General features: G+C 50.2%; 6 protein-coding genes and 1 long non-coding RNA gene across 11 annotated transcripts; 2 read left to right on the forward strand and 5 right to left on the reverse strand.

The window, feature by feature from the left end:
* Nucleotides 1–30,285: 30,285 nt before the first annotated feature.
* On the reverse strand, nucleotides 30,286–33,556 carry LOC132319283 (uncharacterized). 2 transcript variants are annotated; one of them, XR_009484489.1, is made up of 4 exons: nucleotides 33,516–33,556; nucleotides 32,845–33,046; nucleotides 32,624–32,734; nucleotides 30,286–30,395 (listed from the first exon to the last, which is right to left on the reverse strand). It is a non-coding gene; the product is annotated as an uncharacterized LOC132319283 (long non-coding RNA). The 2 variants fall into 2 exon arrangements; XR_009484488.1 differs by having other exon boundaries at nucleotides 32,624–33,046.
* Nucleotides 33,557–40,185: 6,629 nt separating this feature from the next.
* On the reverse strand, nucleotides 40,186–58,185 carry C2CD2L (C2CD2 like). The gene is made up of 14 exons (XM_059829677.1): nucleotides 57,943–58,185; nucleotides 50,735–50,830; nucleotides 50,125–50,244; nucleotides 48,129–48,239; nucleotides 47,157–47,273; nucleotides 46,386–46,503; nucleotides 46,097–46,220; nucleotides 45,483–45,547; nucleotides 44,757–44,884; nucleotides 44,289–44,460; nucleotides 43,394–43,495; nucleotides 42,644–42,777; nucleotides 41,843–42,125; nucleotides 40,186–40,433 (listed from the first exon to the last, which is right to left on the reverse strand). The coding sequence occupies exons 1-14, from the start codon at nucleotides 58,183–58,185 to the stop codon at nucleotides 40,213–40,215; spliced, it is 2,034 nt and encodes a 677-aa protein (XP_059685660.1). The 3' UTR covers nucleotides 40,186–40,212.
* Nucleotides 58,186–60,198: 2,013 nt separating this feature from the next.
* Nucleotides 60,199–65,480, forward strand: DPAGT1 (dolichyl-phosphate N-acetylglucosaminephosphotransferase 1). Its single transcript, XM_059829710.1, has 9 exons — nucleotides 60,199–60,353; nucleotides 60,458–60,578; nucleotides 60,664–60,877; nucleotides 61,422–61,568; nucleotides 61,708–61,792; nucleotides 62,259–62,447; nucleotides 63,080–63,167; nucleotides 63,528–63,683; nucleotides 64,891–65,480. Exons 1-9 carry the CDS (start codon nucleotides 60,199–60,201, stop codon nucleotides 64,954–64,956), a joined length of 1,221 nt encoding a protein of 406 aa, XP_059685693.1. The 3' UTR covers nucleotides 64,957–65,480.
* A 3,482-nt stretch (nucleotides 65,481–68,962) lies between these two features.
* LOC132319296 (histone H2A) lies at nucleotides 68,963–69,452 on the forward strand. The gene has a single exon (XM_059829797.1). The coding sequence runs from the start codon at nucleotides 68,963–68,965 to the stop codon at nucleotides 69,395–69,397; it is 435 nt and encodes a 144-aa protein (XP_059685780.1). The 3' UTR covers nucleotides 69,398–69,452.
* A 202-nt stretch (nucleotides 69,453–69,654) lies between these two features.
* Nucleotides 69,655–80,484, reverse strand: HMBS (hydroxymethylbilane synthase). The gene is made up of 14 exons (XM_059829795.1): nucleotides 80,435–80,484; nucleotides 80,288–80,384; nucleotides 78,393–78,465; nucleotides 77,655–77,704; nucleotides 77,495–77,550; nucleotides 76,262–76,339; nucleotides 75,861–75,938; nucleotides 74,558–74,633; nucleotides 73,726–73,839; nucleotides 73,156–73,194; nucleotides 71,941–72,060; nucleotides 71,648–71,701; nucleotides 70,982–71,068; nucleotides 69,655–70,760 (listed from the first exon to the last, which is right to left on the reverse strand). The coding sequence occupies exons 1-14, from the start codon at nucleotides 80,482–80,484 to the stop codon at nucleotides 70,587–70,589; spliced, it is 1,146 nt and encodes a 381-aa protein (XP_059685778.1). The 3' UTR covers nucleotides 69,655–70,586.
* Nucleotides 80,485–80,712: 228 nt separating this feature from the next.
* Nucleotides 80,713–90,142, reverse strand: VPS11 (VPS11 core subunit of CORVET and HOPS complexes). 4 transcript variants are annotated; one of them, XM_059829642.1, is made up of 16 exons: nucleotides 89,989–90,142; nucleotides 89,640–89,788; nucleotides 89,315–89,450; nucleotides 88,111–88,274; nucleotides 87,760–88,007; nucleotides 87,143–87,344; nucleotides 86,710–86,846; nucleotides 85,562–85,748; nucleotides 85,019–85,162; nucleotides 84,340–84,528; nucleotides 83,859–84,020; nucleotides 83,249–83,388; nucleotides 82,736–82,938; nucleotides 82,031–82,202; nucleotides 81,696–81,918; nucleotides 80,713–80,936 (listed from the first exon to the last, which is right to left on the reverse strand). In XM_059829642.1, the coding sequence occupies exons 1-16, from the start codon at nucleotides 90,140–90,142 to the stop codon at nucleotides 80,775–80,777; spliced, it is 2,772 nt and encodes a 923-aa protein (XP_059685625.1). In that variant the 3' UTR covers nucleotides 80,713–80,774. The 4 variants fall into 4 exon arrangements, with proteins under 4 accessions (XP_059685625.1, XP_059685623.1, XP_059685624.1 ...); XM_059829640.1 differs by having other exon boundaries at nucleotides 86,710–86,861; XM_059829641.1 differs by having other exon boundaries at nucleotides 85,562–85,760; nucleotides 86,710–86,861.
* Nucleotides 90,143–94,317: 4,175 nt separating this feature from the next.
* DDX6 (DEAD-box helicase 6) lies at nucleotides 94,318–112,013 on the reverse strand. Its single transcript, XM_059829674.1, has 14 exons — nucleotides 111,975–112,013; nucleotides 109,296–109,762; nucleotides 107,731–107,794; nucleotides 107,147–107,251; nucleotides 105,769–105,898; nucleotides 105,161–105,307; nucleotides 104,832–104,926; nucleotides 103,972–104,094; nucleotides 103,352–103,480; nucleotides 102,904–103,020; nucleotides 101,271–101,334; nucleotides 100,399–100,500; nucleotides 99,468–99,647; nucleotides 94,318–98,127 (listed from the first exon to the last, which is right to left on the reverse strand). Exons 2-13 carry the CDS (start codon nucleotides 109,493–109,495, stop codon nucleotides 99,472–99,474), a joined length of 1,452 nt encoding a protein of 483 aa, XP_059685657.1. The 5' UTR covers nucleotides 109,496–109,762; nucleotides 111,975–112,013; the 3' UTR covers nucleotides 94,318–98,127; nucleotides 99,468–99,471.
* Between the last annotated feature and the right edge of the window lie 2,795 nt (nucleotides 112,014–114,808).

Here is a 114,808-nt window from a genome sequence, read left to right on the forward strand (position 1 = left end):
TCCAAGCCAGACACATACATGCAGAGACCAACACTATATATAACGCTACAGACAACATGACTTGAAGATGAGAGAAAACCCTCAGAAAGATGACTGATGCCCAGAACAGAGATGCTGTCTGGCAAGATGACCTACAGGGCTGCAACAATGAGGCAAGGAGGCTCTACAGCAGCCCCAGAAAGGAGTCAAACGTTACAGCCCATAACAAGAAGTCACTGTCAAAACTCAGATGATGGATGCATGAGAAGCCTGGCTTCAAGACCTAAGAGCGTGAAGGTTGCAAGGAAGAAGTCCCAGTCTGTGAAAATAGACGGCTAGAGAGCTGAGCTGCTGACGCAGCCTGGAACGATGCCGCAGGAGAAGACTGATGAGAAACTTGAAGACACGAGACCAATCCACACTTCAAGCTTATAACGCAAAAAAAGAAGCGCCCGATTGGCTCTGTGTCGATGAGCACTGGCATTCGAAACCCTAGGGATGGCACCCGAGGCGCATGCTGCGCTCCTCGAGCGCAAAGAGCAACGAGAACACTGAGACCCGAGGAACATCTAAGACACAGAAGACAGACCGCACAAACTACACACCAACACACAGACACAGGCTGGAAATGCCCTGCCCACGCTAGTCTTGCCCCAAAGAGTAATCCTCTCTCTTTACACAGGCATCCCTCTCCCCTACGCTAAATTTAACGTACCTCCCTACAATTCCCAACCTTATCCCCTCCTCCCAGGCCCTCCCCTTCAACTTAGCTTTCAAAGAGCCAGGGATTTGATTCCATCCTTGACAGGAAAAAAAAAATCTGTATTGGATAACTGGGATGTTCCTGCTGCAGTCACCACATTCTTCTTCACCACCTGCAAGAAAAACAAGCACCAGCAGCAAGCATCCTGTCAGTTGATACCAATGTCTTCAACATCACCCTCCTCCTCAAAACCAATATGGCCTTGTGCCCACCTGCTCCGCATGGATTCCACAGTCAGATGCTGTAGTCATGATTACTTCTGGCACCTAAGATACCAAGAGACAGACAATTACTGTTGTGCTTGCGAGAAGTCACCAGCCCTGTGCTCCTCCTTACTACTACCCAGCTCACCTCAAAAGCTCATCCAATGCCAAAGGCGGCCTGCAGGGTGCCTGCAAAACCAAAGAGGAACGCTTCACTGAGTTGCTGCAGCATACTTTGCTCCGAGACACTGACCCAGCAAAAGCTGTCTCACCTTTGCAGACTACTTGTCGGTATGCTGCTTCACACCTCCGAGCCCATGTACAGGACCTGAAAGAGAAAAGAGAGCAAAAGACACACGCCGAGATACTGCTGAAACTGCAGCCTGGCCACAGCTATTCCCATCTCCCACTCCTTTACCTTAGGCTGCCTCCACCATTTACAGGTGGCCACATTCAGACCTGGCTGCCACCTGGAAGACACAGACAGGGGATGCTTCTAACTTCACCAACAATACAACTCCTGAAAAATAACTGCTGCTTCAGCCCACTAGTCACGGCTTACCTTGCCCGAGGCAGCTCCAGAGCCGGTATCCTGCTTTGCTCATTGCTTCCACCTTCAAAAGTAAAAAACAAACCAAAACTTCCAAGGTACTCATATAGCCACCAGTCACATCTTCCCTCTGACACCACGCAACAAACCACCTTCTTACGGCAACTGCTCGCCTCCTGTCGCCCTTTGGCCCGTGGCTTGTCCCTCTGCATCTGAAAGAGCAATATCAAGCAAGTCACCCAGATGCAGACCGATAGCTGAACAACACCAGGGGTCTTGTTTCCATTTAGGAAGATCATCTAGAGTCCAACTACACCCTACCATAAAAAATTCTGGTCATCCCCTGTGTCTGCATAACACTATGGAAATGACTCTCCTCACCTGCTGCATATACGGCTACTTGCTCTGAAATGGACTGTACACCCTTTGCCTACAAAGCCTAGGCCTATCAAGATATTAACTAGAGAATCTTACTGGTATTTTCCTGCTGAACCTATCACTGCTACGCCTCCAGGCAGAGCAGCTCCAACGCAGACAAAAACCACACACAGACCAACGCTGCACACAAGACAAAGGACACAACCCAGAGACATAAGAACGCTCCCTGCAAGAAGAACGACTCCCAGACCAGAGATGCCATCGGACGAGAAGACCTAGGGGGCCGTGAGGAAGAATCTATGGCAGCTCCAGAAAAGTCGATTGCCATGCCCCTTGACAAGAAGATATGGCCACAACTGGGATGAAGCGTGCGCAAGAAGCTCTGTGTAAAGGCCTAAGAACATAGGGATGCAGGGAAGAAGTCTGAGAAAAAGGATCTGTGAAAACAGGCCGATCAAGATCAGAGCTGCTGACTCAGCCTGGAACGATGCCACAAGAAGAGGAGTGACCGGAAACTTCTGAGACTCAAGACCTATCCACGCTTTAAGCTTGTTATGCAAGGAAAGCAGCGCCCAGGTGGCACTATGCCAACGCGTACGGGCATTCAAGACTGTGCTCCTTGAGCACAAAGACGACACGGAGACTTCAGGAAGGTCTAAGACACAGAAGACAGACTGCACAAACTACACAACACCACACCGACACAGGCTGGAACTGCCCTGCCCACACTAGTCTTGTGCTGATAAGTAACCCGCTCGCTTTACCTGGACAGCCCTCTCACCTACACTACCTTTAAAACGCCTCCCTGCAAGTCCCAACCTTGTCTGTCTCTTCCCAGCCATGGTCCTTCCACTTATCTTACAAAGGGCCACGGGTCTGAAGCCATCCTCAAGAAAACACCCACACAAACCACATTAGCTAACTGGAACATTTCCACAGTCACCAGGTTCCTCTTCATCACCTGCAAAAAAAAAGTGCCAGCGGTAAGCATCACATCAGTTGACACTGATCTCTTGCACAACACCCTCCCCCCCAAGAGCAAGGCGGCCTTCTGCTCACCCACACCATGCCGACTCCAAAGTCAGACACTGTGGCCGTCATCACTTCTGGCACCTAAGATACCAAGAGACAGAAAATTACTGTTGCGCTTGTGAGAAATCACCAGCCCCACGCTCCTCCTTGCTACTACCCAGCTCACCTCAAAAGCTCATCCACTTCCACAGGCGGCCCACACGGCACCTGCAATACCAAAGAGAAACGCTTCACGGACTGGCCACAGGATACTTTGCTCTTAGACACCAACCCAGACGACAACCACCTCACCTTCACAAACCTCTTGTCGGCACATGGCTTTGTACCTCCGAGGCAATGTGCAGCACCTGCCAAAACAAAAGCAAAAAGGCACATGCTGAGGTACTGCCCAAAACCGCAGCCTGCCTGCAGCGATTCCCATCTCCTGCTCCTTTACCTCAGCTGCTCACCCACCCTGCCTCTGCTATTTACAGGTTGCTACACTAAGGCTCAGTTATCACCTGTAAGACACAAACAACAAGGGATGCTTCAACCTTCACCAAGAATACAAGACCTGAAAAATAACTGCTACTTGAGCCCACTAGTCACGGCTCACCTTGCTGGAGTCAGCTCTAGTGCCAATATCCTGCTTTGCACCTTTAAAATTAAAAAAAGCAAAATCTGTAAGGTAGCCAGACAGCCACCGGTTGCGTCTTCCCTCCAACACCGCACACCAACCCACCTTCCTAAAGCATTCTGCTGGCCTCTCCTCCATCATCCATTGGCACACAGCTCGTCCCTCTGCATCTGAAAATTCAATATTGAATCAGTCACCCAAATGCTGATTGATAGCCGAACAGCTCCAGAGGTCTCAATTCCATTTAGAAATACCATCTGGAGTCTAGCTACAGCCTGCCATTAAAACAAAAGAGACCAAAAACTTTAAGCCCCACACATACAAGCCCTAACACCTTTGAGATTCCATCTGCTTCCCTATCGCTGAACAGCCCCTCCCACACAGCTCTAATAATCCCCATCAAACGCTATCGAGATGAGCATCCACACAACCCGCTGACGGCTCCTTGATCCAAGATGACCATACAACCATTGCCTAAACAGTCTAGGCATATCAACATATTAACCATAGGCTCTTAATACCATCCCACTCACCCTCGACTCTACACACCCAGGCAGAGCAGCTCCAAACCACACACAGAGACCAACGCTCCTCAGAACACTACAGACAACACAACTCCAAAATGAGAGAAAAGCTCTCGGCAAGAAGAACGACACCCAGACCAGAGATGCCGTCAGGCAAGAACACCTACAGGGCTGCAACAGTGAGGCAAGGAGGCTCTACCGCAGCCCCAGAAAACAGTCCAACGTAACAGCCTGTTAGAAGAAGTTACTGTCCAAACAGAGACAAGATGCCATGGGGCAAGAACACCTACAGGGCCACAAAGGTGAGTTGAGGAGGCTCTACGACAGCCCCAGAAAACAGTCCAATGGAAGAGCCCGTAAGAAGAAGTTACTGTCCAAACCGAGATGACGGATGCACAAGAAGCCTGGATTCGAGACCAAAGAATGTAAGGATGCAGGGAAGAAGAAGTCCTAGTGCGTGAAAATAGATGGCTAGAGAGCAGAGCTGCTGACACAGCCCAGAACAACACTGCAAGAGAGCCGACCGGGGACTTCAAGACAAGCAAGACCTACCCAGGCTTTAAGCATGTCACACAAGAAAAGAAGCACCCGATAGTTATTACGTCGATGAATGCAAGCATTTGAGACCCTAGGGATGGTGCCCAAGGCACACACTGTGCTTCTTGAGTGCAAAGGGCAAGGAGGACATTAGGACCCAAGGAAGGTCCAAGACACAGAAGACATACCACACAAACCACACCGCACCAACACATCCTAGAACTGCCCTGCCCACCAGAGTCTTGTGCTAAAAAGCAACCCACTCCTTTTACCTGGACAGCCCTCTCCCCTCCGCTAACTTTAAAAGGCCTCACTGCAAGTCCCAACCTTGTCCCCGTCCTCCCAGCCCCTGTCCCTCAACTGAGCTTACAAAAGGCCAGGGGTCTGAATCCATCCTCAAGAAAAAACCCGCACAAACTACATTAGCTAACTGGGACGTTCCTGCAGTCACCAGGTTCTTCTTCCTCACCTGCAACAAAAGAAAAGAACAAACAAGTGCCAGCAGTAAGCATCACATCGGTCGACACCGACACCTTGCACAACCCCCCTCCTCCTCAAAAGTGACGCCGCCCTCCGCCCACCCGCACCGATTCCACAGTTGGACACTGCAGCCATCATCGCTTCCGGCACCAAAGATACCGAGAGACAGAAAATTACCGTTGCGCTTGTGAGAAATCACCGGCCCCACGCCCCCCCCGCTGCTACCCAGCTCACGTCAAAAAACTCATCCAATTCCACAGGCAGCAGTGCAGCATGGCACCTGCAAAACCAAAGAGAAAGGCTTTGCCAAGCAGCCAAGGGATACTTTGCTCTTAGATGCCAACGGCCTCACCTTCGCGGACCTCTTGTCAGCACGCCGCTTCGTCCCTCCGAGGTAATGTGCGGCACCTGCAAAAAGGCGCACGCTCTGGCACTGCCCAGGACCACGGCCCCCCTGCAGCAATTCCCATCTCCCACCCCTTTAGCTCGGCCACTCACCCACCCCGCCTCTGCCATTTACAGGTTGCCACACTGAGGCTCAGGTACCACCTGTAAGACACAAACAACAAGGGATGCTTATAAACGTCACTAACAATACAACACCTGGAAAATAACTGCTACTTCAGCCCACTAGTCATGGCTCACCTTGCCCGAGTCACCGCCAGTGCTGACACCCCGCTTGGCTCATTGCTTCGCACCTTGAGAATAAGAAAAATAGATAAACCAAAACCTATAGTATCTGGAGTCCAACTACACCCTACCATTAAAAAAAATCTGGTCATCCCCTGCGTCCACATAATGCTGTGGAAATGCCCCCCATCACCTGCTGTGTGTACGGCTACTTGCTCTGAAACGGACTGCACACCCTTTGCCTACAGAGTCTAGGCTTATCAAGCTATTAACTGGTAAAATCTTATTGCCATTTTCCTGCCAAGTCTGTCGCTGCTACGCCCCGAGGCGGAGCAGCTCCAACCCAGACAAAAACCACACACAGACCAACACCGTGCACAAACAAGACGAAAGGCATGACCCAGAGACATAAGAACGCTCCCTGTAAGAAGATGACTCCCGGACCAGAGATGCCATCGGGCGAGAAGACCTAGGGGGCCCTTGAGGAAGGACCTGTGGCAGCTCCAGAAACAAGTAAAATGCTGTGCCCCTCGACAAGAAGATAGGGCCGCGACTGGGACAAAGCACATGCAAGAAGCCCTGCATAAGGGCCTAAGAACGTAGGGATGCAGGGAAGAAGTCCAAGAAAACGGACCCGTGAAGACAGGCCGCTCAAGATCAGACCTGCTGACTCAGCCTGGAACAATGCCACAAAAGAGGTCTGACCAGAAACTTCTGAGATGCAAGACCTATCCACACTTTAAGCTTGTTACATAAGGAAAGAAGCGCCCGACCGGCACTACGCCAATGAGAACGCACGTTCAAGAGCCTAGGGATGGCACCCCAGAGACATACCGGGCTCCTGGAGCGCGAAGATGACATGGACACCGACGAAGATGTAAGACACAGAAGACAGACCGCACAAACCACACCACACTGACATGGGCTGGAACTGCCCTGCCCACGCTAGCCTTGTGGCAAAAAGCAACCCACTCCCTTTACCTGCCCAAAGGTGACTCTTCCTGGACAGCCCTCTCCCCTACACCAATTAAATACCCTCCCTGCAATTCCCAACCTCATCCCCTCACCCCAGAGCCCTCTCCCCAGTCCTGGTCCTTCCGCTTGGCTTTCAGACGGCCAGGGGTCTGAATCCATCCTACACAAAACCCACATCAGCTAACCAGGATATGCCCGCAATCACCAGGTTCCTCTTCGTCACCTTCACAAAAACAGCACCAGCAGTAAGCATCACATCAGTCGACACCGACCTCTTCCACAACACCCCCCCTCCTCGAAGGCAAGTCAACCTTCCGCTCACCCGCTCCACACCGATTCCAGAGTTGGACATCGCTGCCGTCATCGCTTCTGGTACCTAAGATACCGAGAGACAGAAAACTACCGTCACGCTCGAGAAGTCGCCGGCCCCACGCTCCTCCCCGTTACGACCCCAGCTCACCTCAAATCCAATTCCAAAGACAGCCTGAACGGCACCTGCAAAACCAAGGAGAAACACCTAACCGAGCTGCCACATGATTATCTGCTCTTAAACACAGACCCAGCTGACAACCACCTCACCTTCTCAGACCACTCATCGGCCTGCGGCTTCATCCCTCCGAGCCTGCTTGAGGCACCTGAAGAAACCAAAGTGAAAGGCACGTGCCGAGATACCACCCGAAACCACAGCCTTCCAGTCTTTCATTCCTTTACCTTGGCCGCTCACCCGCCCCGCTTCTGCCATTTACAAGGGGCCACGCTAAAGCTCGGGTACCACCTGCTAAACACAAACAAGGCACGCTTCAGACTTCACAACAACACGACACTTGGAAATTAACTGCTCCTTGAGCCCACTAGTCACAGCTCACCTCGCTTAAGTCACCTGCAGTGCTGATGCCCACCCTGCTTATTGCTTCCAACTTCAAAATAAAAAATCCTAAACCTGTAAGCTACTCAGTCCTGATGCCTATAATCTGTGAGTGGCCTGCCACAAGCTGTAAAGGTTCTAGGGACAAATTAGTACTCTGTGGACAATCACGTAGACAAGGAGCTGCCCCGTACCCTGAAAAACACTATGTATTATGTCCCCGCTGCTTTCTTGAAAAATGCTAAAAGTCCATATACAGATGCATACAAGACACTCACCTTAACCCCTGCTAAGAAATCTCACTATCAGTCCTGTTAATGGAGACTATATCAACAACACGCACAACATACAGAACAACTAGTAAAAAAACCACAAAGTTCCACCTTCAATAAAGTCAGGAATGCCAAGGAAATGTAAAACACCTAGAATAAAAAAAAAATATTTGCATACTATTAAACCATCTGGCCACCCCAAACACTCAATACAAAATTACTGACCTGAAAAAAAGCCCCACTACATACAGGTGCCTTTTTTATTACATACATTGCCAAACTTCAATAGAACCTAAAGCTCTTACCTCAGATGGACACCTCTGCTTTTCTAAAAGTCAAAACACATCTACCCAAATAGTTTAGAGAGCCCAAAAGGAACAACCAACTGAAAGAACAACAGAGCACTAACACCAGAGAAACCCAAGAGCAGAATGAGCTCCCTACTGACGGGCTGTGGCTCATATACCCCGGGCCTCGCCCACCACCCTTCCCACAATCACCTGTGGAAGGGGAGGGGTGAATCACCAGAAGGCATAAAGGCGGCCAGAGGAGCAGCAGGGAGTTTGCTCTTCTGCCTTAAGTTTAGGGCTCATAAGATGCCAAACGGAGAAAGCGACCCTTTTCGGAAATGACATCTATCGCATCAGCAACGTGACCGGGTAGGGAACGAAACCTCATTTTTCCGGGGCATAGATAGAAAAAGGTAGATATCGTATTAAGCTATGTAAGCAAGTAGTTTGTTAAATGCAATAACTGTATTAATATCAAAAGTTATGTGCTTTGTTTTCCTGTAAAAAAAAACCCAAAATGCTACGGGGTTATGCTTTGTTTCCAGCAAGACTGCCTATACTACCTAACTTCTACTGGAACTACGCTCTGGGTAGGACGGAGTGACAAAGCACAATTAGAACCCGTAAGAATCCCTTCTCAAAAACTTCCCTTCTCAAATCTCCAGTTGCAGAGTAAAATTTTACTGTAAATAGCTGACAATTCAGAGTCACCTTGACAGTCTCTCCGACTGACTTCCTTAAGAGAACTAAATGAGTCCCAAAGGACAGAAAACACCAAAAAACCATAGAAATACAAGAAATGTATCAGAAACCGTACACAGCAGCCTACTTGGCACCTAAGTAGCTAGAACAAAAATAAATTGCAGAACACGACAAAAAAGACCACGACGGGAGACGTGTCGATAAAAACAGAGGAAGGCTGTCGCCTCCTCTGAAAAACTCGAGAGGGGATTTTAGCCGACAACAGACATCTTTGTGGTACCGGATACCAAATAGAAACATACTGTAAGATGGGAAAACAAAAATGCTGCGCGGGAGCATGAAGGCAGCTTTGGAAAAGGTTGTGACAGGACAGGAGGCATCATCATGGGGATTAGAGAAGTCCAGAAGGGGCCAGAGAGACCAAAGAAGTCTCGGGCATGCAACAAGCATAAAAAGGAATTGAACAAAGTACAGGCGTCCTCGGGGGACCCGGGACCGAACGGAGGCGCACCGAACGGATGAGAGGACAGAAAGACCGACTGGAGTAACGCATGCGGACGCGGGAAGCGTTCTGAGGGGAAAAGCGGGGTGCGGACCACCCTCCCGAGCTAAAACAGGGCCCTAGGGCACAGGGGATGTCTCGCGAGAGCTCGGCAAAGGCAGCTGAGGAGTCCGGAGGGGGCCCAAGAGACCAAAGAAACTTCAGAGATAACAACGAGGAACACTGCAGGGGATTTCAACAAAGTACGGATGTCATCAGGGGGCCGAGGGCTGAATGAAGGCATCCAAGATGGCAAAGAGTAAGATAAAAGCGCTCCGAGGAGCTCAAAAAAAAAAAAAAAAACCAAAAGGTAGCTAAAGCGCTACAAGAGCACTGTGGAATACAAGAAAAGACACGGAAGGTGTATACGGTGGAAGAATTATGAGGCGGCAGGGAAAGAAATGAAGCCTCGGAGATATGGTGAGGGCCTCGGAGACTAAGGAGGACACCTAGGCAAACCGCAGGTGACCGAGCAAGAGAGGAACCAAACGGAGACGCCCTCGACGGCGGAGAGAAAGATAAAGGAGTGCTGCATCGCTAAGAAAGAAGGGAGGCTCTGATGGAACGAGTGAGATAGATGGTGTGATAAAGCACTACGATGTGCCACGGAGATCGAGGAAGGTCTCGGGAGGCATCGTGACTGTGAGGAGAGGGCTGTCGAGGGGTGCCGACGGATGAGACGAGGCTCGGGGACGACGAAGAGGAACTTGGGGTGTTCGTCTGAGCAGAGCACGGACGGTCTCGGGTGGCCAGGGACCGAACGTGAGAATCCTAAATAGCGTAGAGGAACGAAAAAGCGTTCCATGGCTCAAAGATGGCCCCACCTAAAGTGCCGAAAGATGGACGCGGAACACAAGGTCGGTCTCCGGAGGCATCGTGACTGGCAGGAGAAATGCCCCGAGGGAGCAAGGGAGAGAGAAAAAGGATTGGGGAATCAACGATTAAATCCAGAGGGGATCTCAGCCGAGTAAACGTGTCATCGGAGGGCCAGGGAACAAAGAGAGGTGTGGCTAGAGGGAAAAGAGGGCAGAATGACCAGGCCGAGTCACAGACACAGAAAGTCTTCTGAGGGAACGAGAGGGATGTGAGGTCCGCCGCAAAGCTAAAAGCGTGCTAAAGGCAGCCTCGAAGGCATCGATAGGCGTCGTGACACCGTTAGAGGGGTCCCAATTGGGCCAAAGATGCCAAAGAAGGCTCAGGAACACAGGGAGGAAGTCCGGAGGGCATCCGAACAGAGTACGGATCTCCTCGGGAGGCCGGGGACCAAACCGAGCCACCCTAGATGGTAGAGACGATAAGAGCGCTCTGCGGCGCAAACAACCCGAGGACGGGTTTGTGAGGGAACGAGAGAGGATGAAAGTCCGTGACAGAGCTAAAACGGGGAGGGCGTCCTCAGGAGACCCGGTGAGGGCATGAGAAGGGTGCCGAGAGCAAAAGAGAGACGGAAGGCGGCTCCGGGACGCCACGCAAAACTCGAGAAGGTGTCCCGGCAACGTACGGGTGTCCTCAGGGGGACAAGCGACAGAGCGGAGACATCCCAGATGGCGGCGAATAACCAAAGAGAGCTGTGGGGCACAGAGAAAGCCCGAAGAAGGCTTCTGTCTGAATGAGAGAGATACAAAGAGGGCTGCAGAGCTCCGAGGGTGCCGTGGGGCGCGAGGACGGTCTCGGGAGGCGTCACGACAGGAACGGGAGGGCTCGGGGTGGGGGTGGGGGGCGGGCGTGGGGAATGCAGACGTAGACACAAACAAAGGATCGCTCGCAGGATGAGGTGCTCCGAACAGAGTACAGATGTCCTCAGGGGACCAAACGGAGGCATCGTGCATAGCAGAGGGGAAGGTAAGAGCGCTCCGGGGCAAAATGAAAGCCTGAGGAGTCGTCTCTGAATAAGACAGACACAAAGCCTGCTGCAGAACCGAAGGACGGCCGTGGAACGTGAGGACGCTCGCGGGAAGCGTTGGGACAGATACAGAGGGGTGCCGAGATGGCCAGAGACAGAAGAAAGCTCGAGGGCACAAAGGGACTCGGAAGGGGATTTAAACCGAGTACGGACGTTGCGAGGGAGAAGCCAACCCATCAGGGGCAAGCGGGATAGAGACCCGCTCCAAGGAAGAGGGATGACCCGAGGAGACATTCTGACAAACCGAGGCGGTACGAACTACGCTACGGGGATAAAACCGTGCCGAGGAGACCCTCTAAAGCCTCAGGATGAACCGAGATAAGAGGAGGGGAAAAAAAAAAAAACACAACACAAAGAAAATTTAAAAAGGAAAATTTAAAAAGCAACAGGATATGTAACAATCAAGAAAGAATTAAAAATCAGGGATAGACAGCTTGATAAAAGTAGACATGGAAAGAAAATTTAAAAAGCAAAAGGGTACAAGGCAGAGGAGAAAAAAAATCAAAATAGCGACCGAAGGCTAGATAGGAAATTAGAGATGATAAAAAAATGGAAAAATGAAGGCACTGAAGGAGAAAAAAGTTTAAAAATAGGGACAACAAACTAAAAACACAGAGACGTTGAAAGAAAATTGACAAATTGAGAGAGTACCCAAGAGGCAAGAAATAATTAAAAAATAGGGACAGGAACTAGATGAAAGCAGACGTAGAGGAAAAAAATTTAAAAGCGAGAAGATTAAAGAAATCAAGGAAAATGTTGAAAAACAGGAAGAGCAAACTAAATAAAGACGTAGAAACGGAACTTAAAAAGCGACAGGGTGCAGCACAGACTGGAACGAAATACAAAATAAAGATGGCGAACTGCGTAAAAGCAGTTACGGAAAAAAACATAAAAGCGACGTCATACAGGGCAGACTGGAACTAATACAAAAATGGGGTTAGACATCGTGGTAAAAGTAGATGTTGAAGGAAAACTTGAGAAGCGACAACATATAGAAAGGGACGGATAGATAGGGAAAAAAAAGAGAGACATAAAAATACATAAAAGTGAACACAAGAACAGAAATTTGATAGTGAAGACATGGAGAGGAAAAAAATCAAAAAGGAGGAATAAAACCTAAATAGACAGAGACACAGAAAGAAAATTTTAAAAGCGACTAGGTACAAGACAGACTAGAATGAATTAAAAAGTAAAGACGGCAAACTGGATAAAAATAGACAAGGAAAGAAAATTTTAAAGCGATGGGGTACGGGACAGGAAACTATTACAAAACAGGCAGAGACGTGCAACAAAAGTAGATGTAGAACAAAAACTTTTAAAATTTTTAAACAGGAAGAAATTAAAAATTAGGGACAGAAAATGAGATAAAAGAACACCTAGGGAAAAAATTTTACAACTAAAAAAATTATGAGAGTAAAAAACTGAAAAATAGGGACAAGTAACTAGATAAAAGCAGACACGGAAAGAAAATTTAAAAAGCAACGCGGTTCAGGACAGATAGCAAAGAATTAAAGAATAGACACAGGAGCTGGATAAAGTAGAAACAGAAAGAGCATTTTAAAAGCGACAGGATTTAATGAAAAAACAGGGGGGACGGGACATAGGGACAGTGAACTAAAACAGAGCCTTATAAAGAAAATTTAAACACCAACAGGGTAAACGACACACGACGGGGTATGCGACAGATGGGAACTCAATGCAAGTAGACACATAAAGAAATTTTTATAAGTGACGGCGCTAAGGAAAGACAGGAAACCCTTAAAAAATACAGTGAATGGTATAAAAGTAGACATAGAAAGGCCATTTAAAAAGAAGGATTAAGAAAGTAAAGGAAAAAAATTGAAAAATAAGGACAACAAACTAAAACGCAGATATGGAAAATTTAAAAAGCAAAGGCGTAAAGGACAGGAGAATGAAATTAAAAAATACAGACAGCAAAGCTTATAAAAGAGGATGTGTAAAATATTAAAAGCGATGCGGACTAGGGCAATAAAAAGGGAAAAAAATTAAAAATAAGGACAGCAACCTAATTAAACAGAAACATTGTACAAACTAAATTTTTAAAGCGACGGGATTAAGAGAGGAGAGGATGATAAAAATAGAGACTGGAAACTAAATCAAAGAGGACATAAAATATAGGGATAGGGAGCTCGATAAAGGTACACACAGAAATTTGAAAATCTAAGGGATTAAGAGAGGCAAGAATTAACAAATAGGGACAGCAAACTAAATAAACACATCGACAGAAAAATTAAAAAACAAGGGCGCTAAGGAAATGCAAGACATGATAAAACATAAAGAGAGCGAACCAGATAAAAGCAGACATAGAAAGAAAATTTAAAAGCGACACATCAAACGACGGACAGGAAAGGATTAAAAAATAAGGACAGGGCTCATTGATAAAAGCGTTCACGGAAAGAAAATTTAAAAAATGACTAGGTACGAGACGGACAGGAAAAAGTCTAAAATAAGGACACCAAAGTCGATAAAAGTAGACACAGAAAGAAGATTTTAAAAGCCAGAGCATTAAGAGATGAAAAGATGAAAAAATAGGAACAGCGAACTATAACGGAGATGTAGAAATAAAATTTTAAACAAGGAGACGGTAAGGAAGGACAAGAAAAAAATCAAAATTGAAGACATCAAATGGGACAAAAGTAGACGTGGAACATTTTAAAAGCAATGAGGACTAAGAGAAGCAAAGAACAAAAATTAAAGGATAGGGACAATAAACTAAATAAATGGAGACGTGCAATGTAAATTTTTAAAGCGAGGGGGTGCGTGACAGGCAGGAAAGAATTAAAAAATAGGGATGGTGAGCTTGACAAAGGTAAGCGTAGAAGGAAAATGTAAAAAGTGATGAGGTACAGGACAGACGGGAAAGAACTAAAAATAGATACAGCAAACTAGATAAAAGCAGACGTAGAGGCAACATTTTAAAAGCCAAAGGCTTAAGAGAGGCAAGAATTAAACGATATAGATGATAGCAAATGAAAACACGGACGTCATAGGAAATTTTAAAAGCGAGGGTGCTAAGGAAAGACAAGAAAGAATGAAGAAATTAAAACAGTGAATGGGATAGAGGTAGAAAGAAAGATTAAGGAAATGAGGAAAAAAAATAAAAAATAGCGACGTCAAACTGAAACGGAGACGTAGAAGTAAAAACTGAAGAGCGACGGCGCAGAAGAAAGAGAAGCAGTAACAAAAAAGAGATAGCAAAGGGAATAAAAGTTGTCATACAAAGACCGTTGAAAAAGCGAGGGGGATTAGGGAAATAAATGAAGCGTTAAAAAAAGAGGAGCGGCAAACTAAAACAGACGTAGACAAAAAAATTGTAAAAGCGACGGCATTAAGGAAAAGACAAGAAATAATTAAAAAAATAAAGATGGTGAAATAAAGACTGTGAACAGCATAAGACTAGACAGGAAATTTTGAAAACAACGGTGATTAAGGAAATAAAGAAATTATAAAGACAGTGAATAGGTTAAAGCAGACGTACAAAGAAAATGTAAAAAGCGTCAGGGTACACGATAGCTGGGAAAGAATTAATAAACAGAGATACGCAGCTTGATAAATGCAGTCGCAGAAGGAAATTTTTAAAAGGGATTGGGTACAGGACAGACAAGACAAATTAAAACAATAGCGACAGCAAACTGAGAAATAGAAAGGAAACTTAGAAGCAACAGGGCACAGGACAGAGAGGAATAAATGAAAAAATCAAGACAGCGAACTGGGTGAAAGCAGACACAGAAAGAAAATTTTAAAAGTGACCAGGTACACGGCCCTTTTTAAAAATATTTAAAATATTTTGAAATATAAAAAAATATTTAGGTATTTTAAAAATAACAATAGGCAGCTTCGTAAAAGTAGATGCAGCATTGTGGTTTCACCCTGGCTGGCAACTAAGCACCATACAGCTGGGACAAGGGGAGAACTGGAAGGCTAAACACGAGAAAGATGCTCATGGGTTGATACAAAACCGGCTTAATAATTAAAAAGAATTTTTTTTTAAAAAATGTAAGGGAGAGAAAAAAAAAAACAGACCACAAAAAACCAGAGAGGAAAATAAAACCCAAGAAAAAAAAGCAATGCAAATTAAAACAATCGCTCGCCGCCAACCTCCCCTTCCCCCCGGTCTTATTGTCAAGCACAATGTCATGCGGTCTTGGAATATCCCTTTGGTCGGTTGGGGTCAGCTGTCTGGGCCGCGTCCCCTCCCACATCCTCGCACACCCCCGGCCTGCTCGCCGGCAGGACAGGGTGAGAAGCAGAACAGCCCTCGACGCTGCGCGAGCGCTGCTCAGCGGTAACTAACGCGTCCCTGCGCTGTCAACGCTCTTTTCAGCACAAATCCAGAACGTAGCCCCGTATCAGCCACTGTGAAGAAAACTAACTCTATCCCGTCGAAAACGGGCACACGCAGAGATAAAATTTTAGCAGTTGCGGTATAGGAAACACAGGAAAGGATTTAAAAACTGGGGACAGAAAACTAGATAAACGGAGACGTAGAAAGAAAGTTGAAAAAGTGACAGGGTACAGGAGAGACAGGAAAATGATAAACAGACACAGCAAACATAAAAAATGTTGGCATAGAAAGAAAATTCAATAAGCGACAGCATTAGGACAGACAAGAAAAAAAAATAAGGATAGGGTAAAAACTAGAGATGTACATGGAAATAAAATTTTTTAAAAAGTGACACGGTATACAACAGACAAGAATAAATTAAAAAAAAAGGATAGGGAGCTTGATAAAAGTAGCCGTGGAATGAAAATTGAAAAAGCAATGGGGTTCCGGACAGACAGGAGAAAGTTTAAAAATAACAACAGTGAATCAGTTAAAGTAGACATCAAAAGAAAACTTTAAAAGCAACCGGGTAAAGAACAAGCATGAAAAAAAAAATAAAAAATGGAAACAGAAAATGGGATAAAGGTTGACATGGCAAGAAAATTTACAAAGCAAAGGCATTAGGGAAAGACAAGAAAAATAACTGGAAAATAGCGGTGGCGTGATGAGAGAGACGTAAGAAGAAAATTATAAAAGCAAAGGTATTAAGGGAAGACGAGAAAAAGCTACAAAACAAGAACAGGGAGAAATATGCAGAGACACATAGAAAATTTCAAAAGCAACGGGATGCACGACAGACGGGAAATTGGTTAAAGTAGACGCGGAAAGAAAATTTTGAAAGTGACGACTTATGGGATAGACAGGAAAACATTAAAAAAAAAAGGGACAGCAAAGCGGGTAAACTTTGACATACAAAGAAAATTTAAAATGCGACGGCTTTAAGGAAAGACAAGAATAAATTAAAAATAAGAATAGAGGAAAAAATAGACATACGTAGGAGTAAATTTAAAAAGTGACGGGATACACTACACAGGAAAGAATTAAAAAACAGGGATGGGGAGCCTGATAAAAGTAGACACGGAAAGAAAATCAAAGAAGCCACAGGTAACAGGAGAGATAGGAGAGAATTAGAAAACAAAGACGGCAAACTGGATAAAAGTAGCCATAGAAACAAAATTTAATATTGACAGTATAGCGTAGACAGGAAAAAATTGAAAAGGAAGGAGAGGAAACTAAATAAATGGAGACACAAAAGAAGATTTTCAAAGCGACCGGGTACAGGACAGAGAGGGAGGAACAGAAAAATAGAGACAGGGAATCAGATAGAGGGAGATGTAGAAAGAATATTTAAAATGTGACAGGCTACAAGAAAAACAGGAAAGAAAAAATAGGAACAGGTATGCGAATAGGAGGAAACGTTGAAAGAAAATTTTAAAAGTGACAGGGTATACGGAAGAAAGGGAGGAATTAAAATTTAGGGAAAGGGAGCCAGACGAAAGGAACTGCTGAAAGAGAAATTAAATCGTGACAGGCTACAAGAAATACAGGGAAGACTTGAAAAAAATCAAGAAAGGGAGCCGGATAGAGGGAGGCGTAGAAGGAATTTTAAAAAGCAACCGGGTACAAGAAATGTAGACGAGAGTTAAAACATTGGGACAGGGAGATGGATAGAGGACAAACTAGAAGGAAAATTTAGACAGCGATCGGGTACGAGAAACACGGGAGCGTTAAAAAAACAGGGACAGGGAGATGGATAGAAGGAACCGTACTGAGAAAATTTTAAAAACAACAGGAATAAGAAACAGGGGAAATAATTACAGAAAATAGAACAGGGAGATGGATAGAAGGAAACACAGAAAGAAAATTTAAAAAGCGATGGGGCACAGGACAGCGGGAGGAATTAAAAAATAGGGACAGGGCGCCGGAGAGAGGGCAACGCAGAAAGAGAAGTTAAAATGCAACGGGGTACAAGGAACACAAGAAAGCGTTAAAAAGTAGGGAGAGGAAGCCACCGAGGGAAAAACGGAGGAAAGAAAAAATTGATAGGTGAAGTGGTACAGGGCAGAGTTGGCAGAAAAGTCACAGGTTTTGGGGAGCCGGACGGGTAGGTGGGCCGGGAGAGAGGGAGACAGAAGCCGGGACGGGCAGGGAGGCAGGCATAGATCGACCGGGACGCGCACGACAGAATGCGCGTCTCGCCGCAGGTCCCGGCACTAGCAGGAGACCTTCACTGCCCCAAGGCTTTACTCTCTGCCTCGGCGGCAGGCTCCTCGACGCTCCTCCGCCGCAAGGCTTGCCGGCGGCTCCGACGCGCAGCAGATGGAGGCACCGAGCTCCCAGCGCTGCGTGCCGGCGGTGCGTTCCGTCAGGGACCGCTCGGCGGGATCCTTCGTCGCTGCAGGGACCGGCCATTCCTCGCTCGAGGCACCCATCTGCAGGACCCCCTCCTCAGCCAGCTCCCCTTTGTCAGCTCCCTCAGGAAGGCATGCCCTGGTGGCAGCCCCCTTTACAGCTAGAGCCCCTTCACACAGCAGGGCCAGCCCCACCCTCAGCCTCACTGGCCACACCTGGGACTGCCCCAGCCCCGGGCCCAGCCGGAGCCCGTGTCGGGAACAGGTGCCCCTGCCAAAGCCCCCCAACACGTCCCCCCATCCCCGGCACCTGCCCACAGCCACGAGCTCTGTACCCAGGGGCACAGAGGAGGCAGGAAGAGTTTATTCATTAAAGCACAGAAGGAATATAGGGACAGGAAGCCAGGCAGAGGCAGTCGCAGAAAGAGAAATTAAAAAGCGACCGACAGAGGGAAGAATTAAAAATGAGAGAACATAAGACAGATAGAGGGAGAAATAGAAAGGAACAGGACAGAGCCAGGAGATTTTAAAAATTGTCAAAGGGAGCTATGTAGACAGAGATTCCAAAGAGAAAATAAAAAGCGACGGGCTACAGGAAACGCGGGAAAGAAAAAAATGGGCCGGTGAACCAGAGAGATGGAGCCATAAAAATAAAATTTTAAAAGCGACACAGTTCAAGACAGGAAAGAACTTAAAACAAGGGAAAGGGAAGGAGATAAATGGAGACACAGACAGAAAATTTAAAAAGCGGCAGGGTAAGGAAAACAGAAAAAAAAATAGGGAGAGCAAACCAGATTAAAGATGAGCGAGGAAGAAACATTGAAAAGCGACGGGGTGTGTAACAGAATTAAAAAATAGGGACAGGGAGCTTGATAAAAGCAGGCGTAAGAAGGAAACGTGAAAATGCAAAGAGGTGCGGGACAGTCGGCGGAGGACTAAAGAGAGGGCTGGCAAACTAGATGGCCAGTACGTATAGAAACAAAATTTTAAAAGCCAAGGGATCAAGAGAGGAAAAAATTAAAAACGAGAGACAGCGATCGAAATAAACAGAGGCGTGCGAAGAAAATCTATAAAGTGAAGCGCAGGCTCGGGGACAGATGGGAAAGAATTAACAGTTCAACACATTAGATGGGATAAAATTGCATATATAAACAAACTAAAAAGCCGACTCTATTAGGGAAGATAGGAAAAAACTAAAAAAATAAAGGAAGGATGACAAAGAGAGAGACAGATACAAAGTCAACCGAAAAAGCAACGGGGTAAGCAATATACCAAAAACTACCGACAAATAAGGACAGGAAGCTTGACATAGAAAGACACGGAAAGAAAATTTCAAAAGCAACCGGGTAGAGGACAAACAGGAAAAAAATTAAAAAAAAAAAAAGGGGACAGCAAGCTAGATAAAAGCATACACAGAGGCAAAACTTTTAAGGTCAAGGGACTAAGAGAGGAAAAAATTTAAAAAATAGCAACAGCAAACTAAACAAAGACAGACAGAACTTGCAAAAAGCAACCGCACTAAGGAGAGACGAGAAATAATTGAAAAGTAAAGCCAGTGCGCGGGATAAAGGTAGACGGAATATTTTAAAAGTGACGGGGTTTAGGGCAATTAAAAATAGGGACAGCGAACTAAAACGGAGACATAGGAAGAACCTTTCAAAAGCATTGGCGCCAACGAAAGGCGCCATTAAAAAATAAAGACAGCGAAATAAAAGACGGCAAATGGGATAAAAGTAGACAGAAAATTTTGAAAGCGATGGGGATGGAAGGAATAAGAGAAAATTTTAAGACGGCGACAGTGAACTAAAAGAGACGTAGAAAGAAAATCTAAAAAGCGATGGCACAAAGGAAAGACAAGAAATAATTAAAGACATTGAAGGGAAAAAAAGCAGGCGTAGAAAGAACGTTAAAAAAGCGAGGGACATGACAGAAATAAAGGGAAAAATAAAAATATAGGGATGGCAAACTAAAAGAGAGAGAGGTAGAAAGAAAACTTAAAAAGAGAGGACACAGAGGAAAGACGATAAACTATTAAAGGAAAAGACAGCGAACGGGATAGAAGTAGAAAATTTAAAAAGCAACGGGGATGACTGCAATAAATGCAGAAAATTAAAAAATAGGGACAGCGAACTAAAACAGATGTAGAAAGAAACTTTGTAAAGCGACGGCGCTGAGGAAAGACAAGTAATAACTAAAAAAAAAGAGGGCGAAGGGGATAAAAGTAGACAGAAATTCTAAAAGCGACGGGGATTAAGGAAATAAGGAAAAAATTAAATCATAGCAACGCCAAGCTAACACGGACAAGGAGAACGAAAACTTAAAAAACTACGGCACTAGAGACGGTCGAGAAATAATTAAAAATAAAGATATCGAAGGGAAAAAAAGTAGACGTAGAAAGTACGTTTCAAAAGCGATGGGCGTTAGGGAACAAAAGGGAAAAAATTAAATAGGGACAGCACGCTAAAACAGAGGTTGAAAGAAAATTTTAAAAGCGACGGCACCAAGGAAAGAGAAGATATAATTATAAAATAAAGACGGCAGACAGAAAATTTTAAAAGCGGCGGAGATTAAAGAAACGAGAAAAAATTTTTAAAACGGCGACGGTGAATTAAAACAAAAACACAGAAATATTATTTAAAAAGCGACAGCACAAAGGAAAACCAAGCAAAAATAATTAATAAAGACAGCAAACAAGATAAAAGTAGTACATTTTAAAAGCGAGGGGGGTGAAGGAAATGAGGAAAAAATTAAAAAATAGCGACAGCAAACTGAAACGGAGACGTAGAAATAAAATCTAAAGAGCGACGGCGCGGAAGAAAGAGGAGAAATAACGAAAAAGAGGCAGCAAAGGGAATGAAAGTAGGCATAGAAAGACCGTTGAAAAAGCGAGGGGGATTAGGGAAATGAAGCGTTAAAAAAAGAAGAACAGCAAACTAAAACAGACATAGACAAAAAATTAAAAAGCAGCAGGGGCGAGGAAAGAGGCGAAATAATTAAAAAATAAACGCAGGCAAATAAAGACCGCCGACGGAAAATTTTAAAGAAATGGTAATTAAAGAAATAAAGAAATAATCAAGACAGCGAATAGGTTCGAGTAGATGCAGAGAGGAAACGTAAAAAGCAACAGAGCGCACGACAGCCGGGAAAGAATTAAAAAACAGCAATACGCAGCTCGAAAAAACTAGACACAAAAGGAAAATTTAAAAAGCGTTCAGGTTCAGGACAGACAGGAAAAATTAAAAAAAAAAAATTGCGACAACAAACCAAGAAATAGAAAAGAAGTTTAGAAGCGACGGGGCGCAGGACAGGGAAGAACAAATGAAGAAATAAAGACAGCAAACTGGATGAAAGTAGACACAGAAAGAAAATTTTTAAAGCGACGGGATACACGGCAGATGGGAAATATTTAAAAAATAGTGTAGGCAGCTCAACGATAAAAGCAGACGTAGCATCGTGATTTAACCCTGGCTGGCAACTAAGCGCCATACCGCTGCTCGCTCGCTCCCCCACAGCGGGATGGGGGGAGAGTCGGAAGGGCAAACGTGAGAAAAACACTCGTGGGCTGATGTAAAAACAGTTCAATAATTAAAAAGAAGTTTCATTAAAAAAATATAAAGGGGGGGGGGGGGGGCGGGACAGGGGGAACTAACAACAAAGAGAGAGGAAAATAAAACCAAGAAAAGCAAGCGATGCAAGTGAAAAGAATTGCTCACCACCAACACCCAGCCGGTCCCAAACAGTGGCGCGCCCACCGACCTCCACCCCCGGTTTTATTGCCGAGCACGACATCGTACGGTCTGGAATATCCCTTTGGTCAGTTGGGGTCAGCCGTCCCAGCTCCGTCCCCTCCTGCCGGCACGTCGGGGCAAGGAGTGGAACAGCCCTCGATATGCCGTGCCGGCGCCGGTCAAGGATAACTGACGCGTCACGGGCACAAATCCAAAACGCAGCCCCATACCGGCCACTGTGAAGAAAACTAACTGTATCCCGTCCCAAACCAGCACGCGCAGAAGTAAAATTTAAAAAGCCGTGGTATGGGGAAAAATGTAAAAATGAGGATGGAAAACTTGATAAACGGAGACATAAAGTTTAAAAAGCGGCAGGGCGCCAGAGAGACAGGAAAACGATAAAAAATGGGGACAGCAAAAGTAATAAATCTTGACGCAGAAAGAAAATTTAATAAGCGACGGCACCGAGAAAGACAAGGGAGAATTAAAAAATGAGGGTAGGGTAACAAATAGAGACGCACATGAAATTTTAAAAGCGATAGACGGGAGTAAATTAAAATATACGGATAGGGAGCTTGATAAAAGTAGCCGTAGAATGAAAACTGAAAAAGCGACAGGGTTCAGGATGGGCAGGAAAAAAATTTAAAATAAAGGCAGCGAATTGGTTAAAGGAGACATAGAAAGAAAATTTTAAAAGCAACTGGGTAAAGGACACACAGGAAAGAAAATTAAAAACGGGGACAGAAAACCAGATAAAAGCTGACATCATAGAAAGAAAATTTAAAAAGCAAAGACAAGAAAAAAATTTTACATTAGGGTTAGGGTGATAAGAGAGAGACATAGGAAGAAAATTATAAAAGCGAAGGCATTAAGGAAAGACGAGAAAACGTTACAAAGTAAGAAGAGGGAGGAAAATACAGAGACACATAGGAAGACGATTTCAAAAGCAAGGGGGTACAGGAAGGACGAGAAACAAATAAAACAAAGACAGACAGCAAATTGCTTACAGCAGACGCGGAAAGAAAATTTTAAAAGCGACGCAGTACGGGATAGACAGGAACATGTAAAAAATAGGGACAGCAAAGCAGGTAAACTTTGACATACAAAGAAAATTTACGACGTGACGGCTTTAAGGAAAGACAAGATAGAAAGAGGGAGGTGTAGAAAGAAAATGTAAAAAGTGACCAGGTACAGGACAGAGAAGGAAGAATTAAGAATTAGAGACAGGGAGACAGATGGAGGGAGACATAGAAAGAAAATTTTGAAAGCGACAGCACACAAGAATCATAGACGAGAATTAAAAAAAAAAAAAAAAAAAAAAAAAGAGGTACACGGAGCTCCGTAGAGGGAGACGTAGGAAGAAAATTTGAAAAACAACGGGGTACAAGAAACACAGGCAAGCAATTAAAATTAGATCTGGGAGACAGAGAGAGGGAAAAGTAGCAAGAAAACTTAAAAAGCAACTGGGTTCAAGAAACATACGCCACAACTAAAAAGATAGGGACGGAGAGGTAGAAGGAAAGTTTCGAAAGCCACAGGGTACAAGAAACGTAGGCAAGAATTAAAAAACAGGGACGGGGAGCCTGATAGAAGGAAACTGCGATGGGCTGACCTCAGCTGGCCGCTGGGTGCCCACCAAGCCGCTCTATCGCTCCTCCTCCTCCACAAGACAGGGGGGGTGGAGGGGTGGGGGTAAAATACAAACAAAAGCTTTTGCGTCAAGATAAGGATAGAGAGATCGCTCGCCCGTTAGTGTCACCAGCAAAACAGACTTGACTTGGGGAAATTAATTTATTGTCAGTCAAAATCGGAATAGGATATAAGAAATAAGATATATAGAAATAAGATATATAGAAATAAGAACGAATCTAAAAAACACCTTCTCCCCGCCCCTCTCTTTTTTCCCAGGCTCATCTCCACTCCCGACTTCTCTACCTCCTCCCTCCGAGGAACACGGGAGTCACGGTCAGTTCATCGCACGTCATCTCTCCTCACGCTCTTCTTCTGCTCCAGCGTGGAGTCCCGGCCACAGGTCCTGCCAGAAAACCTGCTCCAGCATGGGCTCCTCTCCACGGGACCACAGGTGCTGCTAGAAGCCGGCTGCAGCGCAGGTTCTCCACAGAGTCACGGCTTCCTTCAGGCACATCCACCTGCTCCGGCGTGGGGTCCTCCGCAGGCTGCGGGGGAGTAACCTGCATCACCGTGGTCTCCATGGCTGACTGCAGGGGAATCTCCGCTCTGGCGCCCGGAGCACCTCCTCCTTCTTCACCGACCTTGGTGTCCGCAGGACTCCCTCACGCTCACGTTTCCTCTGTCGCAGCTCCTGTGCAGCATTTTTTAGCCCTTCTTAAATACGTCATCGCAGAGGCGCTACCAGCGTTGCCGACAGGCTCCGCTTCGGCCAGCAGCAGATCCGTCTCGGAGCCGGAACTGGCTGCGCTCAACATGGGGTGACTCCGGGTGGCTTCTCACAGAATCCACCACCGCCCCAGCTAACAAAAGAATGCAGCAGCTAGCAGCCACAGGGCAGAGAAGGGGGGATTGAAGAAGAGGGAAAGAGAGCCAAACAGAGAGAGACAGAGGGGACAAAAAAACAGCGATGGGCTACAGGCCAGAGAGGAGGAAGGGACAGGGAACCAGACCGAGAGCAACAGAGGAAAAACCAAAAGAATAGCAATGGGCCACAGGGCAGACAGGAAGGAATTAAAAAAGGGGATAGCAAGGTGGGCAGAGAGAGGGAGACAGAGGGAGAGACTGAGAAATACCAAAAAACCTCGATGAGCTAAAGGGGAGAGACAGAGGAATTAAAGAAAGGGGACAGGGGGCCAGAGAGAGAAAGGTAAAGAGAAAAATAGGCTATGGGACAGAGAGCAAAGAAATTAAGATGTAGGAACAAGGACCTGGAATGAGAGAATACAAGAAAGAAAAAGTATATCCAGAATACAGGGCAGAGAGAGAGGAATTTCAAAATAGGGACGTGACGCCAGACAGAGAGAGGTGGGGGGGGTTGGGAATTGCGAAGGGCTAAAGGGCAGACGGGGAGAAATTTAAAAAAATTGGGATAGGAAGACGGACTGATAGAAGGAGAAAGACAAAAATAGCAATGGGCCGCAGGACAGAGACAGAGGATGAAAAAAAAAAGAGGGACGGGGAACAGCGCAGAAAGAAAACGGAGATGCAGAACGACAGAGAAAGAGGGAGACGTACAGGGAAGCGGAAAAAAATGACAGCAGTAACAGAAAGAAAAGAGGGGCGACACGGCCCCAGGGGTCCAGGACTCACCGCAGGTCCCGCTCTCGGAGCGGCCGGGAGAATTTGACAGTTCAGACGCATCTCTCTCCATCTCTCTCTCCCCCTCCCTTCCTCCTCCGTAGCTCTGGTTGCTTGACTGTCATCCGCCTAAAAGAACAGAGGGGCATCTTACAGCTCTTACAATACGAAGCGTCCCAGGTACGCAGCTTCATACGCGCACATGCTACGTAGCCGTCCCGCGCTTTCGGTCACGCGTACAGACCCTGCCTTGCGCACTGGCGATCGGATCTGCAGAGGACTACGCTAAGAGGGATCCTTCCTCACCCGGAGAGGCAGGCTGTCTCCTGCTGCAGCCGGAGGCAGCTGTCAGCTGGATCCCCTTTATTTTATTCGTCTGCCACTTTACCTTTTTCCAGCCTCTCTGGCTTCAGCTGCAGCAGCTCCCACCCACAGTCAGTAATCGCTCCAGCCGTCCCTTTTCACCCGTGCTGCTGGGAGAACGAGGCCAAAGGCAACCCACGTGAACCCGAGCCAGATGCTATCAACAACATCCCCAGAGAGGAACTGACAACCGAGTCCTCAGTGCTGCCTTTGGGGAAGGGAAAGAACAAGCAGCTGTTACCCACGGTGATGACAGTAGCTCTCCTCAGGCAGGAACCCCTCCTTCCGCAGGTGCTTCTGGAGACACTGCTCTTTCCCCACACTGACGTTAACAGCACCTGCGTTTAGGGAGAATAAGCATATCCAAGGGCCAGCTCGCTGCCATGAGGACAGGCCTTGGGGGTGGTCTGTGGCTTCAGGGGAGGCGCCGGAGCCAGCGGCAGCTGTGGAGGGTGAGCAGGGCTGGAGGAGTTTCTTTGAGGGGGGGGGGGGGGGGGGGCAGCCAGCACCTTTTCCAGGGGGTGGGAAGGCCTCCAAGGACCTGGAGGAGAGGGGGCAGCCATCTCCTGCCCCTCTTCCTGCTTCCTCTCCACCATCTCTCCAAAAATCCCTGGGACCTGCCCTGAGGGGGCCCAACTCCAACTGAGCCAGTCGCTTGTCGGCACTCTCGGGCAGGCGTGTCCCAGCAGCACCATCCCATGGGGCTGCAGCCCTTTTACGCAGAGGGGCCATCAGCCTCGCTGGTCCCGCCTGGGGCTCCTCCAGCCCCAGCTCACAGCTGCAGCCATGGCCCCTTACACCTGCCACGTCACCCGCTTCCCCCGGACCCTCCCTCCGACAGGCACTCACCAAGCACAAAGGACTGCAAACACAGCCAAAAGGAGATAGCGAGCATTTATTTGTTAACGCGCACGAGTCCCGGGAGCAAGTCTGCTCTAGGGCTCCGCGCCTGTACGCTCGGCCCTTCCCCCGGGAAAACGCGGCAGTCATTACTGGAGCGGCAGGTACAGGGAACAAAAATAGAGCAATGGGGAGCGGGACGGAGGAACAGAAAGGTAAAAATAAAACAAGGGCAAAGGACTAAGGAGCGGAGAAGGAAAGGTACGGGGAAAAGGACAGCGAGATAGAGAAATCAATAAAAAAGGGATGAGGAGCCCTGAAGGGACATGGCCGAAGGAAAACAGGGTCAGGGAGCAGGACAGCGGGAAAGAGACAGAAGATGATGAGCAGGGAGCAGAACCGATGGAGCAAGAGAGAAATTGAAGGAGAGAAATAAGGAAGGACGAAGGGAAAGAAAAAGACAAGGAACAAGCCAGATTGAGGAAAAAAAAGAGAGAGATGTGGATCAGGACAAAGAGATGGAGAAAATTAAAATGGCGATGGACTGCAGGATGAGGAAAAACAAAAAAAAAAAAAGGCCAGGGAGCAGGACAGAGGGGAATAACGGAACAGCAAGCCGAGCCGGGCAGGGGGATATAGCGAGAAACGACGGGACGGGCAGCGGTACAGAGCTATGCAGACAAAAAGTTAGGGGGATGATGGAAGACAGAAAGAATAAGAGAAAAGGGAGAGGGCGCAGGGCAGAGATGGAGAAATAAATGTTAGAGACAGAAAGAGGAGGAGAAGGACAGGACCGAGGCAGAGAGATGGAGAAAGAAAAGACAGCGATGGGTAGCAGGCCAGAGGAACAAGGTAAGACGAGAAGGTTGGGGGGATACAGAAAACAGGCGAGGGACAGAGAGCTGGAAAGCAAGATAACCGCAAGAGAGAAAGGGACAGGGAGCGGGATGCCGGGATAGAGAGCCAACGAGAGCAACAGAGAGAATGACAACAGAGGTGGAGCACGAGAGAAAACAGGGACAAAGAGCAGGACAGAGGTAAAGCAACAAATAATAGGGACAGGGAGCAGCACAAAGGGTCAGAGAGAGTAAGAGATGAACAAGAAGACAGGGACAGTGAGATACAGCATCAAAAAAACCACAGCGACAGCGAGCAAGAGAAAGGAATAGAGAGAGAAAGAGAAGGAAGGAAGCAAGGAGATGGCAAGGGAGGGACACGGAGCGGCACATACAGGTGCAGAGAGGAAAAGAATGCCAGGGAACAGGCCAGAGAAATCGTGGGGAAAAAAGAGACAGAGGCCGATCAGGACAAAGAGATGGAAAAGGAAAAAACAGCGATGGCCTGCGGGACAGAGACAGAAGATGAAAAAAGAGAGAGAAGGAACAGGACAAAAAAGCAGAGAGAAAAAGAAAGGGGAGTGGTAGAACAAGTGAGACAAAGGAAGAGACAAAGAGGGAGCAGGACAGAAATATAGAGGGGAGAGGTACAGGGAAGCAGAAAAGAAAAAAAAAAAAAAAATCACAGCAGCATGGGAAAGAGCGGGGACCAGGAGAGGGGTGGGGAGGGCCTAGGGCACACAAGAGGGGAGACAGGGCCCTGAGGGCCCGGGACTCCCGGCAGCTCTCGCTCTCAGCACCGCCAAGAGACTTTCCCAGTTCAGATGCTTCTCGTCTCCTTCTCTCCTCCCCTCCTCTTCTGTAACTCCGGTCGCTCGGCCATCCTCCACCTAAGAGGACACGCGGGCGTCTTACAGCTCTTATGAGACGAGTCTTCCTAGACGCATAGCTGCGGCCGCGCTGCATGTTGGGTTTCGTACGCAGACCCTGCGTTGCATGTTGGCGGTCCGGCCCGCTGCGGACTACAAAGAGGGATCCTTCCTCGCCTGGAGAGGCAGGCTCTCTCTCGCCTGCAGCGGGAGGCAGCGGCAGGCCAGATGGCTTTCGATTTCTTCTTCTTTACCTTTCTCTGGACTCTCCAGCTTCAGCCAGGGCAGCTCCCGTCCACAGCCAGTAAGCACTCCGCCTGTCCCTCTTGACCCTCAAGCCACGAGAAGAGCGAGGCCGGGCAGAGACAACCTACACAAGCCTGAGGCGGGTGTAGTTCACGGCATCCCCAGGGGAGGAATGGACAGCCACATCCTCAGCGCAGCCTCCCAAAGAGGGAAAGAAGCAGCAGCGACCGTTATTACCGTAGCTTGCCCGTGACCGAATCCCCACCTTCCGCAGGGCCTTCCGGAGACGCCGCTCTTTTCCCCGCACCACGGCTAACGGCACCCGCGTCGAGGAAGAATCAGGCGCGTTCGAGGGCCAGCTCGCCGCCTTCATGACAGGGGGGCAGCCTGGGGCTATGGGACAGGCTTCAGAGGAGGTGCGGGAGCTGAGGGCAGCTGCATGGGGCGAGCGGGACTGGGGGAGGCTCGGAGCAGGGGGCGGCTCTGGCGAGTTGGAGAGGCGCCCAGCATCTGCACCCGGGAGGGTGTCCGCCTCCTTCCCCTCTTCCCTCCTACCAGCTCTCGGGCAAATCCCTGGGGCTACCCTGACCCGGCTCGCCTGCAGCTGATCGGGAGCCTGCTGCAGCAGGTGATTCGAAGCCTCCCGTCCCGCCACCCCGTGGAGGCCAGCGGGCAGGAGACGCCCCTGCACCCGCCAAAGAGGCACGCTCGTCTCACCGGTGGTCCTGGCCCTCACCCACCGGGAATCGCGCCCAGGACACTGCCGCGCTGCGGCAGCAGCGCTGCTGCGCACCTGTGCGGCGCCGGCGCTGCAGCCACGAGGAGGCGGCGGCAGCAGCGAGCACCCGGCGGGCGGCGCTCACCCAGGGGCAGCCCCGCCGCTGCAGTTCCGCCTTTTGCTTGCCGAGCGCCCGCCGGCACCGCGCGCGGGGAGCGGCAGCGACGAGCGCGGTGGCATCACCTCACCGGCACTGCAGCATCGCATCGCCATTACCGGCAGACGGTAGCTTGGAGCGCGGCGCCGCCTCTGCGGCGCCCACCTGCGGTACCGCGTTCCGTTCGCCAGAGCACGGCGAGCGCGACGGCCCGCGTGCGCGGTGCCCGACCCGCAGTACCAGCTCTGGATCACCTAGTGGCAGCAATGACAGCAGTGGCGCGCTTGTGCTCTCAAGGCCCAGCCGCACCGCTTGTCAGGGAGCGGCTGCAGCCGGAGGCCCGCGGGAAACGACACAAAACGAGCAACAGAACTACACGCCGTGCCGCGCCGCGGGGGCCACGGCAGTGGCAAGCGCTATGCCACACCGCACGCGCCCGAGAGCAACGCGGCCGCCCGGCAGCCAAGTCGGCAAAAACTACAGCTCCCGGCACGCGCGGGCGAACACAGCATGGCCGCCCGGCAGCCGAGCGCCGGAAGACTACACCTCCCGGCACGCTCGGGGAACCAACATGGCTGTCCGGCAGCCCCGTGCCCCCGGACTACAACTCCCGGCACGCCGCGAGAGGCAGCCTGCCCCGCTTTCTGACCCTGCGGGGTCTCCCCTCCTCCGCCGATGCACCCGAAAGCCCCGCCGAGCCCGCAGCGCAGCCCCGCACTCCCCGGCGCGGCTCCGGGCAGACTCCCCCGTGTCGTCCCCCCACGACTCCAGCTACGACACGATGCGGCTCCCCAACGCCCCCGCTGCCCCTTGCCACCGGCTCCGACATGGTGCGGGACCCTAAAAATGCCACCGCTCCGCGCCTTGGACACGGACCCCGCGACCCCCCGTAGGCACCGCTGCCCTCCTTGGGGCTTTCCCTGGGACCCGCCGGTCGATCGAGCGGCCCCGCTCACCCTCTCCCTCGGTGCAGCCGCAGCCTGGCGATGCTCGGCATCCGCTCCCCTCCTCCCTCGGCTCGTGCCGACCTCTCCACTGCCACCCGCGGCAGGGCAAGACCAGCCCCTCCACCAGCAGCCACCCCTTTGCAGTAAGGGGCTATCACCATCACCGCCCGCACCTGTGGCTCTTCCAGCCCCCACCCACAGCTGCAGCCCATCCGAAACGCCGGGCCATCACCCGACCCCAAGACATGCAAACTCATTCCCTGGACTCTGTGCCAGCCTCTTACCAAGCGCAAAGGGACCGCAGGCATAGCCGTGAGTGCAAAAAGAAAGCAAACATTTATTAATTAATGCCTAAAACTCCTGGGAGTGAGTCTCCTACAGGGCTCGGTGCCCATACACTCCCTCTTCTCCTTAGACACTTCAGTAGTCTTACTGGAGCGGTACTTGTCAGGCTGGCAGTGAACGGTCAGCTCCTGTAGCGATGGGCTCTGAAGGTAGAAAAAAATAAGGAAAAGGGAGCGGAACAAAACGGGAAGGGAGGAAAGGGACAGGGGGCTTGACAGAGGGACGAGGCGAGAATCGATGGGACAGGGGTCTGGACAGAGTGACGGAGAGAGGAAAAAAGAAAAGGAAGCGGGACAGCATTGGCAGGGGGGAGGAACACCACAGCTGTGATGGGCAGCAGGACAGAGAGGTGGAGCAAGAAAAAAATACTGAGGACAAAAGAGGAAAAAAGGGACAGCCGGCTGGATGCGGGGGATATAGCAAGAAAAGATGCAACAGGGAACGGGACAGAGAGGAAAAGGCGGAAAAGACAAGGAGAGGAAAAAAGGGACAAGGGGCAGGACAGAGATGGACAAAGAAGCAGGAGGGACAAAGGGACAGAGAGAGAAAAAGACATGAGGAAGGACAGAAGAAGAAAAAGAAGGGACAGGGAGCAGGACAGAGCAACAGAAGAGGAAAAAAAGAAGGAAGGAGCAGGAAAGAACTAGAGGGGAGGAAAGGACAGAGAGAAGAACAGAGCACAGAGAAAGAGAGGGATGGGGAGCCAGACAAAGAGGCGGAGAAAAAAAAAAACGGTAACGGGCAACAGGACAGACGTACAGAGCGCAAAAAAATAAAGACGGAGAGCAGGAAAGAAAAGTAGAGCCAGAAAGATGACTGGGAAGCAGGAGAGTAGCCACAGAAAGAAAAACTACTAATGCGGACTGGGGTGGAGGCAGAGAGAGAGAGATATGGGGACAGGGAGTGGGACATACAGATGGAGAGAGAAACCAAAGAAAGGGAACAGCAGAACAGGTTTGAAAACAGGGAGAAGGTACGCAAGACAGGACAAAGAGACAGAGAAAGAAAAACTGGAGGACTGCGACAAAGGAAAAGCAAAAAGGGCCAACGAGCGGGACAGACGACAAGAGAGAGGGGGAAAAGGGGACAGCCGGCCGGCTGGGGGATACAGCAAGAAACAACGGGACAGGCAGCAGGACAGAGGAAGCCAGAAAAGATAGACACGAGAAGACGGACGGAACAATAAAGAGAAAGAAAGGGACATGGAACAGGATAGAGATGGAGAAAGAAGCAGGAGGGACAGAGGAATAGGGAGAGAGAAAGGAAGAAGGGCAGAGGAAGAGAGATAGAAAGGGATAGGGAGCAGGTCAGAGAGACAAAGAAAAAAGACTTACAGGGAACGGGATTGCCAGAGAAAGGGATCAGGATAGAGTGACAGAGAAAAATACGGCTAGAGAACGGGACAGATAGATTTTAAAAACGGCGACGGGCAGCAGGACCGAGTAAGAAAAAAAAGCAGGGACGGTGAGCAGAACAGAGGTATATAGCTAGAAACAAGGGGACTGGAAGCAGGACCGAGCGACAGAGAGAACAGAAAAAGAAAGAGGGGGCGAGGGGAAAGAACAAGGAGAAGGACAGAAAGGAAAAGAGAGGGACACAGAGTAGGATGCTGGGATGGAAAAAGAGGCACACGGAGCAGGACAGAGATACAGAAAATAAAAATACTGATGGGAGGCAGGACGGAAGGCTATTGAGGCAAAGAGAGGGACAGGCAGAAGAGCACAGAAATAGCAAAAAAGAAGGGCAGGGGAAATATAAAAAAAGCTGACAAATAGGCAGCCAGAAAATGAAACACAGAAGAAAAAGAGAGTGACAGCGAGCAGGACAGGCGGAGGAAGAGAGATGGCGGTGGGGGGCAGGCAGGGAGAATGACAGAGAATTGGGGGGGGCGTGGGGGAGGGTGTGGGAGGGGAAGGACAGGGGCAGGGAACAGCACAGCGGGACAAAGATGGAAAAAGAGGGACGGGGAGCAGGACAAGACAGATGGAGCACGAAAAAAATAGGGACGGGGAGAAGGACAGAGAGGCGGGCAGACAAAAAGAGCAACGGGAACCAGGACCGAGGGATAAAGAGAGGGACAGTCAGCTGGATGCAAGAATAGAGAGAAAAACAGGAGTATGGGTAAGTGGAAAAAATGACACAGAAGGAAAGCGAGAGAGTCCAGGAGCCGGGCAGAGGGACGTGGAGCCAGGCGGACGGATGGACAGGCAAAAAGACAACGACAGAGGAACAAAGGACAGTGCAACAGACAGATGGCAGCAGGAAAAGGCAGACGGGCAGGGATCTGGGAGGGATGGGGGATGCAGAGGGGGGCGGGGACGGAACGGGACACGGAAGAAGGGGGATGCACACCCAAGGGCCCGGGACTCACCGCAGCTCCCGCTCGTGATGCCGCCTGGAGAGATGTATAATTCGGATGCTTCTCTCTTTCTCTCATGCTTACTCCCTCTTCCGTGGCTCCGGTTACTCGACCGTCATCCGTCTGAGAGAGTACAGCTGGTGTCTCACAGCTCTTGAAACGTGACGGTTCATAGACGCGTATCATCTCACTCGCACTTACGCGCACACACGCGATACACAGACGTGCCATACCTTTGGATACGCACACAGACCCCGCGTTATACATTAGTCACGTCATCTGCCGAGGACTATTAATTGGGACAGTTCCTCGCTCAAACAGGCAGGGTTTCTCCATTCTGCAGATGGAGGCAGCTTCCACTCGGATCCACTTCGCTCTGTTCTCCAGTTGGTTCGCTTTTTGCCGTTCTCTTCAACTTCAGCCACGGCAGCTAGTCTAAAAAGACAGCAAGTATTAGACCTTTCCCTCTTCGCACACCCCGCTACAATAACGAGGCAAGCCAGGGACAACGCGAGCAAACCTAAAAGCTGGATGCAGTCAACGACACACCCCCGGAGGAGGAGCGGCTAACCTAGTCCTCGGGGCTGCCCCAGGAGACAAAAAGAACGAGCAACTGTCATCAACGGTCACCTGTGTTCACCCCAGGCTGGAAGCATCCCACGGGCCTCCGGCCCCCCGCCCTTGTCCAGGGCTCCCGGCAGGCCGTGTCCTCGGGCACCCGGGGCAGCAACAGGACTCTCACGACCAAACAGGGTACGGGCAAGGCCCTGGCCCGTTCCCAACAGCTCCCGCGCCCCACGCTGCCGAGCCCCGCCATCCCACTACCCCCAGGCGGGCGGGAGACACCCCCGAGCCGCGACCGCCGAAGGGTGTCGCTCACCACACCGGCGGTCCCGGCCCTCACCTGTCGCCGACGAAAGGAAGCGCGCCCGGCACACCACCGCGCCGCTCCTGGGCACTGCGCACGCACCGGCCGCTGACGGCGCGCGGGAGGGGCCGGAAGTCGCCCGATGGTCGTGCGCATGCGCGAACGCCGAGCTGCGGTACCTTAGATCAGTCAGCAGGAAGCAGCAGTGAGCATGGCAGCGCTATTGCGCACGCGTGATACGCACGCTGCACTGCCCGCTTTTCCTCACACAGTGGCAGCGGTGAGCACGCGGCAGCACCACGCGTGCGCGGCCTCGGCGCCGCAGTACCGCATTCCGGCTACCACGCGGCAGCAGAGAGCGAGGACTCACCGAGGCGCAGGACCACATTTTGGTCACAAGGCGGAAGCAGCGAGGTCGGCGCATCGCCGCACCTGCAGTACTGCCTGCCGGATACCGGGTGGCAGCAGTGAAGGCGGCGGCTCAGTCGACCACGCGCGGATGTACACGCTGCTGCTCAGCTTTCGCTGAGCGGGCGGTCCGCGAACCCCGCAAAAATCCGTTGAGCGATGGCAGGAAACTACACCTCCCGCGGGGACAGCGGGTGTAAGAAAGCCTACATGTCGCCACGAGCCTCAAAAACGAAACTCGTCGCCCGGAAGCTCAGTGCCGGAAGACTAGCGCTCCCGGCTTGCTCCGCCGGCTGATGGCTCTGAGTCCCGACCCCGTGGTGACGCCTGTCTCCTCCGCCCCAGCCCCTCCACCTTTCCCGCGCCCCCTTTAGCAGGTTCTCCCTCTTACACACAGCGCCACATCCGTCTCCCAGCCCCTTACGGCCCCTCTGCCGCTCCGAACACGCGGACTACAGCATCTCACGCTACAGGAACAGTGTGGGAGATAAGCCCCCCGCCCCCCAGCCAGGCAGCGAGGCCAGCGTGTAGGCCCAATACTATCTCCTTCCCCGCAGGATGAGCCCTTCCTGGAGCTGAAACGCACAGCCACCACCCCTCTGGCCTACCTTGACTTTGCAGCTGGAACCGTAGGCTCTGCAACAAAGCGAGGACGAGAATCGAGAGAAAGCAGGGCAGGCTAAGGGAGAAGAAAATGCAGAGGCGGGCGCCAATGAGGAAGAGGGCAGGGCTCTCCCCGCTCCGCTACTCACTCCGAGAAGCTGTAGCCGACCCTCCCAGGGTACTGCCACACGTCCGGGGTCAGGCGAAGGTTTCAGAGCCGCTCACGCCTTCCGGGGCTGCCGTCACTGTCCGGGGAATCCCTTGCCTCCTAGAAGCACCGCAAAGGCTACAGCCCTCACCGTGGTCTGACAGACCGTAAACCCGGGTATCTGCATTTGGCAAAAAGGGCTGTTCAGAGATTACGGCCTTAGAAAAGAGGGCTACAAATCAACCACCTCCCTGAACTTCTAGAAAGCTAAAACCCAACTCGCCACACTCCGGCAGGTACGAAGTCAGACTCGGGGTCAGGTTTTGATTTCCATGTGGTTTAATAAGTTAATGGGTTCAGCCATTACACAGCAATGGAATTCTTCTTCAACATTTACAAAGGTGCGAGAACTTCATTCGTTTAGTCCACGTTAAGTCATTTTATTCTCATCTCTTAAATAGCTGCACAGTTCCTAATTTTTTTTCCCCTCTAAATTTTAATCCCAGTCTGGGGTTAAAATAATCCACCCAGAGAGAAGGCATCAAAGTTCAAAAGAGCACACACAAGGAGGGGCGCTAATTCAAAGTCAGCGTGGGAATTTGGTCCAGTACCCGTACGAGCAAGGAAAGGTGGTGCGGAGCAATCACGCCCATAGAGGGAGCTGCAATATTGCGATTACACAAAGACCTTTTCCAGAAGTTTGACCACCGCTGGGATCGTTACTCTACCATGACGCTAACCGTGACCCCGAGGGAGGGAGGGAGGGGAGAACAATGCAAAAGACCCCAAAACACGCAAACGCCACAGCCACCCAACATTCAAGCATCTCACCAGCTACCCAGAAATAACTTCTCTGTAGGTCTAGCAAACAATGAATCGAGAGAAGCCGTCGCAGGAAAGAAGCGGCATCGCTAAAGACAAAAATGCGGAACGAAAACATTTGTAAGCGTACGCTTTGCCATGCGCCCAGTTCTAGTCTAGAAACAGCGCGCGCCCGTGGCCCTCTTTTATCGGTTTGAAGAAGTTCTCATTACGCTCCCTGCCGCTGAACTGCTTTCTGACCAGCTCTCCACCCGAACAGTCTCCCCTTGCTCTCCCCCACTTCAGCCAATCTGCCTAAAAACCCATCCTCAACTACATAAGCAGCGCGAGAGCGCTCGCAGGGGCAGGAGTCAGACTTGCTTGCTCAAGTCTGCCCCCGCAGAGGTCCACATAAGAAATATTTTGCGGATGCCACAGAAGCTGGGAAGGCCGCTCTCCCAACCCACCGATCGGCCCCATCGCCCTCAGTCACTCGGCAGCGTGGCCGGTACGGGCGTTCGCAGAGCATGCTCCAATTACACGCGCGTGCATGTGCGCAATCCCTCCGCCCTCAAATACGCGGCCTCTGAGCGCCCTCTCCAAGTATTGGGACTCAGTCAGACATCCATCACGCTAAAGGCTACGGCAGCCCCAAAACACCAAGGTTTTGCAGTTCCCTCCATTTCTTCCCGTGCCCGTTTTCTCTCGCCTCGAGAGCATACCCCCCGCGGGCCGAAGCCGAGGGCTTTTTTGATAGCAAGGCTCTTAAAAAACCTTACCAGAATATGGGGGGAGGATGGAGCCAGACAGAAATATACTTAGAGCTAGAGAAATCTGTTTTCTTCAGAGAAGTTAAAATACACAGCATACGTAAGTTCTAGTAACTCTGTTCCGCCAAAATAGAAAAGATAAAAAACAAAACAAAACAAACCCAACCCAAAATGTATACTTTGGCTTCATTTACCAGTCACCTTTCTACTTGCGTAGCCAGCAGCGAAACGCAGCATTTGGAACGCAGGCCCTCATAAGCAGGTTGAACTCCTTCAGAAGCCTCCGTGCGTTCAAGCCTGCTGCTCTGCCCCTCCTCTTCCCCCGCATATTCGGTCGAGGACCGACTTCACAAGGTGCAAGTATTGAGCCTACCCTGAGACAGCAACCTGGCAACTGCAGATCGTTCGAGTCTAAATGCTAGATGGCGGCCCACGCCACGCACCGGGGTCGCTCTGCAGTCCCGAGCGTTACGAAATGCCACAGACCCTGCAACGGCACCGAGGCAAGGGCACGGGTATTGGGACAAAGTTAAGCAGGGAAAAACAGATTGCAAATAGCGTTTCTTCTGTCCTAAAGCCAGAAGCACAAGCAGGGATTAAGTACAAGAGAGATTTCTTTAAGCAGCACTTCTATGGGGGGGAAACTCCCCGGGAATCTGTCTTTATAGTTTCCGGAGGCCAAAGACCTACATGACCTTCCCCTTCCCTTTCCTGCCGAGAAGATTAGGATAGACGAATCGTTTCTCACGCCAATGATCACAGAATCGCTAAGGTTGGAAAAGACCTGTAAGATCATCAAGTCCAACCATCAAACCAACACCACCATGCCTATTAAACTGTGTCCCACAATGCCACGTCCACACGTTACTTAAACACCTCCAGCAATGGTGACTCCACCACCTCCCTGGGCAGCCTGTTCCAATGCTTCACCGCTCCCTCAGTAAACAAATTTTTCCTAATATCCAGCCTAAACCTCCCCTGGCGCAACTTGAGGCCGTTTCCTCTTGTCTTGTCGCTAGTCACTTGGGAGAAGAGACCAACACCTGCCTCTCTGCAACCCCCTTTCAGGCAACTGTAGAGAGCGAGGTCTCCCCTCAGCCTCCTCTTCTCCGGACTGAACAACCTCAGCTCCCTCAGCCGCTCCTCATCAGACTTGTGCTCCAGACCCCTCACCGACTTCGTCGCCCTTCTCTGGACACGCTCCAGCACCTCAATGTCCTTCTTGTAGCGAGGGGCCCAAAACTGAACACAGCATTCGAGGTGCAGCCTCACCGGTGCCGAGTACAGGGGCACGATCACCTCCCTACTCCTGCTGGACACGCTGTTTCTGATACAGGCCAGAATGCCGTTAGCCTTCTTGGCCACCTGGGCACACTGCTGGCTCATATTCAGCCAGCTGTCACTCACCACACCCAGGTCCTTTTCTGCAGGGGGGCTTTCCAGTGACTCGTCCCCAAGCCTGTAGCGTTGCGTGGGGTTGTTGTGGCCAAAGTACAGGACCCGGCACTTGCCCTTGTTGAACTTCATACAATCCTCCCCCACGAGGCAGATTCGTTACTGTTCTCGGCTTCAGGAAGCCAGGAGAGTCACCCGTGCTCACGTAGCCGGGACTAACAAAACCAGCCACCAGCTACTCGGGGGGATGAAAACAACTCTGCGTGCGACAAAGGAAGCAACGTACGGATACAAAGAGAAAGGATCGACACGTTCATTGGGAGCACATCAGAACTAAAACGCCCCCAGTGCATGCAGCTGAGCCACATCCCCCGTTCCTCTGAGCAACAGAGGCAGAGTCGTAGCAGGGACAGTGCAAGAGAGAATGCCAAACCGGAACCAAACCTCGAGGCTTTGGGAACAAGGGCGCGCGCGCAAAGGACAGTGCCGCATGCGACGCTGCACTGACCCGGCAAAGGAAGCCTACGTTAAACCGGTGGCCGGATAGCTAGAGGCGAGCCGCAGATCGCCAGCTTCCACCAGCGCTGCAGCACGAACCAATCGCTCGCATCAATGAAACCTATTTTCAGCGAGAAACAGCAAGCGCTCCGACACCCATAGTGCACGGAGCTGCCAACAAAGCCGTGGCACCGTGCGGATGAGGAAAGAAACAAAGGATAAAAGACAGAAAAGAGCTCAGGAATGACGGAAAGACTCCCGGACCAAAACAAACAGATGGAGAAGAGGTTCCCGGTCAGCCAGCTGGACCGGTCCAATTTCTCACGTGCGCCCAACCTCGTGAGGAATCGGTAGGAAAAACAGGAGAGAGAGTCCCTCCTGCTGGCAAGCACCGGCACTTTCAATCCAAGCCCCGGGCGACTCCGGCCTTCCCTACCTCCGGTCACTTTCAAGAGACGCCCCAAAATTCCCGCCCGTAAATCCTTGTGCGGCGGCACGCCAAACGCATTCCGGTCCTTGGAAATGGCACATGACAGCTGTATCGGTCGGCCAGGATTTGTCCTTCTCAAGAACATGGCACTTTTTTTTTTTTTTACACGCGCCTTCAAGAGAACAACTGCTTTTTCAGTTGGTCGCATCCTGCGTAAGGCGAGGCGACAGCCCCCGCCTCGGGAGGTACTGTAACAGGCGAGCAGAGCTAGCGAATCCAGTCGGCCTAGGCGATGGCTCTTCAGTGAGGTTTTTCCCTCCCCTTTGCCCCATCTCCTTAACTCTACAACCCACAGGAGGGCAGGAGCTTCCGTTCAAACCAGGCGCGATGACAGGGCGCGAGCGTTTTGCCAAAGAGCATCGTCACACCATCCTCTGGGGATACGTGCGTGCGACAGAAGACGGGAAAAACCATTTGTCTAGAAGGGCAGTCTCCTCCCACGCAAGGAGTCGATTTTCCCCCGGGCGCCTCTCCCTCCGCTAGTACCCGCTGTGGAAACGCACGCTGTTTGAACACGGCGGATCGGGTTTGCTAGAAGAAAAGAAATACCGGATTGCAATCAGAAAAGGCTCCTTCTACTGCAGGAAACCCTTTCGTCAGCAAAAACGTGTAAACTCTCGCCTCTTTCCGCCACATGGCTTCAGGCTCCGCGTCACACCACCCTTTCGCTAGCATCGTCACGTTCCTCGCCGTCCATCGACGGCGCGAGAGGCCGGGTGCCTCGCAGGTCCGGAAGACTGTCTGGTGCCCCGCCGGCAATGCCCCCAACCGCCCCCAAGGGAAAGGGTTCCACCCGTACGATGGCCGGTGCACATGCGCGGCGCGGTCCCTTCCCCATTCCGAGAATGGGGACGCGGAAGAAGGGCCGCGTCACAGGGCGGCAGCACTGACCGGACGTTCCTGCAAGGGCCCGGGCTTCTACAAAAACTCGCCCAGCGGTTAAGACTTCCTTCTTAGAGACTCCTTCCTTCATTGGCACAGCACAGCAAGCGGGCGTCCCTCAGGACTGTCCGAACCGGAGAACATTCCAACAGCAGAGCCGAGCAGAGAAGCGCAGCTCGTTCCCCTGACAGCTCACGGCCCAGGAACGCATCGCCCCGCACCGCACCTCAGTCAGTTTACGGCCCCTGCACCGAGCAGAGGCAATGAGAGCGTTTAGATGGCCAGCAACCGCATCATTCTCTCTCGCTAGAAGAGCTGAGTGAGGCTGGGTCCCGTGCTTCTCGGCAACGTCGCCAACCCAGCAGCGTCTCGATCTTAAACTCAGAGGGTTGCCGCTTGAGAGGCGCCCCTCCCGTTTTCCAGGCTGCACCCGGCGATGCCAGACAGCTACACGGGCAGAGTCGCTTCCGCAGCTCCCGGGGGGATTAGCACGCGACCTGGATTTTCGGGGAGAGCACGGTGGGGTACTACGGTCGGAGAAGGCTAAGCCAAGGCAGACAAGCAGGCAAAGCCCCGGGTTTGCCACCTCCGCTCCCCAAATGGCGTAAAGCACCGGGGTGTCTTCCCTCAGCCAAGGTTGGAAGGAACTGGACTGCAGGTCACAGATACCGCGGAGCGGGAAGACAAGAGACTAGAAAAGGATCTCTGTACGATCTTTCCGACGGGCTTCTCCCTCCTTCAGTTCTCACCTGCCGTCGTGCTGTCGCTAGCTTTGGGTTTGGATTTAGACTTGAAGGAGAAGCGCTTGATGAGGCGGCGGGAGAAGCTGCCGGCTTTCTTCCTGGCACCGGAGTCGGCGGCAACGTTGGACAAGTCATCGTGTGACTGGCTCAGGCCCGCTTCCTTCTGCTTGCTCCTTCTCCGGAAGATGAGCTTGGTACCGCTCCGAAGAAAACTAACTGCAGAGACAGAAAGGAAACCTCAATAGTATCCTGCCCTGGCGAGTCTCGGGGGCAATCACGCACCCAGACGCTCTCGGAAGTTCCCGGCAGAAGCGCGTGGCAGGTCAGCGAATCCCAGCTCCCGACCGCCGAGGCAAAGTCTTACGTTCAGGACAGACCGCGACGCCAACAAGCCGCTCCACCAAGCACGCCGTCACGTGTGCCCTCTGCGTAAACTTCTTTTTACGCAAGGACGCCCTCCCTCCAGTGGAAGCGTGTGGAATTGTAATAGAAAGCTAAGACTCATAACGAATGGAAAATGAGCGAGAACATCTGCATGTGCAGACACTGGGAGGAACGCCCAATGGAGAAAAGGCCTCTCGGACTAGCCCGTCTCAAGGGTGCCCAGATTAGCCGGTCATCAAGCCCCCGGAACAACTGCCCGCGGTTTCATGAGATGCCCAGACCTGGAGACAAATAACGGCAATGGCGCCGGAGGATGCGGACGGGTGGGACAGGATGGAGACGCCGATCGCCATCAGCCCCAAACAGGCACAAAAAGGCACGTCCAAAACCTGCCCACCATACAAAGCTACAAAAGTATTTCCTACAGAGGGGGCTCGCTCTCCGTTTTCTTCCTTCGCTTCCCTGCCCGCCAGGTCTCTCAAGAATCTGGGACACATATCTTTCTACTCTCTGACGTGCCAACGAGGGGCCACCGGGGTTCAAACCGTACCTGGCCGTACCAGGGCACGACCCCCCGCAACTCATCCCGCTCTCTTATTCTGAGCGATCGAGATTTTGGCTTGCGCTCATTTACGTAAGTTTGTAGGCGACCAAAACCATCGTGGCTACGAGCAGATAAATCCAAGGCGCGCCATCCGCCTAACCGACGCAAGCCCGCAAAGTCCAGAACAGCAGCTCGGTCAGGGCAGGCCCGCTCCATCGTTTAAAAGCAGAGAGTTTGTGCGGACATCCTATGGTATGACAGGTCAGAGGCGCTAGCTACTTTGACGCTAACGGAGAAAGTGGGACGGCATCGACGCCCGTACAATCCGCGTCGTTGGGTGGCCTCCGTTTCGTGCCAGAGGCAGCCGAATTCAGAGGAGGAATTGTTATTTACGGACGCGCGCCTGACCTGCGGACCCAGAGGCCGGGGAGCGAAAACGGGTTCTCGGGAACACGCAAGCTGCGCAGGGTTCCCACCTAAGAGAGCACAGACACTGAAAAGGCCGCGGGAGTCTGACACCTGCAAACAGAGGAGTTTGGAACCGCTCCAGCAGGAAGTGTGGGAGAGAGAGGCGGTCTCTTTCGGGCTCCGCCGAAAGCCGGCTGCAGCCCCCGCGCTCGGGCAGGGAACTCAGACAACGCTTTGTCCTCAAGCGCAACGGGCTAGCATTAGCGACCGTCTAACGGTTCGTCCTTACCTTTGTGATCTTTCAAGCTCCTGGTCTCGAGGGCTCCCGTGGAGCCGGTTTCAGACTCAACATCTTCCACCGACGGTCTCTCGGAGATGTCTGATCGCGTCGTCTCATCCAGCTCCTGACTGGCCCTTTGTCCCGACGGCGACGCTTCCGGCGGTCGCGACGATTCCGTGAAATCGTGCGTCTGGTCAGCTGCACCCTCTGCTGCAGAATCCCCATACGCTGTGGCCTCCAGGGATGCAGCATAACCCAGAGAAAGTGCCGTTTCGTCTTGAGCGATAGGTACCTGGAAGGGGGTTAGAAGGTCAGACAGACAGGAAGACAGGGTCCAAAGGATCGCATTCATCTCCCTTCTTCCGTCCACACCTACGTACAGAAGCTCCAGTTCCGACTGTTAGCGCTAGACAGCACAGATGCGCAATCATCGCTCTTTTGCCGAAACGTACCGGAATATAGCGGATTCCAAAGCATTCCGCAGCACCTCCCATGCTCCCGTAGGCAAGTCCAAGGAGAACTCCTTAGATTGTCCACGAGGTTCCCAACCACCTACTGCAGCAGCCTCCCTTTCTGCAGCTGCCCTTTGTGAACTCCCACCGGCAACTGCCCTGCAGACCAGCGAGGTACCTTTGACACTCATTGGGAAGCAGCGACAAGCTGTAAGGAAGCAGCGAGAGGGTTCTGCCGAGCAAGTCGTCTGTGCCGGAACCTTCCCACACTGGTCCCTACAGGACAGGGTGGTTTCACGCACGCATCCCTAGAAACAACCTCCCAGAGAGGAAAAGAAGCCCCCTAACTACCAGAGACCTTGGAAACTCCCGAGATGATCAGCGTGCTACGTTTTGTCGGGGTCTTCTTGGCGGGCTTGTTATTCGTCTCGGTTAGCTGCCTGATCGCCGTCTCGGCCACCGGATCCAAGCCGTTGGGCACCCGGCTATCTCCTGAGCACAAGAAAGATACTGACGCTTGAAGCGGCGACCTTCAGTGCGGGCAAGAGGTCGCTTGCTGACCGCGATGCTTGCGATAGGCAACTACGCACGCACAAAGGCAGAGAACAGAATTCGTTACGGACTTGCCCGAGTAAATCATGGGAAGGAAGCTCCGTATAAGCTCTCAGCTCTTTTAGGCACCCAAAAAGATTGATTTCCCACCAGGCATATCATTGAAATACCCTTCCCACCCGACAAAGACTTCCAAAGACTCCCAAACATTCGGGCAGCCTCGGCCAGAAACCGTCAAAACAGCCGCAGTGCTCCGTCCTGGAGACAATCGGAGCCCCCAGGGTGAGCAAAGCTCTTTGGGTCCGGATAGCCTGGAATGGTCTTCTCAAGCAAGGAAACACCCAGAGTCACAGACTGGATAGCCAAAGCAGCGTTTCTTTTACCTGCCCCCACCCGCCACCACCCCTCCGCCCCCCACCGGCGCTCAGGCACTCGGCCGCTCTCTTCCACGTCAAACGCAGACAAGTTCAGCGACCCACGTTCAGACCGCCACTCTCCAAGAAAGGCTAAGTAACTCAGTCGCTCTGGTAAGAGCCTCGGATTTTCAAGCACTTACGGCTACCGCCGGGCAAGGGGCCATGAGGGCAGCCACTCTCCAAAAGCACCGTTGTCTTCTTTTCAGTCACTTCCACCTTGGAAGGCGACCTCGATGGCGAATCTTCACGGCAAAAGAGAGGCAGAGACAAAGAGACACCGGTAAGCGGAGACGAAGCGTAGGCAACTTCGCTACCGTATCGCGGCCCCCTACGCGCACCCCCAAAAAGCCTCAAGCGCACGTGGAGAGCCTGCAGAGGCTGGCTCCGTGAGGCTTTGCAGCAAAGCACTAAGAAGCCTATTGGAAAAAGACACGCAAAGCAGCCCCACCGCGAGACCCCGCCTGTTCACGCCATTTCCCAGCTGCGCCTCACGGAATATCCAGCACCACATTCATCAGGACATCAGACCGCAAGCAGCCACAACCGCGAGTAAGCAAGGTCAACACGCTTTCGGCTCCGCATTCAGTACGTACAGTGGAACTTTTTTAGCGGTAAAGAAAATAGAGGACGAGCGCCAAAACGCTTAGCCCGACATCACACCGAGGTTACGCGACAGCATACGCGTTAGAGTCGGGACCTCCCGCCACCAAAGGGTGTCAGAGAGGTTCGTCCCTCTCTCACCTCCCCCCAGAGGCGGCATCGCATCATTTCCCTCCCCCCGAGGCTACACTTGAGTCTCCAGTCGGCCTCAAGACACCAGCCGGCCACGAGACGCTAAGGGAATGGCGACAGTGCCGACGTTCCGACCCGGAAGCCAAAAGCGCTGCACGAGGCGCGAGTCTGCAACAACCACAACGTACGACGGCTAAACGGCTTTGCTACCACCCGCGTGAGCGGCCTCGGGAATATCACGGCCGAGTCTGCGCCCCCATAACGGCCACCCGTACAAGAGGCCTGGCGCAGGGGCATCCTCACCCAGCTTGCAGTCTGCCTTGGGCCGGGACTGAATTGTGGTGACAGTAGTCACGATGGTGCCGTCAGGCATGATGGTCCGGTCCATCTCCACCTTCTTAGTGGGGGTGACGCTCGTTCGCAGAGATGCGGCGTGCTGAGCATTCAAAGACGCAGGAGACTCCTGGAATAGCAGCTGCAAAACGCAAAGCGCAGCTCAGAGGAGCTCTCCTCCTCCCAGACACAAAGGCAGGCGTACGGGTGACAAAAGCTACCACTCTGGGCATCGAGGAGCTGTCTCCGCTACAATGTCGGTTGAACGGAGGGAGGCTCAGGGACCGAGGACCGGGCAACACCCCTCCCCAGCCTAAGGGTCCGCCAGTTCCCTGCGACAAGCCCAGGCCTAATCACGCTTGTCTCCGGCTAGAGGCTCGCGTCGTGAAAGCTTCCGGAGCACGAGTTTGCGCTGAGCTTACGGAGTCACGAGCTCACCTCCAATACAACGGTAGCTTCAGCCGCCAGCGACCGCCCAGCTCCCGGGGCCAGCGAGTAGACCTGTCTCCCAGATGGCCGTCTGCCCAAAGAATCAAGCAAAAGCGTGGCATGTGCCAGCAGCACGTCTGTGAGAAGGAACAGGAAAAACAAAACGCACCGCATGGCCTCAGCGCCTCAGATGGCTCCCAGGCAACCCCCGCTTTTGAGAAGCGGCCCCGTGGGCCAACAAAGCAGATCCCCATGACTCCAGCAGCTCCCAGGTTCAAGGTGGGGAGGGGGCGGGCAGCGCTCCTCCACTCCTCTTTACCAATCCAGAAATCGACTCCCTTAAAGAGGTGGCCGTTGCGCGGCCTCCATCAAACGCAGGCGCCGCGGTTAGTCCCTGACCGAGCGCAAATGGACGGAGCGTTAAGAGCCTTCTGCAACATTCTTCCAATACACAGGGGCACATCCCCGCATCCCTCCCCCCGCTTCGGAGCGGAGACGGGTGGGCCACGGGAACCTCCCGGGTACCAATAAGGTCAAGAGTGAGAGCGTTTCAGTATGAAGAACGGACTCCAGAGTTACTTCACGCAGTCAGAGGCTCACATAAAATCAGGCAGGAAAAAGCCTTTGCAGAGCTCATCGCACATCGTACCAACACGGAACTACCAAAGGCTCAAAGTGCAGGAAGGCGCGCCTTGGGCATTTTTGTCTCCCTGTCTTACAGCTGGCCGTACTCACTTCCCCCGCCATCACTGTTCCCCAGCACCTGCAGCTTCAGCTCTTTACTTCTAGGTCCCAACTCCCTGTTGAAACAGAAAAAGACGGGACAGTATTAAACAATCTTTGCAAAACGGCCGCGGAGCAAACAACCCCATCCCTATCTTCCCTCCCTCAAATCTCGCACGCCTCGTCGCCTTTTCCAAAGCACCAGTACGCGTGCGCTACTTTGGAGGACACGACAAAGGGCAGCGAACTACACAGAAGAGGAGAGCTCCGGTTCGTGTCCCCTGCAGGGCTGCGTAGGCCGCCGGGGGAAGTCAAGGGGGCGATTTGTCCGGAAGCCCGAGATCTACGCTCCAGGCCTTCTACACCTGCTGCTCCTGCACGCCGCTTCTGCCCATCCGGTTAAAAAGGCAGAGCATCCAGGGGAGCGGGAAATACGTACGCAAGCTGGGGCCAATCGCCGGAATCGGTAGGCCGGCACGGAGGCAGCACAAACGCACGCCGCCCTGTGGCGCAGACTTCACCTCTGCGCCGTCCGCATCAGTTACCGCGGCATGGTAACGAACGACACCCAGGGACCGTGCCGGTCTGCCTCCACCGTGCCAGCCGGAAGCAAGGCAGACACTTACAGAAAGAGCTCCTCATTCCACTCCATCTCTGCTGCAGCATCGGCACCGCCAGCTGTCACCGGCCTCGTCCGCTTCTGCTGCGGGGGGCTGTCCAGCTCTGCCACGCAGCGTACCTCCCTGACTCCTGCAACAGAAGGACGGAGCGCACGCGTGCGCTCGTCACACGAGGCGGCAGCTCGGCAGGCGCATGCCCCTCTTTTCCATTCAAACCCACGCAAAACAGTCACTCGCTCCGACCTCGCCACCCGCATGCTCGCCTCCCGCAGATCGGCAATGTTTTCACGCTTACCTCCCTTCCCCTGGCTGCCCAAGTTCAGCACTCGAAGATTCCTGAGCAACAGCTTCGAACCCAGAGGGGCTGCTGCCGCTCCCGATGGGGACTCTGGAGTCAACTTATCGCCAGGTACCTGAGGAATGACGAGAGCGAGACCGACGCCTTTATCGTTCGCCCGCCAGCAGACAGTGGCGAGACGCGTGACGTTCGTCCTTGCATCTACAAAGTAGCTCCTCGCATCTACAAAGTAGCTCCTCGCACCGACATAGGGGAATACCCACAGAGCCATCAAGAGATGCTGCAGGTTCCCCAAGCTATCGAGCTCCGGTGGGCCCCCGTGTTATTTCAGATGGGAAATTTAAGGCAAATGGGAAAACAGACATACGAGATCAAGCTCGCTGGCTGCCAGACGGACAACCAAAGACAACAAACCATAGACCAACTCCCTGCCCGTAAAGGCCGCCCTGGCCCGAGCCTCGGCTTTCGGAGCAACGGAGAGACTGCCAAAACAGAGACGCGTCTCGGGCGGTCCAGCTCCGCCTCAATGCAACTGGCGCTCAGCATTCAGGGAACAAGGTACAAACAGAGCTGCCCTTCAAAGCGGTTTCCAATTATCCCTAGTCCCCGTGCCACGGTACCCCAACTCCTATGACAGCGCAGGCCAGGATGTGGCTGTCGCCCAGAAGCGAGTCTCAGCCCTCGGATTCCTGCCCGAGCCTCAGCCCTCAGAAGCGCCCGGGGGCATGGCGATCGAGGCACAAGGACGACACGAGAAGAGCGCCTTACCGCACCGGCTCCAGCGGCGCAGGCCTTCAGATTCACCATCATGGCTGGCTGCGTGCTGACAATGGTATCCTCGATCAGATCCTTTACGGTGGACAGATCCGCTCTCCCTCCATTCTTCTCTCCGCAAATCAAGAGGAAACGCAGTAAAGTCATAACATTTTCTCCTTATACAGCTCCAATTCTAAGACGCTACACGGTCTTTCTCCCGGTGATAACCTCCCAGGTACTCTTCCCATATCCTGCGCTCGCTCGCCCCGGCGCTTAAAGCTTCCGTGTAACAACTGCAGGCAAATTTAAGTTGTCTAAAAGAGACAAACTAAGCCTCTACGTCTGTAGTCTACCCGTCACAAATTTTGACAAGACAGCTTTTGCAGTCTGCCACGTCCTCGCCACCTCGTGAGACGGTACTACTGCGCTTTCGCGAGAACAGCCGAATTCCTACATCTGCTCAGGATAAAGCAACAAGTGTGTCGGTAAAACAAACAAATCAGCCAACCTATCTGGATCGCAGAAGCGCGAGCACGCCCACGTACAGCTTGTTAATCCTCCAATACCCACGGGTTCCACACCCTAACCTCTCAAAAAAACCCCAACCCAAACATACAAAACAAACAAACAAACAAACAACCAAAACACCCCACGAACCAATCCAGCTCCTTTTGCAGCTCTGTATCTGACAATGGCAGGAGGACCTACATAGACAGAAAGCCTTTTTCGCTACGCGGACTCCCATTCAGCTGTGACGCCAAACTTGGACGACAGACATCGGTACCGCTGCGTCCCTCTCGAGGACGCGCTGCTTTGACAGAGCTGAGCTAGCATCGATTCCAGGGCGAAAGAATCCCCTCCCTCGCCCTAAAGGGCCACGACAGCGAGTTGCCAACCTCTCCCCTCTGCAGGAGCCTTCCTCCCGACCCAGCGCCTCCCACCCTTCCCCCGCTCAACTCCAGCCTCCCACTGTCTGCCACTCACCTCACGAAGTTGAAGTCTCGGAAGAACCGAAAGGTTCAAGTCTGGTCTGTCCTTGAACATCCATGACACCAGGAGACCTTCGTTCTGTATCTCCTCCAAATGGATCTCCACCTGGCCCAGAACAAATACCCATAGTCAGCAACAGTTTCTGTTTCCATCAGGTGCTTTTTTTGCCCTGCTTCCCATTCAGCGACCGAAAGGCCCTCGCGCCAGCGCGACAATAAGAGACGGCACGTAAGAAAGCAAGCGGTCCCAGGCCTACGGGAAGAAGCAGCTGCGGAAGCCTCATCGCTCCACAGTGAGATGCAGCTCCTCGTCGCCTTTGGATGCCCAGGCACCATCGGAGGGAAAAACAATAGGTTATTTCTTTGGCTGAAGAAAAAGCCTGCAGGACAATCCAAAAGACCGAGTTGGGCACTGACACGGGATATTTACCGAGCCACATCAATTAACCATTGCCAAACCTAAGCACGGCTATTCGTAACTTAGCAATGCGTCTCTAGGAGATCAACCTCAGATTGAAAACTCATCCAGACCAACAGTCCGCAACAACAAACCAGACCACACGCCATCCCGTAGTTCAGTTGAAAAGTTGCAAACCTGTACACCTGAAAGGCATCATGATTGCAACAGACAGAAACAGAACCACACAGGAAGAACTCCCAACCAGCACCTCTAGTAAAAACAAGGGAATGAAATTTAACATAGTTCTATAGTAACCGACAGACTCACATTTATTTACCACGAACACAGAAGGTCATCAGTTGAAAGCGACAGATCCGGGACATACCGGCAAGAGGCGCGTGAAAGAGGCAAGGCACATTTGGGAATACGGTACTTAAAGCATTCCAACCAACAGGCATACGGTAACCTGACTGGCGTTTCACAATACAGCAGCGAGACCTCAGTTAGAATACCGCACGCAATTCTCCACAAGAACAATTGACCTGAAATTTCAACAGGCACAGACAAGGAGACCCAGAAAATGCCAGCGAGTCGAGGAGCAATTTGATGAGACGTGACAAAGGCCAACCGGCTCCCAGAGGCTACGCAAAGATGAAAAGCGACCGCAGTTGCTGCCCACGACCAGATAGGCAGCAGGCGTGCTAAACGCCAAGGAGAGAGAGAGGAGCCGTTTATGCAACCGCGGAACGGAGGCGCAAAACCAAACCAGGATGATCCGATAAACGTAGGCTGAAAATTTTAATAAAGCTTCCGAGAGCAAAGGGGCTCTAGAACAACCTTCCGACCGCAAGACCTGCTATAGCACGGGATCGGCTTCTGCCGCCACAGAGTTACCTCCAATTTTGCCAGGTCTCCCTGTAGCGCAAACGAGCGCACGGTCTCCAAGCGAGATACCGTCTCCAGCTTCAAGCCCTTCTTGGAGACGGGAACAAAATCGCATTACAGAGAAGTGAATCCAGCCAGAAAGCGACCACGGAGTTACCGCCCATTGCAATTTCACAGAGCTTCTGCTCCGGAAGAAGCATCTCCAATATTCAACACACGGAGAAAAAAAAAAATCTGTATCGCACCGTCGTGAATGTATCAAGTGAAGCGCTGACAGGCAAACCGCTCCTCGCCGTGGATTTCTTTTTCACACCAACAACCGGGCCACCACCATAAATAATTGTACGTACGCGCGAGACGCGTCTTTCCCTATCCATCACACCGCGAGGGGAATTGAACTCCGTGGACCTTTCGCTTCTTAAACACCCGCTTAAAAACATGGTACAGAACGCTGCCATGCCTCAAATCTCTCCGGATTTTGTTACAGCTACATCACGTAGCCAAGATCTGTGGAACAAGACCCAGAAAAAGGGACTCGGCACGGAGATCGGGAACATACGACACCCCGCCAAACGTCAGTAACAGCATGCCGCTTCTTCCAGCATGACGAGGCCTTTATTTACACTGAATCGGGTCCTCCTTCCTTGATCGGTGTGGGGCAGGGCGAAAGAACAAAATCAGTGACTAATTTTTTTATAACTGTTACCTGAGCCTGCAGCACAGCCAAAGTGACGTGATAGGTGTCCACAGAAACAGCAGCTGGGGACTGCTGAGTGACAGAGACTGGAAATTTCACAGCTTCAGCTGAGAGATGGCAGTACAGCACCTAGAAAGAGAAAAGGAAGGAGATGAGTTTACATCCTTGACGAGAGGCAGCCGCGCGATGGCAAAACCTCTAAAAGCGACAGGCAAGGTTGACCCATGGTGGCAAGAAAGAAACATCAGGCTTACTCCCAGATCCAGTTCCGCACTGCACACCTGCCATTTCAGACTCTGTACGTGAGGCAGTAAAGACGTATCGGTGACAGGAGCTCTCTTGTCCTCTCCACCGTAGGACCCCGATATTTGAGTTCGGCATCTGTACGCCCCGGCGCCGCCAACACATCTTGCCCCCCGGGCTCTCCCAGAGCTCACCGATGCACAGCCCCAGAGCCGCAATCTCACGAGCCCGTCGGCAGGACTCCGAACTCAAACACAGACCTCGCCCGAAATCTCCCCGGTTTCGCCATCGCGCAGGCCTCGTCAATCTCTGTAGAACACGCCGCCAGTCGACGGAGAAACCCCACGCCATACAATTTGGAACAGCAAAGCCTTACCATGCTGCGGTCCGACCGTCCCTCGCACGTCACGTGACTTATATTTGCGGCCGGTGGTAACTGAGGACCCTCTTCAAATGTGATCTGCACTGAACTCTACAAAAAGAGAACTCTGTTAGCTCCCAGCGGTGAAGGTATCCCAGACCGTTTCAAAGAGGGCAAACGATTCCGACGTGGGACTCCAGAGACACTCCGGTCCGTTTCCGCGAATCCGGCCAGCGCACAGAACCATCGCACGCTGCAATTCTACCCTCCTCGGCTTGCCCAGGCAGAGAAAGGAAGCGAGGTCTCCAGACAAGGCTTAGACTCAGAAATGCTACGTTAATTTCGGACGGGCAAGCCCAAACGAGAACAGAAAATTGTTCCAGATGGCAGCCAACCGTAAGCGAAGCGCGTTAACCCTCCTTCGTGGCAGAAGCTTTGCTGTTTCTTCTCTCTCCCCTGTGCTAATCCTGCCCCAAGTAAAAAAAAAAAAAAAAAAAAAACACAAACCCACAACCCAACCCAAGCAACAAACTGAATAAACCCAATCAACAATAACAAAATCCACTCTCGGCACATGGTACGTTGGCTCTTGTGCTCGACCTGTTCCCTTTTTCCACCCTCTCCTGGTTTATTAGATCACAATTTCCACTGTGGAAGCATCCCTCTTCTTCGTTTGAGGATCTCCCCATACCACAGGACCAGTTCTCTACAGAGAACCCTTCTCAAGATATACAAGACCAAGATAAAGAGTCGAGAGTGTCTCTGCATGAAACCTATCCCTCAAAGATTCCCTCTGCTCACAAGGCACAAAGAAGAGAGAGTGAGCAGGCAATCTGAGTGCGAGGACACAACAGTTTGCCGAGTCACTCGTGTTTTAGGGGCAGGGCGACCGAGAGGGAGGATAAAGGTGCGGGAAACAGCACTCTTTTTCTCAAGCGAATGAGACCGTGCGCCGCCACCTCCGTGCAACGGAACGACCCAGGTGTCAGGCGGAAGCTGGGGTGGAAGGGGCTCTTGGACACTAATCCGACCGGCATACATACTACAACCTGAAGAGCCGCCTGCCCGTCAAAAACCATTCCCGACGCAGGCCCTCCTCTCAACGCAGACACGGTTCTCCCGGTGATCAAACTGCAAAACTGAAAGACTCAATGGAGAAACGACGTCGAATCACCCCCTGCTGCTTCATACTAGTAACGCCTGCCATTTCTTCTTCTCGCGAGCCTCCTCCACCAGAGCCATGCGTTCACCCAGCCGGGTCAGTCCAGAATATCGGATCAGCCCTTTCTCTCCGTGACCAGAACCTCTGCCCAACGAGTACATAAGCATCAGCAGCAATTTGTCACCCTCTTCTTCCCAACACATCACGGTCTCACCGAACCGGGAGGCACCAGCCAACTTCAAAAGATCTCGTCGCTCAGCCCACTCGGAATGAACCGCACACGCGAGGTAGCGTTCACCTCGAGGCAGGGACAAAACGCTGAGGAAAAATAAAACGAGGAGGGGAGCACGCGCTTGAGAGGCCACTCAATGCCTTTCAAGTCTTTGCCCCATTTTAAGGCAAGCAACTTGAAATCCAAACAGGAAATACGAAACACCAGCTGCTAACATTTAAAGATCTATGGAAAAAAAGCAACACCTTGTGACTGAAGCTGTTCTCTCAAGTGCCAGGGATGAGAATGAGACACGGCCGGCAGGCGGACCAACCCTCATCTGCCCACCGTCGGCTCCCTCAGATCACACTCCTAGCGGAACCCACCCGAATTCAGACGCTGGCGTGCCCTGACCGCGAATGCGCTCCCATAAAGCTCCTACCACACGCGTCGCATTCTCACGTTCGCCGCAATTCAGAAACACGAGGAAACGTGGGCAAATCTAGAATTGCCGTCGGTTCTAAACCGAGGTCTACTTGAAAACTACAATGCCCCACAAAAAAGGAGATGCATCTTCTCCTCCAAGATCTCGGCAGACGGCAGGACTATCCTTTACGCGATTTCATTACAAAAAAAAAAAAAAAAAAACCACCAAAAAAAACCTAACACACCCAGCCCAGAACAAGTCTCCCGTTCCGTGGTCTTCGAATGGTGCACAAAGACTACACGGGGAAGACTACAGTCAACCTGAGGCCGACTTCACCTAATCGCACTGAACTTTTTTTAAAAGGCCGGAAGAGTGTTGCCTTAAAAAAAATTTTTCTATCACGGTTAGCGCTTTCGTATTATTAAGTCCCCACTCCCTTCTCATTCGGCAGGCCCCTAGATCACTTGAAAACCTAATTCCTCAGGGCATGCGACAAAAAGTTACTCAGCCTTGCAACACATTAGCGAAGTTGCAAGGACCGAGACCCAAACGGTCTCGCCACTTCTTCTGCTGGTACAGTCTCCTGACGCTACAGGCCGTAACATGAAAGTTCTCATATAAGTCAGCAAAGAGCTCCTCAGCAGAACGCATCTCACAAAAACTCGGTACCGAAGCGCTAGCTAAAAGACAAAACGCTAATTTTCAGTTGTTTTATCACCTGACAAAGAGACACCTCAAAAACAACTGCATTTTATAAAGGATAGTTGCGAGCCTAGGCCAAACATTGCAACACGGTAACTTTCTATACAGACCTCAAAGTTTAGCCGTGACCGAAATCATTACGCAGACAGTCATCTCGAACAACAGTGACCTATCTCTGTGGCTTTGCGAGCGTCACTCAGATTCAGGGCCCACACTAAGTCTTCCACCTCCGTCCCCGATTGAAGTCCGTGCCATTTCTTCTTCGCATCCGAAAGAATTTCCACGTCTTAAGTCCAAGGCTCGAGGAGGAAACGCTAGCAAAAAGATCACCTAGCAAAAAGATCACCGTCACCTCTTTCTCGGTTAGACACGATCAGTCACTTTATCCCATTTTATGAGGACCGGGAGGGCCGAACGCTGGAATTCTGCGGCTTAAAAGGAGGGCATATGCAGGAATGGGATGCCTGAGGGGCGGGAGAAGAAAAGGGTCCGAGATGGAGTGGTTTTCCCAGTTAAAGAGATGTAAGCAGCTCCAGGTAACTCCCAATCTTATCTGGAATCCCACATAAGACGACACAGCCCCCCAGGATAACCACCGAGCCCGCTTCAGAGAACAGCTTCTATACACAGCAACTCCCTGCGGCAATGCCGCTTTCTGAGTAGACATGCTCCAGACGAGGAGTGACTGCAGTACAAACCAAAGCGTGGCCCTCCGGGTGGGGCCTTACAGGAGTTCTAAATTCTGGAGCTTCCAAATTCAGGTTGTTTTTGTGAGACTCCAAGGAATTCAGCACATTTTGCTGTTCAGAGCGCAGCGTATCAGATACGGGCGACTGACGACACTCGACCACCGTGACCGCGGCATTCCGACAAGAGGGGCACGGAAGGAGAGAGCGCATTTCCACGGGGGGGAGGGAGCTGCTTCGCAAACATTCTCGCCTCTGTTCGGCCCCTTGCCGAGTCCTCCCTCCAAAGAGGGAAGGCCTCTACCCGACCGTGCTCCGTCCCAAAGAGCGGACCTCAACTTTCCTGTCAGGTCTTGAAAAGAAAAGAAACAGTTGCCTTGGTGCTCGGGGCAGCAGGTCCCCTCAATACAATACGCGTCGTCTCAGAACGAACTTACTTTCAGTCACAAAAGAAAGAGCTGGCTTTGAGGGTTCAACGCCAGCGGGATCTGCAGGGCTTCGGCTTCTGTACAACAAATCGGCCAAGCATATCCTGACACTCAGAAGTTTTCCCCAGCAAAAAGGACCGCTTCTTTCAGGATGTGGATCTCGGGTTCAACGCTGCATCTGGCTATTGGCACGACCAGGGGAAGGCGGCGAGGAGGAGGGAGGGAGAAAGGAACGGAGGCAGATGGAAGGAAGAACTTTAGCAGCCGACACGTTAAACACCAGATCAACTTTCTCACATCTTACCTGGTGTAACTATCAAGGGCATAATCTTACAGTACATAATCTAGTCTCGTTTAGTTCCAGGCAAGAGATTCGGTTCCAACAGCCTGCAGCGGGTAGTCCCACAGCCACCTTATACAGCACCACCCTCTCATTCTTCTTGTACCTCATCCTGTAAGATCAAGACCCCGTTAGTACTCGCTAGGCTACTACTCGTAATCAAGTCCTACCTTCTCTCAGAGGAGTCAGGCCTGCACTCCCGACTCCTCCTGCTCTCGGTATACTTAAGGGACTGTTTTCTAACTCTTTTAGAGTACAACGAAGGTTTCTGAACTCGTTCCAAGCAACCCGTACAAGAAACTGGACACAAACACAGCAACAGGGCAGGTCGATTCCCGCCCCCCCTTCCCCCCCCAAAAAAATTCTTACCCTATTTTGGAACAGGCATCTTACCATTTTCTCAGTCATTGACAGCTAAGCGCAAGCTATTGACAACATCATAGAAGGAAATGAAAAGACAAAGAATCACCAGAGAAGGAACGGCTGAGAATTCTTAAAATCAGGCGCAGCTTACGGTTTGATGGCTAACTCGCTCTTTATCCCTGCGCCTGGCAGATCAACCGCGCCTTTGTAGAAAGACCTATTTTTCCACAAACCTCTTGGGAACAGAGCACTCGATGTCTCGAAAACCCGTCAGAGGATAAGCTCATCCTAAAACCGACGAACCAACTTTGAATACTCTGTCCTTTGACACCATCAGAACTTGGATGGGGATACAAACACCCGTTCCCATTTTCTAATGCTAGCCAGCTAGCTCTAAGGTGGGAAGGAGGGACCGGGTGCCGCTACATTTCTGTTAAAAAGGACAGTTTCGCTTATCGCAGGTAGCGACAAAGGAGAAACTACGCCAACCTTTCCAAGTCAATCTAACGCTTGGTGAATCAATCTAACAAGGCAAAGAAGGAGGTGAGAAGTCATGCCACGCATGGAGCAGAGCAAACTTCAGGTGGGGAAGCTAAGGACTGGACGCAACGGAAGAAAGAAAAAAATTTTCTTTCTTCAAAAGGAAAACAATAAAAACTAGCTGGGGAGCATCGCTGAGGCAGGTCCAATGAACCAAATCTGTCCAAAACAGCGGCAATAAGTGACACCCAGCTTCAACGAGCAGGGTCTCTAGCACGCCTCAAAATAGGAAGACACAACATCCGTAAAGCAAGTGTTGAGAAAGGTAATGTTCGGAACAAGTCAATTCCCAGATCCATCCGTAACAGGCAGGTAAATTCATCAGCCGGGTAACAGGGCTAAACAATCCTACGCAGACAGCCCTTCCACATTCGTACCTGCGCTATACTCGTAGGGGCCGATTCTACGTATTTCTTACGAGAACAAAACTTGCCTCGAGACATGCTGCTCTTCCAAGCAGTAATGCTCAACCACCTCGCCTCCTAGAAGTGACAGACAATAAAGTCTCTCAGAAAACTCACCGTTCCCACACAGCTGGGTTACCGGGATCAGGTAGTACCAGCTATGGCCTTCTTTACAAAATCTCTTAACGATCTCTGCTCTAAATACACGTTACCCGGTCTTAAGTGACTTCATACGTCCTTTCAAAAGGAGCGGTGGGCACTATTTCTAAATATTATCTGCCTTGCGACACTCGACACCAGCAAAACAAAACCATTCCCAATCTGAGGCTCGAAAAGGAACACAAAGGCTGCTCCTTACTCACAAATATCCTATTCCGGTCATTTTGCACTTCCTAACGCCAGGACGCAACTATCATCTGAAAATAATCACAGCCCTTGCTCTGCACTTTGAAGGAGATCATGCGATTGACTCCTTTCAAAAAGGGTTCTGCTCTGCTATAATTAAGGACTACGGAAATTCAAGAACACCGCGCTTGACCTACACCATTCAGATCTGTTCCGCCTCGTACAGTTACTTTCAAGTATAGCTGCTTAAACAAGCTTTATTAAACCTTCTGCTCTCAAGACACCAGACAAGGCTATCTACTTTAAGCAGGAAAACAAAAGGCCAAAACCAAAATGGCCCATACTTGCCAATGAGGTTAAGGCCTCCTTCAGTCAAATTGCAGAGGACGCTCAGTCGGGTTCCGCAGCCTTTGTTCCAATGGCTGTATCGCAGGGGTGCAACCTACGCACCCTGTAAGCGAAAAGGACTTCCCCCAAAAAAGACAGGTACCACGCAGGCGACACATAACAAAAACAAGCATTTCTTCCTAAGTCGCTTTCCTCAGAGATCCAGTTTCTTCTCATCCCAGCAAGTTATTATCAAGGGATTACACTGAGGTGAGTGAAAACACAGAGAAACAAAGAGCTACAGAAGGTATGCCAGAAAGACTGCTGTGCAAACCTTCCCAAAGGAGCCAAAGTCACGACGGCACCTACGGGGTCAGACTTTACGAAGCCCGTTACGTTGATACAACTAACAACGGCCGGGGACAGGGGGAGTAATAATTTCTCATTCCTCCCCACCTTGACCCATCGCCTGATTTTTTCGAGTGGACGTGCTGCACCCAGAGATCCGCTTTTCCATCCTGCCTCTAGTCCGGCGTTTAATTCGCTTTGTCAAGAGGGGAGAGACTTTTCCAATCTCGTCAGCAAACTCAAACACGAGTTCACATAGCGTTCTTCAAGACTTCTTTAACTTCCTTTTCTTCAAACACATTACTTTCACGCTAACCTTTTTTAGCTCTTGATTTTCCCACACAGCTTAGCAGAAAGACTCCCCCTTCCCAGTCACACGACAGAAAAAAAAAAGGAAACTACGACAGTCTTTGGACCGTAGCTTCCGTGGGTAAAAGCCCCTGCCTTGCAGGCAACACAGGGGCTGCTGCGCAATTATTTCCATATGGAATCAGCGAGGCATATTCTCCCTTGTGAACTTCAAAACTACAGATGGATACAACGGTAACGCTGGCAGATTAAAGGGAACAAACACCAGAAAATTCGGAAGAGCTTGCTGTGGAAACCTCAAAGTGTCTCCATCGGCCGGTTTCGTCAGACCTGCCTCAGACTCAGGCCCCAAACCGCGCTGAACAAAGCGCGCCGCCCAACACCTATCTCTCCGTGCTTTCACAACGCGACACGCTCACCTTTAGTTACGCTCCCGTCCCACCAACTCCCCGTGCGGCTGCCGGCTCCCGTCGGCCAACACCGCGCAGCCCCGGACAGCGAGGAAGGCTTCCCCGCAGCCCGAGAACAAAGGGCAGACAGCCGCACCCACCGAGAAGCCGCCACCGTCCCCCCCGCCCCCGACAAGAGCTCCCCCGACCTCACCCCGCCGCCCGTTCGGGCCCCGCCGTACCCCGTGCCGGCGGGCCTGGCTGTTGAGGGCTCGCACCCAGGCCCGCTGCCACTGCTCCCGCAGGGACCGGAGGGCGAGCAGCGCGGCGAGCAGCGCCCGGGCCCCGGCCGCCTCCTCCGCCCCGCGCCGCCGCGGCGCCCGCAGGGCCGCGGACCGCCAGTACTGAAGCAGCCAGGCCGCGACGGTGAGCAGCGAGGCGGCGAAGAGCAGCACCAGAGCGGCCCAGCCGGGATCCGGCCCCATGGCGCCGCGCGCAGCGACTCACGGCGAGCCGGCAGGCATGGCGGGCGGGCCGCCGCCCGGCCCCGCCGCTGCGGCGCCGGCCCCGCCGCTGCCACCTCCCGCTGGGGGGGGGGAGGAAGGGGAGGGGAAGGCCACGCCGCCGTCCTCCTCCCGGCCCCGCAGCCCACGTGGGCCCGTGGCCCGGCGCCCGCCGAGCGCTGCCGCAGCCCGGCCCCAGCAGCGCTCCGAGCCCACGCCCGGCGCCGACCTCCCCCCGCCAGCCGGCCGCCTTCTTCCGGGCTGCGCGGAGCGGAACGCGCGCCCCCCCGCGGCCCGGCGGGACGGCCCGAAGGGGGCGGGGGTCTAGGCCGCCGCTCGACCCCCACCGCGCAGCGTACCGTCCGGTTCTCCACGTCGGCGGCGGCCCCCCCACGCCAGGTCCGCACGTCGCTGACGGCTGTCCGCCCGTCCAGGCAACGGCGTAACTGCCGCCTCGAGGCTTCTCTTCCGGCGGTCTGAAAGAGCAGCACAGCCGCGGGCTGGAAGCCGAGCTCCCTGTGGCCTTCCGAACTGCGGTCAAAAGCGCTTTTTTCGTGAAAAGCGGTCGAAAGCTCCTTTCCACCGGCAGTAACCGCCCTGCTCACGCCAGGCATGCAGCGCACAGCACGGCGGTGGAACCCCTCCCTTTGCCTGCTGCCAGCTTGGGCCACCCTCGCTGCGTAGCACGAGTTTTGACCCGCTCTGCTCGCAACAGTCGCGACTCAAGGTAGCAGCGAGCGGCTGGTAGCGATTCCTCGCTGCTAGAGCTGCGGGAGGGTCTCTGGCCAACCACTCCCCCGCTCTCCGCGCTGCGCTTTTCTCCCTAGCAGTAACATGCACCGGCCTCAGAGCTTCCGTAAGGCTCAACTAAAGTTTACAAAGTCCTTTTTGCAGAAGTTCAGCAGACGGCAGAGGCGACCTCTCCCAGCGCAGCAGCCGCTCTCGAGGTGGCACAGAAGAAGCCATCAGAGACCGTTTAAAACCCCACTTAGAACAGCTGCAGGGCACGGGACAGCACTTCTGGCTGCCACCGCACCTCCTGCCGCTCCCCCTCCGCTCACCGACTCGCACCTGAACACGACACAACGCAACCCCTGTGGACAGCAATGGCACCTATCCTACCTCCCCCCCCCGCCCCGCAGAAATAATCCCCGAGGGTCCAACAGCTGTTACGAATTTCCTGGCAATTGAAGAAGAGGTTCAGAAAGACATTTTATTCTTTTTTTTCCAACGCGTGGGGCAACGAAACCGACGGCCGCTGCGTTTTTCGCTCTCGCGCAACCCGCCGGCGCTAGACGCGGGAGTGCTCCTCCCCTCCCCCCCGACCCCGAGTACCCCGACCCGCCCCCCCCGGCCCCTAGCAAGCGCGGAGCTCGGCGGCGGGCAGCGACTGCGCTGCCAGGCCAGCAGGCGCCCGCAAGCGCCGCTTCCCAGACCTGGGCAAAACACGGTTCCGGCTTCTGGGAGGGAAGCAGGGCGGGAGGGCCCCACCACGGCCCCGCGCACCCCTCCACCGGGGCTTGCCCGCTCCCCGCGGGGGCAGGAAGTGACGTACCTGGGAGCGGAATAGAGCCGGCGCGCGGTCCGAGAGACACCGAGGCATCCATGGAGCTTGCGGGCACTGCGGGGCGGAGTCCGTGGCGGGGCCGCCCCCCGGCCCGGGCGAGCGCTGCTTCCCGCGTAGGTTCGCGGGGCACGCGCGGATCCACGCAGACTCCAGCGGCGGGCACAAGCGCTTACGCACGTCCTCAGCGCAGCCGAAAGCGGTACCGACCCCGGTCCCGGCCGGTGTCGGAGCAGAGCCCCGCGCCATCATGCCGCTCACGCCAGGACCAAAGATGGCGCTCCCCTCGCCGGTAGGTCGGAGGGGGGCCGCGCATCCGGTGCCTTCTCTCTAGCGTCCGGCTGGAAACACGAGGCGGGAGGCATTGGCGGGCGGCGCTCCGCGCCCGGCTCCGCTCTGTGCCCTTGGCAGTAGCAGCGCCCGCCGTGGCCATGGCGTCCTGGCCCACCGTGCCCCTCCTCATCAACCTCGGCGGGTCGCTGCTGGGCTTTGTGGCCACGATCACGCTGATCCCGGCCTTCCAGGACCGCTTCCTTGCCGCGCGGCTCTTCGGCGAAGACCTCAACAAAGCTTCGCGGCGGCCCGTGTGAGTAGCGCTGCCCCGCCGAACCGTGCGCCGCAGGGCCGGACCGCCGCCGGCCCCGGGACCGGGATCGGCCAGTCTGACTCCCCGCCTTCCCTTCCTTTCAGCCCCGAAGCACAGGGCGTGATCAGCGGGGCCGTGTTCCTGATCATCCTCTTCTGCTTCATCCCCGTGCCCTTCCTGAGGTGCTTCGTGGAGGAGCAGTGCGTGGCCTTTCCTCACGACGAGGTGAGGCTCGCCTGGCGCCGGGAGCGCGGTGGGCACAGGCGGGGAGCGGCCATCGGTAATGGGGGTCCCGTTCTCTGTCCTGCAGTTCGTGGAGCTCATCGGTTCGCTCCTCGCCATCTGCTGCATGATTTTCCTGGGCTTTGCCGATGACGTTCTGAACCTGCGCTGGCGCCACAAGCTCCTTCTTCCTACCATGGCTTCCCTCCCGCTCCTCATGGTTTACTTCACCAACTTTGGGAACACGACCATCGTGGTGCCTAAGCCCTTCCGGGTGCTGCTGGGCATGCACTTGGACCTGGGTAAGTTACAAATCACCACAAGCCATCATCCAAGCGGCGAGCGATCAGTGGAGGGGGTCACCTCACGGCACTCTGTACTGCAGAGGGAACACACGAAGGATTTGCTTAAGTAACCAGCGAGAGGGCGTGACTCCACCCACTAAATGTTAGGCTGGAAAGAACATCCAGAAACCCAGCATGCGTTTGACCGTGCATAGATAGGCACCGGTCCTTTTTCCAGGATTCTGGCGACGCAGTTGAGCGCCGGGTGCACACGGCACTCAACCGCCGACACCAGAACGACTGAAGGACAGAAAAAGAGCGCCACGATCTGCTGCCATGTCGCAACGGCTTGCTGCTGTCACCGTGTCGTGCGTACGTGTACACGTGACGGCCGATTCACGGGAGAGGGGGTGACTTATTAGTAAGCTACCGCTGTCAAAACTCACCACGATCGCTAGGTAATGGAGCGTTGTACAAAGCAGGAAGCGAGAGCTTCGGTGAATTGGGCTGGGGCCTGCTTCGCCAATCAATACCAAAGCACTTGGCTCGCTCTGATCTGCAGGTATCCTCTACTACGTGTACATGGGCATGCTAGCAGTGTTCTGCACTAACGCCATCAACATTCTCGCTGGAATTAACGGAATTGAAGCAGGGCAGTCACTGGTGATAGCCGCTTCCATTATCGTGTTCAACATTGTAGAGTTAAACGGTAAGGAAGATAACATATATGTTTGCGGGTGCAAAAAGTAAAGGGAGATAGAATCCTAGCTTTCAATATCTGGTATTACTAAAATTCAGATGGTCCTGTCTTATCACAAACACTTTTTTTTTTTCTTTTTTTTCTATAGGGGATTATCGAGATGATCACATTTTTTCTCTCTACTTCATGATTCCCTTTTTTTTTACCACGCTGGGGCTGTTCTACCACAACTGGTAAGAGGATGGGCATTCAAGAGTTTCTTCGGAAACATCCTTTCCCTTTACTTTCTCCCCTTCCAAACAAACAAAACCACTTAACCGACATACGGGCAGAACACCGGAGCGTAGACGGGCTTCTTGCCAGAACCGAGAGTGCAAAGCATCGACCCACTGGCAGCTTTTCTTTTTATGAGGACAATTCCGGTCACGCCGGCTCCCCAAAACGCACAGAATACGCGCCCCCTCATCTGTCTCGCTAGCCGTTTTTTCATACCATATTCTCTGAAAGTCAGGTTGTGGGTCCCAATCCCGCGGGTTTTAGCATAAATACCTGCAATTGTCGTTTGCACTGTGTGGATCTGCTGCAGTTCCCTCTCGGCCCCTAACCTGCCACGTGGGAATGCGTTCAGCGGTTATAAAGTCATTTTCATGGCAACAGCAATCGTGACAGACCTTTGCTGTTCTGCCCTGTGGATTGCAGGTACCCGTCTCGAGTGTTCGTTGGGGACACCTTCTGCTACTTTGCCGGCATGACCTTCGCCGTGGTGGGGATCTTGGGGCACTTCAGCAAAACAATGCTGCTTTTCTTCATCCCGCAAGTGCTCAACTTCCTCTACTCGTTGCCTCAACTCTTCCACGTCATTCCTTGTCCCCGTCACCGGCTGCCGAGGTAATGTACCCGAGTGACCTGTAATGGTACTGCAGATTGTGCCTTTTATCTCCGACACCAGCTGAGGAAGGTGGTGGTAGGTGCTCTTTTTTAAAGCCATCAAAGCAAGTTTTGTCGTTAAAAGTTAGCTGGCTCGCTGTGCCAGCTACGATCGAGTCATACAGTAGAGGTTTCTCAAAGAAGTTAACTTTTCTGACCACGCCATCCCCCCGGATACAGAAGAGTGATTTTTAACAATGTTAGCATATGATTATTCCCAGCTACAAGACTGAGAGAAGTTGATACAGGCTGCTTTTAATGTCATTGCCGTAGGATCTGCTAAGATTTCGTAGTAGCAAGCATTCTGTGGCACTACGCCGTATCGGCGATTGTGTCTGCGGGCGTTAGATTATTCTATTTTATTTTTAAAAGTCTACAGCTTTATGCGTATATCGGGGGGGGGAGGTGGGAGGGAAGTCTCCTCCTGACTCTGCCCAATCCGAGGGACTAGGTATCGGCAGCTGTCGTTAAGCATACTGGATTATTCCTGCTTTTTCCACCACTGGATTTCTTTCTCAGCTACTCAGCTAGGGAGCTAAGTCTGCTTATGTCTCCTTGCTCTATCCAGACTAAAATGTTAATGTTCCTTTTAGGCTCAATCCTCGTACAGGGAAGTTGGAGATGAGCTACTCCAAATTCAAAACTAAGAGCCTCTCTGCCCTGGGAACAAACATTCTGAAGGTAATAGCCAGAAAACATTCAAAATCCAAATGCATTTTGAGGCGGTGATCAAAAATGCGAGAGGAACAGGATGGGAGGGAATGCAGAACTTCTGGGTTCACTAGTTACTTCCTGGCTCAAGCCCAGAAGAAAATAACCCGCTTAAGTCCACCGCGATCCCTCTCGGTCACTCGATCGCGTTAATAATCGATCTTTCAGAATAATAGCTGCGTCCCACGACCATCGTAAGCCCGTCCCATCTTTTTAGTAAGAGCACGAGCCGAACTACAGGGACAGTACAGCAGAAGGGATCTTGAGCAAAACCAGCCTGCAAGCATCAAACCTACCTGGTGAAATAGCATGCAATATTTCTTTCCCCAGGCGGTGAAGATCTTGCACGTAGTAGATGTGAGGAGTGGAACGGATGAGGATGGCGAATACACCGAGTGCAATAATATGACACTTATTAACTTTGTTATAAAGCTGATTGGACCCACCCACGAGCGAAATCTCACTCTCCTGTTGCTACTCATTCAGGTCAGACAAATGGTTCCTCCAGCAGAAAGATGTACTCTGCAATAGAAAGAGATCCAAACGGGTCTCAAGAGTTTCAAGGGGAAAGGGGGAAGTAAAGAAGTGTCACGCTCTTCACAGAAGATGCGGTTAAGCTGTGGCCCTTGAGGATAACCAGAGGTTTACACAGCTCAAGGAGGAAACAGATTCCTCCCCCCATCCCTGCCCCCCCCGTTCATTCGCAACTAATAAATACAAAACCCCTATGTTAGCTTGGGAAGATTCCCAAGGCACAAATCATTGGATGCTAGAAAAACATTAGGAAAGCATAATGCCTTGCCACTCTGACTCGATACAGCCTTTTTCTATGATGTTCTGGTGTTTCAGTCACGCCAAATAACGCAGTCCTGGAGTTATCTCCAGCTGGTGGAGTTGCATAAGCACGGCACACGGCTCAGCGGTACCTGGAATCCGAGCGGGGCGCGGGAGCGTTGTGAAGCAACTTAGAGCGCAAGGATAACGCGCTTCACAGATGCTGCCGCTACCTCTATTCAGCACGTGAACTCTTGTGCGTGACAGAGTAGAAACACCGCTTTTGGCAAGGCCTGCGTTGCTTAGTCACCCACGATAAAATTCTTTTTTCACTCTCAGCTCAAAGATAAGAGATTCTTATTAGGAAAGAGAAGAGACACTTAGCCAAATTCCCATTCGGGAGGAAGGACTTCCAATAAACAAACCTGGAGACCAAAAAGGGCTTAGGCAGACTACATCGGGGATAGGAGAGGACAGGAAGTACGTACCGCTTGGTCTCGAGCCCAGTCACAGCAGAGAAGTCTTGGCGGCACCTTCTCGTAAGGATGCTGCAGCGCAGCTTTGACACGCGGTATTTTCCATTACAAACCACGGGGTTTATGTTAGGGTATAGGCTTCTTTAGAAGGAAAGAACTGTTCCCAACCATTCGTCTCGTCCGCTTGTTCTCACAATACGACTGCGGGCAGGCACACGCGGAAATCCCCTGCGGATAGCTACGATTCTCAGAGAAAGAAGGGAGGACTTTGGCTAGACTTCTGCCTTTCATTTTTCCGTACCTAAAAAATGTAGCCTAAATGTTATTTAGCGAAACGAGGCATGCTGGAAAGCATAGCAAATCCATCTGGAAAGGAGGAATCTGCCAGCCTGTAAACTATTTAACACTATAATGTTTCCGTTGTCTGTCTGATTTTTACCTAGGTCCTGGGCAGCACGATTGCATTTTCAATCCGGTACCAATTAGTGCGCTTGTTTTATGATGTCTGACCGGGCTGTCGGGGAGCAGGGGAAAGATTTGTACCTGCCGGTCAATTTTCTCCAGTTGCTGACCAAATGATTCAACTGATCTTGCTCCGGCCTTCCAAGAACCTCAGGACCCCCGTCAAAATGCAAGCGACTACTCTGCGTGGGCCAGCCCTGAGCCCTAATCATCATCTTTTCTTTTTTTTTTTTGTGCACAGAAGGCTTTTGTCCGATTCTGCTGACAGAAATGATTCACTGCTACTTGGACATCGTTGTTACTGGGAATACCTTTCCGAGGGGAATTAAACGACCCAAATGTTTACTCACAGCACTTAGGGAAAGCGGGAGAGATGATGAAATCTCTGTACATCTAACGAGCACGTTACTGTTCCCCGAGAGAGAAAACGGGAACTTTAATTTCTGTGAGACTCTGTACAGCAGAACAAGTAATCCAGAATCCTCTCCTGGCTTCTCCAAACTTGTCTTCGGTCCATGGACATAAAGTAACATGTTATAAACCATACCCAAAACTCAGAGCGCCCCGAGAATAAAATAACTCATGGTACCCTCTCCCCTTCAGTGCTTTGCCTCGAGAATATTGACACCCAGTGAAGCTAGGTTACATGCTCCGTCCCTGTGGCCTTCTACCCTCCTAGGGGGGCTGATCATTTCTGCAGTAGACTCCCTCCTCTTTCACAGCTACTGGGAACGTTCCAACCAAAGGGATTTTATTTCTGAACATCTCTATCAATCATCTGCCTTTCGGCTTCCTTGGTGGAACAGGACACAACTGGAACAGGCTAGCAGAGTAAGGATCGCTGTGTCCTTGCGTAACAGAGGACATCAGTAAAAGCCTTAGATTAATATGGAACTAAGACCCTGCAGGCTGCAATTGCTTTTTCCTCAAATACAAATCGTTATTGCGGCACCATAGTTCACCATAGAATTGCTACCTACCTGACAGAAAAACACCTAACAGCCATTGGAGTACCAGGTTAAAGAGTCCGCACGAGATTAAAAAGAGCAAAAAGCGAAATAACGCAACAGCAAAGACAGGGACACTGAGATAGGTGACAGTAGAAGTTGCTGAGTTCAGTACCTTAATAGATGCAAGGCTGCCTCACTTCCACACGCCCAAGTCCAGCCAGTAGCGAGGTGGGAGCGTGTTCCCGGGAGGCAAAAATGCACATGTCCAGCAACACTGATCGACACAGAAAACACACAGCACTCAGATGTTGACAGTACAAGCAGCGAATCCTCTTCCTCCTCTCCAGCCATCAGTTTGGAAGTCTGCTAGTAGAGTATATTCATATAAACGTATGCATGTACACACACAAACATTACAAATCCCTTCAGTAGCTGGCCTTAAAACGATCAGTCTGTCCACTAACTAGCCGCCAGATTTCCTGGCACTAGGGCATATGAATACCTGAGGTCCACAGTACTACTCTACTTGCTCTTACTCAAATCTTCTCACCTAGAGAGTGAGAGGGAGAGAGAGAAAGAGAGAGCATGAGAGCGAGAGAGAGCGCAATCAATCTCTCTGCTAGCTGATCCAGACGTATGGCCTGCCGGTAGCCAACTCTCAGACGCCAACCCTGTTTTCTCCAGTAAGCTGGCTTAGACCTACCTCCAGTAAGCAGCCTGCCGACCCCGATTTCTCCTGTATCTGGTCCCGGATCCCTCGCTCCAAAGTCCGTTATCCTACTCGCTCGCCGCTAGCGTTCACACACGCTGGCATGCTGCCCTAGCCCCAGGCCCCCCTCTGCACATGCTCCAGTCTTCCCATTTCCTGGTCCCACACATACGCTGTCCCCTTTGACCAGACGCCAGTTGACGGCGCCTAGACCTGCAGACGTACATACGCACGCAGGGTAGACAGTCCCCTCACCCTGGAAGAACGCTAGAAGTGGAGTTCAGTGAGACAGGACAGACTGCAGAGATAAAGGCTACCTATCAGCGACACGTTCACACACGACCACCTTCTTCACCCTGCTTCTCCTTCCACGTTCCCATGTTTTTTCCTTCCAGTCCACGTTGACTACTTCCCCACCTTTGGGGCTTCCCTTAAACAACCTATAATACCTGTCGCACATTCCCACAATCCCCTAAAAATGATCTCACAGTAGGTTTTACACATCCCCGAATGCTCTCACCCCATATGCCACCGTAAGCCCAATACCCCTACGGGGGGGGAACCTCCTCAGTCTGCAGGCATCCCTGGAGCCCCCCCACCTCACTCTGGAGGGGAGCCAGGCCGAGACCAGGCCCTGGGCCTAGGGGCCAACCCTGCTCCTCGAAAGCTCTGGTAGCAGGCCAGCCAGGGCAACATCACGCTGGTTCTGTCACCGGAGCGCCCCATTCACACAGAATCACAGAATCACTACGGTTGGAAAAGACCTGTAAGATCATCAAGTCCAACCTGGGGGAAAAAAAAAAAAAAAAAACACACCACAAAAAAACAACAAAAAACAAAAAAAACCCCACAAACAACCCACGCAAGCCAACCACCACACAACAACAACAAGGCACAACACACCAAAAACCAACCCACCCAACACCACACAGCACCATGTCCATCAAGCTACATCCCACAATGCCACATCCACACGCTCCTTGAATACCTCCAGGGAGGGTGACTCTACCACCTCCCTGGGCAGCCTATTCCAATGTTTCACTACTCTCTCGGTAAAGAACTTTTTCCTAATATCTAGCCTGAACCTCCCCTGGCGCAACTTGAGGCCATTTCCTCTAGTCCTGTCACTAGTCACTTGGGAGAAGAGACCAACACCCACCTCTCTGCAACCCCCCTTCAGGTAGTTGTAGAGAGCGATAAGGTCTCCCCTCAGCCGCCTCTTCTCCAGGCTAAACAACCCCAGCTCCCTCAGCCGCTCCTCATCAGACTTGTGTTCCAGACCCCTCACCAGCTTTGTCGCCCTTCTCTGGACACGCTCCAGCACCTCAATGTCTTTCTTGTAGTGACGGGCCCAAAACTGAACACAGTATTCGAGGTGCGGCCTCATCAGCGCCGAGTACAGAGGCATGATCACCTCCCTGCTCCTGCTGGCCACACCATTTCTGATACAAGCCAGGATGCCGTTGGCCTTCTTGGCCACCTGGGCACACTGCTGGCTCATATTCAGCCGGGTGTCGATCAACACCCCCAGGTCCTTTTCTGCGGGGGAGCTTTCCAGCCACTCGTCCCCAAGCCTGTAGCGTTGCCTGGGGTTGTTGTGGCCAAAGTGTAGAACCCGGCACTTAGCCTTATTGAACTTCATCCAGTTGGCCTCAGCCCATCGATCCAGCCTGTCCAGATCCCTCTGCAGATTCCTCGTCACTCCTCCGCCCCTTTGGGTTACCATGACCGGCCCTTACTCGCATAACCCGAGAGGTGACACAGTCAAAGCTGCTTACGCAGAACTGGTCTTGAAGCGTTATCGCCTCCTGTCAGGAGTACTAGCGCTCAAGCAGCAGGTGCTTCGGGGGCCCACGGGTGAACGGGAAGCACGAGGGGCTCTCTCTGCGAGACAGTCAGCTCGTCCCGAGCGCAGTCAACAGAGGTGCACCACAGCATCGTGTCCGGCCCCTCCGCTGCCAGCACACCGGCCGCAGCTCCCCGACGAGCGGGCAGGCCCACCGCCGCGCAAGCCCTGCTGCGGGGGCCGGCGGAGGCGGTCTGAGCGGTAGCGCCATGCCGCGCCCCCTCACACACCTCCTTCCCCGCCCCCCCCCCCCGGCGCCGCGTACCAACGGCCTCAGCACGGTATGAATTTGGCGCCCTACCTTCTTATTGGCCGGTCTCCGTCGCCAATAGACTCGGGGAAAGAGCGGTGGTCTCCCACAGGCGACCAGTCAGCAAAAAGCTTCTTCCGGCAGACGCACCAATAGCGAGGCGCGGTGGCGCTGTCCAATGAGCTGAGCCCTACTTTGCGGAAGGTAATAAAAAGGCTGGGTGCGGGGGCCCCCCGCCTCACTTCGTCGCAGAGCTCCGGGGAAGAGGGAGCAGTGCCCGACAGCGTACCGAGGCGCCATGTCTGGCCGTGGCAAGAGCGGCGGTAAGGCCCGAGCTAAGGCCAAGTCTCGCTCGTCCCGGGCCGGGCTGCAGTTCCCGGTCGGGCGCGTTCACCGGCTGCTGCGTCGCGGGCACTACGCGGAGCGAGTCGGGGCCGGCGCGCCCGTTTACCTGGCCGCCGTGCTGGAGTACCTGACGGCCGAGATCCTGGAGCTGGCAGGCAACGCGGCACGCGACAACAAGAAGACGCGCATCATCCCCCGTCACCTGCAGCTGGCGGTGCGCAACGACGAGGAGCTCAACAAGCTGCTGGGCGGCGTCACCATCGCGCAGGGCGGCGTTCTGCCCAACATCCAGGCCGTGCTACTGCCCAAGAAGACGGGCGGCGGCAGTGGCGTGGGCCCCGCTAAGGCCGGCAAGAAGGGCAGCGGGCAGCAGTCGCAGGAGTACTAGGCCGGCCGGCCGGCCGACCCCCCCGGCACCACACAAAAAGGCCCTTTTCAGGGCCACCCCCATTGCTCACCGAGAGAGCTGCGATCCGCGAGGGGGAGGGGGCGCGTCTCTGTTCTGCCGTCGTGCTTGGAGGCGGTGCTGGGCCCCGCCCGCCGGGGCTAGCGGTGAGCTGGGAGCCGACTGCAGTAGTGGCGAGGAACCGGCCCGCTCGAGTCCAGCCAGAAAAACCATGAACGGAAGAGCTGCTCCATAAAGACTTAAACTTACACTGGGGTGCTTATGACGTAACTGTATTTATCGTCTGTTACATTCGGTGGACATTGCATAGAGAATAAACAATACTTCATTTCCAAACCGGGGCCCCGGTAAGGTGCCGTTTCAGTGTTTCTACAAGGCACTGTAATGCACGAGACGTGGTAGCGAGTGCGAGGAGCCACGGTACAAGGAAAGGGCTAACAGTTACAAAGAAAGGCACAACAGCCCAAATTTGGGCTTCCTCTTCACCTCCCAGTTAGCATAGACAAAGGCCCATCTCAGATTGCCTTTAAAGGCAAGCATACAAGGGAAACTAGACACTGTCCACTTACTTCCCAATTCATTACCGGCCAATTGACAAATTTGCATCTGATGATAACCGCAAACTTAATTTCTTAGCTTAACTGACACCTATGATGAACACAGCTAATTTTTACTATGAGGAACCCAGTACTAGGAATCCAACATCAGTCTTCCTCTTCAGAGTTGCCATGAGCAAATGGGCCCAAATAATGATTACCGAAAGTACTTTAGTACCGTCAGCACGGTACAGCACTTCACTACCATCACAGCTGAGTTCCCGATGACAATCTGAAATGAGTGCCTTGTTCCTAAATGGAATAGGATAACACTTACAGTTGGGGGGGGGGGGCTTTTTAATTTTTTTTTTTTTTTAAAAACTTTCTAGCTACAAAAATTGTTGAAAAAACTTCACAGAGACACTTTGCAATTTAGAGAAGGGCAGAGAGGGACAAAAACCCTGAACAGCATAAACTACTCAAGTTAGTCAACTTAGTATTTCAAGTTTTTGTGCCCAAATATCAGATAAGACCGGTGCGAACGTTTAAATAAATCCCTTCCTCCCAAGGAGGACCACAGCGTAGCTGCAGGGACTTGCTACAGTTGTAGCAATCGCGCCGACCGCACCACCAGCTTAGCGGGCATCGTTGAGCTGCCTTGCCACGCTAAGGATATGCTTAGCTCCCTTGCTCAGAAGTAAACTAGCTACTTCGACACCAAGGTTCTCTGCAGCTTCCTGGGCCTGACCAGGGACATTCTTGGCTGTGATGGCAACATGCTGCACATCGTCATTCGGTCCATCTTCATTCTGCAAATATAAACACCTCAACGTAAGGCAGCAGGAAGGAGCGGGCAACGAGTAGTTTAAGCCACGTGTGAAACGGGGTAAAATCTGTGGCCTGAGGAGCCTCGAGAACAGCGCACTGTGACAGTTTCCAAGGAAGCAGACCAAAAGTAATAGATTTCAAAAGGTCTGGTTTTGTCATTCAGCTTCAGGTTTGGATTTTGAACTCACCACAGTTCACATACCTGTTGGGGATAATTAACACTGGTCTGCATAGTCTCCTTCAGGCTATCGGAGCCATCCAAACTGTAGACTGCTCCTGTCAAATACAACTGTGAAAGATGTACAGAAGGGATTAATACCCCGTTAACAAACAAACAGAACAGCAACCAGCCTTCTTTTAAAATAAAACAAACCCACAGACCACGCAACATACGAAGCTAAGTCTGGAGGGGAAGGCTTTTGTAAGTGCAACAGGATCAGCGAGAAGAGCGGTACAATACAACTGTAAGAAAAGTCATCCCCATTAGGGAAGATGCAACTTCGAAAGGAAAAAGCTGAACTTTTTTTCTAGCTTCCCACCCCCTTGATCACACTCCGTTGTGTCAAAACACTGATTTTCTGGGGTCAGAAGCGAGACTTTCAGTGCAACACTACCTTTAAAGAAGGGGGGGTGGAAATCTGATACTTATGATAAGGGCGTTTTTGAGAAGACTGAGCTTCAGTAGCCAGACCCATTCTCATACTCCTGCTTTGGACACAAACCCAGAAGGCTCAAGTCAGGAGCCTATCTGCCCTAATTGGCTATAAAGATAGCTACTGGAGTTATCTTCAGGGAAGGATCAGGGAACATGCACAGACTGAAATAGGTTTTCAGAAATAACGCCAGATAAATACAAAGTACTCCTCACCTGGCCATCTTTCAGCACAGTGTTGACGGCAACGGGGACACTACATCCACCCTCCTGAAACAGAAAGCAGCCGACACTGAGGCTCCGACCCGACACATTCGAAGCAGAGGCCTCCGAAAAGTTTAGGCTGCAGACAACCCTGCCTATCGCTCTTCAGGCCCTTCTCGATTCAAAAGTAATCTCTGCTTCGCAGTTTTAGGAAAGCGTAACAGATTTCCCATGCTATGGTGTTAGGTCAACTAGCAGAGCAGTATTTACAGCTGCAGGCAGAAGAGCAAGGATGCCACACCTACCAAACGTTTCATAAAGGCTCTCTCAGCAATACAGCATAACACAGTGTCCACATCATGCAGGGCAGATACCATATTCAGTATCTCTTGGTCCTTGGCACGAACTTCCACTGCTAAGGCACCCTAGAAGAAGAAGAAGAAGAAGAAACACACAACATAGTAATTCCTCAACTTCATGCATCTCTGTGCACACTCAGCATTGGTCATCAAACAGAACTGAGAGGCTTGGATGCATTTCACTAAGGGAGCCACATTTAGACATTTACAGAAATGAACTACAAAACAATCCACTGGTTGCAAAGACATCCTATAGCAGCTGCTGTAAAGGGAAGATCAGAACTTACTTCGCCAAGCGTTCAAGATCATGCTGTCGCCTCGAACCATTCTAGACCCTACCACCTCAGTTATGACTGCATATATAGAAACACTCAACCCAATGTCCCTTCGTGACAAGAAAGCTGGATAAATCCAAGCTTCCCAACCTTTTCTCAAGAAAAAGATCAAATGCTGAATGAATAACAGTGACAAAACACATCCTTTCTAAACTGGAAACGAGATGGGGGGAGTGGGGGGTTAAGGAACTGCACAGTACCTGACAAACGCATGATCAAAAATCACTATTTCAGACTGAATTCGCAGATTCGTCACTCACAATCGCTAACGCAGAGCCAGCTCGGGTTTAGCAAGTTTGATACCCACTGTGCAACACTGTGGAAACTCAGCCACACAGCCAGCATGGGCTGGAACTGTTTGCCTGCCTAGAAACAAGAGCGCTGAGAACGTGCTCCAAGGCAGGTGTTTCAGCTCCATCCTACGGGAGTTAGGACACCACACATAAGGGAGGGAGCGTCACAGGGCAAAGATACTATGGCAGCTCTGCACAATTATCCCGGTGCAGCGCAACACTGACCCTGCCGGAGCCTGCCTCATATCTGCCACGTCGCCCCAGTGTAGTTGTGTCACGTTACTTTTACCGTTTACTCTTTTTCCATTACCGATGGAAATCGGCCCCCGCCACACCGGGTAACAGAGCTGACTACCATTCTTCCCACAAGCTGTGCCTAAAACAGCGGAACAGCCAACAAAAGAGAGCAACGTAGTAATTCTTTGGCAACCGACACAGGAGAAGTGTTCGGCACAAGTAACTACTCTGACGCGTAGTACCGCTGCCGGCTTTCAATACACGGTACGGCTTAAGATACAAAAGTTGTAACATACCTGTCCAACAGCATAGAGACAATCTTCAGGGCTTAGGAGCTGGAAGAAAGCACAACCAGAGTTAACTCAAGTTGCACCTTTCAGAATATAGGAAGCAAGAGCCAAATTCTATGCTCGCCTCTAACATCAATTGATTTTGTGCCTGACCGAAGAAGTATCGACTCCCCCTTCCCGTGCCTCAGTGTTCCCACCCCTAAAGTAAGATAATGCACTTTCCTTCACCCGGACTGTAAGACTTCGTTAATTAGCTAATCAGAAAAACCTTAGTCACGCACGCCGCTGCGTTGCTAGACAGTAGTATTGTGAAATGCTGGGAGATGATCAGATTACAAACTGTTACTGCACCACGGAAAGCTGAACAGTATAAATTTCCATACAAAGAAAACAAAAACAACCAAGCAAGCAAACAAAAAAAAAATCCTCCCTGAAGCGCATCAAATCACGAGCTAACGCGGCAATGGATTCAGCAGACCGCACGCTCATCTTTGAGATGACAACCGCAAGGTCCGAAAGGCAAGCGCGGTTGACAGTTCAGCAGAGAATGGTATTTTCTGCTTCGTTGCTCCTCACCTGGCCGATGCGATTCTCCCAGCCCATTCTCTTCAGCCCAGCAGCAGCCAGGATGATGGCACTGAAGTCTTCCTTCTCATCTAGCTTCTTTAAGCGGGTATTTAAATTCCCCCTCTGTAGAAGTGATTAAGCAAGCATAGAAACAGCAGGCGAACAGTCCTATAGCCACTTAACATTCGCTTGAGTGCGTTTACAGAATGTACAGAATCCAACAGCCTCCAAATGAGAATCAGTCAGAGTACCATCCTGAAAGAAGCGTTAAATAGGGGCGATTGTTTCTTTAAATAGAATTTTGCTGAGCATTATGGAGTATTAATTCAAGTGCCAACTCTGAAAAGATACATATGTCATTAAGTACGTTATTAACACCCGACACCAACTCCTTTTGCATAGCAAAGAACTAGATTACTAGGACTGAAGTAACGGTGCCTTTTACTACTAGTTCAGCAGCCCGCATCGGAACTAGTGGCCCAAATAGCACCTGGGGTATCAGGAACGAATCGGCATTCGGCCACACCACTGCGACAAACGCACGGTAGGTCAAGCAGGTTTTTCAAACGTTCCTTAACGTAAAGTTCATTTGCATCCCGGATCTCAGCTAGACTAAGGCTGGCCCCTTCCTTACAGCCTCATGAGAAAGCAGAGGACAGAATGGGCTACGGTACTCTATACGCCCCTCTCAGAATAGGTTAGTGGAGGGCAGCATTTGAGGAAGCAGTTTGTTCTTGTAGGTCAGGCGGTATAAATCAGCCTCGATCATGGATTTTGCATTCAGTTACATTTTCCTGTTTGCAGCTTTACCCAGCTTCCACATTTTGCCAGGAAAGGATACGATATCCCTGAATTCTAACTGAGGGAACTTCTTTTTGAGCTGGGCTGCTCTCCGAAGCGAGCTGGTTCCAATCACACTGTGGGGAAAATAAAGTCAGTGAAATCCAGAATACTCCTATACTTTCCTCCAGAGAGAGATATGTCAGAACTTTCAAGGAAACAAATGATGACTTTTTTCTTTTCTTTTTTTTTTTTTTTTTTAATTGAAACAAATATCCAGGAAACTGCCACTTATTTATATCTCCTTAGAAGAAAGAAAACCACTCTGTGAGGTTTAGCATAAAGCCTGGCTGAAGCTAGATGCAGGCAAGCCACTCCCAAGGAACAGATTTACAGCAGATGCTTCTGTAGGGCAGCCCCCAGCCACTATCAAGGACTGATGAAACCTCATTTAAAGACCCCAACACTTGTCACAGAAAAAAAGACCCAGCTGCCCCAAACTGAACCAGACATAGCCAGACAACTGAAGTTACTAAGATGGACGGATTTCATCAATGATAGAAATGCAGTGGGAGGAGAACCTTTGGAAACAGTAGGGTGCATAACTGGAAACCACAAAAAACTGCCAGTCTGGGCAGTAAGCATTTCCTTTCTAGACATGTACGCTATTCACTTTTCTCGGTACCCCGGAGCCTAAACCAGACGTGATTTTCCCGCTATCCTGCAGAGAAACGCGAGCCTATGTTTGTGTCACAGCTAGTTTGTTTCTTTTACTTTTAAAGTGTGTGTGGGGGAATCTTTCTAATAGTTACCTTAACCTGAGTAATTTTACTCAACTGTCTTAGACAAAAGACTCCAATAACCTCTATGAAAAGGCAGGTAATTCAAAATGGAGAAACTGCTCATGCTCCCAGAACCATAAGAAAGCGATACCAAAAAAACCAACAAAGAAATCAGAACCGTCCGGGTGAGAACAAGACCATAGTTCAGGCCTACGCAAGCTAAAATGCTGCACCGGACAGCCCGTCTGCATCGTACACATTCCCTTGCAGTAAGCACAATACAAAGGAGCAGGAATTCACTCTGGAGACCGTGGTAAGAAAGGGTCTAACTTGAGAAAACACCGCAACTCAAGGGTGGCTCGAGAGATCCAACCTCTCTCGGCGTGCAGCACTCCCATGAGACAGCGTTGCTCTTTTCAGCAAGTGGGTTCAGCATAACGTCTACGGAAAGCTAACGGAAGGCAGTGTAAAACCACTACGGGATAAAGGAAGGAGCTCATTGACTAGCTGCTGGGAAGCATCAACCAACTCTTGCCTTCCATTTTTACACCTGACTGTCTTCCCCTTCCTCTCTCCACTCACCTCTTTTCAGGAAGGAGGCTCAGTGTTTTCCCACAGTTTTTGGGATGAAAGACGACAGCATCTAGTGGGTTTTCCCGTCTGCAAAATAATGCAAGCGCAGAATGGCTGACACATCATTTAACGGAAGGCTGTTAAGCTGAACAGTTCTGCTATCGCTCTCCAGAGAAACTGCCTCTAGCTCCAAAATACCCCCATCATCATGGTAAAAGCAAGAATTTCCAGCAAACCTGCTGGCTACAGAACACTAGGACAGCTCTAACGTTTCCACTGCCTCAGAGATTAACCAGAGGGTGGTCAAACTTTGAACACCTAAAAGACCTAAGCTGCCTTTGCTTTCCTACAGCTACAAACACCATAAAACGCCAGTCCCTCGGAGAATCAAGCCTCGCCTCCACACTTACTTGCAGACAGCGCCAATGGTAAAGCCAGGAGGAAGAGAAGTTGGCAGGTCCTTCAAGGAGTGAACCACAAGGTCAACTCTAAAAATTAGAGGACAGTAATTACTGAACAGATGGTTGAGCTCACGCAGTACCTACCAGAGGCCTCCAGGTCATCTACAGAAATGTGTGAATCCACCCTGGGAATTAATTTGAAGAAGAGGGAGGCATTTCAGGATTCTACAGCCAGAATTACTACAGAATTCTAGCGTTACTCCAGGAAAGCCACTTCACCTTTCTCTGTCTCTCTTTTCCCACCTGTAAAATCAGACAATGCCTTCCTCCCAGCAGCGATGCAAGACACATTACAACCATCAGGTTGAACGAGGGGAAGATGCTGGAGACATTCACACGGAGAGACTCATCGTACCAATACGAAACTAGTACGCTGTCTGATATTACGCTTCAAACTGAAAATTTTAGCTAGCCAAAGTAAAAGCTACCTGCTTCGTTACAAGGCAAACAAACATCATTGTAAACGCTCGAGTCTCCGGCATTTTTTCACCGACTTTACTCAAAAATGCAGTATCGCGTGCCTATGCGTTAGACACGCAGAAGAGTATCTTTGGTTTTAAACCTACTTTAACTAAAGCGTAAGCACCACCGAAACCCTCCTCAAGACACTGAAAAAGAAAAAAAAAGACAAAAAGAAAAAAAAGCGCACTAATATCTCTCTGCTCCAGCAGGAGACTGAACAGAGTTTTTCTGTAGAAAGAAGTTACCCAGAAAGCAGCACAACCTGCCCATGCCCAATTCTCATCTTTAGCATGCAAATAAGTTAATAAATGTTAACATAATAACACTAAATATGTTATGCAATATGTTAACACCACCAAGCAAAGTATTTTTAAAAGAACGTACTTGTAAGCAGGAATTAAGACTAGATTACATCCTCTCCGATGTGCACATAACACACAAATCCCGGGAGGAAAAAAAAAAAAAAAACAACAACACAAAAAACCCCAACAAACCTAACTGAGCAGACCAAGTGCCACAACCACTCCACTTCAAAATATGTGGCCTAAGCCCAGGGTAGAGAGGGAAAAGAAAAAAAAGAAAAAGACTTATCAAAGGATTTCTCTCTTAGCCAGAGAGGTACCAGAACAGAAGGAAGTTAGATCACATATGCAGCAGGCCAAAGATGTCCAAAGAGCACCACGAATGCCAGAGGAGGAAGAGAAAACAATGAGGTCTTACTCATTTCTTTCGAGTGCATTTTCCAGCTCTTTGGTGAAGAGGCTCTTCTCCCCGATCTACACATAAATGGAGGAACATCATGAATCACAAGAGAAACACATCGGTAAATATATCATCACATACAATTACTTGTTATGTAGAGGAAGAAGAGATCCTTTACCTTGGAAAGCGCTGTATCCAAGATCTTGTCTCCAGTTGTTGACATGGCAACTGCTCAGAGAGAGAGCGCACAGGCAAAACGTAAGGCTCGGACAGAGGACCTACGCCTAGACTGGAAATATCTACGTAAACATGTAACGAGCAGTACGGTGTCACGCGCTACACGTGAACACAGACTCAAAATAAATATAAGAGCGGCTCACTTCTAGAAATACGCTGCACTCAAGACAAGTGAAACTGAGACTTCCTTCACTGTCCTCAAAAACAGAGCAAGGGGAAAGAGGGCAGATTTTGGCAAGAGCCAACCCAATGGAAATCGTCACGTTCTTTCTCTGGAGTGCCAGTAAACAGGTACTCGGCGGTTCTCTTCAGCGCAAGGCTGGGCTCCCATTATTCTGTTGAACACCTCAAGCCCCAGACAGGAAAATGTCCCTAACGCACAGCAAGGTGCGACCAGAGCGACACCGGGTTCTCAAATGGGGCAACATAACACCATCTGCGTAACATACTCAGACCTTCCATCATCAGGAGCTTATGAAACCCATCTCTCTCCCCTAGAAGAAACCAGCAGCAGTTGCTCAGCCACGCAACCTAACTGAATTCAGACGGCACTCTTAGATAAGCGGGGTCGAATCCTCCTCCTCATGACAGCACTCTATGCACACCTCTTGCACGCAAAGATAAGCGGCTGGCTCCTGCTGCCATCTACCCCAGGGCAGCATCCACAAAAAAAACTTACCAATCTCAAAGCGGAGGTGGGGGTATAGCTCACGGAGCACCTCGACTACGCTGTCAGTTTGAATCCGGGCCAGCTGCAACGAAGCAGAAAGCAAAGCCCTAAACAAAGAGCACATCGTCCATACAGGAGCTAGAGGGGACGTTGCCATTCTTCAACAGTCAGGCGTGCGTGACCGCTACGTTCTCTAAATCGAAAGCATTAGAAATAAGTAGCTCCAAGTAAAATCACTCACACGTACAAACTCCTCAAACTGCATGAACTTGTATCACGACCAGAGCGTTTCACCAAAGAACTTATTTTACTGACTAAGCGGCAGAATAACATCTCCCCGTGTCCAGCGCTACGTTGCAATCCAAGCACCAACGAGGCAAAGCAAAGAATTTATCGAGTTAGGAAGAGCGACTAGAGCAGAAGCCTGCACGTCAGGATTTGCACGCTCTGCTTCCAGTCGCGTTACGGTCATTAGCCGTCCCGCAGTCAGAAATTCCATTTCTCTATACCACCCTGGCACTTTTATTCACAGACAGCATTTACCTACCTAACTTTGAGCCGCTGCGGAAGGCGACTGCTGAAAGACACACACTCGTTAGCAAGCACGCAGAAAGGTAAGCAAAACCATCCTCCTGTTGCTCAGTGACGAAAGAACAAGTCATATCGCACGCTGGGTACCCTCTGCTTTTTCTAAGAGTATGAATTTTACCAATACTCCAAGTTTTGGAAAAAGCTAGTAGGATTTCACTGCACCACTGGAAAATCTATAGTTACTGGCAAATACGAGTTATTTATCCTCTATAAGATCAGAGCTCTATTTAGAGGTTCTACAGACCAAAAAAAAAAAACCACACACACACTTAGGTCTGCACACACAGCAAGCAACAGACCTTAAAGCAGTAAAGTGCAGGAAGAACATTCCCTTACATAAGAACAGCAGAAGCAAGTAGACTAAAACCGGAATTGCACGAGCAGAGGATCGTTCCACACACGCAAGAAGCGGCAGCAGGCTCAAGCAACCGCAGGTGACTTTCAGCTTTTCTCCAGCAGATGAACTGCGTAGCCTGGGGCAATAAACTTTGTTCTCCAGGCTGCAGTTTCCCTATATATAAAACGAGTGTAAGCAGGCTGCTTCCCTTTGTAAAGGGCCACAAGGGCCTCAGGTTAGAAAAGAAGGCAGCACGCACGCGCCACTACGTCCCTCGCCCCAAAGTCTCTGCGAAACGCTTTTTCTAAAGTACAGAATTCTTCCTAGAAGGTGCTACCAGAATGAACAAGATTATCTCAGACAAAGGCCTGAAGGACGTTTATCTCCCCTTGCGAGCCTGCTCCTCCCTCCTGCAACCAGCTAGCAAGAGATACCAGCCGTATCTCTAGACAGCTCCCTTCCCTGTCCTTCGTGAGGGCTGAAGCCATTAGTCGTTGGAGACTTTGTGTTGGGTTGCGGTGGGGGTTTTTCCCGTCTCCCTAGAAGAGCTGCACAAGCCTCGAGAGTTAGAAAGCCCGCTACAAGATCCCCGTTATCCCGGGAAGGCGTCCACACCCTCAGTTAACTGCGCAAAGGCAGCGCTATTTGGAACTGACTGTCACCCAGAGAAAGCGCTTTCAAAACTTACTCCAGGAGTCCCAAGAAAGGAACCAGGACCCTCCCTCCCGCTCCCGCAGGGCTCTCCCGCGAGGGAGCTCAGCCTGCCTCTGCCGCCTGTAAGCAGGAGAGCCCGCAGCACCTGTGGCGCCACGCTACCTCCCGTCCGATTCAGCGCTCGCTGAGCCGTTACTCGAACTTGCTTCCCGGGCCGCAGAACTACCGGCACCCGGACCGACGAACGCCTGTCCCTCCCACGCGGGATGCCGAGGACGGGAGCCCTCCACGCGCCCCGTACCCCATCCCCGCCGCTGCGTACCTGGCTCCGGCGGGTGCCCACGCGGACCGCTCTGCCGCCCACGCCGTTCTCGCCCTGCGGCAACAACCAGGTCAGCGGCCGCCCCACCGTCGCGCCTGCCCCCCCCCCCCCCCCCCGCCCCGCCGGCGAGCCTCCTTCCGCCCCCGCCCAGCCCCCGCGAGACCCCAACTCACGGCGGCCGCGCCCGGCTCGGCCATGACACCGCCTCGCCCTCAACGCTCCCCGCACTGCTTCATGGCGCGACCCCGCCCCCAGGCGTCACTTCCGGATGCCCACGTAACCCGCGCCCTCCGCCGGCTCGTAACGAGGGTGACGCTCCCGGAAGCCCCGCCCCCGCCCGCCCGCCACTCTCAGCGCACGGCGCAGCTCGTCCGGTTTATTGGGGGGGCTGAGGGACAGATCAGGGTGACGTCCGCGTACAGGGTGCGCGCGATCACAGAGGGGTGCACGGCACAACCCGCGACGGCGCGCGGCAAGGCGGGGGGGATCAGGTGCTGCGCTTGGTGTGGATGAGCAGCTCCCGCTGCAGGCCAGCCTCAATTGTTGCCGCCTTCCCCGAGGGCAAGTCCGTGATGAGGGTGAGCTTATTGAAGACGCCTCGACCAAAGTAGTCGGCAACAACAGAGAAGCCATCGTTGGAACACTTGAGCTGCCAGACACAAAGCAGCATCAGCATCAGCAAAAGCCTCCAGAGACTCTCTCTTGCCTCCCACCCCTTTCCTTTCCCCGCCTGCGCTTACAGCCTCCGTACCAGAGACAGGGCAGCCTAAGTCACTCCTCGGCTATTCTGCCAGTTCAGTGAAAGTGCTGCATGAGAGGCTTCCTCTGCTAAGGTTTTCTGCCGCTGGCCATCCCACCTCTTGTTTCAATCCTACGTTTAAGCCCTGCACTGAGAAGTAACACACAATTATCTTAAGCAGGAAAGCGACTGCCTCGGCTACTCTCCTTTCCACATGTGTTAACGTGTTCTAGCTAATGGCCCATTCTCGACTTCTTCGCCGCTTCATCCTTGGGAAACGCAAGGCAGAGGCGACACTTTTGGTGTACTCCAACTGCACGGTCCCATCCCCGTTCCAATTCATGCAACTTCCCCCCCCCCCCCCCCTCCTTTCTCCTTCATTTGTTCTACACAACTTGTTGACCAGCTGTCACAATGACTGATAGGTCTTGATCCGTTTCAGGGTCAGGCAAAAAGAGTTCCTCTTTCACCTTTGGAGAGCACCAAGTACTCTTTAGGCCCTATACATAATGTATCACCCTAGGGCCTAACACCTCATTATTCACAGTCAACCTAACCTCGTTTACAAATTACTTTCAGCCTTACCCTTCTCTACCAGCCTCTGGTGATCTCTAAGTGACTCTAAACCCTATTTATTTAAACTTGGTAAGACAGGCAACATTACCCTACCTGATGCTGAAACTGGTCGTGCAGATCTCTCTTCTGCTCCTGGGCTCGAATCATGTCCATCACTTTGCGATTTTCTGGCATGCAAGTAGGACATTCTGAATCGCTCTCAGAGTAGCTTTCAAAGCAATGCTGGTGGAAGGAATGGCCGCACAGGAAGTGGACCGAAGGCAGCTCCAGGGCACTGGTGCAAATGCTACATTTGGTCTTCTGAAAGATCTTGGGACTGAGAGAGTGAGAGAAGGCAGAAGGGCGAGAAAGACAAAGTATGTTTTTCCTTAATAACAGAAAACAACAGTTCCATCCTTCGTCAGACAAGACAGCACACAGTCCCACACCTTGCTTTTAGCTCTTCGATCTCCTGGCGGATCCTTGTAGTTTCTTCTCGGTATTTTTGAATTCTCTGCTCATCCTGCTCTATCTGGCGGTTCTGCTTCTGCAGCTTGTTGACAAGATAATCCTTAATCACGGACAGTGTGGCTGTGGAGTTATGAGCCAGCGTCTGCACAACTGAGAGCAACCAAGATGTTACTTTAAACACAAGCAAAAAAAACGCAGCTACACTAGTGCTACCTGAACAGACTGCTCTCCTGTAAAAGGCCACTCACAGGCAAAGGCAGTCAGCATTCTTACTGAATCAGAGAGCTCACTGAAAGACTCAATTTCAGTTCTACCTCTTCCAGAAATGGGTGACTGGGAGCATCTTTGAATAGCTCAGACCAAAAGGGGCAAAGCAAGGATCTAGCGGATTGGATTCCGTTTCAACTTCTCCACCAAGGCACAGGAGTTTCAGCAAGCCCTGCACCTCCCCACACCAACAGAACAGAAATCACATACAGACATCTCTACGCCTGATGCCGCAGATCTTTTTTCCTCATTAGGGAGGTGTGACCGGCACCGCTTTTCCCTATAGAGCAGGTTATTATTTCAAATGGCAGGCTCAAGCTTCATTGATACTGCTCTCAAATTTCTAATCTACAGAGAGTGCTATAAACTAGTCCGGGCTTGGTTGGGTTTTTTTGGGTGCCACACATCATCATTACCAAGCAGCGGAGGCATAAGATTCTTGTTCTCGATGTGCTTCAGCACCGCAGCGATATACTCTTTGCAGTCCTCCTCCTTCCGTGCAAAGTAGCCGAGAGCCTGTTCCCAGAGACAAGCCTCTTGGTCTCCATACAACTCACACACCTCGATCACCTTCTTGTACTGCTCATTCTGCATGTGGTAGTGCATGATCTGTTGGAAACTACGGGAGAAAGAGACTCATCAGCTGCACCAATCCCTCTCTCCTTTTCAGTCGTTACAGGGACCTCAGGTTTTCACCCAGCCACGCAATCCCCAGACATTCACACAGAAGCCAAGACAGGTCTGTCATTTACTCTCTATGTAACTGCCCTGCTCTAACAACACAGTATTTTCAGCTGAGCAATGATCTATAGTTCCCATCTTGAGATACTAAAGAGGTCATTACCGTTGTAAGGCGGGGACATTTATGGCTCAGAAATCCCCACAGTAGGGGGAAGGGACAGGACTCTACAGACAAGGGCAACACTCACAGTTTGCCCTGCTCATAGAGGTAGAGGACACCATCCTTGAAATTGTGCATCTGACATAAGACCAAGGCCTTATCAAAGACTGTTTTGAATCTTCCGCTCTTCAGGAGGGTGAGGGCTTCACTGTGAAGCTTCTCCTTGACCTGCAGAGAAGGGGGAGAGGTCAGGGAGAGCAACGCACAGAGAGAACGTTTTGCACTAAGACCTGACAACAATTTGCAGCTCTTTCAAAGAGAAGCAGTTTTGCTGTTTGCTCTCTATCCCTTTTAAGCAAACAGGGCATGATTTCTTTCACCCGAACAGCCAGCATGGTCAGAGATCCAGGCAAGCAAACAGAGTGCTTTTGTGGGAGAGGCATCTGCCCACAGAGGTTGTATTGTCTGAATCTGTTCTTAAATGAGATTCATACAAAACAAGCTCAGCCTCGCTGAAAGGAGTATTCTCCCAGCTAGCAGGCCTCTTTCTCATTTATGTGCCATTTGCGCAGCGCAGCATATGTATTGCCTCACGTTACCAATGCCCATCTGGAAAGGTTACAGGTTGGCAGGAATGCAAATAGGATTCAAAGACACCAAATCTCCCTCTCAAAACACAAAGCTGGAGGAGCTCAAACCTGCTCATCTTGTTCGTGTGCCCAGTTCTGGAGGCGAAGTTCCAGTAAAGTGTCATAGACACCCTGCGGAGAGTCAGCCTGCACCTCAGTCATGTGCTCCAGAAAAGCCTTCAGTTCTCGGGAGTTGTTCGCAAAGACTGGAATGAACTCCTCCGAATTAGCCTGTAACACAGCCAGAAAAAAGTCAAGCGCCCGGATCAGGCTCGGCCAGACCGGTGCTTCTTCCCTGCTGTGCGGAGCGCTCATTCCCAGGGTCTGTAATGCAACAGATACAGCACAGTACGGGACGCCAATCACGGCAGGAAGCGGTTCTAAGCAATAGCTTCAAGCGGTCTCTTGTCTTTGGGACTCCCAGCACACCAGGACGGGGCTTCTCATTATACCCAAAACATCAGCCCTGCACCACAAGGCGCGCAGGAGCGCTCGCTTGCTCTAAAGTTACTACTCGAGAGCAACAACTCTTGGTCAACGCAAACCGTACCTTTCTTCCTTCCAGCATCCCAGAGCCTTCATTGTCTCCCGATGGCCGGTAATCAGTGCAAAGGATCTTCAGCAATTCTGTGGTCTCGTTAGGGACGTGGTGCATCAGGATTTTACCATACCGCTTCATGTTACTCTCTGCCTGATCAAAAGGCAGTTTTCCAATGTAGCGCAAAGCCTCTTGGTAGTTCTGTGGAGGCAGCCAGCACAATAATCGTAACGTTGGTCTCTGCTCTCCGCTTCGAGGTTAGGACAGAAAGTATCGAAGATGTGCTGCGAGTACGGCATGAACACCGTTTGCTCCAAATTATCACCTAGTTCACTATTCCTGCTTGTTTTCCTCCTCAGGGAGGAGGGCTGGCTGTGGCCCAGGGGAAAGAGAGCACCATTTAGATCAATCTCTCACTAACGACCTGCCTCCTCTTTAAGGGCACTGTAAAAAGCCACATCTGAAACCAAACAATTAAGACCCTCCAATCCCCACCCCTAGCCTACCGCACGAGCCAAAAGCGGAAAGCCAACGCACAAGCAGCAGCAGGCGTCGCTACTGCTGCCTCAGCAGTCCTGTCAGCACGCTAGCCCCAGGGAAGAGGTCAGTGAAACGGTATTCTCGCTCAAGAGGAGGCTAGAGGAGCGGTATTCGCCCAAATAAGAACACGGGAGCGATAACGTCTCCTCACCTTGAGGTCCTCTAGCTGGATTTTGAGGTACCATTCGTGATGCGCGTGCTTCTCCGCCAGGTACACCGCGTGGGAGTAGTAACCCGCTTGACGAAGCACCTTGATCGCCGTTTCCACATCAAAGCGGACCTCGCTCTCACTCGTCTACAAGAACAAAAGCAGAAAGAGGGTCCCTCAGGAACATTCCCACAGTCCACTAGCAGCAATCATTTACGTACGAGGAGAAAAGCCAGAGCAGGGACAACTTAGTACCTCTCAAGCAAAGATCACACGCAGAAAGGAAGTAGTCTAACTGCCTCTCATTAGCTTGCCAGTCACACCAGCAAAAGCCGGTACACTCCAGACTCAGGTGGCAAGCCAGCCAAACTGAGAATGTAACCAAGAGCTTGGAAATAAAGGAGCAAAGACAGGGGTACTGAGGGACAAAGCCATTCTTCTCTCTCTCAACAGCCCCACAGGAGCCAACTTATGAGGTCACCGCTACCCCTTTTTAATTATAATGATAACATAACAACTTTGCATGATTTCACCTTCCCCCAATACCTTTATGAACTCCTCCAGTTTGGAGCTGTCTTTGAGTTTGGTATAGCAATTCAGCAGAAGCGTAGTATGGTCCGCATTGGCCAGGGACTGCAGGTGGAGCGTCTGCAGATAAGCAGTGAGATTGTGGATACGCTGAGCATCCAGGAATTTCCGAATAACATAAGACGGTTCCAGCTTCCCTATGGTTCTGTGAGGGGAAGAGTCACATTACAAGTGACCGCATACCCAGGAAGTCAAAATAAACGGAGAAATTAACAACAGAGCACGGAAAAGCCTTAACTTCAGCAGGCACTAAACCACTTGGGACCGCTCAGCTACGCATCGGAAGTAACAACCAGTTATGGCGTAAGACCACCCATACACACGCACAGTGAAACAAACAACCTCTACAAAGGCTGTGATCGGGATGACGGTGACAGTACACAAGGAGTTAATCCTCCTTTAGAGGAGGCAGTGAGAAGATAGACTATGCTCTGACCACAGCTAACTGGGAAGCCCAAAAAACAGGGGAACAAAAGCTACGTTTTCCTTCACGTCAGTCACATAACTCAAAGTCAGCTTTAAACATTCATGCCCGCATGGAGCGGTGTAGCCACAGTTATCCTGATGCTTAACGCAAGCTGACGATAAAATACATGCCGACTCTCGCGAGACGTCGGGACTGCAAAATTTCAGTTCTACGTGAACGTAGCGCTTTGTGACATTTCAAAGAGATCGAACGTTAAGTTTTCAGTAAGCCCCAGTTTTAAAAAACCCGACACGTTTTAAAACCGACATTTAGCCGTTTGAGCGTTTCCCAAGAGGACCACCATACGTGGTCAAATCACATTATCCATCTTAGCTAGAGCGATCCCTTGTTTATAATGACGTTATCAGGCCCCACTCCATCCCAATGTGCCTCCACTATTCACATTAAAATAGGATCAAAGAGAAGAACTTTATCCTAAGGTGTACAGAGCGATTTTCAAGAAACAACTTCTGAGACTTTTATTCTCATTGACGTGTTTCTCTCTACTGGTAGAATTTTCACCTCAAGTCATGCTTTTTTTGTTTCAGTTTGTTTTTATTCCCGGGCCGAAAGAGAAATCAAGGCCTCCGTAGCTCCTACCTGTACTATGCCGTCATGGCTCCACAAGACCCCCGCTTACCGGATATACTGCTGGATGGCTCCATCATGGTTCCCCTTGTTATACAGATGATCGCCATACTGCCGGAAAATCTCTGACAACCCGTCGCTGTCCAAGTGGTGGCTCTTGGCCAGGTTAATGGCCATTTCGAATAAGTTCTTTCTGAACAGCATCTGTTAAATACACGGTAAGAGCAGTATGAGGGAAACGCCACCCCGCGAAGCAAGTTCAAACACACCTGGAAAACAAGTTGCTGCTTCTCTTTGGTGCCGTGCACATACACGCGCTTGGGCTTTTAAATACCAAACGCCTTGTAACGCTGGTTGTGCTGAAAAGCTGTCAGGTCACTTGTTCTGTAACTCACTCACCTGAACGGTTTGACTTTTCAATCTGCAGAGCCAGTACAATCTTGCAGACACAAGGCAGAGACTAATAGCAAAACAGATTTACGTGCCTCGAGTTTGGTTTGCGTATCCTTCTCCTGCAGTACGTGAATCTTCCCATCTCTGGTCAGTACATACAGAGAACCCCACTCTGCTAAGACGTCCACTATATCATCGAAGATGGAGCTGTATGCAATGAATTTGTTGCACAAGTCGTAGATATTCAGGACTTGTTTGTCCGAATTCTGTGTCTCGTTCCCAGCAAACTCTGACCTGGAGAGCAGAAGAAAGTTTTTAGAAAACAAGGACAGCGTAACTTGAATTCTTGATACCTATGCAAGCTAGGGCTGTCCAGAGAGCAAGACAAGTGGGGTTCATTCAGGCAATTAAACTAAGCGGACCCAGAGGCAAACCCCCGTGTATTTACACACGAATTCCACCTATGTGTTAGACTGAGAAATTCGTAGGACCAAAAAAAAAAAAAAATCCCACTCATTCAGCATGCTTAACCGTGCTACTCTCACAACAGGAAGTTAATCGATATATAGGTTCGGATGAATCTTAACGACCTCTGACAAAGTTGCAATGGGCCCCCAAGAGCGAAGCTTCACAGGGAAGAAGGAAAAAAAAGAGAGAAAGCAGGAAGCTGCAAGAGCAAAAAGTACTCATCTGTTCCAAGGAGCCCTACTTTGGAGAAGTCTTTCGGTCCTTGGAGACAATGATGAGGTACCCCCGATACCAGTGAACAATCAGTTTTTGTCCCTCAAAGGCAAAGCAGGGGCCACGTTCGTCCGGTTGATAAAGGTACACGCATTCATTCCCTGCCACAATGAACTGGAGATCCTGGGAGGGGTCGCTGAGAGATGAACAGCGCAATCCACAACCGTGAGTGTCCAGCTCCAGGCGAGGATAATCTTTCACTGAAAGCATATAAGACTACAGAGGAAACGCAAGGTTTTGGGGATCGCTCTGAACTAGACTCTGAAGCCAATGCAATTTGCAAGTCAGAGTCTCTTTTTTTTTCCAGTTAACTTCCCACCTGGATGTTCTCTGTGGTCACCACAAATAGATGTGTTGTTTTGCCAGACTGTCGGAAAGCAAGGCCAGTAACTGGATAACTGCCCTCATGGAGGATCTGGGTCTTACTATGCCGGTCTCGAGTGATGTCTCCTTTTGTAAGTACAACGCTCCCATCCGCAAAACCTGGTGACGGGGACAGACTAAACCATTACTTAAACAGCGCACCTGAAATATTATCCAGCATAAGTTAGGGCAGCTCCAGGCCGCGACAACACCTTGCTTGCCGGCAAGGTATTAAGTAATAGGATTGCCACAGGTTCTCGTATCAAGGAAGTATGCGCCAAGCCGCCCCCAATTACACCTGTTACCGTTCAGAGCTGTCACTCAACTGCACACAGGACGTCACTGTTCAGCAAGGTTCAACTTGCTTTCCACGCACAAACTTCACTTGCAGGTTATTTTTGAGTCTGTCTGTATCTTGTTTTACGAATAGCTTTCTCATCCACCAGTTTTAACTATAATTTTAATTCACTTGCTGATTCAAAACGTGCTATGCACCGTAACAAGACCAGAGGAAGATTTCCTAAGAACGAGTAAAACGTGCTGTTTTTACCGCTTGCCGACAACCCCGGTCCTGCAAGTTGTTCCAGGGTGGAAGGCCACAACACACACACAGAAAGCTTTTTGATTTCAGTGCGGGGACCAACTCACTGAAAGCGCTTGTAACCTCACAACATTACTACTCTTACTCCATCAAAAGTTAAGCAAGAAATATTACAAAGGAATAGTTCAATCCAAAAAGGGAAAAAGGTTTCTATAGAGCACTTGGAAAAAAAAAAACAAAACCTCTGTAACATTAGGTATCACAAAACCTATGGTTTTTTTCTGTACTTCAACAGCTAAAGTTAGTACTAAGTTCAATAAATGCATAATCTTACGGACTGGCAGGGAAAGATAGCATCAACTGAAAATACGTGCTTGCCTTTTAAGTATCAAAGTTATTACCGTAACATACGTAGACTCAGGCTACACTTATGTATTTATCTTCTCAAGCTCTGACAGCGCAAGATACGCTACCTCTCTGTGAGAATAACAAAAACTGCACAAGAAGAAAAACCGTCAAAACGTTCCATGCTGATTTTTGTGCTACCTGTTCATTTTCCTTACATGTGAGTAAGGTTCGTAATATTTTTCTTAAGCTATTACAGTTCGCTTTTACTTACCAATAGCCATGAAGTTAAGATTCTCGTGGACAGTCAGGCAGGATACAACCGTGGGCTTGTTACCTGGTATTGCTGGAAAAATTCGCGTGCAAAGAGGATTGCCACCATCTCGTTTTTCCAGGTTCCAGACTTTAACCTACAAACAACGATGATGTGGCATAAGCAAAGCATGAGGCATTAGGAGACCAAGACCTAGCATCAAATGTAACAGTGCCCAGAACAAGCAAGCTACTTAGGGTAAGAAAGGTCGGCCAAGGTAATTGCAGCAATCTTAAGAAAGACCCAGAACACACATGCATTTTCCCCTCTTTATAATTTGACTTACCAAGGGGTTAATACCCTCTTCATCCTCACCAACAGAAACCAAGATACTGTGCTGCTTCAGCTGGTACAGATGCGTTACCCTGAGCTTGTACGCTTGGAAACTACTGAGTTGAAGGGAGCGAGGCAAAAACCAAATCTGACCTTCCATATGTAGATCACGGTTAAGGCACACAACGGGGAAAAAAAAAACAAAACTACACCTCCAGTCGTACCAGCCGTGCCCGCGCTAGACAGCGCCAGGGACTCGCCGGCAGCGCAGCCCCGACCTGCCCCACCGCAGCTCCCGGCCCCACCGAGCCCCACAGGCCAGAGCGCCCAGCACCGCCGCCTCCCGCCGCCGTGCTGGATATCCCCGAACACGAGGCTTCCCCGGCCCGAGTCGCAGACCGCAATACCCGGGGGCAGCGCGAAGGGCTTCCCACCAGCCCCATCCGGCCCCGGCGGCTCCTTCACCGTCTCTCTGTCAAAGAAGACGAAACGGCGCCACTGCAAGTAAGCAGCCATCTTGGGGACAGGCCGAGCCCCCCCTTCTCACGTGACCGGTTTCCCCGCCCCTCAAGGTCACGAGGTAGAGCACGCAGCGGCGCGCGCGCGGGGACACACGGGTGCGCCGGGGCTCGGCTGGGCCCCGCCCATGTGGCTTGGGAGGGGGCGGAGCCGCGCTCCGGCTCCAGCTGGGGCTGAGAGGGATCTGGCGCCGGTGCAGCCTGGGGCGGCTGCGGGGCCTCGAACGGGCCCGGGGGTTCCAGGCAGCCCCCCCAGGGAGTCTGCCGCTTCAGCCTGGTCACAGCAGGCCTTGGTCGGGGGGGGGGGCACATCTGCTAGGGCTATCCTGCTTTCAGGACCGCGCTAGTTTCGCACACACACCACCACCACCAGCAGGGCAGGGGCGTGCTTCAAGAGAGCAATTAACGGCAAGCTCATAGTATGGCATGACCGTGTTGTAGTTACCAGTCCCACACCTCCACCCCACTTTCATTTTTCTACCCGTAACTGCAAAAGCCGTCACGCCCATGTGGCTTTAGCCAGCACCTCTTTAGTACCTGGGCCACGAACAGGTCTCGGGGCGGGAATGGTGCTGCCTTGGCCTGGGGAGTTTGGCCCTGTGAGGTGTTGTGGAGCAAGGGCTCATGCCCCCACTGCTTCAGAGCTTTATCCAGGCAGCGCTGTTCAAGACTCTGTAGGCCCTGAACCAGCATTTCCTAGGGCCCCCGCTTCTCCCCTACATCAGGAGGTCATCTGCCAAAGGACATGCCTTGCCACCAGCTTGGTTTTGCAACTGTGTCTGGCTTTACCAATGCCCTGCAGCCCAGGAGCATGATCTGACCGAGTTCATTTGCATGTTGTCACCGTTAAGGGCTCAGCAGAGGAGGGGGGGAGGGGAGGCACGTGTCAAAACGCTGTGCTGTAGTGTCCAAGGAGCCTGAAGCAGCATGGGCTGCAGGCTAAGCCCCTCCTGCCCTGCAGCAGGAGAGGGGAAGAATTTGGAGGAGCAAAAGCTGAAAACCTGTGGATCAAAAGAAAGACGGTTTAATAGGCGAAGCAAAGCTGCATTTACAAGCAAAGCAAAATAAGGAATTTATTCACTACTTCCCCTTGGCAGGCCCCTTCCCGGAAAGCAGGGCCTCAGCATGTGTAAGAGTTCCTTGGGAAGACACACAAATCGCAAACATGTCCTCCCACTCCTTCCTTGCAGCTTTTATTGCTGAGCACAACATCATACGGTATGGAATATCCTTCTCATCAGTTGAGGTCAGCTGTCCCGGCTGCATCCCCCCCCAGGTTCTTGTGCGCCCCAGCCTACTCGCTCGGGGCGGGGAAGGGACGACAAAAGAAAACCTCAGTACTGTGCAAGTACCGCTTAGCAGTGGCCAAAGCACTGGTGCATTACCAACATTGTTTTAGTCACAAATCCAAAACACAGTATAGGCTGCTATGGAGACCATTAACCTGTTACAGCCAGACCCACTACAGCCTCGTGCGTGTCGGCAGCCTGGCACAGCGCAGCCCATCAGCCCCTCAGGCAGTCAGGTCTTGCAGCGACTCTGCACCTTGCAGAGGGCAGGTGGGAAGGGGGGGTCACTGGCCATAGGCACACAACCCCACCAGATGCTACTCAAGGGGCACGGGAGCGCAGCATAGCACACAATCCCCAACAGCACCTTCCGTCTGCTGGTCACAGGGAAGCAGCGGCCCCCGCTCCTGCCAGCCAGCAAGCAGTCCTGCTGCAGGCACTGCCCTTCATTTTCCAGCAGCAGCACCAGGCAGGGCTGGCACCTGGGGGTCCTACACAGCCCCAGGCCTGGCCCAGGAGCAGGCTGCAGCAGGAAGGACAGAGACTTCCAGGCCAGCAGCACCCTTCCTTGCTGTCCATCATCAAGTCCCGCTTTCAGCCTCCATTTCTGGCACTCCCTGCCGTGCTGACCTCCGCACAATCACAGAATCAAGCAGAATCACTAAGGTTGGAAAAGACCTGTAAGATCATCAAGTCCAACCACCAACCCAACACTACCATGCCCATTAAACCGTATCCCGCAGTGCCATGTCCACACATTCCTTGAACACTTCCAGCAATGGTGACTCCACCACCTCCCTGGGCAGCCTGTTCCAGTATCTCACCACTCTCTCAGTAAAGAAATTTTTCCTAATATCCAGCCTAAACCTGCCCTGGCGCAACTTGAGGCCGTTTCCTCTTGTCCTGTCGCTAGTCACTTGGGAGAAGAGACCAACACCCACCCCTCTGCCAACACCTTTCAGGGAATTATAGAGCGTGAGAAGGTCTCCCCTCAGCCTCCTCTTCTCCGGACTGAACAACCTCAGCTCCCTCAGCCGCTCCTCATCAGACTTGTGCTCCAGACCCCTCACCGGCTTTGTCGCCTTTCTCTGGACACGCTCCAGCACCTCAATGTCCTTCTTGTAGCGAGGGGCCCAAAACTGAACACAGCATTCGAGGTGCAGCCTCACCGGTGCCGAGTACAGGGGCACGATCACCTCCCTACTCCTGCTGGACACGCTGTTTCTGATACAGGCCAGAAAGCCGTTAGCCTTCTTGGCCACCTGGGCACACTGCCGGCTCATATTCAGCCAGCTCTCAATTGACACCCCGCAACAATGCCACAACCCCGGCCGGCTACAGCCTTCCCAGTGACACCGGTACGTCCCAGCCCTCCAGTAGCACTGGCTTCATTCCCCGCTCCCCCCATTAGAAATATTCACGTGAGTTCCTAGCATGGCAAAGCTGTCAGTTTACACTTCTAAACCAGACTAAAAGTACTTAATTTATCATTAGACTTTCATTTGGGCAGATTTCAGGGGCTCACCTATGCTTTGGTCTATGGAACTTCTAACTGAGAGCAGGTGACAGCATAGCCATCTGAAACCAATACCCAACACAGATTTTTAAAAGCCTGCAAAAGTCACTGTCCTTCGTAATTACTTTCTTCCCAGTCTTCGTTCCCTTTTCTGACCAGTAGAAAAGAGAAAATGTCTCGAGTTTTACGCAACCCTGCACACTGCTCGAGTGCAGCTACTGCACATCAGGCCGGCCCTAGCTCAAGAATCCAACAGATGGAAGAACTCCAGGATCTGCTGAATCAGAGAAAAAGCAGCGCACCTTTCAGATACTTCAGCCGAGACTGCAAGTCACTCTGGTCAGAAGAGCCTGTCACATCCCACGCCCTCCGTTTACCTGTGGAAGAGAAACTCACACAGCTGTCCCACCTGTGCACCGACGTGACCAGAGCCACACCACACACGTGAGGTTTCCTGGAACACAAGCAGCCAGCCAGGCAGAGCTCAGGGGTGACTCTCGATGAAAGATGTAAAGATAGAGCCCCAGCAGACTGCCGCAGCGCCTCCCCAGCCCCTTACAGAAACTCTTATTGTAGGGCTAATTTGGCACTGCAAACAGACGCCAGGTAAAGTCTACTAGACTGGTTGAGATGAGACCACGGAGCACCGGACCCCGGAAGACCACGTGCCACCCAGGCTGGAGGCTCTGTACGAAAAGAGAACATCTCTTGTGGCTGCGCGTCCTCTCGAGGAATGACAGCCTTTCCATTTATTGACTCCTCGAGGCTTCTCTCCAAAGCTCGTCGTGAGCATCGGACGTGCACCAGGGTTCTCTACGAAGAGGTCAGCACGCTTTTTGCTCAGCGCGGTCAAGAAGAACGAATGAGACCAAAGCGGAGTTCCAGGGAGCTTTTATTGAGTTTAACCAACAAAATCAGGATTTTACCATTCATCTTTTTTGCACTCGGAACTTGTGAAGCTCTTCACAAGTCAGTGCTGTGATGCACACGCCGCCAGAGAAAATACATTCTCAACAAAATCTGAGCTCCCCTGGAGAGTTTACCAATTACCAATTTAACAGAAAGCCAATTTTCCCCTCCCTCCCCTGAATGTTTTCAAGGACTAGTCCATGTCGTTTGCTGGTTAACAGTAAGAATACCGACCTCTTGACTAGGGACCAGTGGATTATGATATTCCACCTGAATTCCAAATAATTTCTTTTCTTGAAGAAATAAAAGTTCCAGTTTCTTTCAATAAAGGGAACAGTGACTACTTTCTTCTCCTGACACCCCTTCCCCGTAATTATTGGTTAAAATACAGCAAGGCTGTATCTTAATAAACCCATCCCTCCCCCCCACCCCTCCTCACCCTTCCCTAACTTGTCTACAGCAGAATTTAACAATGCTTCCACGTAGGGACGTTTTAGCAACACAACGGTAAACTGAGCAAAATCTATAGGATAATCTGCCAAAGCCTCATTTTGAAGATCGGATGCAAGCTCTTTGGTCCAGAGACCTAGTTTGTTACAAAAATAAACTGTGATTCACAAAGATGGACCGGAAGTTCACAGCAATAGGAAAACTCTCTGCGCGGACTACTTTTGCCCGACCTTTACCACGGTGACCGCACTGCTGCCGTTCCTGGGAACAAAATTCACTCTGTCCTCAGAAAGCAACAGCCGCGCAGCCCCAGCAGCACTACAGAGTCCAGCACCGGGACAAGAACCACCGCAACGGCAGCTCGGGAAATGCGGCATGGCATCTCCGTAACCTCTAGAACAGAAACCAAGGCAGGACAGCCATCTGCTCAGGTTTGTGTCCCATCAGTCATTTGAAATAAAGAAAACCAAACGTGTGAAGCATTTTTAAATCCTCGGAGCAGACACCCTCCCCCATCCCAAGTAAAAATAAAGAACAAAAGATCAGAATGAGATGATTCGACACCAACATGTACACAACATGAATTCATGTTGAGCTTCCCTGTTCTTACCCACAAAAAAAGTCACAGAGGGCAAAGGAAAGATGCTCCCATCTCATTCTGGAAATTAAAACACGTATTTGAGACCGACCCACCCCCCTCCCTTTGGGAAAAGCCCTCCAGCAACTGCAGTGCACTCCTGACGGCACACGCCCAGAGACCAGCCTATAGCTTCTCTCGAGTAAGCTGGCCAAAGATTCGCATCACCCTCTTCACAGCCACTTCACCCAGCTGTGAAGCTTCATTTCATCGGATTCACGGAGTGACGCTTTTAGGCTTCCGAGGGGAAAAGTGCAGAACACATCAGATTCTCGTTCACGTCATCTTTGTCAGAGGAAGTATTTGACCTCGGGCTCATCACTGAAGGCTCCAACTAACACATAAACATAAAAGCTGGTACACAACCAGCTCCAACAGGAGCTCGCAAGGAATCTCAGGAAGCCAAGATTTCTATACGCTCCTTACTCCTGAGTAGGGAAAAAAAACAACGAAAAAAACCCCAAAACGAAGTTTAAAAAAAACCCAAAACAAACAAACAAAAAAAAACCAAACTAGGATTATCCTAGTCCTTTGGAGCATCTTTCCATTTGCAAGATCGCATCTGTTAGAGATAGCCTACTAACACCAAAAATAGGCTGCTTCCTTCTTGACAAGAAGCCACCTAAAAATGGTGCCCCCGATAGTTTAGGTAAGTGCCAATCCTCAATTAGAGGCCAAGTTTAGAAGTAATACTTTCAAAAGTTCTGTGCTTCGAGAGGGACCATCAACGCATGGCACCAGGCTAACCTACCACAAATCCAAGCAGAGCACACATGTCTGACTCAACATCGCTATCCTGTTCTTGTGACATGTGCATGCCCTGGCAAGATACAAAACTTTGTATTTACATTTTTCATGTCTTTGTTGCACTAAAATGATCCCTCTTCTGTCTCTCTGGAAAAATCGTAAGCTGGCTGCAGTACAAGAGCAAGATTTTACTTTTGGTCAAAGTTACCACCCACAAACTCCCACCCCCCACCCCCAAAAAGCACCCCAAAATTGTTTACATTTAGTACCTGCCAGTCAGATGTAAGCTGTGTGGCTCACAGAGTGTCTGTGACCAAGCTCTTGAGTTTGTACTCTAGTGCAGCATTTGCTACAATTATGGAGTCACTGCTGACAAAAGGAAAAAAAAAAATCCCTAACACAAAAACCTTTCCATCTTGTAAAGTTGCTGTCAGGAGGCACCTGACTTCTACTTATGATCCTCAAGAAAACGGATTAGTAAGTCCGCCTTGTAGTTCCAAACAATTTTACTCAAATTTAAAAAAAGGGTCAAAACGGGGAGAAATTAAGACAATTAATTCCTGCCTCAAAGGTAAGCAAGCGTGGTGTGAGTGCAGCATCTGTATACGCAATAAACGACTGAGCAAAAGGGACTGCATTCATCCAGGTGCCTCCTGACAGCGTTTGGTGAACAGGCTAAAAGGGAATTTAAAAAGAGTACAGTTTTTGATTTGTCTCACTCCTTTTGCCTGTAGATCAGGCCAAACATCAAGCATGTTGGGAGGGGCACAATTTAAAGCAACACTACTTGACCAGAAAGCACTTTTCAGCAATATACAATGCAAAATGACAGACAGCAATTCATGCCAAAACAGAGGAGATGGCAAGCAGCTTTCTGCAGCTTCTGACATTAACATGGGTTTGCCCGTACCTGCTCACAAGTCTGTATAAGAGGCTGCTCTGGGCAGAAAATGCACAATGCTGCAGGAAGTAAATCAATCCCACAAAGCTCCAGAACTGTCAGTTTATGCATGTAAATTGGTTTTCTACGGTTTCTCTTGAACCCGCATCCACGCCTTATGCGTATACCGCTCAGCAACACTGACGCCCACTGCATTTCCCTCACGCCACGGTGGAACACAGGTCATGGCCCCCTTCAGAGCTTGTCAGGTTCCTGAAGTTTCTAAGGGGGAAATCAAAGAGCATCTCCCAACAGGCTGAGCTACAGATTTTGAGGCCTCGCAGCCCCACAACTGATCTCTTCCATACGAGCGGTACAGGACAGTGTTGCTAGCACCAGAGCAAACCCACCCTGACAAGGGACACTTGTAGAGGCCTGCTCTTCACAGAGGTCAGAGCACTTCTCATTGTTTAGTGTTGCAGAAAACTGAGCCCCTCTCATCTTTAGCTGCTCCCATAATCAGTCTAATCCCTTTAACCCCAGCAACCTTCATCACAAAAGAAAAAGTTATATATGAACCCAAACAGAAAAAAAAATATCATATTTACAAAGTTTGTACAATATACACATCTGATTTTCTATGGGACACACTGCACCAGAGGAAAGAGGGCCATGGCTCTGAAACAAGTCTACATATCAAGTGCTGTAACTACTAATGGAGACTCTTATGGAAACCAGTCTTTAGTGTTCTGCTAGAGCATAGGGCTTTTCTTATGGCTCCTGCAAAGGTTGACAGGCTACTCTTTCCTTCTGGAGCTATGATGCTGCACCTAATCAGCCCAGACTTTAAGTTGGTTTCATTTTAAATACAGGTATTTACAGTGTGGGTGAACTGCAGATGCATATCAACTCCTCCAATTAAAAAAAAAGTTGAAGAAAAAAGTAGTATTACCAATACGTTTCACCTCCCAGCCCTGGGCTTGAGTACTTGGGGAGGAGGAGAGGGGGGAAGAGAGGGGAACTTTGACCTGAAACCAAAAACGGCTGTTGATTCCTTGGGCTGTGTTGGAAAGGTGATATTCTGAATGGTCTCATAGCATAAGGCACTTTGCACGAATAAGTAACAAGCTCTTTAGCTTAAAAACAGATGAGTAACCAGGGAGAAGTTGAAATGCACTCAGTCGACGGTTGAAGAATTTGAAATAGCAGACAAGCTCGTGTTCATCAAGATTCTTCTCTTCTCAGGGTTTCTCTTCTTCCCTTGCTGCCCCTCCCACCCAAAGAAAAAAAAAATTTAAAACCAGCAGTTAGTGCAACTAATGTTCAATCAGCACACAGTGCAAACGAGTGGAAAAACAAAAAGACATTCCTTCTTTTTTCTTCTTTCTTCCTTGCTGCCAAATTTAAAAAGAAAAAAAGGCCGAGCTCTTTAGTCTTCATAGTTCCGAAATGAAAAGACGAAGAAAAACCCACAAAGAGAAGGGTATCCCCAAAGAAACGATGTGTCACAGATCTGGATCAAAGGGCTTCACCTTCTGGCATGTGTAATCAAAGTCTAAAAAAAAAAAAAAACACAAAAAAACAACCACAACACTCACAGTTAAATCAATTCTATGAAAAACCAGAACATAAGTAATGAATCACACTGACTGCAGCAGCTCTGGAAAAACAAAGGGCATTTGGAACACCTCAACCACAGCTTCGCAGAAAGAGGTGCTGCTAACGCCTCACTATACCTATGAGACACGACTACCTTCTGGTTTCTTGTCCTTTAGGGAAGCGGCAAACAGTTCTCAGGCAAGGTCACAGCATTCCCCTTAAGGAAGCCACCCAAGAACCTTTTCCAAGTTCATCACCTGGGGGCTTTTTTTATTTATTTACAAAACATGGAGAAAGCGCAGCTGGCAAAGCGGAGGCTGCAAGTCAGCTTGGCGCGACTGGCTAGGGCTATCCTTGGATGATTTCAAAGGAGGGACATTTAAACACTATCTAGCAGTCTGCTTCTACGGCCACCTTTTTTTTTTTTTATCACCCGATAAGAATTTCAGCAACTTCACTGGGATTCTCTTTCTAATTCACAATCTCCAAGAAGAGTACACAAAAGAATGATTTCTAACCCAAACTGTATGGTGTTTTATCTTGCGTGATATAGCATCTTAACCAGATCAAACATCATCCTGTAGCTATTTTGCTTGACTGCAATCCAGGGCGAGTTTTCTTCTTATAAAAAGGACTTGACTCAGCAGTTTTTCCTCCGACAGTGATCAGAAAGAGCACACTTGGGAGTCTCCGACAGTGAAACCTCACTTCCTTTTAAAGCTATGTAGACGACCTCAAGTGGCAGCAAAGATGAATTACAGCTTTGCTACCTACTTTGTTTACTTGCAAGAGTTCTGTGAACCAAAGGATGCAAAAGATGCAGCACCTTTAGCTTGAACCTATTCCTTCTAAATGGTGAGGTGCTTAGGCTCTTCTGTTGGTGCCCTGTTCTCAAAGCTATCCATTTTATCTCCTCAGCTTTTTGAGGACAACCTTCCTCTCTGCCCCTCACCAATTTCTCATTTTAGCTTAGCAATGCAGAAAGAATTCCTTAAGCTACTAGTAGCCATCCTGGCCTCTCCAAACACCATTCCCCGCTCCCCCTTTTCCGGTCTCCTTAGCATATGGTCAGCATTTCCATTAAAACAACTAAAAATTACTGATCCTCCCCTCCCAGCTTCAGCACATCCACAGAATTCCTTGCACCGACAGCGTATTTCAAACCCTTGCTTTCATGTTCAGAGCCTCCTTCAGCACGTCAGTTTCCCCTCTTCCCCCGCGGTAACATTCAGGCATCAGCTCTTCTGTCATCCAACACAACTTCTCTATTCAGGAAGGCATTTACAACATACGCACATGTTTACTGTTTCTCATCTTCTACAGGTTCACTGTGGTATTCTGCCACATACAGGCTCTTGTCAATGTTGCTCGGTATGGGTTTAATTTCAGTTCCCAACTGCTCCTCAATACTTTTCAGGTTGAATCGATCATCATAGGTGATCAAGTTGATGGCCAGGCCAAGATGACCAAAGCGACCTTGAAAAAAACCCCAAAAAAAAACCTAAACTGAGTAATAGAAGGCTGACTGAAAAAGTCTGCAGACTGTGGAGTTACTAACATCGCTCTCTGATTATAAAAGCAAATCCAGACCCTGTCACAGGTCTCTACAACTTCCACATCAGTTTTTGGTGTAAGGAGTTTCGTACTGCTATGGGAATAAGAAAACCCAGGAGGTTCAAAATGCTCTGACCAAACCTCCTCATTAATTACCAACGAAAAGTCTTCCATTACTGCATTATGCAGGTCCAGCCCTCCTTCAATAACAGAGCTCCTGAACAAGCCTGAACTACAAAGCTCAAGTACACCGAGTTCCTTAGTTTACTGCCTTTCTTATGGGTGTATATTTTGCTGATATCCAGACGTTAGAAACCTACCTTGGAGCACACACAGAAGAAACTTATGCTTAAGACACCACAGAAGCTAAGTCTTCAGTATAAAATTTTCCCAAAGTGCAAACAGAAGCATCAGTAAGTCTCCTGAGATTAAAGCAAAATATGCCTTTTTTTTTTTATTAGGCTGTTCAGAACAGTTTCAAGAGAACAGCCCTTTATTCAGATATTTATGTGGATAACCATCTGAGATGATACCCAAAACCAAATTTGTCAGAAAAATCAAAGCTACCTAAAACAATTCTCAGATACAGTAATAGAAAACAGAAGCCTATTCAAGCCAAAGAAACATCACAGTCATCAGCAAAGTTGAACCCAAAAGATGTTTTTTCTCTCACCTGATCTGCCAATACGATGGAGATAAGTCTCTGCCAGCTTTGGGAAATCAAAGTTTATCACCACATTCACAGCTTGGATATCAATACCTCGGGTAAACAGATCTGAAAGACAATCCAGGCCATAAAGAAAGTTAATTTCAATGAGATCAAACGCTGACACAGTATTTAGGATGGAAAGATTAACAACGATTAACATTGGCTTGCACTAGTTCCCAGATATAAGCTTCCCTTGTATCAAAGACAGTTTGATTACAATTCTGTTACAGCTTCTTCTTGCTCTTTATCCATTATAAACACGAATAATACAGGTAACAACAGACTTGAGATCCAAACTACATCCCACCAGCTCAACTATTTTTATTCCGCTTACAGTGATTTTTGTTGAGCCGACCCAGATGCTGCCACTGTACTGCCCAAACAGGCTGTGCAATGGAGAACTCTGATCGTACATGGGCCAATCAAAACTATAAAGATATTTAGAAGAGATGAGCTATGAACATTTACAGAATCGGCAAAACTTACTCGGGTAATCCTAATCATAGTTCTACCGATATTTCATAAAGCTTACGGCCCAACAACCCGGGGAGCACTCACATGTGGAAATATACAGAAAACATAACTACTGCAGAAAATACTATCGCAGTAAAACAATCCGTTAGCAAGTTGCACCTTCACAGTTTGTCACAAAAGACAAAAACCTACATGCCTAAAGGAGTGCTGCACCCTGCTACACGCAGGCTCGACAAAGACATCTTACCAACACATATTGTTTTGTTTCGTTACAAATCAAGTGATCCGTTATACCTGGGCTAATGGCTAATCTGCTTTCTATCACAACATTTAGAAACAAAAAAATGTTTAGGAACTCTTACCAGTGCAAACAAGATTGCGGCATAAGCCATTTCGGAAATCGTGGAACACACGATTGCGGTGCTCCTGGAGATATATATACACATATATAAAAACAAAGCAAAACAAAACAAAACAAACAGCTGTGACTTTCAGGCATATTCAAGTTACAAACACTGAACTTCAATCACGTGAATTCCTCCCCCTCGTCATTAGAGAACAGCCGAGTCAAACAAAGCTGCTAGTATGTATTTTTTAGCACTTCTTACCCATATGTTCTAAAGAACTTACCAGAGGGGCCCTTGGTACCACTTTTAGACAAAGACACTTAACTGACTGTGTTTTAAAGCCTCCTACAGTTGCATCAAAGCCATCTCAGAATAGGAGTATCTTAAGTTACAATTACATGAAACGCGCATCAAGGAAGTTAAACTGGTATTTTGACTACCGTCTTCCCCCAGAGCCCTGCCAAATTCAATGCGTGTTTTATTCATTCCCTTAAAAACTGAAGTCGACAGTACTTCTTTTTCCAGTATGAAGTATTTTTCACTACCGATGTAGATTTAGGGGTGGGACAAGCCAATTGTCTGTGAAGACTCTCACAAACGAGTCACTTTGGGCCACGCAAAGATTAAGTAATATCACTGTTAAGGAGTGAAATTAACAGTGGGAATGAACAAGTTGAAGGTTTCCGCACAAACATACTTGCATTTTGCCACAAAGATCATCTACCAACTGATCAAAAAGCATACAAAAATCAGACTTCAAGGAACCCACTTGCATATCTTGCTTCTCAACACCGACATCTAGTTCCGCTTAATTAATTACCGGTCCGCATATGGCCCAGTAAACATTGGCACGACTTGTGAGTTCCATGAACAGCAAGCTGGGTTTCCTCTAAAGATTTCATTTTAATTTATCCTAGCTTGTATATAAAATGAAAAAATGTATTTCAAAGTACTACTGGTTTACGTGCGTCACTTCAACCTTCTGACATCTTTTAGTACGCTTGCAGAAAACGAGGAAGTTATGAGTATGAAGCCCGAGGACACACGAGCTAACGTACAATTAACAGAAACACCTGCACCAGCAAAGCTGCCTATCACCTACGCCGAGGCCACAGGTGCTCGGTCGCCATAAAACAGAATCAGGGCTTTTGCCAAGATCAAAGCCACCTTCTCGACTTCTCAGATTCCCCTGCAGTCACAGTGCAAGATTTACTGTTTGCAAAGCCCTGCAGGATGCTCAATCGGCTGAGCATGGGGGTTTTTGTCATTTGTTTTAAATCAGGCTCTTTTTCAGCTGCATCAGTTACACTGTGGGGTTACACTCTCATGGCTCCCCGTGCTGGCAAAAGCAAGGCAGCAGCAGTAAGAACTGTGCCTTCTGGCTACGGTCTGTGCTTACACTGGACTAATTAACCTGACCTGAAGTACTCTTAAATACCAACTGACCAGCTACACTAAATAGTCTGGAAGGAGGTTTGGGGTGGGGGGCAGGGGGGAGAAATGATGTCTAAAACCAAATTGATAGCAAAGCAATACATGTTTCAGTTTTCAAAGAACATGCAAATTTAAAGCAAGCACAAGGCTTAATTCAGCTATGCAGTAAAGCCTGGGGTGGTGTGGAATAAACCACTGTAGACTTCATACTCACCTGCCTCATTTTAGCATGGATATAGAAGCAGGAATAGCCCAGCTGGGAGATCTTTTTGGCTAGCAATTCAACCCGTTGAGAGGAGTTGCAGAAAATGATTGACTGGTTAATCTGGAGCTGAACATATAAGTAGCATGCTCAGTAAATGCAGCATTTTATTAACAAATAACCCAAGACATAAGTCTAAATCCCGTCCAAAAAGAAAGCAAAGCAAGTATGCTGCTGGTAATTTACACAGTATATATTTTTGTACAAGAGGGGAAAATTTAACAAACTTCTATAACACAAAGGTGCAGGACAAGAAACATGCATTTTTAGCTTCAAGCTAAATAGCACATTTTGACAAGGAAAAAGTATTGTTAAGCCATCTTTGCCACCCTCAGTCTTATTCTTGGTTCCGAAAGGAAAAAAAGCTTCTCTATGTTCTTGACCCAGTCCTACTGCTTACCCTGGAAAACAGTGTATTGAGGCAGTGTACTTTCTGACGCTCAGTTACATAGGCATAGTACTGGGTAACTCCCTTCAAGGTCAGCTCCTCCATCAGATTAATCTCGTAGGGTTTCTGCAAATGGGAATTCTGAAAAATAAAGATAAGGATGAAGTGGGCATATCTATGTGCAAAACAACGTAAGTACTTCCCACCCTCCGGCACATTTAACTTCCTCTGTGGCAAGGATACGCTACCTAGCCACTCGCTCTTCACGCTGTACACAAAACAGACGGGGTGGGTAAAATTTCGCGAAGCGTTAATTATAAAACCAAGGCGGCTGAGCAGGCCAAACAGGAGCACCCTCTGGAAGCAAATCAGCACAGATGGCACGTGACTAATGTACACAGTGGAAAACAGCACCTTATAGGCAAGAACTGCGCGTACCTAGCTTTCCCATTAACGCTACTATGGGTCCAAAATTTATTTTCAAACTTCTGTCCTAGATTTAACCTGATTTAGATTAAAACAGTGAAGTTTGGACACATTAAAAAAGTGAGCACTAACGGCCACACACCGCTCATTCACACACTTCCAGTGCAATGTCACCATCATACGTATATGAATACACCTGCACTCACCATGAACTTCTGTACGCTCAAAGGGAAAGTGGCCGAGTAGAGCAAAATCTGTCTGTTTTTCGGTAGCGTGAGAATAATGTCTTCCATTATTTGAACAAAATCTTGAGACAGTAACTTATCTGCCTGTAACAACAGAAGTAATAAAGAGCAAGTTAAATTAATGGGGCGAGATTTCAGTCTTCTGGCAGTACCACACTGGGGGAGGGGGGCACAACAACTGGAAAAAAACCCAAACCAAAACACTAGGAGCATTCTCCCTGCCCTTATGATGGGACCGTCCCCTTTGGAGCACACACCACACTCCAAAAGATGTGTGATTTAGCTGCTGGAGACAGGATTCATCAGTAAAAGGAAATTTACCCTCCCCTGGTTTTCAGCACTTTGATTTAAACAGAATTAAATTCAGGAAAAATAAATGGAATCTAAACTGCAAACAGTTATCAGGGTTCCTATCAGAGTCATCCAAGAGCTTTCACAAAACTATTTTCTCAACCACTCGCTCAGAAGCCTGTACGCTATTGTACAATTATGTGGTAAGCACAGCTCGCTCTTTATAAACCGAAACCCAATGAAATGCATTCCTTTATTTCAGAATAGACTGTTAATCCGTTATTCAGGAATAGCAAAGAAGACAGCAAAGGCAAATCTTCCTAGGTTGTTTTCTTAAAAGATTCACATGGAGAAAAATTCCTCTGCCAAAACACCTTCTCAAAAATACTGACAAATGGATGACCCGTAACCTTACAGCATCTCTAAGAAAAGTTTGATTTGTTGCTGCGCATAACAAGGAGACTCACTGAGACACATCATTGCTTTAATTCGGTGTTAAAATCCCAAAACGTTTAACATGAGCAACTTGCCTCATCCAATACTATCATCTGGACATGCTCAACTTTTGCTACTCCTTTCTTGATGAGATCGAGAATTCTCCCAGGGGTAGCTATCACCACATGCACTGTAAGGTTAGGAGAGCAAAAAAGAATCGTTAAGGTGACTAAAAGGACATTTCCGGCATCCGTGGCCACGTTTCACACAGTTTGAGAGAATAATGACAGCATACAAACAGCGAACAAGACATATTGTAGTCTGTTCTGTAACAGGCAAACAATAACAACAAGCAGAAATTACACTGCCACACTGTAAAAGCCACGAACAAACAGCAACTGTAGTGTAGCAACAGCGCTCCGACCTGTATCATCAAGCCTCATTATGTCATCTCGCAAATTGGTTCCTCCCGTTGTTGCCATCACTTTGGCACCTCCCATGTGTTTGCTGACTTGGATACAGATTTGACTGACCTGCAGGGCTAGTTCACGGGTGGGAACAATCACCATTGCTGAAAGTTAAAAGCGTCAGTGTGAGTTACTAGTAATACACTGTATCTTAAATACTAATTCTTAGAGGAGACAGAGACTTTATGAAAGCTATACTTCTATGGTTTTGGGAGTCCCACTCTGGATATCCCAAACAAGAAACCGCTTACGACATGGCAAATTCCGTGCAAGGGTTCTCCATCCCTTGATATTGCCTCCGCGCGAGTCCCCCAGCCAGCACGCTTGCTTATTACTCCAAATCAGCCTTCTAGGGCAAAGACAGTAAAGTCCAGAAGATGTCTTCCGTTTCAAGCTTTTGAAAGCAACTGCGGGCCCCTCCACCACTCCCCATTAACTTTCTTTGAAAGTACAAGCAGATAACCTATGCGGCTCAATTTCCTTGACCAGTTTTAGGTTCAAGTCTGGTACGTAGCGAACGATACCATTACCCGGCTGCAGCTAAGCGAGATCCATCTCAACTGACCTTGTATGTTGTCCTTCTTTAAGTCCAGCCGTTCAAGTAAAGGAATGAGGTAGGCTCCACTCTTGCCTGTTCCATTTTTCGCTCTAGCCAAGATATCCCTACCAGATAAAGCAATGGGGATGCTCTCCTCCTGAAATGCAATGACAGACAGCGCACGAGGAATCGTAAGCCAAGCTCGCTAAGGAGGCTGGCCAAATTCAACTCTCCTCACTAACAGTATCATGTGAAATCCGATTGTTTCGTGAACAGAATATCCTGCAACTGCAAGCATCGCAGACTCGCAACAGGAAGGAGTTCAACCTATCAGTAAAGAGTTCCCCAACAAAGCAATAGCTCCGCCCTCCATATCCCACTTAAAAGTCCTTATCTTGCCTGGTCATAAGAGAACTGGGGATCAGGTACCACAGGAACAGTAAACCCATACTGACACATTAGGAAAAAAGCAAAAAATTAGGAAACAGTGAAGAGACTGATACCCACCTACATCTTACCATCAGAACCACCTCAGCCCCACGTAATTCCCACCTGCACGCTCCTGTAATATACTTCTCATAAAACCAGCAGGCTTTCCGTTTGAAACTTCAGCCATTCAAACACAGGCCCCAAGTATTTTTCACTGTACTATCTTTTACAGCAACATCTAAAGAACCCTCAGCCTTTTAGAAAGGCAACATGGTTAGAATCTGTTTTATGGCAGACAAACTACCTAAAAGCCATAGCTTTCTCATGCCTTAAGGAGATAAAGTGGCAGGGCTGTGTCAAAGATAATCCTCCAAAGAGCAATTAAAAGAGAGTTCAACCTCCCCGCTCCCCCTGAAGTTTACGCATCAACGGTTCCTTATAGAACAAGGCTTAGAAGTAAAAGCAAGATGGAGGGACAGAAAAGTAAACTTGCTAACATATTAATCTCTCTCCCGTTATCTCCATTACACTCCTTCCAGACACTTAGGATAAAAAAAGCCAAGACTGTATGATAAAGCCATAGTTACCTTTGTAACAACTAAAAGTACGCAGCCTACGGTAACTCAGTTTTCCGGAAAATTTACAGAACAGCCCTGTTCTCACCGGGACTACCTACGCGAAGGATGTTACTGAACAGAGGATTAACACACTAATGCATCCAGAGCGAAAAAGAAAATCCAAGTTAACTTCTCTAAAGCGTAAGTCAGTTGCATCTCTAAGTCACCCACTGCACGACTTAGTGATTTAGTCGGGCGTTAGAAATTCTCGCCTTCCCCAAAAGGCCACCAAGTTCTACCGTTCACAACCCCAGTTTTTCCAAATTGTGACACGAGTATCCAACATTTAAGCATGAATAAGAATTTCAATAAATCTATAAAAATTAAACATGCTTGTAAGTAGTCTGTTTGTAAACAACCTGAATAGGAGATGGTTTTTCCCAGCCCATTTCAAAAATTCCCATCAGCAACTCCCGTTTCAAACAGTAATCTTCAAACTCGTTTCCTTTTGTGGAGGTCACGTCCTGAATAATCAAAAAAAGCACATCCGTAAGATTAGGTCATACAACCCGGAGCTGTAGATTGGTCTGACTCAATGAGAGATTGCCTACGCAGAAAGACCATAAAGCGCATTCCATTACTATGTAGGAGTTCCCACTCATCTGTGCAATACCATACAGCAGAGAAGGAAACATTAGCTTTCTCGTAACCAAATACAGTACTGTGAACATACACTGACATCTTTCCACCCGCCTTGTAAGAAACACCAACAATCAGTCCCATGCTGTAACACCAATAAAGCAAGAAATCCACAGTAAACTCGATTTTTGAGCTTTCCAAGAGAATCATCTCTCCCGAGCAGTTGCAGAACAAATTAACTCTTCTTTTAAAACAGCAAGAGCTAAACTGCTGTTGCATCTTTGCTTAAGACATATATTTTGCCACTGCAGCTTCTCACACACCTTTTATTTAATACTTATGCCTACAATTCAACCATCCTTACCGAAGTTTTGATTCTCAAATCCTTTGGAGGGAGTTTTAAAGTCTTCTTCCAGTCATCACCAGGTCTATAGCAAAAATAAAATTAAAATAATTAAAAAAAAATCCGGTTTAATAATTCTATTTTGCATTTTTCTTTTCTTAGCTACAGTGATGAACATTAATATTTTCACCTCCTGAAAGCTAAAAGCGCCTACACATATGAGCTCCAGTCTTCCCTAAGCTAAGCAGGATGCAACAGGCAGGAAACTGTAAACAGAGAAAATCAGCAGTCTGCCAAGCGCACAGAGAATTTGTGAAATCTTTATCCAGTCATGATTCAAGTGCCATTTTTAGGGCATTGAATCAATCCAGTAGAACACAGATTTAAAACTGAGCACTGACTGAAGTCATATGACAGAAACTGGCTATAATAAATCCACACAAGAATATTTCATCACTTAAAAAAAATTCTCTTGCCCAGGGAACATCCATTCTCAATCCGCGAGTAATGTGCAAAGACAAAAACACACTTTTGGGGAGAAAATTAAGTAAGCACACACTCCACTCGTTGATCAAATGTCATCTTTTGCTCTCAGTGAAATTCTCATTCAGATCTCATCCTCTCTCGAAAGCCACTGTACAGAGGAGAGTAAGTCCTTCTCTTCCCCAATCCCGGGAGTCATGAGTGAATTTTGATGAGTTTAACTCATCAGTTTTGTTAAAGTAACCCATTTGGAGGGGGGTGGGGGGTGGAAAAAAAAAGAGGTAAATGAGTTAGGCAAACTTTAAGAACCTGAGTACTCCATTACGCGCTCTCTGACGACAGCTGGCTTTTTCTTTGCAAATAATTGAGTAACAAAGTAAAAGCGAATGTTGTTCAGGGGGAGAAGGAACCACGGGGAAAAAAAGAAAGGAACACGTTACCGTACCATTCAAGTCTTTCACATTTTTCAAAATTTCCAACCAGCACACTCACATTTTATTAGCACACTTCCAAAACCAGTCTGATGGTAGGAGGGTATCACAGCAGTACCATATTATCTCAGCTCAGGCTTTGGTGAATTAAAACGGGAGCGTTACATCGAGGAGAGCAAGCGCTACTATTTAAGATGAATGACAAAAGATAACCGACTTTAAAGAATTTCTCACCATGAGAAAGAACTGCAACAAACAACTGAAAAGCACACACAACTGGACTGAGACTAGGTGTCGTTTCCTCCTCTGTCTTAAGCTTCAGTTCAGTTCCTTCCCACTCCCCAACTTCCCTCTCATACCACTCGCAATGAGCAAAGAAAACAGGATGCTGCTGCTGTTGCCCAGTGGGCTACTTCTGACAAGCAGCTACATGTTCTGAAAAGCAAAACGTCAAATTCAATTTTCACAACGAACACATTGCAAAGACCACTGTCAGAGAGAAGCTCGCACATGGAAATACAGCTTTCTTTTCATAATGCACATCACAGGACACTTCTAACTGCCAATGTCATAAAACAACAGAAGAAAACTTTTTAAAATGGGAACCCAAGAACACTTTCCCATACGTGACTTTTAAATATTACTTTCGAGGCAACCAATACAAACACTTACTTAATAGCGGTGGTCATACTCTGTGCTTGCTGTTGAGTGCCATTATTGATTGTGTTGGCATTTTTCAGCTGGTTCATCTGTTGCTGAGTTTGTGTGCCTCCACCTCCTGGGCCCCCGCTGGGTTTTACAGGGCCTCTCAACTGCCCATTCTGACTGGATAGACCCATTATAACAGGGTTCTCTGTTCTGGCCGTGCTCATGTTTTTATCTTTAAAGATGTCTTTTTAGACTTCAAAACTTTGAAAGTCAGTACAGAAACTGTAATAACAGTTTATTAGACTCTCCAAAACGAAGAGATAAATAAGTCTTGCTCAATATATGAGTCCTTTATTGCAATGCAGGCAAGCACCTGTAAGTCACTCAAAAGTAAAGTAGTAACTTGCTCTGATGCACTGTGGATCAACTTTTTTTTTAAAAAAAAAGCCCTCTAACAAAGTTGAGTTATATCAGAATTCACTTGCTTCAATCTGAAAGAGAAGCAGACGATAACAATTAGTATGTGGATTTTTGTCTACGTAAATCACATCAGTTTACCATTGTATTTTAAGAATCACTTCTTCCCAGGCAGTGTGCAACAACAGTAATTGCTTTTCTATTTTGTCGGTGATAATTATCAAGACACGCACCAAACTTTTTTCCCTTTTCTATAAAGCTGCTTCTACCAGCTTCGGTCGCAAAAGCTAATTTTCTAAACAGCTGTACTTTCAGCAGCCTTCCAGTGAGTAACCGCTTGAAAAACACTACTTGCCCCCCCCCCCCCCCCCGTAAAGTAAGCATTAATTATATCAATTGCTTTGCCGGTTCTTGAAACTCCCCCACTTCTGGGACATAGCAAAGCAGCCCTAAAATGCTAAGCAACAACATGCACAAGTTTGTGACAGGAAGCAAGACCACAATATGAAGTGGACATTCCGGTCAGAACTGACAAAACCCTTAAGTTACTCTGATCACCCTTTTCACTTTGAGAGGGAAATAGAAACTATGTTATCTTTTTTTATTAAAAAAAAAAAAAAGAAACCCACCCCCAAAAAACAGCTAACCCTCCTCCAAGCCAAAAAGTTAGTTCAACCAGCTCACTCAAACTTTTAAACTAGGTATTGATTTAACAGTATTCGGAATAGCAAAACTAACGATATCATCAAGCTGAACTGACAGTAGCTTCCTGTTTTCAGTCTAAGTAACTGAGCCTAAACTGAAGCAGCGAGTAATACACATTTGCACTAGGTATCTAGCTACCTGCTTATGTGTTCTGCGTGATGTTACCTTCCAGCTGTCAGTAATAACTCATATTGCACTCAAAAGGTAACATTTGGTATATACGACTTAATATTGACACCGTATTTAACAGAAAGGTTGACAAAACTGTGAAAAGATAACACAAAGCCTACACCTTACATAAGGTAAGCATGGACCAGAGCTGAAAAGCTCTTTACGATGATATTAGGGAGCCAAGACGTTCCTAGTCCAAAACCTTTCAGAAGCAACAGAAAGTAGGCTTGCCTGTACAATTTCTCATCACAACACATCTGTATCTTGGGAAAACGCAAAGGAAAAAACAGCAGATTGCTGCTTCCTAACTTCAGCGTCCACAAAAAATGTGCATTTCCCCAATGAATAAAAGGCACATTCAAGAGGATGGAAAAGGAATTCAGATTCTTCCCAGACTTCTCAGCGGTTTCCAAGCAGGCCAATTCTCGCTTCGCAGCAAAACTTTAAAGTTTACAGAACTAGGATTTTTCCGCTAGTTATCTTCCTGACTATAAGCACTGTTTCAAGGCATCTCTAAAGAGAGATTTCTCCTGCCCATTAATTTCGTAAAAAACAGACGAGTCAAGAAAGTAACCAGGACCGCTTAAAAGGCCCGGATACCAACGCTGAGAAGTTCTCCAATATTGTAGGAAGTGGAACTTCTCAGTCCCTTAACCTCCCTTGCCCGTAACCACCCTTTAAAAGGACAGAGATCAAAGGAGAATGCACAGCCCCATCGAACCCAACCAATCTCCCCGTTCCCAGACAAGAAGCGCCACCATTTCGCAAACCGGTAGTCCGGCAGAAAAAAGGCCCCCCACGCCACAACTCTCCTCTCCAGGCGCAGACCACGTAGGCAAGCGGGCTAGCAGTCAGGGCAGCCACCGCCAGACCTTTCCTTTCGTCTCCCAGCAGCCGAGCTCCCGCGCCTCAGAAGAGCCGAGCCGGGCCGGGCCAGCCCTGCCCGGCCCCGGCACAAAGCGGCCGCGCAGCTCGCCCGGCCGCAGGGGCCCCAGCGGTGCCCATTGTTTCCGGGGAGGCCGGGCCGCACTGCGGCGTCGCCCCCCGCCGCGGCAGAGAGCGACGCAGCCCCCGGGCCCAGCGGCGGGGCCGGCGCCGCCCGCGAAACGCAGCTGCGCCACACCGGCACCTCCCGCCCGCGAACAATGGAGCGGCTGCCTCCCAACGCCCCGCCGCTCTGGCCGACAACCAGCGCCGCCGCGGCCCCGCCCCGCGGCCCAGCCGCTCCCGGCTCAGCCCGGCCCGGCCGCCCCCGCCCCGCTCACGGCCCCTCGGCGCCGCCAGGCCCCGCTCAGGCCCCGCCGCTCCCGCGGCGCGCCGCAGGCCGCGAGGCTCGGCCGGGCGGCAGCGGCCCTCCCCGCCCCGCTCCCGCGGGCCCGTGCCCGCCCCGGCGCCCTGGCCCGTCCTCACCGCCACCAGCCGCGCTCCCCCCTCGCCCAGGTATAAAATCCTCTCGCTCCCCCTTGGTGCCTTGTTATGGCGTCTCGACGCTCCAAGATGGCGGCTTCCTCCTTCCTCCCGTGCGCCCTCCCCCTCCCGGCAGGGCACGTCGGCCCCGCCCCGCACGCACTCACGCACGCCACGCCCGGCCCCGCGTCGGATCCGCCGCGCCGCGCTCCCTCGGACACGTGATCGGGCAGAGCCTCCATTAGCTCCTGCAAACACGGAAGCGTTTTTGCCCGTTTACGTCTCTTTAAAACAGAGGCGGACGCGCAGTGACAGAGGTGGAAACCACCAGCAACGGTGACGTCTCCTGCTCGGAAGCAGCACGCATTTCAGGCCCTTTACAAAGCTAATGAAAACATCCCTGTTGCCCGAGAAAAAACCTGGAACGTTCACGCGACGCTAACGCGTACACAAGAGGAAAAGGCCGACTCCCGCAGCACACGGGAGCCATAACCACTGAGCGTGACACGTTGGAAATAGTTACTTCCTTTTTAGATAGGTGTTAATTTAGACAAGGATTTTGACAAACCGAGGCACAACAGGAGTGTAATTTTAAACACCGGCCTAAAAAGGCTGGTAATTCCCAAACCTGTGCGGACAAATTTTTGTTCCAATGTTTTTCCGAAATGGGCACAAAAATACAGGGAAACCCATTTGTTTCCCTTCACATGGTTGTTTTTTCCCAGTTCCTCACATCTGCAGCTGTCTTTAGATCCTCATTTATCCCTGCTCTCAACAGCAAAACGCACCCCTGGGGCCAGCGCCGCGGTGCGCAAGGTGCGGGTGCCAGCCCTCGGTACCGCCAGAGCTCCGCCGTTGGCAGCGGGAGGAAGATGCCACGCCATTCCCTTCTCTGCCAGCCACAGCACAGTCATCTCCATCAGGCCTGGCGACCCTTCTGGTGTAATAATTTCACATGTTCCTGCCCGATTCACGTGGGAAATAAGACCAGCAGAGCCTTGTCCTTAATGTCTTTCTTTTGTTCGCTCCCAGACTACCTGCTGCTCCGCTGTGGGGCTGCTGCTGTGTCCTGAAGCGCCATCCCCTGGGGCAGAGAGGTCGTCCCTGGTGCGGAGCTCCCTCACAGGGCTAAGCATCACACTTCGCAGGGAGATGTACAGGAAGTAGCATGCTCAAACCTTAAAAGAACAAATGACAACAGAAATTAAGAGATTAGTAAACATGACTAACATCTGTAGGCAGCACATGCTACGCAAAGCTTTAGTTATGGCAACAGCAAGTAAGACAAATGGAAAACATTAGAGGTGAGACGATTCAGGAGCCAGAGGCGATCTGGCTTTTCTGAAGCAGAGCACGGAAAGTCAGTGTAGCGTCACAGAATCACAGAATCACTAAGGCTGGAAAAGACCTGTAAGATCATCAAGTCCAACCATCAAACCAACACCACCATGCCCACTAAACCGTATCCCGCAGTGCCACGTCCACACGTTCCTTGAACACCTCCATCGATGGTGACTCTACCACCTCCCTGGGCAGCCTGTTCCAATGCTTCACCACTCTCTCTCAGTAAAGAAATTTTTCCTAATATCCAGCCTAAACCTGCCCTGGCGCAACTTGAGGCCGTTTCCTCTTGTCCTGTCGCTAGTCACTTGGGAGAAGAGACCAACACCCACCCCTCTGCAAACATCTTTCAGGGAATTGTAGAGAGCGAGAAGGTCTTCCCTCAGCTTCCTCTTTTCCTGACTGAACAACCCCAGCTCCCTCAGCCGCTCCTCATCAGACTTGTGCTCCAGACCCCTCAACAGCTTCATCGCCCTTCTCTGGACACACATCAAACCGGTCACTAGATGTGCTTGTTCATCATCATTACACAGAATATAGCAACTTCATATGCAAGCAGTGCATTTTATCATCCTTAGGTAAAGCTGAATAATTTCCTATTATCAAAATACCTTATACAAGTTAAGGAAATTTTATGTTGCTGACAATACAAAAACAGTTCTCCAGCGAGAGTGTGTACCCATGACAGAAAATCAGAGTTCAGTCAGGAATTCCCATGTACGGACACCAAAACATTCCTCAAGTATTTATCATTGAATTTTGCAACAATTTTCTTCCATAGTCAGTTCCTTACCTGCCTGTGAAGCGACATCATTTTTCATTTAAATTTCTTTTCTCCTGATTTACTTGTCTCCCATGGTCTTCTCTCTCACTATCATCTTTCCCACATTCCACGTTACAGCATCACTGTCACCTACGGACTCACAATACCTTACTCTGCACGGTACTTCTGCTTTGCTCACAGGGTGGTTGGGGTGGGGAGCGGCGGGCAGCATTTGTTGAAGGTCAAAAGCCATCTCGCAGACAGAGCCGGTCCCAAACATGCCCTGCCGTGGGGAGCAGCACCCTCGCTGCTAGCCCTTAAAGGAAGTCCCTGATGCTGAGTGCTCCACCCTCCAGTTCTACCTGAGTGAAAACATCCTTCCTAACCTCTCTGTCTCCCAGGCACAGCAGTACCTCACTTCTTGCTTCACCGCACCCTCACCACCCCTGGCAGCGCAGGGCCTCGGGACAGCCAAGCCATGCCAGACATGGCTCGCTCAGTCTGTACTCCCCCCATGAAGCGGGGGACACGAGGCACAGCACAAGCTCCCCGTCCCTGCCGTCCAGCTTTCCTGCTCTCCATCCTCTCACTTTTGGGAGAAGGGGTGCCCAGAGGTTGGTGCATCAGGTGGGCACGCGCAGGTGCACACGAACATCCTCGGGGCAGGGGAGGACAGTGATGTCCTCTGGGCAGCAGGTCCCCCGTCAAGTTAGGATAACCAGTCTCCTGGTTA

Source organism: Gavia stellata, chromosome 26 (genome assembly GCF_030936135.1).
Source record: "Gavia stellata isolate bGavSte3 chromosome 26, bGavSte3.hap2, whole genome shotgun sequence".
Lineage (NCBI taxonomy): Eukaryota > Metazoa > Chordata > Aves > Gaviiformes > Gaviidae > Gavia > Gavia stellata.

Coding starts and splice junctions, on each gene's coding strand:
- C2CD2L (XM_059829677.1), bottom strand. CDS start 58,185: ATGGGGCCGGATCCCGGCTGGGCCGCTCTGGTGCTGCTCTTCGCCGCC. Junction 48,240..50,124: donor TGGCTGTGCTGCAGGCTCAG/GTAACAGTTATA, acceptor GTTCTGGGCCAG/GTGGAGATCCATTTGGAGGA. Junction 42,126..42,643: donor TCATCTCGGGAGTTTCCAAG/GTCTCTGGTAGT, acceptor ACCCCCTTCCAG/GTACCTATCGCTCAAGACGA.
- DPAGT1 (XM_059829710.1), top strand. CDS start 60,199: ATGGCGTCCTGGCCCACCGTGCCCCTCCTCATCAACCTCGGCGGGTCG. Junction 61,569..61,707: donor CAACATTGTAGAGTTAAACG/GTAAGGAAGATA, acceptor TTTTTTCTATAG/GGGATTATCGAGATGATCAC. Junction 63,684..64,890: donor TCCTGTTGCTACTCATTCAG/GTCAGACAAATG, acceptor ATTTTTACCTAG/GTCCTGGGCAGCACGATTGC.
- LOC132319296 (XM_059829797.1), top strand. CDS start 68,963: ATGTCTGGCCGTGGCAAGAGCGGCGGTAAGGCCCGAGCTAAGGCCAAG.
- HMBS (XM_059829795.1), bottom strand. CDS start 80,484: ATGGCCGAGCCGGGCGCGGCCGCCGTGAGTTGGGGTCTCGCGGGGGCT. Junction 77,551..77,654: donor TGGATACAGCGCTTTCCAAG/GTAAAGGATCTC, acceptor ATTTATGTGTAG/ATCGGGGAGAAGAGCCTCTT. Junction 72,061..73,155: donor GTCTCTATGCTGTTGGACAG/GTATGTTACAAC, acceptor TTCTTCTTCTAG/GGTGCCTTAGCAGTGGAAGT.
- VPS11 (XM_059829639.1), bottom strand. CDS start 90,142: ATGGCTGCTTACTTGCAGTGGCGCCGTTTCGTCTTCTTTGACAGAGAG. Junction 87,345..87,759: donor GACCGAAAGACTTCTCCAAA/GTAGGGCTCCTT, acceptor TCTGCTCTCCAG/GTCAGAGTTTGCTGGGAACG. Junction 81,919..82,030: donor ATCGAAGAGCTAAAAGCAAG/GTGTGGGACTGT, acceptor TCACTCTCTCAG/TCCCAAGATCTTTCAGAAGA.
- DDX6 (XM_059829674.1), bottom strand. CDS start 109,495: ATGAGCACGGCCAGAACAGAGAACCCTGTTATAATGGGTCTATCCAGT. Junction 105,899..107,146: donor AAAAACCATCTCCTATTCAG/GTTGTTTACAAA, acceptor ATTGCATTTCAG/GAGGAGAGCATCCCCATTGC. Junction 101,335..102,903: donor TCCATGCTAAAATGAGGCAG/GTGAGTATGAAG, acceptor ATATATCTCCAG/GAGCACCGCAATCGTGTGTT.